The sequence below is a fragment of the Myodes glareolus genome, chromosome 3 (genome assembly GCF_982192425.1).
Source record: "Myodes glareolus chromosome 3, mMyoGla1.1, whole genome shotgun sequence".
In the NCBI taxonomy this organism is placed as follows: domain Eukaryota; kingdom Metazoa; phylum Chordata; class Mammalia; order Rodentia; family Cricetidae; genus Myodes; species Myodes glareolus.
Window position 1 is genome coordinate 60,130,184 of NC_142028.1, and position 142,941 is coordinate 60,273,124.

General features: G+C 51.8%; 2 protein-coding genes across 6 annotated transcripts in view; both read right to left on the minus strand.

Annotated features, from left to right (window-relative positions):
- Positions 1-29,579: 29,579 nt before the first annotated feature.
- Fbln2 (fibulin 2) lies at positions 29,580-91,560 on the minus strand. 5 transcript variants are annotated; one of them, XM_087904491.1, is made up of 20 exons: positions 91,456-91,506; positions 90,877-90,951; positions 90,563-90,712; positions 69,844-71,129; positions 52,184-52,295; positions 49,791-49,920; positions 47,718-47,898; positions 45,273-45,482; positions 44,703-44,816; positions 44,000-44,101; positions 41,970-42,110; positions 38,350-38,484; positions 37,123-37,260; positions 35,596-35,739; positions 35,354-35,482; positions 35,024-35,149; positions 33,286-33,402; positions 32,744-32,872; positions 31,549-31,672; positions 29,580-30,491 (listed from the first exon to the last, which is right to left on the minus strand). In XM_087904491.1, exons 4-20 carry the CDS (start codon positions 71,111-71,113, stop codon positions 30,134-30,136), a joined length of 3,660 nt encoding a protein of 1,219 aa, XP_087760617.1. In that variant the 5' UTR covers positions 71,114-71,129; positions 90,563-90,712; positions 90,877-90,951; positions 91,456-91,506; the 3' UTR covers positions 29,580-30,133. The 5 variants fall into 5 exon arrangements, with proteins under 5 accessions (XP_087760617.1, XP_087760618.1, XP_087760616.1 ...); XM_087904492.1 differs by lacking the exon at positions 90,563-90,712 and having other exon boundaries at positions 91,456-91,520; XM_087904490.1 differs by lacking the exons at positions 90,563-90,712; positions 90,877-90,951 and having other exon boundaries at positions 91,456-91,560.
- Positions 91,561-134,065: 42,505 nt separating this feature from the next.
- Hdac11 (histone deacetylase 11) overlaps positions 134,066-142,941 on the minus strand; it is a 17,703-nt gene continuing 8,827 nt past the window's right edge. The window contains exons 5-10 of the mRNA XM_087904495.1: positions 142,799-142,841; positions 140,470-140,546; positions 139,478-139,540; positions 138,848-138,944; positions 136,350-136,528; positions 134,066-135,647 (exon numbers count right to left, since the gene is read on the minus strand). Of these exons, the coding sequence (XP_087760621.1) occupies positions 135,432-135,647; positions 136,350-136,528; positions 138,848-138,944; positions 139,478-139,540; positions 140,470-140,546; positions 142,799-142,841 (675 nt within the window). The 3' untranslated portion in view covers positions 134,066-135,431. The remainder of the gene's footprint in view (positions 135,648-136,349; positions 136,529-138,847; positions 138,945-139,477; positions 139,541-140,469; positions 140,547-142,798; positions 142,842-142,941) is intronic.

Sequence of the window (142,941 nt, forward strand, 5' to 3'; positions counted from 1 at the left end):
CGGTTCTAGACTCAAGCCCTCCGGCTCCCCACCTCCAGCGGGGGTGCTGAGGTGACTGCCCTCACACCATCCTCTGAGAACCGCCTTTGCCTTTGAAGACAATGAACCAGGGCATACCTCGGCTAAAAGGAAACTTCTAGAGCATGTGACTCCCTGGGCTTTGGGGATGTGGAAACCAAGTGGGGTGGCAGTGCAGGAAAACTCCTTGGTCCACACAGGGGTGGAGCCCTAGACAGGACCCTAATCTTCGCGAATCCAGAGCTAGGGCTCTCACACAGCAGGCAATATAAGGCAAGCGGACAGCAGACAGGCATTCGAATCCAGATCCAACCTCGTCAAGCACCAGACTGCCCCAACCCAGGAACACATTCAAGACAGCCTATCTATCAACCCAAAAGGAAGGCCATTAGAGCAGTCACGTCCTTTAATGCCAAAGTAGCTTCATGGTTTGGTCCCAGTTTTCTTACCCTCAGTCCCTCTTGCTGCCCCGCCCCCTCCCAGATTAGCTGTGGGCTGACTACTACTCTTTGTCTCCCTTTGGAAAGGACCATTCCCAGACCACTCCAATTTCTGGTCCCAGCAGGTCCTCTTAGGGCCCAACCTTCCCTTCCTGGCTCCCCAACTACATGCCAGGCACCTTCCTGCAGGAGCTCCCTAGATGCCATAACCACCTGCCACAGGCTTAAAGCAGCAACACCCAGAAGAAATGGGGCCTGGGAGCTCACCCAGGCCAGAGGCAAAGGGCTTTTCCCTGCCTCCGTCTGACTTACCAGTCCCTCTCCCCCGGTCTACAGCCTCCATCTGACAAGCATGAGGGTGGGTCCCTGAGCTCACCAAGCTCAGCTGCAGATAACCAGGCCACTACCTCGCAGACAGTCTGCCAAGGCTTGTGCCGAGCCCTCTTTCACACACATTATCCAATCCGCTCTGAGGCCCAGAGATGCTACATAACTTGCCCGAGGTCACACAGCAGGTAAGGAAGGATTCCAGTTATGTCAGGTTTATGTCAGGTGAATTAGGGGTCACAATCCAGGCAACTCAGGGCCAGGTGGAGGGCCCTGGCAGGGGGAAAGGGGACACAGAACATGTCCTCTATGCAAGAGAACCACTCCCCATTTCAGTCTGCCATTTACAGATAGAGACACTGGGATGACCATGGTTTCTGATTCTTCAAGAGAAGGTAGAGGGGCTGGGGTGTGGCTCTGTGATGGAGGGATTGCCCGGTAGCCACAAAGCTCCAGGTGCCAGCCCCAGCAGCAAAACAGAAGGTGTAAAGCTGGACCTTAATTGGAAAAGACACATACAGGAAGAAAACCTGCAGGTTATCTGGGTTCTAGTCTGTCTGCTACATGGGACTTGGGATTCTTCCAGTTTGAGAGGGTGAGCATGCAGCCCCCCCCCACAGATGAGGAAACTGAGGCCCATGAAAACTAACTCCTGGCAGAGTCCCTCAACAAAAACACATGAAAATAGCCAATGAATTCTGCCTTGGCTCCTAGCCCAGGTACACAGACTGTGGGTCAGCTTCAAAGGGATATCAAGGGCTGAGGCTTCCAGCCTCTCTGGGTGACTGGAACCAACTAATGTCTCAATGTATCCATCTGCAAAATGGGGAAGAACTTAAATGAGAAGGGTTCCCTTGTGAAGACAATGAAGGATAATGGGTGTGAATAAATGAATGTCCCTAAAAGCATAAGAGGTGTTCCCCCATTCCTGCAGAGATGCCTGGGCTGCCAGACTAGAAGAGACCCCATGTCATAGCCTTCAGCTCTGGAATGTGTCAAGGGACTTGATGCTCTACGATCCTCTCCGAGGCTGGCACTGGAACACTTGCTGCAGATGAGAGGGTTGAGCTGAGCAAGGCTCCCCCAGGGGCCAGAGACCAGGGCCAGTGGCATCGCAGGCTGTGCCCTGCCAGCCCCCAACTCTCTGGGCTGTCACCACAGCATAAGCTCATTCCCCGTCCTTTTGAAGTTCAAAGAATGGGCCTCACCCCTCCAAAGCAGGCAGTAAATCAGGTAGGAGAAAAGAACCTGTCCATCCCGACTGAATTATGGCAGCTGCGGCGAGACAGCCCTCACCCTCTAGGCCGGCAGCCCCACCCTCACCTGCCCCTTCTGCCCCTTTCCTGGACCTGCCCAGCCCCTCCATCCCCTGCCAGCCCAGGACCCTAGAGCACATGGCTAAAGGCCCCACTGGACCTATCCTCCAACGCCATCTATTACAGGATGGGTTGCTGGCCCCTTCATTCTCTATTGAGGAGTTAAGTCAGCACTTGCTTCCATACCACTGGTATTGCGGGGGTTCACTCCTATACCCGGCTAGCCCTGTGTAAGGGCTCTCCATGGACTTCCCATGGCTTTCTCTTCTCCCTCTGGATCATAGGCCTCCCCCCTAAGGTGTTTCTGCAGAGATGGGGGAGAGAGTAACAACTGTTTCGGGGGCTTTCTGTGTCTCAGAGCTATCTAGGGAGGTAAAGGACTCGCTGGTGTGGATGCACACCCGTGCTTTATACATAGGTGCAGTAAGCAGGCCTGGGACAAGAGTGTGCACATGTGGGGAGATGAGAAGTGTGGTTTGCCTGTGATCTCCAAGCAGAAGCGAGCAGCCTCTGAGGCCAAGGGAGGAAGGGAGCATCTGTGGGTGCACACACAGATGGACGGAGGTCAGCGTGCGAGTGAGCGAAGACTGATGGCTCAAGGTGTTGGGGGAGCATAGGTGTGCGACAGGAAGGAGGCAAAAATGTTCAGGGACTTCCAAGTGAGGGAGTATGAGAGATGGGGAGATGCTCAAAGTACCTGCTGTGCACTCAGGAGGACCTGAGTTCAGATCCCCAGCACCCACCACAGGAGTGCACACCTGGGATCCCAGCTCTAGGATGGGTGCTGGGGAAGGCAGATCTTCAGGGCTCACTCTCTACCAGTATAGCCCACTGGGGAGCTCTGAGTTTAGCGACAGACTTTTCTGGAAAAATAATAGGAAGGTAAAAAGCAATAGAAGACCCAGGACATCAACTTCTGGCCTCCACATACGTGCATATATATATATTGCATGTGCCCCTGCCTACACGTGTGCACACATATTAACAGTATATAGAGAACAGGAGATGGAATGGAAGTTGCAGGGGAGAGTGTGGGCACCGTGTGTGTGCAGGAGCTGTGTGATGGGAGTTTTGTGAGACTCTGATTGGAAGATCAGTTGGAATCAGGGCATGAGAGCGTGAGTCTGTGTGTGGCAATGGTGTGCCAAAGATGGAAGAACGGTGGAGAGCCAGTCACCAGCATGACAAGTGTCTGGTGTTCATGTCTGAATGGGGCTACTGCCTGGACAGTGTCTCTAGACACCCCAGCGCCCAGATTCCAGTGAACCCTAGATGGGACTAGATGACATGGGTCTCATGGGCAGGCCAAATCTCTAGGGCATTGTTCCTCATTCTCAGCCGAGTGATTTCCAAGAAATGATAGGCAGGTGAATGGTTTCCCTGCCCTGCCAGGCCCCTCCCAAGGCAGTAATTGCATTTCTGGTGGTAGATTCTTAATCAGGGCCCCTCACCCAGGCCAAGAAGTGGCAAACTCGGGTTCAGACATTTAGAAACTGTCTATCTGTCTGCTGCCCACTGCTTGCAGCCTGCAACCTGGGACCAGCTATCTCAGCTGTCGATAGCCAGGAGGGAATTTAAATCAAAAGCCAGTCTTTGGGGCACCCCCTAAATATCCACTGTTCAGTGGCTACTCTGCAGAAATGCAGGGGAACCCCCTGCAGGGTCATCCCTCTCCAGCTGCGCTCTGAACCTATTTCTCACTCATTAAATGGAACGGTACTCCTACCTTCTGATGGAGGTTGAGCACTCAGGATGGTGGCTGTGAAATGCTGATCCCCAGGCCCATGGTGACTACAGTGTGGTCCAGGGTCAAGCTCTAGCCCCCCTAGTGGGAGGATGTTCCTGGAGACATCACCCTAGTAATCCATCTGGCTGGTGTCCGTGCAACAGCCATGCTTCTCTCTGCTATCAGGACTCCCACTTTTCAGCACATAGTCCCAGGGGATGCCTGACTCTAGGCACGCACAAATAGTGATGCTCCTCTCGTGATCATCTGTCTGTCACTGGCTAAGGAGTGACCCTGAGGGATTGTGCTGGAGGCTTCTGGGAACAGGTGTCTACCCAGATAACAGAAGAGTACTGAGAAAACCCCTTTGCACCCCATTCTTGCACTTCCTAGTTTGAGTCTATGTGGTGGTTGCTGCTTGGAAATCTTTTTGAGACCAAGAATCAACCCTAAAAAGGAACAGTGAGCATGCTGAGGAAACTCCACTGGAGGATGGGAAATACTGGGTCCCTGGTGCCTTTGTTGAGTCCCCAAGCCCTCATATTCCATTCACTTCCTGATCCTGTCAGGTAAAAGTCAATGTCCTTGGTGCGTGGGCTCCCACAGATTCCAAGTAACACATTCAGGGACCTGCCAGCATCCACCGGATGGGTGGGACACAGAAATACCTCCCGAGTTTCTTACCAGTGTGCTGATAACAGGGGCAAGGGTAGCACTGTACCCTGGCACGGGAGGACAGATACGGGCCAGGCTGTGGGTGTGAAGGGGTGAATAAGGTGCCACCCACTCAGTATGGAGTCTGGACATTGAGGAATGTCTGTGCTGGAGGGTAAATCTGAATGGGAGACAGGTTAGCAGGAAAGACTGGAGGTAGGGAGGCCAGGGAGGGTGAGGAGGAGAGCCTCTGGGCCAGCTGAGGGGAAGAGCAGGAGAGAAGAGAGCTGAGGAGCCGCAGAGGAAAATGAACAGAGGCACCCAAAGAGGACTGATGGGGCAGAGAGCAGCCATTGTCTCAACGCTCTCCATCCTCCCAGCGACACCCCGCCATTCCCGCCGTCCACGTTCTAGGTGCCAGAGTAACTTCAGGTAACCCCCTCCATGCCCCATCGCTCTCTGAGTAAGAAACAGAACTTCCCAGCTGCCTTTGATGCCCTGAAGATCTGTCAGCACCCCACTACTGCCACTTCTCCAACTACCACCACCCCTTCCCTCTCCCTGCTGAGTCTCAGCCATTTGGCCTTCCCATGCCAAGCCCACCTGCATGCCTTTGCACCTGCTGTCCCCACTGTTGGGAATGCTTTCCCTTCCAGGGTCCCCAAGTTCCACCCCTCATTCCTCAAGCCTATCAGCGAGATCTTCTCGGCTGCTTTTCTTCACTCTGCCATGTTTTTTTCCACGGCGTGGACACAAGGCCCATCGTGTACATGTGTCCACTCAAGTACTCCATGAAGGCAAGTCTCTGTCCTGGACACCTGTGTCCAGCAGCCTAAAGCAAGTGACCAGGGCCCACAGATTGAATGCATGCATGATACCCCGAGGGCTGTAAGGACTGCCAACAGTCCTGGGTCTCACAGTGAATCCAAACTCTGGACAATGCCCAGGTAGAGGCAGCAATGTGTGACATGGCTCTTGAGAAGTTTGTCCATGAGTGGGGAAAACAGAAGGGGGTTTAAGTTTTGCTTTTAGGTTCAGGACAGCTGAGCGTGTTCGAAGGGCAAGTCCAGGAGAAGGAACTGATAGAGTGGTCCAGAGGAGACGGATGGAGAAGGGGGTCCCGCCATGGGGTGGTTGGGCCTGCAGCACCTTTGGAGACCAGAATGGGTTGTAGGATTTACATAAGGTGTCCCTGGCATGGGTGAGGCACTCCCAGGCACAAGGGCAAAGTAATTGCACGTGAATGTGGGTCATCCAGAGAGGACTGGGGGGCCATAGACTTCAGAAGCAGGACCGATCACAGTGCAGTCAGCCAACAGGCATCAAGAGCCCACTCTACACCAAGAACTGGAGAAAACCCCACTTGTGACAGTCAAAAATCAGTGCCATGAAAAACCCGTGGCTGTCTCTGGGAACAGTGACAATCACACCAGCTCTGGTGTCTCTCCTTTTATAATTTGTGGACTATGATGATCAAAGCCCAAACTGCAGATGGACTTTTAAAGCGGTGCCGACAGCGCGGTGGGACTGCGCATGTGCACGCGCCTGCTCACATTCTGTGGGGTCGGATTTCCTTAGCTTTGTAACTCAGCTGTGCCCTAGTTTTTGTTTGTCTCTGTAATTGTCTGTGGGGCTAGCAGAATGTCCAGAAAGCCTCAACAACAGTGGTTCAAAAACAGGAGAGCAGGTTCTCTCTCTCTAGCTATGAAAAGCCAGGATCCACAAAAGCAAGGCTTGGGTAGCTCCAGCAGACAGTCTGGGCCATGGACTCCACTCTGCCTGACTCTGCCTTCTTCCGGGTGTTCCATGTTCTAAGACAGCTGCAGAGTTCCAGTCATCACATCCGCATCCTAGCTAGAAAGAACAGCAAATAAGACAACAAAGCTTTTTAACAAAAAGATCCTACAAGAAGCCCTTCTAGCAACTTCTGCTTAGAAGAAGAGCTGGGCAGCTCTGATCTGCCGCTTCAGCTGCACGGAAGGCTGAGAAATGTAATAGTTAACCTGGGCATGTGGCAGCTCAGACCAAACCTGAGCCCCAGTCCTGAGATGCAGGAACTGGGCAGGGATGCAGGGAACACAGATGTCAACGTGCGGCACGTACCCTGCAGGACCCAGGCAGTTGCAAGGAGATTATCCATCTGATCTGTGCTTGGTCTTCTGTTTCCAGAGCAGGACCGGGCACACAGCTGCCTCAACAAATATTGATTGGCTCCGAAGAAGCTATGCGCCTCTTGTATGGAAAGGGTGTCGTCATCCCTATTTGTGTGAGAAATAGACAGCCATGGAGCCGCTGTGCTTATCGGCTTCCCTCTCAGAGTAGGGACAGGATCACGGCCACACAGCAGATCAGGGCCAAGATGAGAACCTGGGTATTCAGAGGTACATTGCAGAGGAAACCTGGTGGGGCCCAAAGGTGTCTCTGGCAGGGACACTGTTTCCTGAGACACTGAAATCTCACCACTGACCATGGACTTAGCCATGAGTCACAGCGCTGCTGGAAGGCCGGGTAGATGAAGAAAATAATTAATAGCTTTCGACCAAATTCAGGGCGAAACTGGCAAACAATGAACTTGAGGCGGGAGAGGGTTTGTTTCCCACTAGCAGTCCGTCTCTGTGGGTCACTGCATTGTCGGTGCGGCTTTCCCAGTGGACCATGAAGACCTGCACATGCCCAAAAGATGTAATCCCTTAATAAGTGCCCAAGAAGGCCCGTGCTGGCGCCCTGACAAGTTGCCACCCGAATCCCAAGAAGTGTTTCAGCCCCCAGAGAGGAATCAAAGTCCCCGTTATTAAAATGGGTTATTTATGGCTTACGGCAAGTCCTCCAGACCCCTGACAGCTCCGGAATGAGCTCAGAAATGAACGCTTTGATATTATCACGGTCAATCCATCTCCCAGGTTCCTTACCCCTTGTTCATGGTTTCTGTGTTTTTATTCCCCCGAAAGGCATGCAGGGAAGAGGAATTTCATTCAGAGCACAAAGGAAGAATGGGGATTGCACTAGTTCCCTCCTCAAGCTGCCCTCTGATCAGAACTCTTCCTTGAAAACTCAAATGACTTCCTCCAGGGAAGGTGGCCAGGGGACAGCTGGACAGCTCCGGGAGACCACCTCCTTTATCAGAGGCTTGACAGGACAGGACACTATCCACCACCCGGCAGCCTGCCCCAACTGAGTCCCCACCCAGAGCCCTTGGTCTCAGTGTCCACCACTGCAGAGGACTGTAATCAAGAACACAGTGTCTGGTCCCCTTCTTTTAGTGGTCAGATTCCTGTGTACTTCTTCCTGGTCCACTGATGACAGGTGACCAGGGGCCCTAGGAACCTCTGAACTTGATGATGGGTGTAGGGTGCCCCAGGAGAGGAATTCCAGGGTTGGGAGGTAGACTGAGGCACTTGGTTACATTGAAGCCTTGCAAACACTCTGCCCTTGGGCTGCCCTTCCAGGCTGTGAACATTGACCAAGCCGTGCAAAAGATTTAAGCCAATCACAAGGTGACCCTGGGCCTCGATTTCCCCACAGGATTATTTGGACGCAAAGGGTTCCAACTTGAAGAAGGGAGGTGTGAAGGCACTGGCACTTCCCCAGGAGCCTGCGTCTTTTGCTAGTGTTGCCTCCAAGTCGCCCAGACTTCTCTTCCATGCGTGGAAAGCAAGATGGTCACCAGGTGTAGCATTCTCAGGAGGGCACTCATTGGTCTGTCTTAGTCACGTGATTGTCCCAAGTACCCAGTCACTAGGCCCAGCCAAGGCAGGCTCTTCTCTACCTGACCATGTTGGTCCCATGTGCCCTGGAGCATGGAATGACAATTCTCTTGTCTTCCCCTCACCTAAGCAGTGATCTTCCCTCAGAAGACAAAGTGGGAGGCAATGGTGGGCTGCGTGATCCCGGCATCAGGAGGCTAAGGCAGGGGGATTGGACTTCTGGGCCTGACTGAGTTACAAAGTGAGACCCTGCCTCAGGAAAACAAAAGGGAGGGAGGGAGGCGAGAAGGAAGGGATAGAAGAAAGGGGAGAGAAGAGAAAGAGAGGAGGGAGGAAGAGGGAGGGGAAGAGAAAGTGAAGAAAGGAAAGGAGAGAGGGGGAGGGAGTCAAAGTAGGTATTGGTCAAATCCACTAGAGGCCCAGGACTTTCAACATGCTAGCACATACACGCACCTGACACCTGAAGCCATGGCATTCACCTACTTTGAGGGATTAGGGAGGACCAGCCCTACTCACCTGTTGCCTTTCCATCCTCTTATAAGAACATGCTGTGCACTGCCTCTGGCCTCCATCCTGGCCATGCTACCACCAGTGCCAGCTGGATGGTGAACCATATGACCTCATGCTTAGCTGCTCTAGGTAGCTCGCGAGGCTTGGGATTGGAGTCTATGCCAACAACAGCCTGAATTTGGGAACTTCCCTGCCCTTTCCTTTCCCACAGGTACCAAAGTCACCCTGTCTTACACCTCACTCCTATCTTGGCCAGGAGTATGCCCACCTTGCTTTTCATCTCCCTGGGTGGATGCTTATTGTCTGTGCAAGCTCCGACCTGGTGGGTCCTTCTTGCAATAGCAATAGTGCCTGCTTCTACAACAGTTCCCAATCTTCTACTAAACATCTGGATACATGCATGCATGTGTGCACAGATGGGTGGGGTATGGATGCATGGCCTGCGTGGACAGGTGGATAGAGGTATGGGTGCATGCATGAATGCATGGGTGAATGGGTGGGTATGTTACAAGTAAATGGGTGGCTGGGAGATTATATGAATGGATGGGTGGATTCACCAGTAGATACATGCATAGGTAGATAGATGGGTGAATGAATGGATGGGTAGGTAGGAGTGATGGGTGGAGAGATAGAAGATGAATCCATTAGTGGGTACATGGCCATATTGATGGAAAACGTGTCTTCCAAAGTAGCCCATTTCTCTCCTAGAGACCAGGATTGGAGAAAAGTCCTACTCAGCCAGAGCTACTCTCTCCTCCAGTCAGACCATGCGCAGAGAGGATCCCAGCCCACAGGCTTGCCTGCCTCTCCCAGTCACAACCATATTGCAGCAGCCCTACAAATGCTTGTGTCTGGGCCTCTGAGCCAAGTAGCCCAATTCTTCCCAATGATCCTCCCTCCCAGCACTCCTCCCTCCCAATGCTCCTCCTTCCAGTGCTCCTCCCTCCAGTGCTCCTCCCTCCCAATGCTCCTCCCTCCCAATACTCCTCCCTCCCAATGCTCCTCATTAAGAGGTATCTCTTGCTCAACTGCCCCCTCTAAAAACGACCTCAGACTGCACCTGTCTTGTCTTTGGGATGTAGCTGCAACATTTAGGGGATCTAGAGATTCAAGGGTGGAAGTCGTGATCCCCACCCTCCCAGTGGGATCTGTGGCTTAGGTGATAACACCTGAGGGTGTTTTCTCCTCTGGGCTACTGAGCACTCAGCACTGAGTCAATCTTCTCCCGCTCGCCACTTGCGGTGTCAAAGCCAACTTTATTTCCATTTCTTTCTCTTCATAGGTCTCCTGCCAGCATGACAAGGCCATTCCATGGCTTCAGATCATGCCCATCTTAGCCAAGCTGTCTTCTCCCAGCCTTGAGCACAGAAGAGGTTCCTCTTCCCTGGGAGGGGGAGAGCTCAGTGACTCAGCCTCAGTTCCTCAGTCTCTGCTTCACTCCTCATCCTGGGCTCCAGTCCCCCACCGATCAGAAGTTTCCAGAGACTCAGCCCTATGCCCCAAGCCTCCATCCCAGTGAACCATTGACAGATGGAGAGAACCAAGTGTGTATTGTGCCTTATGGGTGAGAGTGAGATCTCTGGAGATGGGCTTGCCCCAGGCTGTCTCAGAACACAAAGAGAAGACTAATTACAGCCATCACACACCGGAATTCCTAGTCAGAGCACAGCAGATTCCACATAAGGACTTTCCACGCTAACCCGTGAGTTCCACGGCCTCTCAGGAGAGCTTAGTTTGCCTAGATGTAAATGGGAAAGGAAAAGTTCTCCTTCCTAGTCATGCAATCATCATGAAGACAAAATGAAGTCACTAATGGGCTCAGAGGACAGGACCCCAGTCTCTGCTGCGCACCGGACCTACACCTCCATCCTTTACTACACACACTCTTTAAAGTTTTTCCCATTGTACAGCTGGGGAAACTGAGGTTCAGAGAGGGATGTGGGTCTGCTGTTCTCCTGATCCAAACTGCCGTGTGCTCTGTTGATTAAGAGTGTCACAGTGTCCACCCTTGGGTCCCTTCTGAGCTGCTTCCAAGTCCACAGTCAGCCCCATTTTCTTTTCCAGGACCCAGCCCTGGCTGCAAATAGCCATAGTGGAGGGAGCCTTCCTGCTCGCTCTGCAAGAGAGACCACAGCTGACTATCGGCCACTGCCCACCCTGATCTTCCTCCTCACTCCGATTCCCAATGGTATCATGCTGTGATGACCACTGGCAGGGTAAGGAAGAGCTGGGGGCAGGACTGGGACACTAAAGCTGGGTTGCCTGGAAGACCTGGAAAGTCCAGGCGCAAAGGACCAAGCCGTGTGGATTGGAGAGAAGGGAAAAGAAGCCAGATTTGAGTGGAAGCTCCATCCTCCACCAGAAGGGCTCAGGGATGTAGGTAAGGACAGTGGGTCTGCTGACTTCCCATGGGCTCCTAGCTGAGCAGGAGCGGGCCTGTGGGTCGATGTGTTGGGATGTGGGGCAGGAAGACAAGGGGACTTCGGTTGCTGCCAAGAGGTATTGATTCCAGGCAGTAGGCACTATGCTGGGGCCCAGCCAAGAGATGAGGTCATGAAGGACAGGACGGTGACTCCGGGGGTGGTGGTGTCCCAGCCGATGACGTGATTGCCAGCCATGAGGAGTCTGCCTGGAAGACAGAGCCCCTCTCCTTCCTTCTCCTTGGCAGCCTCCTCTCCGTACCCCAGCATGTCAGGGAGGAGGCCCCTTGGGCCTGTCTTCAGGATGTGTGAACCTGGGTGAGTGAGCACCTCTTTGGGTTTCTAGGGGTACCCCACAGCTCTAAGAATGCCTCCAGTATTGACTTTGAGCTGTTCCCACCGTGACTATCGACAGCTCCCAACTACCACATATAGCTGCCTCAGTTTCCCCACCTTGTACTTAGATAGGAGGCAGCCTTTTTCCCAGCTCCACCTAGACTGTCTCTGTGTGAGTAGGCAGTGCATGTTAGAGCCTGGCTGTGCCACAGAGGGGCTGTGTGTGAGGTACATTGTCTTTCTGCTCTGTGTCTAGCGTCACCACAGGGCGGGAACTCCTCTTCACAGGGCCTGACAGAACCCGAGAGACAGGACGGGGTGACTGAGTACACTGGGATGTCATCCTGTCGTATGTCCTGTAGGTTCCAATTTGTCCTTCTGGATCCAAGCTTTATGGCTTCATTTCCTGAGCCCCAGTTTCAACCGGGGAACCTATTGCTGAGAACCTGAAGGGATGCTGCTCAGGGTGAAGCTTGGCATGGGGCCTGGCATACAAGGGCACTGTTCCGTTGGTTGTTGTCAGCATCCTGGCAGACCCCACAACTGCCCCTTGCTCTGTTCAACCCAAAGCACTGTGGCCCCCATCCTCAAGAGTATGGGTACTGTGTCAACAGGGAAGAGTATCAGGGGACCAACTCCAGAGTCACGTGACCAGAGCAATGGACACCCACCAGCGCCAGACCCCCTCCCAGCTACAAAACCACAAAGCCACGAGTATTCTTAACTCTGTCTCTACCTCTGCTCAGGGACAGAAGCGGGGCATCTGCATTGCAGGGTGTGGTGTCTACACTCCAAGGCTTGGCATTTACGCTCCAGTGTTTGAGTCTACGCTCCAGCACTGAGCACCTACATTATGGGGGTTGTGTCTACACTATACAGCTGGTGTCTACATTGTCTTTCTGGATGCCTGTACTGCATAACTATACTATAATCTAAGCCAATGTGGGGAAGGGGTTGATAGTCTTTGAGGCAAGAACAGAATCAGCTGGCAGAAGAGGAGGCCTGAGTAGGAGCTGTAGCTGCAGGGAAGCCACTGGGCCTCAGGAGAGAGATGCGTGGCTTGGAGGTCCACAATGTTACTTCCACGGCCTCAGGTCCTACCGCCTCCCCCTTCTGCCGGTGTGTTCCACCTTCTCTGCCCTGCCTCCAACTTTGACACCAGGCAAAGCTGCCACAGGGCCTTTGCACAAGCTGAGCTCTGGAACACCTTGATCCAAGGTTTGATTGCCCTCCTTTCTCACAGGTCTCTGCTCAGGCTGTTCCTTCCCAGAAAGCCCCTGGCCAGTGAGTCACTGACTGGCAACCTCTGCCGTCACCCTACTTCACTTCCTGCTTAGTGATGTGCTCAGAGCCCACACTAGAGTCTTACACAGAACTTGAACCTTAGAATGAGAGCTGAGTTCCCATGCAAATAACCGCCCCTTCCCACTCACCGGGTGGCCCCATGGCAGTTGCTTCCCTACAACCCAGGTTCCAGGTAGAGCCTGCCCTCTAGAGTCTTCATAGAGCAAGGCTCCATTCAAAGGCATCTTCAGCCTGAGCCCCAGGCAGGCTGAAGATCAGTGGATTCCACGAGAAACAGAAGGAGCAGCCACGGCCAGGGAGGCTACGATCTAGGGGACTGCCATCCCCAAAAGGGGGGCAGTCCCAGTGCTGTGTGGTGCCTTGCTCCTCAGTCTGTATAGCTTGTTTGCTGTTTTAGGGAACCTAGAACATGGCGACTTGTACCAGTCCATTCCTCCCACCCCAGTCTACACAGAAAGGCCTGAGACTGCATTCTGCAGAGTCACATGCAGGCTCCAGCCCTGTCCTCCACTTCAGGAGGCACAGGATCTTCAATCTTGCATCTAGAAGTGGCCTGTGATCAACCCTCCAAACACTTGGATGTAAACAAAAGCTCCCTGCCAGCTTCCAGGAGCCTTTCTAGGGATATAACTGATACTTCCACTTGGCTCCTTTTCCTTTTGTCCTCCTTTGACCTGCTGTGTAGAACATGAGAGACTGGAAACCTAGCAGCCATTTTGGGTATCCTCCTTGGTTTGGTAGAACCAGCAGCTAGAAGGAAGTGGGTTCCCTCTATCCAGCCTATACTGGAAGGTTTAAATATGAGAAAGATAACATTCCTGTCTTGTTTAAGCCATTGGGACTTCCTTTCGCAGCCCAGCACTCCACTGCATGGAGGGTTCCATGAGATCCAAGTTAGATGTTGTCTTGTGTGCAGCCAGACAGTGACTCAGGGCAGAGCCAGGCAAAACTGGAGCACCTGTCTTGTCCTGTTCTGTTGAGTCACAAGGCCCTGTTCCCTGTTTCCTTGGCCAGCCCCCTCCTCCTTCCTACCCATTATGGCCCTGTGGCCATCACAAGGCCCAGGTTCAGCCAAAGGAATGGTCAGTCTGAGCAAAGCTCTGCCCCCCACCCCGTCCCTTGTGTCTTACAGGCTAAGCTACTGACACAGACCCACCAAAACTGGGCACCCCTGATTCACCTTTCAATACAACCTCAGAACAAAAGTTGTCAGGATGCCCTCCTCTTGCCACATGGTCACTCAGGTGCTGCTTGGACCCTTTAGGGGCAAGAGTTACCTACTCTGGTCCATCCAGTGCTGCTGAGCTGGGACAAGGAAGCTGGTTCATACTCCAGCTTCCTGCCCTGGACTCTTGGTTCAACTCTAGCCCGACCCCATCACCATCCCGAACCAAGACCAGGATTCCCTAAGGCTGGACTGCTCTCCTCTAGGCTCTGGGCACCTGCTGCTGTGACTTCTGTATTCTGAGAGTGAGCTCCCTCTCTATTTTTGAGGTACCAAAGTTTGGGGGAGGGTTTCAGAGGCTTCCTTGCTCCCCAAAGGAAAGAAGGAGCCAATCGCTGAAACCTGGCTATGGCCATGCACAGTATTCCAGGCTCCTGTGGGGTCAACCTAGCTTACAGATAAGGACCCTGAGGCCTGGAAAAGCCAGAAGAGGGGCAACTGCCCAGCCTGGCTCGTCCCCCACCCCACCCCTGCCTCTCGGCCCTCCCAGCACTGTCCCGGTTGGGACAAGACTCCGACTTGCAGGAGAGATTAGGACTAAGGAGAAAGAACGCTGTCCTGGCCCCGCGCATGCCCTGAGTATTTAAATTCTTTTTCATAATTATCTCAGATAGTAATTACTGCAGAAGCAGATGCGCTTATCGCGGACAAGAAGCCACCTGCCTTCCCATTTTTGTCAAAAGTGGAAACTGACATTATTTTTGCGATTTGCTTCAATGGCTGTTTTCACTGTAAATACCACCTTCACCACAAGGAAAATAACCCTGGAGACGTAGGGGGTGTCCAAGGCTCGGGGCTATTACACTGATCCAGCTGTGGGCATTGCTCAAGGGCTGGAGGAGAGAGGGGAACATGCATCCGCAAAAAGTACAGCTGAGGTTCACTCCCAGGGGAAAGGTTGAGCACCCCTCCCTCACCACACCTCCCCTCCCCCTGCCCCAGGGCTGCTACCCTCTGGAATCCACCCCTACACCCACCACAAGCATCAGTGTCCTGGACCTTGAAAGAACTGGCTTCCATGAGAAGTTCTCATAGCTCTCAGGAGGATGCCCCTTCAAGTGTCTGGTACTCCGAGCTCCCTCTTCTCTTACAGCCTGACAGAGGAGCCTTCAGTGTGGAAAAGGGACAGCCTGAGAACCTTCCGCCAAGGGAAAGTCCTGCAACTGGGCAGGATGGTCTACTTACAGGAATCAGATGGGACTCCCAGGCCTGGAGCTGCCACCCTCTCTGGCCCCCAGTGTCCTCCTCTGTCAAATGGGCAGTCCTAGAGGATCTGGACCACCTGTTCTAATGAGAACCCGATGAATAAATCATTCCTCCTGGCAAGCTTTCGGCATGAACATCTGAACATGGGTCACTTTCTACTCTCAGCCCCAAGTCACAAATGACGTCACTATTGTAACTGTCAAGAGCTACAACCTACATGCTGGGTGCCTAGCGGGCACTGTGCATTGGGATCCTTGATCTTGCCCCCAAATCCCACACTATAGGTCCATTCATTTGAGGACAACACTCAGGCCAGACGAGTTGTCCACAAAGCAAATCTGCGAAAGCACACTGTTACTAAGCACACAATAGTCTGTTCCCTAAGATGAAGGTCTGATTGCTCCCATTTCCCAGGTGGAGGCACTGAGGTTCAGAGAGATGCTCCTCAGGTAGAAGGAAGTAGAGACACAGCATTGAGGACAGAGGGTGCCCTGCGGTGTTCAGCCTGGCTTTTAGAAGAGTCCCGCTGGGCTGCCACCTGTACCTTCTCACAGCTGCGTCTTCTGCTGCCCCCATGTGATCAGAAAGGGTTGACCCGGGTTCCAGCTGTGAAAGCTGGGGAGCACAGCCCTGCCCTGGAGTCCTCCTCAGTTACTATTGACTCCCCATAGGCAAGCCACTTCCCATCCTTTGTCCTAGCACATCTGTTTAGGACAATCTTCCCTGACCTTTTATTTCTTTCTAACAGGGTCCCCCAGCGCTACCCACTGTTCATCTTCATAGTTGTCACCATTTGAGACCATGATGTGGATGTATCCGTTTTCCATGTGCGGAAATGAACCTGGTGTAGCTACCACACAGTCGACTCCGACTGGGCTCTCTTTCTCCTCCACGCCTCTGGACTGCAAACCTGAGCTGAATCAGTTGCAGGCCCTCTTTCATAGTGTGTCAGGCAACGGGCCACAAGCCCCACATCCCGCGGCTGCAGTCCTTACTCTGAAGGCACAGTTCGCTAGTACACGCTTGCTGCGGGATGCTACCCACCACACCTGCACTCAGGTAGGCAGCGTACAAAGGGGCATGGACTGTATGGAGCAGGGGGACAACCAGGTACACCAAGGATGGCCGTCTTTTCTGGGACAAAGAGAATGGCCTAGCACTGAATTTGCCTCCCAAATCAACCTAGTGGAGCTTTTCCTTGGTCTTGTCTTCCCACAAGGAGAAAAGTTTGATCCAAATGTCTTTTGGGCCTCGTAAGCACCTGCCAGGACACGGTGCCACCTGCTCAGCGACCTGCTTTTCTGCACACCAAATCGCCAGTCAACTGTGCTGTGATGATCGGGAACATATATCTGGGAGTGCTCTAGGTTTCCCCGTTGCAACCCTGTGCGATCTTTACTCGCAGCAATCTTGTCTCACAAGGCAGGAAACCAGGCGCAAATTTGCTTAGGTCTCACAGCTGGGAAAGAGCAGAACCGAGAGATCGGAACCCTTGCTGGGCGGGGCAGTAGGTTGCAGGGTCCGCATCCTGCAATGTACTGAAACCCAGGGCGTGCCAGTCTTGTGTTCTAGAGCCGAGATTTGCTGTCAGCAGAGCGTGTGACCTCCGAGTGGAAAGTTCTAGGGCCTGCGCTTCAGCTCTCTGCGAACCAGCGCCAAGCACCCCAGCACCTGTGCGTCCTGCGGCCGCGCTCACTGATAGCTACACTCGCAGCGCCCCCTGGCGGCGTCCCGCACCTTCGGCCGCGATGGTCTTGGAGACCGTGGCCACGCGAGGGACCAGCACCCACCAGCTGAGTCTGGCCTCCTGCTGTTGGAGGTCGAGCTTATTTCCGAGAGTCCTTGCGTGCCTTCCCGGTGGCTCCTGGCCAAGCTGCAGGTTAAAGCCCGGGGTCAGCAGAAATACTGCGGCCTCTCCTCAGACCGCCCTGCGCAGCTGTCCCATACTGGGTTGTGGGGTCCGAGGAACGACCCGAGATTGTCCACCTGTAGCCACGCTGAAGACTGCGACGCGCACCCGCCGGGCCCACATCCTGCCCCCGTAGGCGCTAGCGAGCAGCGGCGCCCAGCCTGCTTATCACCACAGAGGACCGCAGGAAAAGCCAGGGCCAGGGGAATGGAAAAGAGAGGAGTCCCGGCCCTAAAGCCACGTGAGTTGGGAGTATGCCCCTAGGTCGAGTGCCCTGGGGCCTGATCTTCCGGCTACACTGCCTGTCCTCCAGAGTTTCACGAGTTAGTGACGCAAACAGCACTTTGGGGAGGAGCTGGGGGAAAAGTACAGCCAGAATGACGCCCGCCCCCCTCTTCAGTCACTGGTCCCTACATAGCCAGACCTCAGGCAGCTGGGGAGGAGAGAGCCAAAGGCAGGCCCTCAGTCTAACAAAGAGCTGGATGCTCTCTAAGCTCGAGCCAAGACTGTTTCCATGGTAACCCTCTTCTAGGATAAAGCAAAGGCTCCTTTCCCCAACATGATGCTAATGGCTGCGAGAAGGGGAGCCCAGCATTAGAACACGGATGGGGAAACTGAGTCTTGGGGAGAGATAGGAACGCCCTAAAAATATCCCCCTTATCCCAGACACCCAGGTTTCCCCACCATAAGTCAGTCCATCACGCCGCAGCACCTGTTTCCTAGAGCCCCCATTATTTCACACGGAGGACAGGAATAATGTTCGTAAACGAACAGGCTCTAAGAAAGTCACATTTCTCTAAGAAGACAGAGTGCAAGTTGGTATGGGAGTCATCATGTGGTCCGCGAGGGCTTACCTGAGCAAAGACATGGGGAAGCAGAGAGGGAGGGGGCCTCGCGAACATTGGGAAGCTGCATTTGGGGCGGAGGAAGTGGTCCCTGGCCAGGACAGCAAGTTTAGCCTGCCCATCAGGGGGTGTGAAGGCAAGGGGAGAGTGAGTTAGAGAGGTGGGCTCCAGGGAACCGTAGGACACCAAAGTGAGCCGAGGCTACTTAGCAAGGGCTGTGTCTACAGAAGCAAGATTCCTGCAGACACTGGAGGCAGGGCAAGAGAGGCGGGGCAGTGGTTAGGCCAGAGTACTCAGGGCCAAATACAAAGATGACCCACACAGTTGGATGGGCAGGAATAGAGAAGCTTGGAGTGGGGTAGGGGCCAGGTTCTGGAGTGTTCTTAGGGTTTCATTCTGCAGGACTCACCAATGGTTTGAAAATATTGGAAAATGTTGGAAAAGAGGGAGGGGAGGGAGGTCAAGTCTAGAATGTTCTGGGGTTCAATAGATAGAATATGGGAGAGAGAGAGGGGAGCCATATTTCTAGAACAAACAATAGCGTGGCCAATGGGCTAACTCTACTCTCTCCTGCTGAAGTTTGAACTACCTGCCCACCCCTCTCATGGCCATGCAGTCCACCCCTCCACTTTGCTCTGGCCCTGATCTAACATTGTGACAAACACAGTTGTCTATATAGCTGGGAAAGACATGCCTTTATTAGAACCTCCTTTATGCCATGCCTGGTGCCAGCTATTGGGGCTCAGTTTACAGCCAGCATAACCCCACCCATCTCTCTCCTTTTCTCTTCCATTCAGAACCCTACATTACTCCTACATGTTGAGAGGCTTCAACTGTAGCATCCATGGCTGGAGCCACAAATAGGATACTGTGCAAGGAACAGGCCAGCAAAAGCCACGTGGGCTGGAGAGGGCTCCCCAAGAGGGCAGGTTGTGAGTAGGCCAGGAGGGCATGGCTACTGAGACTGTACCATTCACAGTAGAGAAGCTGGGGTCTCCAGCTGCACAACAGCCAGAATGGCCCAGACCTGGGCCATGGTACACTTTGTCTTCTCAGGGTTGGTGGGCTTCCCCCAGGAGTTCTTGGCCCCCATTGATGACAAGATGACCCTTGTTCTCTTTGGGCTTGACCTTTGGAGGCAGGTTGATGCCAAAAATCCTCAACCCCAGCTACTATCCCTCGGGCTCTGCCAGCCTCCTGCAGGGATGGCTCAGCTGGCCACGGGGCGTTGTCCTGATGACTTAGCCTATGAGTGGGAGCTTCAGGCATAAACCCTGACCCTGAAGGCAGAGCCCTAGAGCCAGCATGGAAGCCCCACGGTCCCTTCCTGTTCCCACCCTTCCTGTGCCCCACGGGGTCCTGGGGTAGGGAGGGCAGCCTCAGAAGCCTTGACCTCAGCCAAGCAGAACTGGCCTTGAGCTTCTGATCTGATAAAATGGACAGGAATGAGGATAAGGCTGTCTCTGACTGATCCACCAGGGCACAGAGAGTCTTGGAGGCAAGCCCAGTTTCTGGGGCCAGTGCTGAGTTAACACCAGCTTCAGGGGGAGAGACAGGACACCTAGGCAACCCCTATCCAACTGCTCCACCAACCTGTCTTTTCCTCTGGTACTGGCTCACCCTAGACATTTTGGTGAACTCTGAAGAGTGGAAAAGAGCCACCGTCCTCCCAGCCAGAACACACCTGTGGGGCTGGAGATGCACTCAGCATTTATCTGCACACTTTCTGCCTGGTGCTGGACTGGGCAGTGGGGACTCAGAGGGGAACTACTTGCAGGAATCGTGAAGGCCATGGGAAACACCGACTCTGTAGCGGTGCAAAGGGGGATTGAAGGTGTGGCAGACGGGCAAAGGGAGACCACAGGAGTGGCAGACAGGCTCAGGAGGATCAGCCCCACCACAGCCTCTTATCAGCCCTAGATAGGGTCCCTGTGTAATCCTGAGTAGAATATGGAACCTCTGCGCCTTGGTTTCTGTGTCTATAAAATGGAGACAGGCACAGAAAGGAAGCTGGTTCTGGTGAGGCATAGGCCACACATGTTCCTTCCAGAGCAGTCAACTGGTAGACCCTTCCTACCCCTGAGAGCGGCTGAGCAAGGCCCCAGGAGTCACAAAGGCCAAACATCACAGAGCTCTGGGTCGGGTGCCACCCACAAGGCTCCCCACAGACACCCAGGTCCTCCAGGCACACAGCATAGGACAGGCCTTATTTACAGCCACTGCCCCAGCACAGCTATTAGAACTGCTTGCTGTCACGTGGGTGGCCAGATCGACTCAGCAAATGTGACCTATGGTCAGCATCCCACACTGGCCACGCCCAAGAGTCACCTTCCCAGAGGGCCTCTTCCCCGGCATGTACACCCCTGTGTACATGTGTGTGCATGTGGGCTGGCAGCTGGGCACACCTAGCATTTCTTAAATGCCAATTACACAGAAATTACAGTTATCAGAGAACCAAGAGGCCCGTGGTGGGGCTCTAGTGGGCCTCTTAACCCGTACAATGCTCTCCAGCGGCAAGTCTCAAGTCAATATAATTTCTGTGTACATTGAGAGAAAATGGGGTATGGGAGCTCTGAGGTGCCTGGCAGCCACAGCCAAAGTGGCGGGGATGCCTTGCCTGTGGCAGGAGTGACAGGAAAGGTGGCATGTCCATTGGAATTTGGGAACAGGTGAGGGGCGTCATGTGGATTGGCACACCCTTGTTTATGTACCTACCCCCTGGCCACCTCTCAGCTTACCCAATCTGCATCTACCCAGCTGTTAGCAATCCCTCCCTTGACCGCTAGGTGTCATCAACACTCCCCCATGGCCTGGAGAGGGCACTAGTTGGGTGAGCGAGACTGTTGAAGCACCCAGAGCCTTGCTGCTACAGGTCAGCCATTGGGATCCTTGTATACCCAGATATGGGTGTGAGAGCACAGGAAAACCCTCCAGTGGGTGGTTCCAGCCCTTGAATGTCCAAGGCCCCGGGACCTGGACCAGCAGATGGCAGAGCCAGAGACCACAGCTAAAGGAAGCCCTGGGAGCCAGGACTCAGTTGCTCTCAGATTTAGTAGCCAAGAACTCAGAGCTGTGGGTGCTCATGCTGGAGGCTCATTACTCTGGGCTTTAGCCCCCAGTGAGCCTGGCATTGGGCAGCTATTGTAACACTAGGCTTCTAGCAATGATTAGCAGCAGCAAGCAGCTGCATGCTAGTGTCACGGCTCCTGGACGGGTCTCAGGTACCGGGCCCCTCAGCTCCTGCAGTGACTGATGTTACAGCTTCGGGTTGCCCTAGATAACCTCAGTAGCGCCAAGTGTTAGGGTGTCTGAGATCCTTAGCCCTGGAGGCTTAGCGGCACCTGGACTCTCCCAGCGATGGAAACCACAGCTTCTGCCTCTGACTGGGATCTCTGCCTCCTCACACCGTCATTTCCACTCTAGCTCATCCCTAGTTGTTTGGCCCCAGCCACTCTTTGAATTCCTCAGCAACCTGTGTGATCATAACTCTTAGGGAAGTAACACAGACTCCCTTTGGTGAATTCCTCACCAAAGATCAAAGTGGGTCAATAATAATCCCCATTCTCCTGGGAAACACTTTAAGATCCCCAGTAGGCGCCTAAAATGACAGATGGCCCCAAGTCCCATGGGTCTTGTGTTTTTCTTTTATATTGTATACATACCTATGATCATTCATTTCATCAGTGAGGCCCGGTGAGACACGGCAGAAATAGCACAAGGCAGCAGCAACACAACAAGCAGACGCTGTGGTGCGCTGTAACCAAGGCGATCTAACTTCTCTCTCCCCCTCCTCCTTGCCCCACTTCCCCTCACTCAGAGAAAACACTTCCTCCTGTGAGGGAGCACTCACTTCTCTTCACCTGAGGGGAGCACATCTGGCTCCTATCCCCTTGAGGAGAGCATGTCCAGATCCTCTTCCCATGAGGGAATATACTGGTCACCTTTCTGCTGTTGTGGTAAAAGCACCATGACCAAGGCAACTTCTAGAAGAAAGGGCTTACTGGCTTATGGTTTCAGAGGGATGAAGGTCCATTGTGGTAGGAAAATATGGCCGCACTCAACAGGTATGGAGACAGGAGCGGGAAGCTGAGTGATCCCATTTTCAACAAGAAGCACAGAGCAGAGCGAGCGGACTCGGGACGCAGGAGAGGCTGCATCCTCTCAGAGCTCTCCCTCAGTGCCGCGCTTCTTCCAGCAAACCTCCCCCAGACAGAGTCACCACCTGGGGACCAAGACTTTAAATTGGCCTCTGGGGACATTTCCCATCAAACCACCACAGTCCCAGACGGGAAGCGCTCACGGCTTCTCTTCAGCACACCTGGGCTGCCAGCATCACGACTCTGGAGTTATTCTAGGCCATTTTCCTGGGCACTGTGGCCATGCCTGTAACCCTAACACTTGGGAAGCGGACACCCAGTGAGTTCAAGGTCAGCCTGAGCCACGGGAGACCTTTTCTCAAAACAACAAAGAATTAAAAATTAAAGAGCAAAACAAAACAGAGTCATGAGAATGCCAGTACTGGGATAAGACAGTAGAAGCCACAACCAAGATGACAGTGACAGCCGGAACGGCCGGGTAACTCACACCTTGAAGATAACAGAGTGTGAAAGCAAGATAGTGATTTATTTTAAAATTTTTAAAATTATTTTTAAAATGATTTTCATTTTATGCATATGAGTGTTTTGCCTACAATTACCACACGTATGCTGGGTATCACCAGAGGCCAAAAAATCCCCGGAAACCAGAGTTGTGAGCCACTGTGTGGGTGTTGGAAACTGAGCCATCTTCACTTGAGGGGAGCGCTTACCGATTCGCTTCACCTGAAGGACCTCTGCACGTACAGCAAGCGCTCTTACCCACTGAGCTGTCTCAAGAGCCCCCACACTTATTAGTCCCGTGTGTGCATACACGTGTGTGTGTGTGTGTGTGTGTGTGTGTGTGTGTGTGTGTGTGTGTGAATGGGTGCCACCTGTGGAGGTCAGAGGTTAACCTGGTAAAGTCAGCTCTCTCCTTCCACCTTCTGGGATCAAACTCAGGTCACTTGGCAAGTGCCTTTACCCACTGAGTGATCTCACCAATTCCTGGATTTGTTTCTGGAACTTCCTCTTTGATGTTTTTTGGGTGGCTAACTGAAAGGGAAGGCAAAAACTCACGAGGGGGCTGTGGCAGCTGGGTCTCACTGGCAGCTCCCTGGTGACAGAAACAGGACACACTTTCACGTGCATATCAGCCGTCTGCACACGTGTGTGTGCTCGCTGAGAGTCCGCTCATCATCTGCCTGTGTTGGGATTGTGTCATTTTCTACTGTCTTGTGTTAGGAGTCCCTTGTATGTGTGGCAGTTGTCCATTATCAGCTTTGTGTTTGCGATTGTTTTCTGACAGCCTGTGGCTTCTCGTTTGCCTGGCTTTGGGCATCCTCACAACGTGTGAATCCTTATATGACCCTTGGTAAGCCCATGCCAAACTCTGCCTAGGCTGTGGTGGGTGAGGCGAGACTCGAGCCCCCAGCACAGAGCTTGAAACAGGGCTGCTTCTCTGGGTGGAGTGTGTTGCCCACAGACCAGGAAAGTCCAGACCTTCACAGGGGTTGTTTGCCAGGAAGACTCTTGCATGTCGGGATCCATTAGTCCTAGGTGGGGCAGGGAAGTTGACTCTAGGGTGACTATGGGCCCAGACACATGGTTTAAGGAAGGACAGCTAGTTCTGTTGCATTCCCGGGCATCCCACGTAATCTCCAACTGTCCACATAGACCTCTGGCTTCAGCTCACACTAAAACTTTTCCAAAGCCACTTCAGGCAGCAGTGTGAGGCCTCAAAGCCTCCCATGGCACTGAAAACACCTTAGCCATTACTTGTCGACTAGGTTGAGATGCAGCCACAAGGGGGCGCCCTTGCTCCGTTGTGCGACAGAACACTGTACTAATCCGGCCCTAGAGCTTCTCTCCTGTGAACCCCACGCGTAGCCCCCAGAAAACACTGCCCTACCACAGCAGGATAGCTCTGTATATACACAAAGAGATTTGTGGTGGCTCTGGGCCATCCTGCAGAAACCATGTGATCTCAAGAGATTATCAAATTAGAAACTTTCAAGAGAACAGCTTGACTTAAGAAACTCAGGAGAAAAAGGAAGCCCGGAGCGTTCAGAAAAGTTCAAGGCCTAAAGCCATATGTACATTTTCTCACTATTTATATGATGCTCCAAACTGCTCTAAATGTCAAGCCAAGAAGACAGCGGCCATCTGCTGCCTCTGCTGCAGGACGAACTCTGGTTAATAGTGTATCAGAGAGGCTTAGTTAAACATCCCAGGTATTCATGTGCCATGGACACCCCCCCCCCGCCCACCCAGACCATCAGCAAGTTAGCTGTGTGTCCCCTTAGCATTTGAGAAGCACATTAAAGCATCTGTGTACCACTGTTATTGGAACAACCCTATGCAAGGACAGCGTGGAGCTTTGACACCTGCAGACAGCATGCCCTCCTGCACGTGTGTCCTCTGTAGAGGAATTCTCACACAGGCACCAGGCTCTGTGGCTGAGTCTGCTGATGGCATCTGAGACAGCCCAGGTAGCTTCAAGAGGGCCAAGGGGGAGAGGGCGCCCCTCAGAGGACTTGCAGCCAATAGCATTGGCATGGATATACATTCATAGCAAGCTTAAAAGGCTGAGTGCCCAACTATTCAAAAGCCAAATATCCATTGGGGCCAGAGAGATGTCTTGACAGTTAAGAACACTGACTGTTCTTCCAGGGGACCCAGGTTTAATCCCCAGCACCCACTGGGTGCTCACAATTAACTGTAACTCCAATCCTAGGGGATCTGACAGCCTCTCTGGCCTCTCTAGACACAAGGCATGCCCACAATGCACAGATATACAAGCAGACAAAACACCCATGCACATGAAACTGAAAATTTAATTAACTGAAAAACTACTAACCGCACTTTCAGGATGTGTGCTTTCTCCTGTCTACACCTAGATCAATCAAGACCTCTCAGCTTAAGGAGGCCTCAGTCCCCCTAAGCACTCCTTCCATGATGCCACTTACAAGCCTCTGGTTGCTTTAATTGAGCTTCTGATCAAATGGCTGTTACCCAACTATAAGTATGCAACAACAAAGGATGATGGGGAATCGTGAATTGAATTAGAAATGACCCCATAGAGTCATGTATTTAAAAGCTTGCTCTCATTTGGTGGCACTGCTTGGGGAGGTTATGGAACCTTTAGAGGTGGAGCCTTCGCAGGGGGTGGGAGGAGGAGTACGTCACTGGTATGTCACTGGGGGCAGGGCTTTAAGGTTTTATAACCTGGTCCTGCTTCCGGTCCTCCCTCTCTACCTCCTGACAGCCAGGCTGTCCACACTCCTGGTGCCCTACCTTCCCTACCATGACAGTCGGTCTCCTTAGACACTGGAAGCCAAAGTTTTTTTCTCTTCAAAGTTGTTTTTGGTCTTGACAATTTATCACAGCAACAGAAAGGAATTGATAGAGTGGAGAAAAAGAGGAAGAACTCGATGGCGAGAAACTTGACCGGCAGACTTCAGCCATGCAGCCACGGCGAGTGGCCACGTGACAGCCTGTGTCCATGGCCTTCCTACCTAGGACCCCACAGCTCCAGCCCAATTATGAGGATGACTCCTGACAAACCCAACAGGAGGCATCCTCTGATTTATTCCCAGTCCTCAAAGCTGCTGAGATCCAGCCAAGATCCTGCAGGGTCAGTATGGTACCCTGGGAGGGGGTCTGTGATGCTTTGTAACAGGCACGTGGTCTTCATCAATGTTCCCTAGCATAAGAGGTCTGAGCTAGCCTTGAACTCACTCTAGTTGAAGATGTCTTTAATCCTGATCCTTCTGCCTTCATCTTCCAAGTACTGAGATTATCCTGTGTAATGACTGATCACCATTCTCAATGGAGTTAGGGACCAATTCAATCCAACTCTCAAGGAGTTGACTTCATGGAACAGAAGGAAACAGGAAGTAGTGAAAATGAAACTCAAAAATCCTCTGACAGGAGTTGGGCTGGGGTGGGCTAATTCCCTAACCTCAGAGAGAGAGCAGCTCCTGCCTTTGGAGCCTCAGTCACCCCCCCCCCCAAAATGTCTGTTGCCACACAGCGAAGTTCACCATCAGAGTGGACTAACCTAGACGTGAAATGGAGAAAGGGAAGGGGTCACAATCCAATGGGGGACATTTCTAAATCCACGCAGAGGGGATGAATTGGTGCGGTACCCTCTGAGGTGACCCAGTGGAGCTCCAGCTGCTCTCCTACCCAGAAGGGCCTCAGACAGCTGCACCTTACTCCCAGTGTAGAGGACAGTCAAGTCAGGGACGGGAGAGAAGCAACAGACAATCTTCCTCATAAGTGGAGTCCTTGAAAACTGACCTCACAGAGAAGCTGAGAGTAAGACCCCGGAGGGCAGAGGAAGAACAGTCAAAGAGGGGTGCACTGTGATTGAGGGGAGGGGTTCTGGTATATCATGGCATAGCACACAGGGGGACAGGGGGCAGGATAACTAATATGGTGCATTGCATGCCTCATAGTAGCCTGAAGAATCAGACTGCAGTCAGCTTGGAAGAACAATGAAAATCAAAGGTTGTAGATACCGTAGCACCCCTGTGTTTATCACTCCCAGAGGTAGTTTACATAAGATGTCTTCAAAGTCTCAGCAGTGGTCCCCAGTTGGTGGCACTGTTTGGGTAGGTTTAGGAGGCGTGGTCTTGTTGGAGGAAGTGTGTCACAGAAGGCAGGCTTTGGGAGTTGAAGGCATAAGTGCCACTTTCTGGCTTGCTTTCTCTTAGGGTTTGCAGTTCAAAGTGAGAGCCCGCAGTCTGCTGCTCAGGCCATCATACCTGCGGCTCACTGTCACACTTCCCGCCGTGATGGACTGCTATCTCTCAGGGACTGCAATCCCAAAGAAACCTTCCTTTTGTAAGTCGCCTTGCTCATGCTGTTATAACAATAACAGAAAAGTTACAAACACCAACCCGACGGAAACACGAACCAAACCATCACGCTGTTGTCCAGGCATGAAACTGGGAAGCAGAGTGCTGGGTGGCACCTACAGGGCCCTGGCTCTCCATTTCCAGCACTGAAAGGCGTAACTCATAATAGGACAAATATTATTTTAAGTCATCTAATCCTAGCTATTAAGGAGGCTGAGACAGAAGGATGTCACGTCCAAAGCCTGACTAGGCCACTTACTGAAACCTGATCTGAGCATAAAAAAGAAAAAGCAGAAATAGCCTAATGGTAGAATACTGGCCTTGCATGCACAAGGCCCTAGATTCAATCCCACTTCTGCCTAAATAAATAAACTGAAAAGCATGTGTGTGCGTATTCTTTCTTTCTTCTTTTTTTCTTTATTTATTGGTTTTTTAAGACAAGGTTTCTTTGTGCAGCCTCAGGCCAGCTATATGAAAGTCAAGATGTCCCCATGGGGCTCTACGGGACCAGGGAGAGTTATCCATACCTGGGAGATGGGAGTCAGGGGAGCAATTCTGTGGGGACTGGAGATCTTGAACCACTATACACGGTGAGAATCTGGCTTCTCCTGAATGTAGTGGAGCAGGGGTATTTGACCAGTGTGATGGGGAATGCTTCCGCAAAGGGAGCTGTGGAATGGAAGCCACAGAAACTGCCCAGAAGCACAACTGAGACCAGTTGCTGGCCAATTTGCAAACACTCCTAGGGCTCATGTTCCCCATCAGAAATACTGATGGATGCAGCTGAGACATTGCCTAAAAGAGTCCAGGGACCCTAATGCAGATCCAGGGGAAGTAATCATGAGCTGGCAGGATGCCACAGGGGCAGGTGCTGCCAGTGCCAGCTGGGGAGTGACCTATATCCGGGGTGTCACTGATGTGCTTGTCAAAGGAGCTCCATCCAGTCCTTTGCCTTGCAGATGGCTGTCACAGCAGAGCTGCTAGTTCTGGGACCCTGAAGGCCAAAGAAATGAGAAGGGAGATGGGCAGGCCAGTAGCAAAGCAGCAACTTCTGCTACACCCTGGGGAGAGGGGGCAGTGAGAAGGGAGAGCAGAGAAAAAGTCACTGGGTGATGACCCTCCCTCCACAAGAGCTGTGACAGTAGGATTTGTTTGGCTTATCTTCATTTTATTTTGTTAAGATTTATTTATTTTTTCTTATGTGTATGAGTGTTTTAAAAATCACAATTGATAAAAAAAAACTCTGAGAAATTGAGGTTAAAGCTGAAAATCCAAAAAGCAAAGCAGCCAGTCACTGGCTCTTACCTCCACCTCAATCTGAAATGGCAATCCTGCCTCCAAGAATCTCAGAATGAAACTATCTGAGAGCTATTTCCTTCCAGTTTATAATCTTCTCGAGGGCTGGGATTAAAGGCATGCATGCCTGGTTTCTGTGGCAACTAGTGTAGCTACTGGGATTAAAGGTGTGTGTTACCACTGCTTGGCCTGTAAGGCTGACCAGTGGGGCTGTTTAACTCTCTCATCTTCAGGCAAGCTTTACTAAAAATGAAATGCCACTATACAGCCTTACCTGCGTGTGTGCGTGCATGTGTGTGTGTGTGTGTGTGTGTGTGTGTGTGTGTGTGTGTGTGTGCCAGAGCACGATTGCAGAGGTCAGAGGACAGCTTGTGGGAGTCAGTTCTCTCCTTCTACCATGTGAGCCCTGGGAACCCAACTCAAGTCCATCGGGTCCCTTTACCCACTGAGTCATTTGCTGATCCTCATGCCCAATTTTTGTTTTTAAAGTTTCAACCACAGCTTAAAACCAGGAGAATTTATACCAAAATGTAGTTTTTTTAAAAAACATCTTTAAAAAGAATGCCAGCCACTGGGGGCTATGTGCCACCATTCCAGCAGGCCACTTCCCCAGGTTCAACCCACCACTCACAGTATTTTCTACACCCAGCCAGAGCTGGTGCCCCAAGCACATGTGTGCACGGACACCCACACTGCTGTTACTACATGTGAAGCACTCAGCTATGCTCTCCCCACCATTTAGTTTTCCTGTTTGGTACTGGGGAGTGAACCAACCAAATGCTCTATCACTAAACTACATCCTCAGTCCTCCACCCAATCTTTTTAAACTCTTTGAGACAGGGTTACCACTATCAATCCTCCTGCCTCAGTGTCCCAAGTAGCTGGGATTACAGATCTGCTTGACCCAGCTCAGTTTCCATCCCAAAATACCTACTGCCACTTGCCACATGTAACTGTTCTAGACTGCGCACAGAAAGAAACCCCGTCTCAGGGAACACACAGTTGAGTTGGCACACCCACTCTGACCCTCACTGTAGACCTTAGGCACCGCCCCTCTGCTCTCAGGGCCCTGGTTTCCCACATTTTCATAGGTGCCTCTTTGGCTGAAGCCTAACAGAGCTGAAATTCACACAAGCTCAAAGCCCCACCCAAGTCCACTCCAGACCTGCTGCCATCATATCCAAGGTGACAAGACAAGCAGCTAGGGTCCACATCTGAGGAGGAGGGGCAGCAGGAGGGAGCAAGAGTGGGCAGGAGGAGAGGCAGGACTTGTAATTGAAAAGGCCAGCTAGCTGACCTTTGGAGCTCACTCTAAGCTCATCACTGGGTTAGGGACTCTGATGTCCCAAGCACTGATATCAAACTTCAACATTTTTATAAAAGAAAGGAGACAAAGAGGCTAAATAACCTTTTTGTGCTATTTGATCAATTTTAATAATGTATATGTACTAGTCTTATAATTATAAACTATAGCAAAAAAAAACCTTGAGATGAACTTTTTTCCTTTTTTTTCTTTGACACAGGATTTCTCTAATGCAGCCCCCGCTGGTGGAACTCCTAATATAGACCAGGCTGGCCTGGAACTCAGAGATATTTCTGCCTCTGCCTCCCCACTGCTGGGATTAAAGGCCTGTGCCACTAGGCACAGATGGGTTTGTTGTTTTTTTGAATTGAAAAACACAGTGGAACCAGGAATGGAATATCAGCTTTAGCCAGAGTCATGAAGTGGAGTTCTGAAGTCCCTTGCGGCTGTTTCCAGTCTGCAGGCCATGATCCAGTCTTGGGTAACCTTGACCTGGACCCACTGCCTGCTGGGGAGCATCTCCCTCCTTCCAGGGCAAAGACCCAAGACCAACATATCAGCACGATTATGTTAGGTCACAAAGTCACAGTAAAAGCCACTCAGCAGTGGCACAGCTGCCCAGATGCCACCTGGAGGGACTGGCTCACGTGGCACCTCATGGGGCAAAGGTGGTGAAGAAGATGTACATCTTGACCAGGAAGGTAGTCACAGAGCCCTGCCGCCACAGCTTCATCTCGACATCCAGGGCAAAGTCCCGTGGCTCTAGGACAGACCTCTGCAGGGATAGCACGCCAGTGTAGGCATTGGGTCTGCTTGTGACGAAGTAGCCCTCCTCATTACCCTTGGTGATGGTCAGAGAGATGGTGTCCCCAGCAAAGGCAGGAGCAGGGCCAATGCGGAAGATGTGAGCAGGTACCAGTAGGCCAGTCTGGAAATTGAGCTGGTAATATGTGATGCGGGCTGGCGAGGTCTGGCACTCAGCGATATCCTGGCATGTGGTGCGCTCACACTTCCTGTGAGGGGAGGATGCTTGATCAGTGGCTGGGGACCCTCACTCCCATCCCAGAGATGGGACAGAACCCAGAAGTTGGCTCAGGAGCCAGAGGACCAGAGGTCAAATGTGAGCTCTACCCATAGGAGTCCAGATATCACTTTACCCCTCTGTGTCTCAGTTCCCACTATGAGATGGTCTCCCAGGGCAGTGTGGTTGGCAGTGCCCAGCACAGGGTCCCGGCAGGCCTGTCAGCAGCTCTTTTTCATCCATGTTTGCTCCTTCCTTTCTTCCCCTCCCATCACACCCCACTTCCTGATACAACCCGAGCGCTGCCTGCTGTCAGTCACACTCCAGCTGTCTCCTCTTACAGGGGTGAATGTTGTCACTTCCAAGTTAAAGTCAGCTTAAATTCTGCATCTCCCTCACCTGGTGACCTGCAGTAAGGAGGCCAGATCCCACGCAGCCCTTGGAGAGGCTGAGGGGCGAGGAACTGAGGCCTCAGTCTACAACCTGGTGAGTGCCTGGCGGGGTGCAGGCCAGCAGCCAAATGACAGGGTAGGGACAGGAACAGCTTGATGGCATGCTCACTTGGGGTTGTCTCATGAAGCTGCACCATGAGGCTGCTCTGGCTGCAGGCCCCCAGAATCCCCTGGAGGTAATGAGTAGATCTATAGCAAGGGGTCAAATGCTGGGGGCTGGTTACACAGCAGATGAGGTACGAGGGGTGTGTGTGTAGGGAGGTGAGGCTGTGAACTGAAGTTCCCAGCAAATACTATGTGTTGAAGATTCTATAAGGTTGATTAACTGATTGATTTCATTAAACTGCTCCCATGAGCATGTTATTTGAGTCAACTTTAATTCATATTCCTGGGCTGTGGTCATTCACATCTGGCTCCAGATTAAACTTACTGTCTTGGAGGTGACAGCCATCTATGTGCATGGACAGTTCTCTATTCTCTTCATAGTGCTTTATAGGAAGGGGCAGGAGGTGGTCACAGCAGGACCACCTGCCACTGGGCCTGTGGCACGGGGGCCATGAAGGGTGCTGGGATCACACCAGAGCTGAAGGCACTCACGTTTCCGAGACACGAACATAGTTTGGTGGGCACTCGAAGCGCAGGCAGCGGAAACCGCCCTGGATGTTATGGCAGGTCTCAGATTCAGAGCAGTTGTGGGTGCCCAGTGCACACTCATCTAGGTCTGGGAGGGGAAAGCGGGGCTGTTAAGAGAGTCCTCGTGATGTAGGAACCCAGCCTGAATCACTCCCACCCAGCTGGAGGCCTGGGTCCCAGATACCATGAGGTCTAAGAGCATGGCTCACTGTCCAGCCCCACCTTACACAGCAGCAGCAGGCACTGACCATGCTGGCTTCTCAGGTTCTCAGAATAAAGTGCAAGGTGCCCACTGCACAGCAAGTGCCACCACTAACTGGGATGCAACCTGGTGCTGGACTAACTCCCAGGACCCACAGCCACCAACTGAAGGCAGAGCTGCCCACCCCGTGCCTAGGTCACGCTTTCCCTCAAGATACACGGGGGCAGGGGGAGCTAGCCACCGAGACCCACAGATCTGTTTACTGTACAGCAAGGCTACCCCGGGCTTGAAGTCCAAAGCTTCTCTTGAGGGGGAGTCAGGGCCCCTCCCACAGCCACCTTGCCTTGCTGTCTTGGCAGACCCCAAATTTTGTGGTCAGTGGCACTGATTAGAATCATAGCTCAGGGATCCAGTTCAGAGGGAGAGTCAAAGTCCCAGGACTGGTCCATCCCAGAACTATCTCCTCTGTAGCAAATCTGATAAACTGCTAAAAGCTGGGGCTTCCTGTGTCCTCAGTGGCAGAGCCACCTCCCCATCTCCTGACTCACACTGCAGTGAGAGGGGGCTGTCAACCTGCACTAGACACCTCCCTGGGAATCCTTCCCTACACCCCAGCCTGTGGACCACACACTTTCCTGTTCCAACCTGTCCCTAGACAGTGTGATAGAAACCGAGGACATCAGCTTGGGTCTCTGAGGCTCGTAGATAGCTCCCTGTCTCTTCACACCAGGGCAGGGTACAGATTCATGGCCAAGCCTGGGAGAGTCTATGCTGGCATGAGTGGCTGGAAGCCCATCATATTCCTCACCCCAGGTCTGGACACGGGGACTATCGTCCCGAGCAGAGCTGTTCTGAGCACGTGGGATTAGAGCTGCTCTCCAAGCATGAGGCAGTTTGCAGCGCCTGGTGCACGCACAGAGCTGTCCAAGGCCTGGCAGAGTGGAGGCTGTCACTTACCCTTGCAGGACCTCCCATTGGCCATCATAGTGTAGCCCTGCTCTGGGCATGCACACTGGTAGCTCCCGGGCACGTTGACACAGCGGAAGGTGCAGAGAATGCCAGCGCCCTGTGCACACTCGTCGATGTCTGCCAGAGAGAGTCAGCTGGTAAGCCTCGGCCATCCACCGGCACAGCCGGGAATCCCAGGGACCCGTTTACAAGGGAAGACAAGAAGGCTCTAAATGGTGGGTGTGAACTGCTCAGAGCCACATAGACGATGGAGGCTAGAACTGGAGTGCACCTCACACAACAATGTGTGTTACTGATCATGACGGTACCAGCCAAGGCCTTTTCAGGTGCCGGCCTGACTTGGGTGATACACTCCTGTTGAGACCAGGGTCATCATCTCGCTTTACAGCAGAGGAACCTTAGGTAAGAGTAGAGAGACCCAAAGTCCCACAGCAGGAACACTGTAAGCTGGGATATGAACTCAGACCAATCCCAGCACATGGGAAAGGGGTCCCCTCTTCACAGAGTCCTTGGGGAAGACAGGTACCCACCTGTGCAGCTATGCCCATCCTCTGCCAGCTGGTAGCCCTGGCGGCAGTAGCACTGATAGGAGCCATAGATGTTGGCGCATTCCTGGCTGCAGCGCCGGGCCTCACACTCATTCACATCTGCGGGGATACAGTCTCCATCACGGTGGATCCTCCCAGTCCATATATTGGGCTGGGCTGGCTCACCAGTATCCTTGTTTGGACAGACATTCCTTTCAGTCACCCATTGGTGAGGGTGAGGCCAGGCAAGGAACACGGCAAGGGTAGGTCCTCTGGCCCCAGGACAAAGTCAAGGCAGAGCCTGATGCTACCCTGCTGGGGACACACAACTGCTGAAGCAGATGGCTCTCGAGTCACCTGGGTACAACACAGGCCAAGAGTTGACACTACATGAAAGTGGGGGAGGGTGCAGCAGCTGGGGTGGGGTGAATCAGGAAGGTTAGTTTACGACTTCCTCAGAGCATCTGCCCACTGAACATTTCAGAATAGACTGCCCCAGGCCCACACTGAACTTGGGGAGACAACCATGAGCAAGGCAGACAAAATCTTCTGGGAAAGCTAGCTCACATGGACAGAAAAGAGGGGAGGAGAAAGAGTGTCAAATGAGACAGCTAGCATGCCTAAGTACATCAAGTGGCAAAGTGAAAACATCAGAGAAATGGGAAGGGGTGCCACATAGTGGTCCTGTGGTAGGCTGCAGCCTTAAAGTGGTCAGGGAGGGTGTGATCAGAGGAACAGGGCCATGTGACCATCTGGGAAAGAGGTTCTCCAGGTAGAGGGCTCAGCATGTGCAAAGACCCTGAAATGGGAGTTGTTGGGTGTTTTTAAGGAACATCAAGGAGGCAAAGGCGGACAGGGCAGAGGGACAGAGGGGAATGTAAAAAAGGGCAAACCATGCTTGACGGTATCCAACTCCTGAAATCCATGTCATTCACAAAGACATGTATCAATGTGTGGTTTTGCCCGCACTGCTGGACTAAGCTTCTGGGCAGCAGAATCCATGCTCAGTTCACCTCCACATCTCCAACACACAGCAGTGGGAGCGCATAGGCGAATGGAGGAGCTGTGAATGCTGAGACAGAGGCCCTGCCCGCTCCAAGTTGCTCACACCCAACCTGGATGTGACATGCCCACACTATGCCACCAGTGTCCTGCCACAGCTAAGTCCTGCTATACACAGCAGGGCCATGGGACTGGGAGTCCCACCGAAGTCTCAGCAGATCTGTCCCATGTGGGAGAGAGTGAGGAAAGACAGTGCTAAGAAAATGGGGCCAGAGATGCCATGACCCAGCTTCTCACTGAGCTGCCTCATGACTTCCTTCCCCAGCGGACCGAGCCAGCTGCACTAGGGGCATCTGTAGGGACAGTGTGCCATCATTTCCCCAGCTACAGGCCCATCATATTTGAGAAGACTTGAATCACAGCCACAATCCATGCCCACACTTGGTTTAGGTCAGTGTGTACCTCAAGGCTTATGCCACCCGCAGTGTGCAAGTAGCAGCTAATTCTACATTCATACTGAAATTCCTGAAAAGCCAGAAAAATTAGACTCTCCTGGACCTTATGGATTGATGACATGGGAACCATTGCTCCATCACAGATCCTGAGCTCTCGTGGTTGCCTTGTGGCATCTTGGCAGCAAACTCCCTGTGATCACAGTAGGAACAGAGCCTGTCTGTCCAAGTGGGATCCAGGTGCCTGCGGTCAGAGGTCAGGGGACAGAAGTCAGGGTGGGCCGTACCTTCACAATGCTTGCCATCTGCAGCCAAAACGAAGCCAGCAGCACAGGAGCAGCGGTAGGAGCCAGGTGTGTTCTCACAGGTGTGCTGGCACAGACGGCCCGGTGAGAGCCAGCATTCGTTCACATCTGCAGGGGAGACAAGGAGCAGCAGGCAGAGTGGGCAGCCGGAAGGGAAGTGGTCCAGAAATAGAGGTACCCAGGGTAAAGGGTGAGAGGCAAGGAGGACAAGAGGGTTAAGAGTGTGAAATCTGAGCCATGAGGCTGATATCCAGAAGGTCCAGGTCAGAAAGCTGAAGGGACACAGAAGGCAGGCTCCCCAGCATCCCTTACCGATGCAGGTCCTGCCGAATGCATCCCTCTGGAAGCCGGGCTTGCAGTCACAGCGGTAGGATCCAGGGAGGTTGTGGCACAGCTGGCCCTCACCACAGCGGTGCACACCTGTTTCACACTCATTCACATCTGTGGGGCAGGCAAGCAGGGCACCCTGAGGTCTGGATGGCTCCTCTACAGGGCCTCTTGGGCAGAGAGCTAGATGGGGAGGCTGCGTGGATTCAGGGAGGCTCCAACCTTACCCACACACTCAGAGCCATCCTCATTGGCATGGTAACCACGCCTGCAGATCAGTGGGTTCCTCTGACACGTGTAGGAACCCACTGTGTTGATGCAGCTGAATCCTGGGCGGCAGGGCTCCAGCAAGGATGTGCATTCGTTGATGTCTGTAAAATGGACAGAGTGCTGGAGAGCCTGCCTCAGCCCTCCTTTGCTTGTCTGACCAGCTCTGGGCCTTCAGTCTAGACCATTCCACCCCTGAATCCTGGTATATGAGAGCCCCACCTCCAGAAGCCAGAGCCACTAGGCTGACTACATCTGTCCACATCTGTCCAGTGGAACAGCTAAAGCAAGGGGAAGGCAGGTTCCTTGGGGTTACTGGAACGGCAGGCCCCTGGCTCTTGCTTTCCGAACAGTGCCTCCAGTGCCAATAATACAGCGGCCTGCCAGCTGCTCCCCCAACTCTGCAGTGTGCTCTCTCTCTCTCTCTCTCTCTCTCTCTCTCTCTCTCTCTCTCTCTCTCTCACACACACACACACACACACACACACACACACACAGCCCCACTACCTGACATACACTGTCCCTAATGTTTCCAGTGCTAGCTTCCTTCATTCCTCAGGCCATTGGCCACTGTTATCTCAAGGAGACCCTCCTGGCGGGTCATGGGTTGTTCATTATTTATCAGAGTACACATGAATTACTGATGTTCTTATGAACATGACTAGCTATTTGGTCTCCTCCCCACGAAACAGTTCAGCCAATGTTATGGCTGCCCTACCTAGAACCCTGAACATAGGAGGCACTCAGAAACCATTGAGGAGCTGTGTGAATATGTAAGATCCTCCCCTCCTTGCCAACTCTGGCCTGAAGGGTGGTCCCAGGGCCTACAGGGTCCCAAGGATCCCAAGGATCCCATGTGCTCTGGGACATGGTGCTGGGAGACATTAAAGGCAACACTTGGGCAGGGAGGGGTCCAGCAATGAGGCTGTCTGGGCTAACCCCAGAATCTCGATGAAGCTTCAGACAGGCAGCACCCCCTCTGCCATTTGGTCTTCTTGTGATTAGCCACTGTTGTCACATGGGCTGCCTGTCACCTGACCAGTCCTGCCTTCTGCACACGGCCAGGCCTTTGCCTCTCTCATTGTCCCTTCTGCCGTCTGTGTTCCGACAGGAGCCAGGTCAGCAGATCTGGGGACGTGGCCTGTCCTGGCTGTTTGGAGAAGTGAGTGACATCTCAGACCTTCTCAGGACAATGTGTGACAGTGTGACCAGCATCCGTCACACTGGATGTCCCTACCCTAAGCACAGCATGGAGCTGATCTAGAAGAGCTCTGCATTCTTCCAGTGTGGTCCCACAAGACGGTAAACGGAGGCCTTGAGAGGAAACAGCTCCAAGGCAAGCAGTGCAGCTACCATTTTATCCATGTCCTAACCACCACACTCAATGGGTGAAGATGTGGAGGCTTGGAGAAGTGGGCAGTCACTCAGAATCACCAGGCCTTTAAAGCTCTCAGGACCCCAGGAGCAGCAGCCCACAGTCCGCTTACCCACGCAGTTGCCCTCGGGGTCCTGCAAGAAGCCGTCCATGCAGCGCTGCCGGGCCTGGCAGTAGAAGGAGCCTTTGGTGTTCTGGCATGAGAAGCCTGGCTTGCAGTTGTGTGTGCCTGTCACACACTCATCCACATCTGTCATACAGAGGTCGGGCATCAGGGGTGGGATGCAGGTGGGCCCCATGCTCACATCCATCAGCCCTGCCACACATCCCATCTTCACGCCATTGTAACCTCAGCAGTCACAGAGGTCTGCATCCCAGCAAGGCGGAAGAGTCGAGTCACCAGGGAGGCTCATGTCCCAGGAGTAAAAATGTCATAACCACATGCCCTGAGCTCCTCTGTGGTCCCAAGCTCCTCCATGCCCCAAAGCTTTTCCATGCCCCGAGTTTCTCCATGCCCCGAGCTTCTCCATGGTCCCGATTTCCTCCATGCCCCGAGCTTCTCCATGCTCCAAGTTCCTCCATGGTCCCCACCACTATGCAAAGCATGTGAGGTAATTTATGTCACCCTCACAGTAACACAAGATGTAGATCCTGTGATTACCCTATCTTCCTGAGGGAGAAACTGAGAAATAGGCAAGGTTCCATTGCCACAGAATATTAGGCAGTCTGGCTCCCCACCACTCATCCCTCCTCACTAGTGAGGAGCAGGCAGAAAAATTTGAGAGAGGAGCATAGGGCTCAAAGCTGGGGCCCTTGCTGTGATCCCTCCTCCATATCAGAAGCCTCTATGCTTACTATTCCGTAGGCCAAAAACACCCTTCCAGGTAAGTGACCATCGTCTGGTTCTTATGGGGCCTTAGGGTCAGATCTGCACTAAAGACACACCTTCCACCTGTCATGGCCACTCTGCCACCTCCATAGTCCCCTCTTTTCCCTACAGAAAGGTCACCTCACACCAGTGCTTCTACCCAGAACCTCATCTGACATTAAAAGAAGTTTGAGAAATACTTAAGATGCTTTAAAAAATCTCTCCTTTTAGAAAGCTAGAATTTCCCAGCGAAAGGAACATGAGCAGTCTTCTGTGGGGACTCCGTTTCCACGCACACACAGGGAACTGAGGCACAGGAAGGGGAAAGACTGGCATAGAGGCCAGCAGGTGATAGGAAGGCCAGGGGCAAATGAGAGGGAAGCCAAATGCAGGAATGTGGAGGTAGGTGCATCCCTGGGGTGTGGTCAGCCTGGGGTGCAGACCTGGGGCTGGGCCTCAGCTCTTTCTCACCCGTGCACTCGCCGTCTGTAAGCTCGTAGCCTGGCTCACAGGTGAGAGTCTTGTAGCACTGGAAGGAGCCCGGCGTGTTCACACAGTGCTCGTCCCGGGTGCATGTGTGCAGGTCCGTCACACACTCGTTGATGTCTGTGTGGAGATCAAAGCAGCCATCAAGGCCGGCAGGGGCTCCAGGTACACAGGCCTAGCACAACCAGGTACCAGGAGGCAGAAAAGCCCAGGCTCTGACCTCAGGTACTCACCATGCAGGGAGAAGCACGTGGCTGATGTCCCTCATCCAAGTATCCCTTTCATTCAACAGAGATTTACCACACCCTCTGTGTGCCAGGCAGGGCTCTTGGCAAGAGGGATGGGTGAGTGAGCAAGACAGAAACACCTGCCCTTGGAGTAGCCGCTTAGAGATGCTTGCATATGCAATGGGGTTGCTCAGGATGTCTATGGGGACCACAGCAGGAGGAGGGTGGACTGGGGTGTAGACAGGGCAAGCGAGTTTAAGGCAGGGACGAGGAGCACTGTCAGAAGGACGCGTCTGAGCAAGAATGTGAAGAGGTGACAGCGGGAGCCACTCTGACAGTCCAGGCAGAAGGAACAGTTATATGACAGCCCAGGTGAGTTCAGGACCAGCCCAGAGGCAGGAGTGGCTGTAGAGGAGAGAAGAAAATGTGAACAGATGAAGTTAGGATAAACAGAGGATGGGAGCCATAGAGGGCTCCTGGTATAGGAGTGAGGGCATCCTGACTGGAGCTGAAGAACAGCTTAGGGGGAAATATAATTATCCCTAGAGGGATGGTGGCTGACACCACTGGGTGTGGGAGAGGGCAGGAACAACAAGACCCACGGATGGGCAGAGAACCAGGAAGTCAGTCAAGCTTTGGGGTTGAGCAGCTAGGTAGATGACAGCACCTGGGATGGGGTAGCCGGCTAGAGCAGGTGTGCAGAGGAAGGTCCCACAGGGCTCACTGAAGGAGCTGAGGGGAGTGGTCTGGTGGCTGAGGTCACTTTAAGGAATGGGTACATGAGGAAGAGACCATGGATAGACATAGGAATATTCTAGAAATGAGCAGCTGGGAGGAGGGAACAGAGAACTGAGGCAAAGGAAACAGAAATCATAACCTATAATTGTCTCCAGGCCAAGGCTAAGGTCCTATGGAGGCTCTGCCCAGCCCTGCTTCTCCTGCCTGGACCTGGGAGGTAATGGCACTAGGCACAGTCTAATTGCTCAGTGCCACACTGGCCAGTGCTTATTCTGTGCCATGTTCCTGGGGCCACACAGTGGGTCAGTACAGCCCCTGACCTTCATGAGTGGCCAGCTGAATGGCTGAATCATGACAGGCAGGGAAGACACAGATGAAGATGTGTGAGGTGCCCGGGGCTCAGCTCAGAGGACTGCCTGCCCAGAACCCATGCCAGCTGCTTCTCAGGGTGCTAACATTTGAGTTGAATCTATGAGGATAACTAGGGGACCAGGTAGGAAAGTGTGGGGAAGGGAAAGAGGCCTTTCCAGGCAGAGATGGCATGAACAGGAATGGGGACAGGGAACTGACAGTTCTGATCAGCCACCACAAAGACTTCGGACTTAGAGCTGGACTGGCCCAGGGAAGCAGACACCCAGGACCCCAGAAGTTTCCCACAGCTGGGAGGCCTCATTATTGAATGACAACTACCACACAGAGGATCACTGAGGTCAGAAAGTTACAAGAACTGATGAGACTTCTTGTGATACAGGGGTGGTCATTTCACAGATGGGGAAATGTCTCTCCCCAAAGGGATGCCACTGGGCTGAGTTATGCAGTCAGCGAGGATGAAGTCAGGGCACGTGGTCCAAGCTACACCCTTTCTTCACTGCTTGCTTCCCACTGCAGGGGGGCCCCAGAGCTGAGGCTGGACCATCTCAGCTCCCCACTGTCCAGCCCAGCTGGGAACTTTCATAAGAGTAAAGCACAGGGGGCCCTGTGTAGCAGAGGCCACGCCCAGTCCCGTCCCCAGTTTCCATGCCTCAGTGTCTTAGGAGCCCTGCCAGAGTTCCTCACAGGAACTAATGCATCTGACCTCCATGGTGACCTTTCAGAGGCAGACCCCATCATATATCTCTTTCTTAGGGGGAAACTAAGGCTCAGAGGGGTTAGTGGATGTCAGCGAAGCCACTCTTCAGCTTAGCATGATCCTGTCCCTCCCCTGTCTGAGTTACTGCACCACAGTGGAGCAGCTGGGGAACCCCCAAGCCCCCAAGCGATATTTGCATGGAGCAGGAGAGAGGGCTGACAGTTTCTGCAGAATACAGAGGGAAGAAACAGAGCTTGCTCATAAATCTTGCTGAATGGAATGTAACTTGGCTCTCTTATCCTCGGGGCCCATCTTCCAGCTGCTAAGGACCCTGCAAGCACAGGTCTTAGCTGCTGAGCCAGGGAGTGGCAGATGGGAGGACATCCTACGAAGGGGGCTCACATGCCCCCCAAACAGGCACACACAGACCCAGCCCACCCAGGAGAAGCTGCCACCACTGGCAAGCACGTCACAAGGTCATGTTGTACCACGGCTGCAGCCAGGCAAACATGTTGGCCAGCGCTGCTGCCCAGCAGTACAGAGGAGTAAAGAGGATATGTCCAGGCTGGACATGGTCCCCAAGCACAGATAAGACAGACAGGACTCCGGCCGCAAGCCCTGAGCACTCTGCCCAGTTCACACCACCACACCTTTATCTCAGCTGCCTCCTTGCTGCTCTGTGCCTATCCTCTTCCCCAAATCCCGCCCATTCTTGGAAACAGGGGTAGATTCCGCCTCCCCTGGGTGCCACTGGCAAGAATGACATCTCCCGTTGCCTGTGTCCCTGTCATAACATTGGCTAGGCTTCCTGACTTCTCCACTACTGCTGAGATGTACAAGTCCAGGGCTTTTGTTTCCTCAGTGAGAACACCAGATGACCCAGACACAAGACAGCATGGAGCCCATCCTTGTCCACAGAACCCCAGAGTCCCAGCCTATATAGGTATAGGGAGACAAGAGGCCCAGGCATGTGTGGGCTGACACAGGGCCCACACTCTCTGTGTCCACTGAGGGAAGACTCAGAGTAGAAAGTGCCATCTTGTGTGGCTCAGGGCCACATGGCAAACGGATGCTGACCTATACAATTCACTGGCCTTTTGGGAGACTCCAGATAAATCTGCAGACAATCTAAGTGTCTAAGGTGACAGGCTCCATCATGACCCAGACTGTGTGCACACTGCATATGTCCCATAATCCTCCTGGTGTCAACAGATTCCAATAGCTGAGAGAAGACACGGTCCGGAGCCACTAGGGTTCTGCTTCCAGCCTAGGCCTCCCCACCTCCACACTGCTGCAGGATCCTGCTGCCCACATCTGGCTTCTCTGTCCTGACACACCAGGGAGTTATCCCATTCGTTTTCTGAGTCACAGGCATATCTGGGAACATAGCCACTGAGAACAAGCGGGACAAGACACTGGGACGCAAGGGTGTGACACAGAGCGCAGCAGGCCGCTGTGTGGGAGCTCACATGCAAAGGACGGGTCCTTTAGCATGTGGCACGGTGTGGTGGACTGGCGTGGAGCAGAGCAGACAGCCGTGACATGAGCGGCAGGCAGGGGCTCCAGCTTACCCACACACTTCCTATGTGCGTTGAGGATATAGCCCTCTGCACAGAGCACTGTGTGGTTGACACAGTAGAAGGATCCCAGGGTGTTCACACAGAACTGTTGCCAGCTACAATCGTGAGTGCCCATCAGGCACTCGTCTTGGTCTAATGACAGCCACGGAAGGAAAAACAGAGGCTGTTAGAGATGCACGGCTGCCGGGGGCATCCGGGGACAGAGAGAGAAAACCAAAACAAAACCCTCAAAAACCCTACGTGTGCCTGTCAGTATGATGGCTGAACCTTGGACCCAAGTTGAGTTTGTAAAACTCAAAGACGGTAGAGAGCTGACTCCCGCTGCCTAGTATGAGCAGATGGAGTAAGACTCAGAGAGGGCAAGCAATAGCCCACACCCACACCACAGGCAGCAAGCTGCCCCCAACCTACTCTCTAATGCCAGAGTCTGCAGCTGCCAAGGAATTACCAACAGAAGAGTCTGCAAGTTCAAGGGCTTTGGGGTCCAGGCCAGCAGCATTCACAGGAGGTGGGGGACCCTCCTGAGGCTGCCAGGCTAGGCAGGTTTATGAAGTTTCATTAGAAACCCAAATCTGAAAAATGTTTTTAAAATTCTCAGGCTGTCCCAGCAAAGAATTCCACGACTGTTCCTGAGAAGAGATTGGGGCAGGCCTCCTCCTGTGTTGGAGCTACACGACCCCTCACAGATGCTCCTTTGTAACCCCTGACTTCTACCCCTCAGCCCTTCTGCTGGGGAGCTCCTGGGGAGAAGGGGTGTGTGTGAGAAAGTGAACACGGGCTAAGCCGCATGGCCGGCAGAGGCAGTATACTGGGCAACCAGACCCTGGTGGGGATCAGATCTGAAGACTTCTGAATCAAGACACCTTTCTCAGTCCCCAGAGCCCTGGGGAGAATCAGAGTCCACAGAAATGTCGGTCAGATGCCACCATGATGTACACCTTAGCTACCTTCTCTAGACTAACAGGACGACATCACTCATATACAAACTGAGTTCCCAGAATGATTGGACGTGGGATCTGAGTTTCAGAGAGGATAGGGGCATCCTCTTAGACAGACTTGGTCATCATATGCAGACACTCACACCATGCCTTCTGAGCCCTGGACTTGTAGCTCGCTATTCCACCTCTGTGCAGATGGGAAGGGTAAGATCCTGGGACCGCTTAAGCTAGTTCAGACAAAACTCACTGAGGAAGCCAACCAGCAAGTGTCAGAACTACTGTTCCCACTGTACACGGTGAGGTTCTAGTACACAGCGACCCAGCTGAGACAGGACCTCACCCATGCTGGTCACTGGGGTAAAGGGCATGGATTTTGAGACCATCACTCTTCATGTGCTTGTGAACGCCAGAGGAGGCTGTCACCATCGCCAACTCTCCCTCCATGACTGAAGTTCTTCCCACTTCACGTGTGAAGGGTGTGTTGTGTGTGTGTGTATGTGTGTGTGTGTGTGTTGGGGGGCTAAGGCCACTTCTGGATGCTGCCCCTGACACACTGACACATCACTCCCTTCTCTTTCTCTACCTCGGGCTTGAGCATGGATGAACGCAGATCACAAAGCAAGCTCAGCCACAGACCAGATCCGCCCTCAGGGAGCAGTAAGTTGAGTATGGCCTATATCTGGGTTAGTATGGCCATGGGTCCTGGTTAGAACACACATTCTGAGCTTTTCCAGACCCCCTAATCAGGATGTCTGGGGAGCCTGTAGAATTCCCAGAAATCTGTGTCCAGTGGGCCTCCAGGTGACATGGGACAAGTTCAGTTCTGAGATGCATCCTCTAGGAAGCAGCAGAGTGACCAGACAGGAGCTGGGACCTTGGACCTCTCCAGAACCATGGGAGGCCCATACCAGGGGCTCAGTGATACCAGAGGGAACCACCTACACTGCTCTGCTGGGTTTCTCTGTCACAACAGCTGAATCTCATGATCAGTGTACATTTGATGTCCTAGTCACACCTGCCCTAAGCCCTCACCACAGGACAACCTGATCTGCAAAGGTTAGAGAGTGATCCCGAGGTACTCACCTTCACAGGACACGCCGTCCGCCATGATGGCGTAGCCAGGGAAGCAGGAGCACATGGCTGTGCCTCCGACAACACGGCACACCTGCCTGCAGGGCCCATTGTCTGAGGGAAGATTCCTGTAGTCAGAATACATAGGCCTTGGCCCTGACCACAGTGCTTATCCCACAACTCTTGAGATATGGGTTGAGGTCTCCAGTGCAGGCTCAGGGAGGCAGAGATGTGAAAAGATGAGAACCCCATGCCTGTGCCTTTTCACAGGGACCCCAGGAAGAGGCTCCAACCCCAGGTGGCACTGGGAACAGTACTTTGGGTTTCTCCAACACTCCACTCAGAGGCCAAGCCATTCCTCGAGTGCCAGGGAGGACAGTGAGGAACAAAGGCTAAAGGCAGGAAGGGAAGACTTCCCAGAATTCCTGAATGAAGGCTTGGCTTTCTAGAAATGAGACCGAGCAGGTGACCCACTTGACCAGGGACACACAGAGACCCAGAATCCCCTGATGTCACCTTTTCCTCCTCCTCCTCAGTCATCACCAGGCAGGTCCCATCCTTCTACAAAGCAGAGGCATCTGATGGCCTGGACCAGCTTGCATACACCAGCCCCAGAGCCCACCACACCACACGGCCCAGACTTCTACAGCTCAGGCCCTCCCGGCCCTCCCGGCCCTCCCGGCCCTCCCTGCAGAGAGCATATCCCTCCACTCACCTTTGCAGGTGTTAGGCTGTGGCACAGGCAGTGGGATGGTGTTGGGAGACACTTGGGCAGACTCAGACCTTGGTGCAGACTCCCGCACAGTGTCCAACTGAGGGGCGCCTCTATCTGTTATAAGCGGATTATACAGCAGGGGGCAGGCTTACATCTTCTGTCTGGCCTTGGACACTGAGGGATGACCTCACTGACCACTCCCCTTGTCCATTCATAGAGGAGGAAACTAAGGCTCTGGGTACAAACACACACACCTTGGGCAAGAGCTATCTCACAGTTACTGGGAGAAGGCAAAAGAGAAAAAGAAGAAGCAGGTATCTAGACTAAAAAGCAGTTCCACCCCCATACAGTCGACAGGAAGAAAGGCACGGTGCTAGGGACACAACTAGGGCCTGGAGAGGGTCTCTGAGGGCCAAGCACAGCTCCAGGCAGTCTTCAGAGTCCCCAGAGCTAGGAGCCTCCTCTGGTTTCTGCCAGCATCAACCCAGAGCCAGGAGGAAGAGAGGTAGTCTAGCAAGGCCGCCCCTCCACTGGCAGGACAAGCCTGTGCCTGGACTGCTGACAGCTCACCTGGGCGGCAGGTGCGGCCGTCACCCTGCAGCTCGAATCCAGGGAAGCAGGCACAGCGGTAGGAGCCCACAGTGTTGATACAAAGATGCTGGCAAAGCTCCCCGGGGAGCAGTAAGCACTCATCCTGGTCATCTCCCGGCAGGCTATTAGGAAGTTCAGCTTCTGTGCCCAGTGTCAGGGCCTCCCGGCTTGTCATCTCTGCCTCTGAAACTGGGGTGGTTGGTCAGCACTTGGAACATAGCCAACTCGACCAGTGGGTAACTGAGCCCACAGGATCCAGGGAAGCAACAGAGGCTCAATGGATGGTAATAATGGAGAAGTGAAGGAGGGTGGGGGAAGGAGGGAGGGAGAGAGGGAGGGAAGAGGGGGATTGGATGGATGGATGGATGGATGGTTGGAGGAGGGAGGAATGGAGGAATGAATGGATGGAGGGATGGAGGGAGGGAGGGTGTTGGATGAAGGGATGGGGAGGGAGGAAGGGGGTCGGATGGAGAAATGGGGGAGAGATGGGGGAGGGAGGGAGAGATGGGGGAGGGAGGGAGGGATGGGGGAGAGAGGGAGGGATGGGGGAGAGAGGGAGGGAGGGAGTTGGATGGATGGATGGAGGGATGGAGGGATGGAGGAATGGAGGAATGGACGGACGGAGGGACTGACGGACGGAGGGACTGACGGACGGAGGGACTGACGGACGGAGGGACGGTGGATGGGTGAATGAACAATAGTGAACCCCTGTTCTGAGTCTTCATCACTGGGTTCCTTCAACAGAACAGGACCATGCCTAATCGGGACTCTTGCTAAAGTGCTGAACTGGAATCATAGAGTGCTGGCCTAGGTTGAGACAAATCAGGCTATGACGTCTGTTTGCAGCTTCCTGAGCTGTGTCAGCACTAGGTCTCTTTGTGCCCCCCCCCGAGGTCCTGGGACCCACAGCCTGCTCTGCAGAGGGTAGCAAGTGAGAGAAAGAAGACTGCCACTGGGCTGCTCTGCACTGGCCTGATACCTCAGCCCTTGCCATCAGCCTCGGGCATCAAGCGAACAGGATGGCAGCATGAAGCTGTATCCAAGGATATGTCATAGGCAGGGTATCTGCACTGAGCTCCATCCTGAGAAGCCCTGACCTGGTGCCCACAGCTGTCCCAGGGACCTGGAACTGTGACTAGATGCAGACCAAGATCCAGGGGTCCCTGAGCATACCAGCATGTACCTCCATGGACCAGGCCCTGCTCATTGCCATCTGCCTGCCTTTCCTGACCATTCATTCTCCCAGCAGAAAAGGGAGAGGATATGCCTGAGGCCATTCCAAACAGGACTTGAAGCAGAACAGTCTGCTCCTACCACCACCATCTCCCAGACCCAAGAAGACTCCAGAAGCTCATCACTGGAAGAGACAAGATGTTGTGTGGGTGGTTATGTTGGGGGATGGATGGACCCTGGCCAGCAGTGTGTCTATCTGGTTCCCTGTGCACTGTTCTCTCCTCTGAGTCTGGGTCTCCTCCTGACCTCTACCTTGAATCACTCTCTGGATATAGCTTGTTCTTCGTAAGTTATTGTTTTCAACCAGCACCTCGGCTAAGCTGGCAGATGGCTGGGTGGGTAGATGGATGGGCAAGTAGAGGGACGGATGAATGGAAAGATGGATGAAAATGGATGAGTGGGTGGGTGTGTGGGTGGGTGTGTGGGTGGGTAGGTCAAAGAGTGAGTTGGGGAGGTGGATCATGGATAGATTTGGGGACTAATGAGGAAATGGAACAATGAATGGATAGACAGAGAATGAGGTGGATAAGATGGATGGATGGATGGACAGACGGACGGACGGACGACGGACGGACGGACGGACGGACGTGGATGAATTGATGTGAATGAATGGATGGATGGGTGGATGGATGTAGATGGATGGACAGAAGGACGGATGTGGATGGATGGATAAATAGACAGATGTGGACGGATGGGGATGGACGGATGGGGATGGACGGATGGGGATGGACGGATGGGGATGGACGGATGGGGATGGACGGATGGGGATGGATGGACAGATGGGGATGGACGGATGGGGATGGATGGACAGATGGGGATGGACGGATGGGGATGGATGACAGATAAATGATAGACTGATGCGCAGATGATCAGATGGAGAAATAGATAAGCAGACCTGCATGGTGCAATGGGGAAACAGTAGAAGGGTGTGGATATGGCCAGAGCAGCCAAGGTGGTGATGGTCACTGATGACTGGCGATTGGTACAGAGAACTGTGTGGGACTGCCATGCCAGCATCAGCAGGGTCAGAGTCTAGTCAACAGTCACAGAACCTTTGCAGAGCTCAAACCTCAAACCACACACAACAATGGACCAGGGTCCCCACTGCAGCCTGAGGTCACCCAGTCCAACCAATCTAAGAGCCCTAACCATCCTCCTCTAACTACCTCCACCTGGGAGGGTATCACCCACCTCTACGAGGGGCAGCCTCAGGCTCTGGTGGCCGGCGGACCTCAGGCACTATGAGGGGGTCTTCACCTTCACAGCAGGAGAGCATGACATGGTTGCAGGGATAGCCCAGGTTGGGGTTGGATTCGCACGACTGGCCCTCAGCCCGCACACGGAGTCCCAGGCCACAGCAGTCACAGCATTGCTGAGGAAGACAGAGCATCAGTACCTCAGAGCCTGCCTGCCTGCCTGCCTGACTTCCCACGGTCTGCATGCCTGTGACTCATTCAGGGTCCGTGGGCATAGCCTGGGGCAGGCTCTGGGGTGAATTAACATCGTCTAGTTCCTCTGTCTGTCTGTATGCTCTCCCAGGCTGGAAGGTGGCCTACATCCCAAGTCTGGAGAAGGTTAGGACTAATGTTAATTTTCTTTAATGGATGAATAGATGTCCCTTTGGAAAGAACTACAAATGAAGCCCAGCCCTGCTCACTATGCCCCACCCTTAGAAGCAGACCTGGATCCTGTCAGCTCAGCAAAGACAGCATTTCTCAAGGGCCCTTGTAATCCCGGTGACTTCATAAAGCACTCAGGACAGGGTCTACTTGGGAGAGCACCCGTCTCGCTCTCCCTGGGGCTCCTCCTTAGAGTGCATATGTGACAGATCTCCTGGTGTCATGTCAGGTCATGAAGCGACCTGAAGTAATGCCCAACAATGACATTTCAACAAAAAGACAGCGGTTGTATCCCTAAGGATATGCATACCCGCCCAGTGAACACTGCCAACCGCCACAGGGGAAATCAGATTTACATTGTCAAACTGTGACAGTAGGCTGGGTGTGGCAACAGCTCCAGCTGGCCGGCCTCCCTGGTACCCAGCCTGTGGCTGGACAGCTCAGCATCTCAGAGAGTGAGCTCCAGCTTGGGGTGACCAATCACATGCTCTGGTCACAGGGTAAAGTAAAGGTGATCATGTGCCCATTTTGAACCTCGGCTTCTAAAGGTCTTGCATGCCATGATAGTGTGAGTTTGGCATATGCCTACTCCCAGGGCCCAGGGTCGGTCTAATGGCAGGTGTTAGGTCACTGACATGTCCTTGAAGGAGAATGCAGGACACAGGTCTCTTCCATGTGAGCAACTGATTCTACCATGCACATCATACCATGCTGCCAAAGCAGCAGGGCCAAGCGGACAAACTGAACCAAAACCTTTCACTCTCTAATAAGGGGGTGATCTCGGGAAGGTCACACTGAGGAAGGCTGAGGCATACATGCACTCAATCTCTTTCTTAGAGCTCTATCTGAACCAGGACCAGGCAGCCCATTGTGGGAGAGAAGGTTCCATTCCCGGAACAGAGTCAGCTTAGCTGTGGGTCACCAGCGTCAGCTGGCTCCAGAGCAGCCAGCCAGTAATAACCACACAGGCCCAGCTGAACATTTGCTGATGCCAAGTCACAAGCACAGCTGTGGCGAGTGAATACCCCAGTCCTTCATATGATGCCGCAATACCCACTGCTGGAGACCATGTGACCACAAGTCCCAGGTGCTGGTACTGGGTCTTGCCCACCCCAGGAGGGTCAATTGGTTGCCCCTGTTTTGTGCACGTGGAAACTGAGACTGACAGAAGGGAAACTGACCTGGAGTAGAGGTAACCACAGAAGCCGGACTCGACACCTGCCTGCAGCAAGATCCTCTTCTAATCCCAGGCCATCCCCCCTTCTTCCCCTCCCTCCTGCTTCATCTCTGTCCCTGGAACAGCTTGGTCCTGCCTGTCTCTGGTCTCCAGCATACACATGCAAGGGAAACCAGCTTCTAGGCCATTGCATTGCTTGCAGTCACACCGATCCTGGGGCCACTGTGCACTCCAGTGCACACCCGCAGGCCTCTTCAGGCACACCCTGCCACCCTCAACCAGACCTGCCTCAGAGAAAGCAATGTCACCTGGGTTATTGGTGGAGCCGAACACATACTTTGTGGATTTGTCGACCAATGCCACAGCTGTCAGCTTTTCCTGGGCAGGCATGAGTCTGCCCCTACCCCACCCCCAAAGATGAGGGGTCACCACCCATCTCGGCCACAGTTGCGGAGGCGGGGGACTTGCCTTGTACAGGGAGATGCCACAGGGATCATTGTCCTCGGCTCCACAGGTCTCACCCTCCTTGGCCCCCACGACACCAGCCATGCAGCTTTTCTCCTTCAAGTAGGAGACACAACAGTGCCTCTGGGCTATCCTGAAATAGGGGGCTGCCTCAGTACCTGTCTTCCTGGGACCCTCCCCAGGAGGGTGACAGTCCCCACCTCACAGGAGGGAGGTGGAGTGGAGTACAGAGAAGGGAAGCCCCCACCTGAGGTCTACAGCAAGAGGGGCCAGGGCAGGCACAACCCCACCGGGTCCAAGGCCTGGGATGCACTGGCCTCAGAGCTGTGTCCTTGACCTCTGAGGAGAGGCTCTGGCCTTCAGAGTTCCACTACCAATCCTGAGAAAGTCAGGGAGTTTCAACCTCAGGAAGGGCAGGGTCGATCTGGTGGGGGGAGTGGTCACTACCTGACCCTCTCTGTTGGTTGTTTTTTCCTCTTTACTCTTTGGGTGACCCACCACCAAGCTCCCAAATAAATCACACAGAGGCTTATTCTTTCTTATAAAATTCCAGCCTTCACTTGGCTTCACTTGGTTTCTAGCCAGATTTTCTAATCTTAAATTATACCATCTACCTTTTACCTCTGGACTTTTACCTTTCTCCACTTCTGTGTATCTTTTCTTTCCTTCTTACTCCATGTCTGACCGTGTGGCTCGTCCCTTCTTTTCTCACTCCTTGATCTCTCTTGCTTCCTGATCCCTCTTTTTCTCCTATTTATTCTGTCTGTCTGGAAGCCCCGCCTATCCTTTCTCCTGCCTTGCTATTGGCTGTTCAGCTCTTATTTGACCAGCCAGGTGTTTTAGACAGGCACAGTAAAACAGATTCACAGAGTTAAACAAAAGCAACATAAAAGAATGCAACACATCTTTTCATCATTACACAAATGTTCTACAACATAAACAAATGTAACACATCTTAATATTTCACAATACCTCTCCACATGGCTAATCCATGGATGAGGAGGCTGGTAAGCCAGCAAAGCTTAGGTCATGGGAGGCGGGACTCAGCACTACGTGGGAGGGACACATGCAGGGGTCAGTTGTCCGGTAGTGGGGTTGTGGTCAATGTGAGGTCAGCTCCATCTCAAGAGGGATGTAAGTATTATGGCTACAAAGCTCAAGACACATGGGGTCTGAATACTAAGTGTGCCCTGACCATTCAGTTCTCCAAATGGGAATGGCAAAAAGAAAAGGGGAGGGACAAGGTTAGAATTTAAATTTCTCTCAAGAAGGCAGTGAGGTCAGAGAAGGTGGTGTACTGTCCTCTTTTTTACATCGTTGCTGCCTTTTGTGCCACGGTTGTCGGAATCGGCGATTGCAATTCTGCCGCTACTAGCAGTGTTTATGCCAGCAGCCCGAGGGAAATCTGTCCCCTCAGACACACCGACTCTATCACTCTCTGTCACTCAGGATTCAAAGGCTTAGGTGGAATCCTACTTCCCTGAGAGGCTCACCTCCTCTCCTGTGTCTCTCCGGAAGCCCTCATGTGTCTCCTCCTCAGCCTTAAACACTTTCTCCTTTCTCCACCTGGCTCCTCTCTACCTCTTCCCATCAGCTAGTGGCTGGTCGAACCTCCTAACCACAGGTGAATGTGAGTTTTATTTAAGCAGATACATCTTTGCATCATTAAATAAATGTTCCAGCGCATAAACAAAAGTAGCACACCTTAAAATAATATTCCACAACAGTGGCGTGTGCTTTTAATCCCAGCGCTTGGGAGGCAAAGGCAGGCAGATTTCTGTGAATTTGAAGTCAGCCTGGTCTACATAGAGTTTTAGGTCAGTAGGGCTACACAGTGAGACTATCTCAGAAGAGGAGGAGAAAGCAGAGGCAGAGTGAGCTGGACATTAGAAAATAGGGGTTTTAATCCTGGCCATACTACTGGTGGGCTGTGCAGCTCTAGGTGAATCACACAGCCTCTCTGAACTCCATTCTCCTTTTTGAAGAAATGAGTAGGCTGTGAAAGACGAGAAGGGGAGATAACAGCTGACTAATCCTGGCAGGGGAAGCAGAGCACACACATCTGAGCCACAGCACGGGTGGCAGAGGAGGACAGAGAGTGGCCAGGCTCTGGAGCATTCAGGGTGGCTGAACTGGGAGGGGTAACTGCAGGGAACCCCAGAAACCCCAAGGTGATGATGTTCCTTTGAATTTGCTCTCAGCTGCACACCATTGTATTTACCATCTGGCAACTGATACTCAGGACCAGTCATGTGATCAATCATCTGACTCTCAGGACCAGTCTGTCTCCCCACATCAGCCTAGCCAGACGGCTCTCTGCATTCACTTTGGATCACCTTCACACACCTGGGGCCCCGGGAAGACAAGAGCAGGTCCCCGCTCTCCAGGCCACTCACCTGCAGACATCGCTCTCAGCGCCGTTCTCAGGGATCTCCTGGCACTCATCATTGTCGATGGCCCACTGCTGGCCGGCTGCGCAGCACGTCTCAATCAGGTCTTTGGTGGAGCCTGTGGGTTGCAATGCGGAGGTGTGGTTGAGTTTGGGGGCCACCAAGTGCAGTGCACACTGTAGGCACTGGGCAAGGAAACCTCTTGCCCCCAACCTTCACCTACCCCCTGCCCTGCACGTCCAGCCCTTCCCTTCTAAGGAAGCACTAGGGAGACTTGGTCCTCCTGCAGGGTAGATAGAACAATGGGCAGCCAATGACTGGTTCCAAGGGAATGGGAAGAGTGTGTGTGTGTGTGTGTGTGTGTTGCAGGATGCTTACTCCAGAGGATCAGTTGCTTTTCTCGGGGATTTGGTTGTACTGATGAAGTCTAACTGATACAGATTAATACTAACTAACAGTATTATAACACAATGATCAAAGCCAAAATTGATGCATTCAAATAATGGTTTTTCTTAATACAACAACAGGAAATTTAGCAAAAAAAAAGCCATTTAAAAGAGAAATCTAGAAATAAATCAGCAGTAATCAATCATGTTGTCCAACACGAAGGGAATTGTTCTGTCTCTCTGTCTTGTTCTCTCTCCTCTTCCTCCTTCTTAGATTGATGTGTTATTTTGCTGCATGTATATGCACACATGAGTGTAGAGCTCACGAATGCCACAAGAGGGCATCAGATCCCCTAGAACTGGAGTTGTAGGTGGTCTTGAGCTACTATGTGGGTGCTGGGTACTGAACCTGTGTTCTCTGCTAGATCAGCAAGTGCTTTAACCACTGTATTTGAAACACATACCATGTATACATACTGGAATAGGGTCCATGTACTCAAGACATGAACTCTCCAGCATGTGAACTACAACTTTAATACAATTAGAACCAACGACCCAATCTGTTTATATGGTTTGTCAAGGTGATTCTCTAATTCACATAAATATCCAGGCCTGGTTGGACTAGCCTGTGATCCAACATTCAGACAGTCCTGCAGCAGAACTGTAGTTCAAGATCAACAGGGGCAACATTGTCAGACTGTCTCAAAACAAACCCTAAAAACAAAGAGGGGCAGGGACATGGCTCTCAACCAGGCTGACTCCATCCTTTTCCCTTTTCCGGGATCAAATCTACTCAGAGAATGTCTCCCTGACCTCTGTGTACCCCAACCCCATCGCCTCACCCCACTCAGCCTCCATTTACAAAAGTGACTACATATAGAAGCCAAGCAGGGAGGTACATGCCTGTAAACCAACCATTCTGGAAGCTGAGGCAGGGGGATTACAAATTTAACCTGGGCTCCATAAAGAGATCACACACACACACACACACACACACACACACACACAGAGTGTATAATGTGTATATGACAGAGATGGCCCATAGGCTGAGAACCCAGCATCTAAGACATAATGTGCCTTGGGTGGGGCATTTCATATCCAAATCCTAGACACTTGGTCTTCCTTCTACAGACTGGAATCTTCCCTCCCTAAGACTTTTCTAAGAAAGCCTTGTGGGATAACCAGATTGCACCAGATCCCGGGGTCTTGGCCAGACAACATATGATGGATGCCTTAAGAGATAACAATGACAGCCCCGACGTGCTGAGTGCCAGCAGCAAGCCAGGCATGGGGCCAAAGACTCCAGCTGCTGTTACTCCCTCTGCCCAGAGGAAGTGGAGGACTAGACGGCCCAGCCACACTTCCTCTCTTCCCTTTCTCTTGCAGGCGACTTGATCCAGCCAATCCTGAAAGTCCTGTGAACCCAGCCTCCAGCATGCTAGGGACTGCCTCGGCATGGACGTGGTGGTCTTCTCTTCTAGTTTCTTGGTCTCAGATCATTGTAGCCTGCACTTGGTAGACTTTCACTATTCCCCCTGGCTTTTCCCACCCCAGTTTTCTCACTTCAAAGGCATCTGGAGCTGTGACCTCATGCTGGAAGGTCAACCTATTTGGAACATAAGAAGGACTGGGTCTAATGTGGACTCAACATCTAAGATATGGGAGACAAGGTCACAATGAGGACTCCACCCCACAATTTCCAAGATGGGCCTGAGGAAGCTCCCACAGGTCTAGCTCCCTCCCTGACCCCAGACACCCTAGTCTCTCTCTCCCTCTCTCTCTCTGGGGATGTTTTTGTGCTCTCTGGATTCTGATCTGTGGAGAGTACACCAAGGTCTCACCTCTTCCTCACACTCTGACTCTGGTGATATCTTCTGATCCATGAGCTTCCTGTGTCACCTTGCCTTCGCCCCTCCTGCACTTCTGTACCTAGCCTGGTCATTGGAATTTGTGCCCAACCAGCAGTAGACTTGCTTCAGGTTGCCCCTGGCTTCCCAAGGCTGGCATGGTTGCCTCCTTTGATGCCTAAACTGCTGTCTTACAGGACCTTCTGTGTCAGCGAAGTCCCTGAGTGTCCTGAGGACCCTCTAGGTCAAATACATCCCCCCAGGGCCACCCACCTGCCTCATTGCTCTGCCTGACCCCTGACCCTCTGCTTCCATCTGTCCCACAATCACTTTCAGGATGGTACCCAGGTGACTGTCGGCACACAGGGCTCAGATGAGGGCTCCTTCGTGACTGTGGGGTCCCACGGATGGTCCTGCCTCCTTCTCCCCTTTTCCCTTCTCTGCTCTCTCTGCTCACTCATTCCTTGCTGTCTCAGGTTCATTTCTTCCCAGGGCCTTTGCTCTTGCTAGGCTGTCTGCCCAGAATCTTTCACCCCTCCCCTGCCTTGCCCCACCTCGACTCCCAACCAGGCCAACTCCTTTCCCCTCTGCAGGGATCACTTTTCCTCAGGAAGGGTGACCCTGGCTTCTGCGTACCTCAATTCTACCACATCACCTCACTTACCCTCTCTCACACTGCACTGACCTTAAGTAACTCTGAGTCACCTTAGGGAGCCCTGGAGCTCCACGGAAAACCATTACAGGTCAAAGTGCCACTCCCTGGTGTGCCAATCAAGGCCTACAAAGCAGTCCTCACCTTCTGCCTGGTCACTGGGGCCTCTGCTTGTCGCTGTCTTCACTGGTGATTATCTACGCTAGGAGCACCCTCCTCCTTCCTGTCCACCTGGTGAATGTCCACCCATCAGTCCTTAAGAAGCCCATGCAATATGACTTCCTGCCCCTCCAAATGGCCAGCACACACCTGCCTCTGGGAAGGTCAGCTGGCTCCCACTTCTGGCTACGCACAGAGACACACACACACTGCACCATGATATCCCTGCCGAGTGACACACTAAACCCAACACATCCTTGGAGGGTCCTGTATCCAAGAATGGACCTGAGTCACCGCAGTTCCGCAGTGGGCAACACAGAGCCCAGCATGGACCAAGAACAACACAAATTCTGCTTCCAGGTGGGGCATTCAGGCTCTCAGCATCCATCATCATCTAAAGCTCACACCAGCCTACGATGTCTGCACGTGTAGCTCAGAGACATGTCCTCCAGCACACATGGTGCGGTGTGTTGCACGCTTCTGAATGAACTAAGCCATCACAGCACAGCCCCAGAACCAATGCCTGGTGGAAGGCTGGGCCACTGCCCGTTCTGTGATGCTGTGGGCCCTTCTGCCTCTTCTGGAATGGTTGCACCTCCCTATTCCTTCCAAGGATGGCTGGGGCATCCTCACCTCCTGGTGAACAGTGACCTGGCCTGGCTCTGGACCACTTTGCTATCGTCTTCGGAGTATTGGGCTTCAGGGTCCTCCTAGCTAGAGAGTACAGTTGTTCCCCGACCCACCTACTCAGTCAAACCTCACCTCTCACACCCCTGGGTGGTAGAGCGAGAGAGAGATTCGGAAAACCCGTCCTGCACCCTATTGAGAGGGAAGATGTACAAACTCATTTTGCAGAAATTTTGTTATTAGGAAAACAAGAAATAGATGCCCAGGGTCCCAGGCCACTGAACAGTCTATGCTAGAAATGTCTCCAGAGACATGGTCTCTATGCAGCAACAAGTCACCAATGATGGCCAAAACCACCATGTGACATGTTTGTATCCCACAAGGATGACATGGGGAAAGACACTGGCCACAAGAAGAGACAAAAACAGGATAAGGTAACAGGACTAGAAAATCCGTAGGAATGATATAGCACAGTCTAGACACACAGACCACAGACAGCAAAGTCGCATGGTGGGCACCAGGGGTGGGGCTGAGTTCAACAGGGGCAGAGTTTCAGAAGTTGGGAGATCTCACTCCAGTGTGACTTCATTAAATGCTCTTCAGCTGCACGCTCCATACTTGGAAAGTTCATGCTATTTTAAAACACACACACACACACACACACACACATTGCAATACAATATAAAGAACTGCGAGCTGGGACTTCCCCTTCCAGGAATCTCAGATGCTGACAGGCACCACCATGAACCCAGACAGGAGGGTCCCAGACGCATGATGCATTTGTGACAGCAAAGATTCCAGGGATACCTAACAATCAGAGATGAAACAGCGAAGCGGCTCCCAGCCCATCACACACAGGCGTCAGGGAGCCCGAGGCAGATGCGTAGATGAAATGAAGTCATTCCTGAACGTGTTTTAGTCCGGGTTCAGGAGCTATATAAACTGACGTCTGTCTTTTAAAAGGATTACACAGAGATACACCAGGCATCTGAGTGGAGACCCAAGCCCCAGCACCAGATGGTGCCTTGGGGAGGAGCCCAGCCTTCTGGATACTGCAGGCAGGTATTAGCCATTCCAGAGCCCTTCCCTTGTAAATACATTCAGAGATTCCGGAGGCTACAACCTCCTTTGATCACAGAACAATGGCTGTCCCAAACAATCCAGCCCAGACATCAAGACCTCCTAGACAGTCCCCTTTCCCTGACACGAAAGCCCCCTCTCCCCCCCGAAGCATTCTGGCTTTGAACCGCTGCAGCACATTTTTCTCTCCTGGCAGGAAGGTAGCAGTGGGAGTCCCCACCAGAGCCCTGCCCAACAGGATGTTTGCTTTGAGGGCCTCAGCACACAGCCCAGAGAAGGACACAGCATTGTGGGTCCCACCAGCCTTGAGGGACATGGTGACATTTACTGTACAACCCAGGGTGAGCCTTTCTGGGCCACCCAGGAGCCTTGAGTATTTTTATGAGGCCTGTGAAGTAGACAAATCAGAAAAGGTCCTGACCTCAGCTCTGCCTTCCGCCCCAGGTTCACGGGACTGCGCAGAGGAGTGATAGGGACCCAGAAGGAACCATTGGGATGGGGGTTCCACCTAAGCCCACCCAGCTTTGCTTCTCTATATCTGACTCTCTGTCCCTTTGTTCTTCCCAGACCTGTTAACACACATATGCCAGGTACCTGCCTTCCATCATGCTCACCCAAGCCTGGCTGGTCCTGCTGTATGCTGAGCAGAGTCTTGAGTCCCACAGCAACTGCGGAGCTGCAGCCTGCACCTGTGGTACATCCCTTGGCTCTCAGTGGAGGGTCCTGCCACTCTGCCGCTTTTACAGATAGCTAGGCAGAGGCTCGACCTATCATATACCACACACACTCAGAGGCAAAAGAGAATGAAAAGGGGCAGCTACAAGGAAAGGTTCTCAGCACTATAATTCTCACGAATGTGACTTAAAACCAAGAGGAGATGCTGCTCTACCCTAGGGCCAAGGACGAAAGACAGCTGGCACTGGGGTGAACCAGAGATGAGAGTGGTGGGAAACCACCTGCCCCTGCCCCCACACACGTACAAATCAAGCACATGTCAACTTTGGGGTGCTCTGGAAAAGCATCGAGAAACATCAGTCAATGCTACACACCCTCCACGTAGGTGTGCAGTTAACACACAGGGACGCCTCCTGCTTCCCAGAGACACAGAGGGATGCTGCCAGCAGTTCAGACCTAAATGTCTATCAGCCTCGGAGCAGATCAGCAAGCTGTGATTCACTCCCACAGCAGAATGGCACTGAGACATTCTGCTTACCATCTCAACAGGAGTAGCAATTAACACTAAAAAAAAGCAATTTAACTGCTACACACAAGAATGTGAATAGTGAAGAATCTGGAGAGGTCCCCAGATTCTTCCCTGGGCAGCAGAGGAGAGGGTGCCTGAACAGGCCTTGGCCCATAACCATACTGATGAATATTTTGCATATCACCATAGAACCTTCATCTGGCAATGGATGGAGATAGAGACAGAGACCCACATTGGAACACTGGACTTAACTCCCTAGATCCAAATGAGAAGCAGAAGGAGGGAAAACGTGAGCAAGATAGGCAGGACCAGAGGGAACCGTCATCCGACGGTGGATGGCAATACAGACGGAGACCCACATTGGAGCACCGGACTGAGCCCCTCAAGGTCCAAATGAGAAGCAGAAGGAGGGAGAACATGAAAAAGGAAATCAGGACCACAAGGGGTGCGTTCACCCACTGATACAAGGGGACTGATCGAATGAGAGCTCACCAAGGACAGCTGGACTGGGACTGAACGAGCATGTGATCAAACCGGATTCTCTGAATGTGGCTGACATGGGGGCTGACTGAGAAGTCATTGACAATGGCACTGGGTCTTGTTTCGTCTGCATGTACTGGCTGTTTGGGATCCTAGTCTGTTTGGATGCTCACCTTCCTAGGCCTGGAGGGAGGGGGGGGAGGAACTTGAACTTCCCACAGGGCAAGAAACCCTGACTGCTCCTTGGACTGGAGAGGGAGGAGGAGAGGGAGTGGGGGGGGGAGGAGAGGGAGTGGGGGGAATGGGAGGGTATGGGGAGGAGGGGAGGAAGTGGAGATTTTTATAAACAAACAAATAAAAAAATAAAATAAAATAAAATAAAATGAATGTGAATAGGACTCAATGTGTTCTTCCAAAAGAGCCAGACACAAGTCGGGCCATTCCATTCTACAAAACAAACACAAGAATAGGTGATGCGGGATTCCCCTCTGTACGCTGTGAATACCATTGGTTAATAAAGAAACTGTCTTAGGCCCGCACAAGGCAGAACTTAGGTAGATGGGAAAAACTAAACTGAATGCTGGGGGAAAGAAGGCAGAGTCAGGAGAAGCTGGAACCTCCGCAGGAGACAGATACACTGACACTTCACTGGTAGGCCATGACCTCATGGTGATGCACAAATTAATAAAAATGGGTTAAATTAACACTTAAGATTTAGTTAATAAGAAGCTAGAGCTAATGGGCCAAGCAGTAATTTAATTAATACAGTTCCTGTGTGGTTATTTTGGGAGTTTGGGCAGCCAGGCGATAGGGAAACAAACAAGTGGGCTCATACAACAAATAGGCCAGGGCATTGGCAAGTCAGAACAATGATTTTAATAGGGCCAGGAGGGAGTAAGAGCTAACAATATGGAGGTATCACCAGGGAACACTGGTCTCCATCTGCTGGCTGAAGTGCCACATGTGTGCACAGGTGTGAACTCTCTGCGCTGTCCACTGAGACCTGAAGCACTGCTGTCTGCACATTAAGCTCCAATAGGACATTCAGCGAAGGCCTGTTCCATTGTGCTACATTAAAAGACTCTTGAGACTGTGTGCATTGGGCTTCAGGGGAGTTTTTGGAATAACAAACCCAGGGAATACAACCACCACGGTAAATCAGATGCTGGTTAATCATCCTTGATTAGATATTACCTTTACAAAACAAGTTTTACAGCCCGTCTTGGGAACAATTAGAGAAAGCAGAGCATTAGATGCCATTAGGGAATTAACTGGGTTAGATATAGCATCTATTTTTTAGAGTTTTAAGATACAGGGTCAAGACTACATGTGTCTATATGCTGGTCCTTTTATACACTGACTCTACAGCTGTGAACTCAACCAACTCAGTATAGGAAAATATTTCCAAAAGACCTGTATCTGTATTGAGCAAAGGTGCACAGACATCCTCCTGGTGTCTGTTCTCCAGACAGTGCAGTGTGTCTGTTGCTATGACCACATTGCATTCACCCTACCTCAGAATAACCAGCAACATGCAGGAATTAAAGTAGGATGTGCCCAAGATCTGGTCACAGGTTTTACATAGAGACTTAAGCGTCCTTCAGTTTTGGTACCAAGATGAATGTGGGAGGTCTCTGGAATCAGTTCCCTGAAGATACTGCGTGGTAACTCTCTGTGAATATCTAAGTTAGGGTTTCTATTGCTGCAATGCAACAACATGACCAGAAGCAGGTTGGGAGAGGAAAGTGTTTATTTGACACACCTCCAGATCATAGTCCATCATTAAAGGAAGTCGGAGCAAGAAATCAAGCAAGGCAGGAACCTGGAGGCAGGAGCTATGCAGAATCCATGGAGGGTTGCTGCTTACTGGCTTGCTCAGATTGCTTTCATATAGAAGAACCCAGGACCACCAGCCCAGGGACGGTACCATTTATCATGGGCTGGGCCCTCCCCCATCAATCACTAAATAATAAAATGTCCTACAACTGAATCTTATGAAAACATTTTTTTTCAATTGAGGTTCCCGCCTTTCAAATGACTCTAGCTTGTGTCAAGTTGACATAAAACTAGCCAGAACACAGTGTGTGTGTGTGTGTGTGTGTGTGTGTGTGTGTGTGTGTGTGTGTGTTGGTGTGTTGGTGTGTTGGTGATGATGTTTCCTCTAGGCATAACAACACTATTGCTGCCTTGAAATCAAAGCTGCAGTGGTTGTCCACACAATGCCCTTTGAAGGCTAAGCCTCCTAGTATTCCTTTGTGGAAGTGAGGCTTGAGCCCTACCCACTCCCCAAAGACACACCAATAGTTAACAAGAGATATAAGGGACCCACGCTAAGTTGTGTTCATATTCTTGTAACCCCAACTAAACCCATGGGTTCACCAAGACTTGTGTGGAATCATTTGGTCTGTCATTATGGTCTTAACTGGGATGAATAGACATTTGTTCATGCCTCCCTAGGAAACGCTAACACAAATGTAAGTATATGTGCACCCATGTGTCTCTGTGAGCATCAAATGAGTCTGCCCTGGATGGTAATGGTCCCACAAACAGTTCTAGCGGCCCACGATGGGTTGAGTTACAGAGGGCCTGCATCCATGGTCAAGGGCACATGCCCAGAGACTTAAAGACATTCCACTAGGTCTTACTTCTTCTCTTCCTCCTCTCCCTCCTTATTCTGCTCCTCCCTCCTCCCTCCTCCTCTTCTTCTTTTGGTTTTTCAAGACAGGGCTTTTCTGTGTAGTCCTGGCTGCCCTGGAACTAACTCTGTAGATCACTGGCCTTGAACTAACAGAGACCCTGCTTCTGCATTCCAAGTGCTGGGATTAAAGGCATGCATCCAAATGCTTTTGCACACTCATGTTGGTTTAATAAAATGCTGACTGGCCAGTAGCCAGGCAGGAAGTATAGGCAGGACAACCAGACTAAGAAAATTCTGGGAAGAGGAAAGTCAGAGTGTCAGTCACCAGCCAGGCGCAGAGGAAGCAAGATGAGAATGCCTTACTGAGAAAAGGTATCAAGGCACGTGGCTAAACATACACAAGAATACACAAATTAAAATAATTTGTTAACTTAAGTTGTAAGAGCTAGTTAGTAATAAGCCTGAGCTAATAGGCCAAACAGTTTATAATTAAAATAAGCCTCTGTGTGTTTATTTGGAACTGAATGTCTGTGGGACCAGGCAGGACAGAAATTTCCATCTACAAATAAGCCTTTCCACGAGCCTCTAGGATACAGTTCAGATCCAAACTGTCAGACACCCAACTTCAGACTCCCATGGATCACATGGCCTCTCCCCAGGTGTCTACACCTCACACCAAAATCTCCAGCACACAACTGAAGGCCATATCTATCAGGAAGTGTGCTGTTATGCTCATACCTGGGAAGTGGCACAAGAGGGTTCCTTATCCCTTGCCAACTGCACTTACTTGACCATCCTCCCCAGAAACTGCCCTCTCCTCATTCTTCCAAGCTGGCATTCTCCCTTGCTCAGCCCTGTTCTTTGCTCAGCAGGGAGACAGCCCAGAGGGGCAGAAGCCTGGAATCTCAACAACATGCTGACCTGACCGCCTCTGTTCCTCAAGCTACAGCCAGAGCTGATGCGGGGCCACCATGCCTGAGCCACAGGATGCTACTGGTCCCCACAGATCCAATAAGTCTCCTTCATGAAAGCGCTTCCCAAGGGCTTTGGCTAAGCTGGGAGGTCTTCACAGGGAAGGGAGCCCTGGCTAGGAGTCAGAACTCCCGATTCCATCTCAGAACTCCCTCCTTTGGCAGGCTCCTCACCTATCCCTAGCCTCTTCAGAGTTCTGGTTGTATGCCTGGGGATGGGAAGGAGCAGGGTGGTCAACACTCCCAGAAGCAAGGACAGGCCCACTGCACACTTTTGTGGTGCTTAAAGTGTTTGAATAAACTGCCAATATTCACATGATGGGAGCTTCCAGGTGAAATTCCAGATCCCAGGATTCTGAAGAAAACCAAAAGTGATCACACTCAGCCTCTCCGGCCCAGGAAACAACAGAACCAGCAGCTTCTATACATGTGGAATCTGACCTTCCACCAGCCCAGCATCTCTAACTGCTTCTGGGCCAGGAGACTCCCAAAGGTCTTGCGGACCCCATCCCCGCAGGGTAGGCCTTCACCTCTGTTCCCTACTGACTCCCAGGCATCCAACATCATCCAGGAGCTTGGCCCATCCCATCCCAAGCTCAGTGGCTCTCTAAGTATGAGCAGGACAGTCAGACCCTGTGCTCAGCTTCCCACACTCCACCACCTACATCCCAGAGACTCTGGCTCTCTGGCCCCTGGACTGAATGACGCAAAGAGGTCCAGGCCAGAGGCCAGAGAAGAGCCGGCAGTTTGCCAGCTACACACCAGCCCTGCTCTGCCCAATGGGCCCAGTGCCCTGTAATCATTCCAGAACCTCCATCTGAATAATAGAGGCACATTTGCCTGTTCAGTGTAGTTGGGCACTCAGAGGGATGGCATGCGGGGCTAGGAAGTAGGAAAGGCCAAGTGGGTAATCAGCACATTTCTCTGCTTCATTGGCCTTGGGACCTCGGACAGTTCCCTTAACCTCCCTGGGCCTCAATCTCCCATCTATAAAATGGGTATCATGATGGTGAACCCCTGAGGGTATCTCAAGAAATGAATAGATTCATACATAGCCAAAGTTGAATCCAGCACCTGACACATAATCCACCCGCTTGCTTACCCTTGGTAATGGAATGTCACCTCACAGGCAGGCAACACTGCAGGTAAAAAGGACTAGAGGCTGGGCATCCGTACATGGCTGGCAAAGGTGTGTCAGAGGAATACAGAGTGAAGGACAGGCAGAGAGGAACACTTAGCTAGAAGGAGAACACAGCACAGGAGGGGGCAGGCAGGGAGGAGCACTCAGCTGCACATCTGGAGGCAGCTGGAATGACAAACACATGGGTGGGGCAGGAAGTGAGCAGCTAAACACTCCAGCCCATCCCCAGCAGGCCTGGCCCTTGGCTCTTTGGCAGGAGGGACAGACTTCTGACCAGCAGAAAGGACACAGATCTATCCAAACCAAAGCACAAATCCACACTCCTTGCACTCCCCAGAGCACAACAACCCCTGCAGGGAAAGCAGGGAGCATGCCACACAGCAGAGCTCTGCAGCCACTCTGAGCTGGATCACATTGCATCAGGACTATCAGGACTTCTCACATCTTCCAGATGCAGAACTGAGGCTCAGAGAGGGTGAGTCCTTTGCCTGCAGTCACACAGACAGGAGGAGCAGGGGCTGGAATTCACACTCTGAGAGTCATACTGGGCTCTTTCCCAGTGTAACTGGGCGTGAAGCTGAGAAGCACTGTGCGCCCGTGGGGGTGAGGGTCTTGTAGAGTCCTGCAAAGTTCTCCTGTCTTCCGGTGGCAGGCAAGGGATGGCAGAAGGACCTCTGTAAGCCTCTTGTACAGGGCAGCCAAGGAATTGCCTGAAGGTTACACAGTGAGAAAGATCTGAGTCATCCTCAAGCCGGGATCCTCCCAGCAGGCCAGGCGGCAAGAGCACATCCTCTGCCCTTGTGCAGATCATGGGGAAATGCTTTTGTTGTGGGGAGCAAATAAGATGGGGCCCCTGAAGCTCCTGCCATGGTGTTGAGGACTGGCATGCAGGGGTAAAGAGACCCCTCATTCACTCTCTTGCTCATTCCTCAGGGCCTGCTGAGGACTCCGCAGCTGCTCTCCTCAAGGCAGACTTCTGACAGGGCTGGCTATGGGGAGCATCAAAAGCGGCAGCGTCACCGGTGCTGAGCCTGCACACAAGGACTCTTCATCTTTGGGTTAGGATAGGCTGGAGCATACCAGTCGAGAATGAGAAACCTTGGGGAGCAGAGATGAGTCAGTGTGGGTCAAAGACAAGACCATGGGGATCGAAAACACCAGATGGAGCAGAGACAAGACCATGGGGATCAGACCAGGCAGAGCAGAAATGAGACCCTGTGGGGCAGAGGAGACATCTGTGAAGAATACCAGAGGCACCGGCAGTGGCACGGCTTGGGAGAGTGGCAGAGAGGCAACCCCATAGCCCCGGAGGTGGCACATGGTTGGGAAACCCAGTAGAGAGGTTCCTGAGCATCCTAGACCATCAGGAATCCACTCTTCAGTGGGCAGAAGGGAGGCAGCAGTCATAAGCTGAGAAATCAGCTGGAACAGGATGTGGAGTCCATGCATGATGAGAATAATCTGAAATTAGGTTTAGATGATTTCTGCATAACTGTGAATATATTAAAAGCCACTGAACTATGCCTTCAAATGCAGGGGACTTCTGGCTATAAATATGATCTCAATAAATCTGCTTTTAAAGAAAGACATTAAAGAAACAGAAGATTTAGAGAAAGCTGGTCCCCGTGGAATGGCAGCCCTGAGAGACACCATGAGAACATCCCACTCATAAAGATGACAGGATATTTAGAGAAACTTTGATCCCCATGGTCTCGTTCCCCCAGGCATGGTGGTATACATCTGTGCCGGACAGTTTGTACTGTCAACCTGACACAACCTAAGTCACCTGTGAAGAGGGAATGTCAATTGACCACACTGGCCTGAGGCCATGTCTGAAAGAAATTGTATTGGTTGATAATTGATGTGGAAGGGACCAATTAAAGAACCCCCCACCCCGTGGTCCTTGACTTCAGACTGTGAGGACAACTTTAAATGTAACCAGTGCCTACAGAGAGGATAGTGCCTAGGAAACCCATATGAGCTACCTGTGAGTCCTCCATGGGAACTAGAGCCTGATCTTCCCACAGCCACCATCTCTGCGTGACCTTTAGAAAAGCCCCTTGACCTGGGAAGATTCCCCATTGTGTCTGCCAGAGTACATCACTCCAGGGTTCAAACAGTGGCCCAGAGTAACAGACCCAAATCCAACTGCCAACCACTGGCGGTGACACCATAGCTCAGATGGAGGGTTAGCAGCCACCTCTGTCCAGTGGGAAGGGCTGCCTCTCTGTCTGCCCAGTGGCTGGCCTGTGGTACGTGAGCCCAGCGTGGTCACACCTGCCTATCATTCAACAACACCAGGCAGAGGTGCAGTTTCCCAGAGGTCTTTCCACTTCTAATGACTATGAGCATGCTCTGTGGAGAAGCTGACAGGTAGACCAGTGAGGGCCAGGATGGCAGGTTCGCAGAACAGAAGCAGGGCACCTCTGACAATACTGCTCAGTTGTCCCTATGGATCCTAAGGGCACTGGATCCAGGAGGCCCTGGCACAGCCCCCAAACCGCAGTGTTCCAGTCCCATACATGAGCCAGCCTGGCCTCTGCACAGCCACTGTATGCTCTAGATCATCTCCAGACTACGGTCACACATCGCTATGCTGTGCGGACTGATTTTTAGGGCATAAGGACCAAACTGCTTGTTTCACACAGGTTCAATTCTTGTTTCAAATGTTTTGTAACCAACGCTGGTGGAAACACAGACCATAGGGTCCTCTGCACCTCCAAAGCTCTGACAGGAAGGTCAGCACACTCGCTACAGCTAAGCTGTAGTCAGGGCCTTGCTGAGGACAGCAGAGGCTGCAGCAGAAGCTGGGGAGGCCCCGGGCTCCTCCCAGCACCACAACCACCCAGCAGCCCTGGCACATTCTATGTCCAGGCCCTATGAGCTGGCAGTGGGGTGGGTGAGGGAATGGGATCAGAGGATCCCCAAGTTCCTGCAGGGAACAACTTTATACACAGCCCTTCATCCTCATGATGCCTGAGACACCTCACAGGTTTAAAACCCCTGTGGGCTCAGACAGGCCCAGACCTTTTTGGTAAGTGGAGTGCTGAGGAGAGATGACCCTGCACATGCCCGGCTGCACTCTGCCACTAAGCTACACCCCGTGCTCTTTTGCTGTCACCTTTTCCTTTGGGGACAGGGTCTCAATACATTGCCCTGGCTGGCCCTGGTCTGGAAGCCCCACTGTCACAGCCTTCTAAGTAATGGATTAATCTATGCCTCACCAGACATGGTTCTGGGCCCAGATCTGCATCCTAGGATAGGCATGGTGCCCTGGGTTTGGCTTCTGCCCCTGCGTCAATAGCTCTTCCTCATATTAGCTAGAGAATCTCCTCTTAATCAGATTTTATTCCTACTTGCTGCAGGAACTTTATAGACACCCCCCTTCACGGGGCCCCTCCTAGCACTAAGCACAGGCATTCTCTCCGCCAGCAAATCTCCCTGACCCACAAGAGATGGGCACAAGGTAACACTACCTCACGCCAGTCTTCCCTCACTATGTCCATAGGCCAGAAAGAAGGCAGAGCTCTCTGGAACCTTCTGGGTTTTGGTGGGGACAAAGAGGCTTAATCATCACTGAGTTTATATACTAGTGCCCAGAGAATGGTGCCTGTGACAGGCAGGAACTGGCACCTGTACCTGAGCACCAGATAGACACCTTCCCTGCAGAATGAGGTAGCCCCAAGGAAGGGAGTCCTTCCTGCCCAGCTTTCTGACAGCCTCTTCAAGGCCAAGCCACCTCCTGCTTTTTCTGCAGCTCCTTCTGCTATGCCAGTCCAGTAGAATCAGTACCCTCCCAAAATCCCTTGAGTGACAGCAGAAACAGACGTCAGAGCCCCTCTCCACGGCCCAAGAGGCAAGCATGTGGCTTCCATTTAGGCCACATCTGGACATGCTCAGGCAGGGACAGCCCAGCTGAGGCAGTGGAGATCCCTGGTACAATTCTGACTCCCAGGCAGGACCCCCGCCCCAGTTAGGCCCAGACAGTGGATAGAAACCACCTTCTCCAGGCCCCAGAGCTGCCATGGCAACAGGGCTAGGGTCATTTCCGGCCTGCCTCTCAGTGAGCCCAGAAGGTTGAGTAGGGCAAAGCTGTCTCTCCCAGCTTCTCCCCCACCTATAGCCCTAAACTCCCCTCCAATAGCAGCCTGGAGACTCTAAGTTTCAGGCTCCACTTTTCTCAGAGGCTTGGCAGGCCACCAAAGCCCCACCCACAGGGCCTGCTGTCACCCACCCTCACCAGCAGCATGCCCCGCTGGCTGCGCCTTTATCTGCTTAATACACTCCACTCTGCTAGGCCCCCAAAGGGATGGCTGAGCCCGCCTTGTTCTCCAGCACTGCCCCTGACAGAGGCTGGGCCCCACGAATGCCTGCTGAGGAGAGCTGTGGCTGAAGGGCAGACGAGAGTGGAGTCAGTCACATCTCATGCTCTGGGAGCACTCAGCTCCATGCTGTCGACAACCACAAAGGAGCTTGCTGCAGTCTCAAAACAGCCCTGAAGTAGGGCTTCTACACTGCCTGCGGATGGAGAAACTGAGGCACAAAGGGCCAAGCCATTTGCCTACGGAGGGCTCTGGGTCCTGTTTTAAACCTCCTCTTCCTCAGCTGAATCTGCAGGGCCCTCGTGGCCCTGCTGACTATAATCTGGGCCTTTGCATGAGTTGGGCCCCCGTTAGGATGGCCCTGCAGTAGGTGAGGGTACTTCAGGCCTAAGTCTCCAGCAAATCCACCAGGTGAGCAAAGCTGCTTCCAGATTCCTTGGAGTCACCGGGGAAGCCAGGGCTTTTCCTATCCTGGAAACCCAGAGGCTGCAGGCCAAGGGCACTGAGCCCTCCCACACACATGCACTTCATTAGACCTGCCCTGCCCCCTGCACTTCCAGGCTCAGGGCGGAGAACAACCTGGGCCCCAGGCCCAGTCAGTCACAGGCTGCCTCTATAGCCACACCTCCCTAGCAGGCTGGGAGCAGGGGAGCCACAAGGAAGGAAAGCAGGCTGGAAGCAGAGATGCTGGTGGTACGAGGACCATAGGCCTGGAACCATGCTCGTCATAAAAGACACACTTTGTGGCCCACTCACTGCACAGAGCCTGGAGCAACAGGACAGGAACATGCTCACAAGACAACTACCTCAGAGCCCCTCACCCACTCTGTCTGAAAGCCCTCCCAGGCCCTTCCCTGACATCCATCCCTCAAAGCCCGAGGCCCAGGGCCATATCAGCCCACTCCTGCTTTCCTCGGGGCCATTGGGGCCCTGCTCACAAACAACCCTGCAGCATGGAGCTGAACAAGACACAGGCTCTGGCTGTGGGGAAACCACATAATTTCCCAGGCACCATTGCAAGGAAAAGGGGAAGAAAGTAGAGTTGGTGGGTTGGAGGGAGTTGAGACAAGACTCAACTGTTCGGGGAAGACTTCCTGGAGGAGGCGCTGTCTGAACTTAGCAAATGCTGAGAACAGCCGGGAGATCAGATTCTCAGGGAGACAGTGAGTCAACGGAGTTGAAGAAGAATGAGGAAGAGAGGCTGGCAGTGGTCTCCCGCCGGTTCCAACCATCATCCAGTGTTTAGAGAGCGCCAGCTGTGCATAAGAGGTACTGGAGCCCTTGGGCTCAGCCCCAAACCTGACTGGTATAATGCTAAACATCAGAAAATAAGCAAGGACCTAAGTAATCGTGCCTCTAATGTCAGCTTTGACTGAAAGAGATCAAAGCTGCAAGAAGGCAGGCGGGTGGCAGAGAAGGCACCCTGAGGAGGCGACCTGTCACAGAGAAAAGGACTAAGTTATCCAGACACCTGGAAAAGCATCTCAGACAGAAGCTGTGGCAAGTGCAAAGGTCCCGAGGCCAGAGGCTGCCTGTCCAAGACTGAAAATGAGCTAACTATGAGAGCGAGGGGATCGGGGAGGAGCGGAGGAAGTGTCTGGGCAGCTGAGAAAGACATGTGGACACCACGGGGACTTTAGCGTCTACTTTGTATAAGGTGTGAGCCACTGAGGGACTGATGCATTAACCAGATTCATGGCTGGAAGGAGCTGCAGAGTTAGAGCCACGATAGAACATGTCCCCTCTGCCACCAGCCCACTGCTGGGCTTCTATAGGAGGACACTCACAGACAGTTGACCAGACCTGCTGAGCCCTGTGATTCCCACTAAGACACCTTTGGACTCTAATAGGCAGGACTTTACTCTATTCTGATGAAGAAAACCTTCTGTGCCCTCAGTCAGAGCCCACCAGGGACCCCATACCTCCTAGAATAGGACCTCTCTGTACCCCTCGGCCAAGCCTATGAAAGGGTAGCTGCTGAGATCCCTTGCCAATGTCTTTCTGTCTTAGGTAGGCCTGCAAGAAAGCACCATGGAAACCTCCACCAACCTATACCACTTTGTCTCAGGCCTGAGAGATGGCAGCTGAAAGGAACCTGTAGGCAGTGACAGTTCCTTCCAGGCTCAGTTGTCCTGCAGGGACACAGGAAAGGGCCTTACCATCAGGACCACCTCTGGGGACAGAATGTACTGAGTTAGGGTCTGTATCCTCTTCTGCCCGGGATCGAGGTTGCGGGTGCTGGGGTATTTCTTCAGGCACCTCTGAGGAGGGTGTGACCTGGGCTCTGTCAGGCGGCAGTGTGGAAAGGGTGGGGTAGCTGCTGGACTTCACTGGGTCCTCAGGAGAGCTGTCTGTGGCCAGAGATGGCATGAGACCAGCCAGGCCTGACTTAGGCAGGGGAGCATCACCCTCCTGCCCTGCACTGGGAGGAGTGGCCTGGGCATCAGGAATAAGGTTCTCTTCTGGTCCTGCCTTGGCTTCAGCCTCCTTCTCCTGGACAGGCAGGTCAGGTCCGGCTGGGGATGCTGTAGGCAAGCCATCCGGCCTCCCGGGGTCACCTGCTGCTGGTGGCTCAGTGACCGCCATCTCCTCCACTTCATCCTCCTCTTCCTCATCAATGTCCTGTGTCACTCTCCTGGCTTTGGCCTGCATGGGTGCTGGGGGACCCAGGGCAGCAGCTGCTGTGGGTCTGGGGAGGGCAGCTGGCCAGGGAGTTGCTCGGATGGAGGATGGTGGCAGATTCCCGCCTTCTAGAGCAGCTGGGGGGCCCTCTGCACCTGCCTGGATCTCATTCACCGTGGCCATGGTGGTTTCTGCCTCAGCCACCTCCTGATCATAACTGTAGGGGTCTTCATACTGTCGCTCAGCGTCACCATCCTCTGCATCTGAGAAGTTCCCATGGCAACCAGGCAGCTGGTAGCAAATGAGCTCACCGCCCACATCAGGGCAGTGGCAGGCCCGGCAGGGTGAGAGATGGACAGTGTGGCCAGCTGCATACTTACGGCCAGTGTGGACACAGCCCACCTGGCCACACTGAGGACAACTGTCAGCCACCACCACAGCCTCGATGCAGTTGGGTGGCAGTTCAGGGCACAGCATAAACTGGCAGCTGATCTTGCCACCACCCTGCGGGCAGGAGCACTCGGTGCTACCAAAGTCCACGAAGTAGGACTGGCCGGCTGGCACACGGCCATCCACGAAACCTCCCTGCACACAGTCATAGTACTGGTAGCCTTCACAGGCACAGCCCTGCTGCACACAGGTGGCGCAGCAGGCTCCTGGCTCCAGGGCTTCCTCGATGCAGTTCTCCAGTAGTGGACACTCCACGCCTGTGCAATCCTGCCACGGGACCGCCATGCCTGGGCTTAGAGTCAGTGCCGTGACCAGGGCCAATGCCAGCCACGCTCCTGCAGACTCCTGGAGCAGCATCACGTCTCGAGAGGCCCTGGAAGGATGGAGAGGAAGCCAGTCACGCCAAGGACACACACAGAGATGAGGTGCACACCCCAACATGTGTACACATAGCACACAGCCATCTCCACCTCCAGGCATGCCCCTCTGCCCACACTCATGCAGCCTTCGGGCCTGGTCTCTCTCACACACAGACAGCCACATGCAGGGAAGATACATGAGCATGTGTCAGTCAGGTGCCACAGATGCTGAAGTAGGTCAGCAATTTGGCCCTACATCTGTGTGCTCAAGGTGACTTGAGCCCTCTGCGTCATCTAGTCCATAGTCACACCACACACACACCACACACACACACACACACACACACACACAGGTAAAGGCAAGTGAGTACACTTGAGTACATGCTCACTCAGTCCAGCACTGTGGCCTCACCCTGCCCAGTCACCCAGACACACCCATGGATCATTCTGCACGCATATTCCCATGCCCATGTCTACATACAGCCACCAGAATCCCAGCCATGGCTGCCAGCCAGGGGGTGTGACGAGGGGCACAGGGCAGGAACAGGCCCCCTCTAGGCTCCAGCACAGCCATCCAACCCTGTGTATGCTGCATCCCCAGCCATAAACTCCAGAGTTCATGATCATCTCTCCCATGAGACCCTGGAGCTTCAAGGTCAACCTTGGACATTCCCACCATCTTCTCCCAGCACCTTGCTGTCTCTGTCCTGCCCATCTCCAAGATCAGCTCTCTTCTGCTCTGCTGCCCCAAGCCACACCTGCCCTGCCTGATTCCCAGATTAACCATCACCCCATTGTGCCTCCCTGACCTTCCCTGGGATGCCAGAGTGATCCAGGTGTCTAGCTCCCATCACCAGCAAGAAGCAGCCATGCCCTGCACTGGGTTCGTTCCCCCCACCAATCATAAATGCTCCCAGGAGCCTCCCCTTTCCTGCTCCCTGCTCTCCTCAGAGTCTTCCACAGCCATTCAAATCCTCACTCCTGCAAAAGTTACAGATCTACACAGGCACAATGACTCAACATCAAGTCAGCCCCTGGACAGCACAATCCCCTGAAGTCACGAACAGGGATTCTCACACCATCCATTCTGATGGTACCTGTTTGGTGTGTGTGTGTGTGTGTGTGTGTGTGTGTGTGTGTGTGTGTGTGTGCATGTGTAGGAGGGTTATGTATGCATTTGTTCCTGGGGGGTCACATACTGCATATGTGTATATGTATGAGTGTGACTGTGTGCACATGCGTGATGTCAAAGAACAACCTTGGGTTTCATCCTCAGAAACACTGTCCACCTTCTTTAAGACAGGGTTCCTCACTGGCCTGGAGCTGGACAATTAGGAAAGACTAGCTGGCCAGAGAGCTCCAGGGCTCCTTCCTTCTGTCTCCCCAGAGCTGTGATTACAGGGACATAGCATCATGCCTGGCATTTTATATAGGTTCTTGGGATTGAGCCCTGGTGAATGCCTCACTGATTGAGCAAGCCCAGCCCTGTTTTTTTATCTTTTAGAAAACACAACAAAGTATAGTCCCTGGGTCTCAATATTTGTCGATTTGATTTGTTTTAGGGGAAGACTTTGTTTGTTTGTTTGTTTGGGGACAGGTCTCACATTGTAGTGTCGGCTGTCCTTGAACGCGAGAGAATTCTCCTTCCTCAGCCTCCCAAGTACTAGGGTAAACAGGTCTACACCACCACATGCAAGTCTCACTTTTAACACTAAGAAGATGGATTGTAACTTCTTGAAGGTCTGGGGTGAGAAGGAGGAGCAGAGAAGGTGCTGAGCTTTCTGGAGAATGGATGTGCCTGGGATACCCAGCTCCCGCCCAACCCAGGCAGGGTAAGTATGGCCTGTTGGCATGGCCTGAGCCCTGAAGGAAGCAATGAAAGAATGGCATCACCAGTTGTGGCTACCAACTGGCAGGAATCTGTGCTAGGTGCGTCTAGGGACTCGTATTTTGTCAGCCAGTAAGATGGGCCAGCTGGCTGACCACCCCAAGCTGATGGCCCTGGGGTAAATGGTACATGCCCACCTGTTCCAGGCATTTGTGGCTCTGTAAAACAGTAAATAGAGAATCTGGGAAGGGTCTGGTTGCGAAGCCTGCTATCCTGGGGACTCAGGAAAGACATCTGACAGGAGGTGGCATCTGACAGACTTGAGGAGGCAAAGTGCTTTGTGCTACGGACAGCAAGTGCATGGGCTTGAGGCAGGAGCAGCAGGACACAGGGAGGGACTCGGGTAGGGGGGAGGATGGGGACTGGGAACAGGTGAGCAAGGAGACAGTAGTGAAAGCAGAGCAGTGTGTTCTCCCGAGTGAGGGATGTGGTATGCCTGCAGCCCGGGGGCCTGACAACCATGTGGACAACCTGTGTCGAGTCCAGCAGAAGACAGAGAGAACAGGAAGTGTGGGCTGGCCCAGGAGAACAAGGAACGGAGGAGGAGGTGCTTGCTGTGAAGATCAAGTCCACAGAGTATGCAGACAGACAGACTCTGGTCAGGCAGGGAAAAGAGGAGAGGTTTTGGAAGCCTAGAAGAGGAAGCCACAGATGGAGTCCATGCATGTGCTGGAGACGTGAAGTTCTGTTGGGACTGGGAAGGGTTTGGGAAGCCAGGAACCACACCATAAAAATAACCCTGAAAGAGGGAGCCTGTGTCCATGCCAGGCACGGAATCGGGGATCTCTGGAGCCCCCGTAGCTCTTGCCAGCTGACTCAGTTCTCACCTGCTGCAGGATAATTGCCACACTGTGAACCCCAAGATTACATTATTTACTGCAAAAACCTGTTTCTAGCTCTGGTGTGGCTCAGCTCTAGTGCACACCTCTAATCCAAGAGCTTTCTGCTTGAATACTGTAAACAGGATTAAATAAAGTCAACGATAGGTCAAGAGGCAAAGCAAGCAATCAGTCGACAGGAGTTGAATTGTTAAGTGATTATTAAGAAAAATAATAATCAGGAAGTGGTTATTAAGAAAAAAGATCACATGGAGTAAGAGGGAACCAGGAGAACAGATAGAGAGACGCACAGGAAGTAGAAGGGAGGGACATTCAGTTGGAGGAGTTTGGTTTGAGATGGTGTAGGGAAGGCGGGAGGTTTCAGGGGATGTAGGTATAAATGAAGGTGAGCTGGGTGCCTGCTCTGCCTCTCTGAGACAGCAGGCTTTCACCCCCAGCATCTGGCTTCCAGGTCTTTATTGGTAGAATTGAGCGATTGAGATTTTGGTAAAAAAAAAAAAAAAAAAAAAAAACACCTCTCATCCTTCCAGAGGTGACAGCAGGAAGGGGAAGGAAGATCCAAGCAGCCTCCAGTCTCCACAAACCTCCAGTGAACCCACAGGCCTTCAGGCCCTTCACTAGCCTTCCCAGTTGTCTCTTAACATTCATGGATGAAGTTTCCCAGAGTAAGGTCTCAACCACACCTAGCCAGGGTCTCCCAGAGTTTCCCCTGTGAGCCCTACCCTCCAGAGGTGAGGGGCAGATAGGACACATGCTAGAATAGCATCATGTGAGAACAACTCCATCCGGTATGCCCTGAAGCTGCCTGCACTACAGAGCGCTGCGTGCAGCTGACACATACTTCACACTCAAGAAAGCACTGGGGTGGTCTGCGGGTTGGTGGTGGGGTCACTGTGGGAGTTACTGTCTGGCTGCCCATCCACATATCTGCCACTCTGTGCCAGGGAGGCTGAACTCTGCTGAGACCCCATCTTGGTTCTCCAGCTTCCTGTCTAATCAAAGGGGGGGTCAGAGAGGCTGGGGTGTCCACTCCTTGCTTGTTTCCCTCTGTCCCTCTGGGATACCACAGCAGTTCACCTTTCCCCATGCCCACAGTGCCTCTTCTCTCACTCCACTCCTCCTGTCACAGACGCCGTTGGCTTCCGTGGCTGCCCCTTGTCATCCAGACCCAGGAGACCACAGATCCCTTTCTGCCCTGCCTGCAGCCTGAGAGGCACGCCCCTTGATGAACTCCACAGCATGGAAAGCAGAGACCTGGTGCACCTTCAAAATGGAATGCTAAGCAGGAAGAGCAGGGAAGAGAACAAGAGCACAGTCACTGAGGCAGCCCATGTGGAAAGCAAGCATGCTCCTGAGATGGGACACACACTCAGGAGGTTGAGGGCTTGGTCAGCCTTGTTTGTTTCCCAAGCACGAGGACCTGAGTTTGATCTCCAAGACCCATCTAAGAATCTGGATGCAGCCACACATGCCTATAATCCCAGCTCTGGGGAAGAGAAGACAGGAAGATCCCTGGGGCCATGCCGGCTGACTCAGTGAGCTCCAGGCTCAGTGACAGACTGTGTCTCAAAAGTAAAGTGGGGCAAGAGGACGAGGAAGACACTCATCACTGATCTACAGCCTCCATAAACACACACACTTGCAAATATGCACATACATATGCCACATGCATACACAAACTTTTTAATTTTTAGAAAACACATGCCTTGATGTCACATGGACAGGATCTTGGGGGTAGAGACTCATTCAGCAAAGTTCTCTCTTCAAGGGTACCCAATGGAGATTCCATCTCCACATCCTCACACAAAGCCCTTGGTGAGCAGGATGCCCAAGAGGAGCAGGTCTCTGGCATATCAGCCATGGGTGCTCTAGGATGTTGCTTAGACTTCTGTTGGTCTCTGAGACCGGCCACACTTGAGTCCTCACTGTTCCAGACCCTCTACAAACCTCTACAAACCTCGTCCTCCAGTGAAGTGATTGACAGTTATCCTCCGCATTGTTGCACAACTCTGAACTGGCGAGGACATTGGAAGACCAGAGTGGCCCCAGGGAGGCATTCTATTGTTGCCATTGTAAAAGTGGGGTCTGCCCAGATGAAAGCAGTGACCACACTATGGCAGTGCCCAGCAATCCCCCTTATCCTTTGGCAAAGGATTCCTGGATCCCTGGGGATGCCTGAGACCTCAAACATCTCCAAATCCTGCAATCCTGACTTAGATCAAAGTGCCCAGCCAGCAAACTTCTCCTTCACTTACCCCTCCCTCCAATGAGCACTTCCTGCCTCTCTTTGGCATATGGATCACCACCATCAGTGCTTCTGTGCCTTGGAGCCATGACTAAGTGGCACAGGACCACTTAAAGGCAAGTTCCATATCAATGCCACTCCCTATTAAGTGACTAGCAGGAGGGTGGTGAACACAGCATGGATCCACTGGGCAAAGCAACTCAGGCCCCAGGCAGGAAGGCACTAGAGGTCATCATTCGCACCAGAATGCACACCACTTCAAACCTGCAACGTCTAGTCCTGAGATTTTCTACTTGATATATTGGGTCATTATTGGCTGTAGATAATTAAGTTGTGGGAGATGAAACTTTCAACAAGTCTTCTGCATGTTACACAGTAAGATGGGTCATTTGCTTCTCCAATTCCCTAAGAACTTCTGTTTCTGACAAGAAGAGACCTGCTAGAACTAAGAAATAAAAACCCAGGCCATGCAGTCACACTGGGATTTCAAAACAGCGATGAACACTAGGTTAGCGTGAATACACCCCTGTGATAGTCACTTGGTGGGTTTCTGAAATCCTGTTTTAACTGGCAGCCTGCACTGAACGGGCAGCTCTGGAGGAAAGTCTCAGCCTGGCACTGTATGCCTTCAAACTTCTCAAGCATTAGGAATGAATCTCCTTTAAATGTCAGACAGCTACAGAAAACACTGAGGCTTGCAAACAGCTGGGCTGACAGCAGGAAATAAACATACACACCCTTCTCTCTGGCCAGTCAGAACATGAGCAATCAGTTCCACCTGGCCAGGGTACGACCCTCAAGGCTACCAGACCCGTCCCCTCATCCAACCAGAGGACAGCAAAGCCAATAGCCAGTCCATCTGTAGACAGCTCCACCCATGGGACCATGTGTTTATGGCACCAAACTGAACACACTGCCCTTGACTGATTCAGTCTCCCTGGCTCTCTGTAAGATCTGTGAGCTACTGGTCTTGATTCCACAAGGACTTGGGCTTCTCCTTTGTTTGAGACACAGTCTGGCCATGTAGCTCTGGATAGCCTGAAACTCACTGTGTAGACCAGGACAGCCTTAAACTTCAGGGTAATCCTTCCTCTACTTTACCCTCTACTCAGTAGCCACTGTGTCCAGCGATAGTCACCCTCAGTGTGTCAGTCTCTTCGGATTCAACAAACAGCCTACAGCTCCTCAAGACCCTCAATGGTAAGAGATGTGTCCCATGTCCTCACTGGCCTCAAGGCTGGGATATGAACATGTGTACAGGCCTCAGCAGGCCAGAGCTCCGGGTCCAGGGAGAGAGGAGAGGAACTAGGGTCTCAGCCTCAGCACAGCACTAGGCTACCAATGGACTGGGCAGGGCAAAGGCCTCAGAACCCAGCCCCCACCCCACCAAAGACCAGGAAGAGCTACTGTCCATCATATCAAGATGAGGAGACACCTGCCAGCCAACGGTGAGAAGCTGGAGAAGGTACAGGTGTGGATCATTAGCAGTCAGCACCTCCCAGCTGGGGTCTCCAGGTGAAAAGAAACAGGAGCCATGCAGTGCCTAGCACACACAGACACAGAGAGACAAAAGCAAATACATGACACACACACAGACCCACACATAGAGACATACAGAATATGTGCACACACACAAACACACAGAGACACACAAATCCACACATAGACCCACACATACAAAGACAGATAGAATACATGCACACATACAGATACACACACACACACACACAAATGCACAGAGAAACACACACATAGACACAGATACACACACATACAAATACACAGACACATACACAAACACACACACAGAGACAAACTCACATGCACACTGACAATGGCTTGATTCTAAAATTGTTCAGAACCTACTTTTAATGCATAGATTATCCTGGGTTCACCAAAGGCCCAGAAAGACAAGGCCATGTTCATTAAATTAATCCCACATGCCTACACTCACCACAGCAAGCCACCCACTGGTCAAGAGGCCAATAAAGACAACCAGATGATGGAATGACACCAGCCTCAGCAAGGACATTCTGGGACAGGCCACCATGTAAATGCCCCTTAAGGACATGATGTCCAGTAACATGCTAGTCAAAATGGACACTCACTAAAGAGTCCACTTACACTTACACAACCTGGGCACTATAATGGAGAAGTAGACACACCTTTGGTAGAAGAGGGACAGAGGAGGACAAAGAGGTGACATTCCAACTGAGACTTACCCAGCAAAAATATGTGTAGTCATCCAAAGCTCTGGGGAATGGCAATAGGCAGAGGAAATGCATGTGAAAAGGCCCGGGGGCATGAATAGAGAGCAACTGGACTCAAACAGAATGCAGAATGGAGGTGCCAGGACACAGAGGGGGTGCTGGTATTGAATGGCCAGAATTTCTGCTCAGGATTAGAGTCTAAAGATAGAAATGGTGACAAATGCACAACACTGTAGCAATTCTTAATGACACTGAGCTAAACACTCAAAAGTGATACATTGTGTGTATATTTTACAAAACAAAACAAAATTAAAAAACCCACCTCACACATGCAGTTCAAACCAAAAGCCAAAAGAGAGTGATCAAATCACAGAGAGGGGACAGGTCTGACAGGAAACAAGTGCTGTCCCTGAAACCTGCCTTCAGTAGTAAGCTTCCTGGCAGCCAGTGCCAAAAGGGAAATTAGAGGGTGACCCGGTGCTCCTCGTCTGATAAGAGGAAGTCATTAGATCACTGGGAAAATAAGCTTGTTCTTGGCACCAACCCTTAGTCAAAAGCCCAGCAGCTGACCAGCTTCATCCTCATTTGAGCTGCTCAGAGCAAACAACGCCGGCACCAGGCTGCGAGCGTCCAGACATGTTTATTTTATTTAGCTATAATTCACGGATGAGGAAACTGAGGCCCAGATGGGATAAGTGATCTGTCCAAGGACCCACAAACATAAAGAGTGATGAAGGGTTATGAACCCAGATCTTAGTGAGGACAGGAGCCCAAGTCCTTTAGTTCAGCAAGCACCTCCTCACCCCAACCCCCATCAACCCTGTGTCGAGTACCAAGATGGGACAGTGAACAAGCCAACAGAAGTCCCCCTCTGGGGTTCACCTGTCAGGAAGAATGTGATTTAAGATCACAAGTTCAAGGTTAACCTGGGCTGCACAGTGATATGAGTATCAAAAATAACAACCAGGGGAAAAAAGAGTGTGTGTGTGTGTGTGTGTGTGTGTGGAGAGAGAGAGAGAGAGAGAGAGAGAGAGAGAGAGAGAGAGAGAGAGAGAGAGAGACTCTGAATCTTCTGGAACCAATAACCTAATGTAGAAAAAAACACACGGAAGAAATCAGTAAGCCGGTCTGCAATCTGGGCATTGTAACAGTGAGCTGGAAACACCCTCGGTAAAAGAGGAGCGAGGAGGCTGAGGGGGTGACATTTCAACTGAGATTTACCCAGCAAAAATGTCCAAAAATATGCAAAGGTCTGGAGAATGGCAACGGGCAGAGGAAATGCAGATGCAAAAGCCCTTGGGCACGAATCAGTCTGGCACACCGCGGGTACCATGGAAGAGAGACAGCAGGAGCTGGGAAGTACACAACAAGAAAGAAGGTGGTCAGGGGACAAGGGAGAGGAGTGAAAGGGAAGGAGACCTTAATTACACTGGTCCAGTGAGTGTGCCGGGAGCTCGGCAGACACCAGCACACACTGTTCTGCCTAAGGTCACTGGGTAACAGCATGCTTGAAATTCAAAGAGAAGCTTCCGAGGTCTGAAGACAATCCTAGTCCTAGAAAGCAGAAAACCAAGTAGACGTGTCCAACCTCGAGCCTGCAGACCACATGGTTCCAGCAGATCTGTGAAGGCAGCCCACACAATTGTAGGTGACAATGGCCAAAGGCTGGACATCCCTATTTAAAGAATGAGGCGGGAGGCAGAACTAAGAACCAAGACTCTCTATAGCCAATCCCCTGGAGGAAGGGTCCACAGAGCCACAGTACCTTCCAGGGACAGCCGTGTCCCCTTGATTTGTGAAGGTGGTGCTACCCAAGGATCTGCCCTCCTGCCTTACCCTGACACGGATGCATGTTTCGTACATGTGCTTTTCCTCAGTAAGATGTTTTACAAAAGAAAAAGAACCAGGTCCTTCAGGAAAAAGCAACAAAAAGAAGAGGGCAGGAATCTGGGGAAGGGCTGGGAAGCCACACAGGACTGCCAACCATCATGGAGTCTGGTTTCTCTCCGAAGCTCTACTTCCTTTGTGCCCCGTGACCCGGTCAGAACACAGCATGGTGCAATTGCCACAAATCAAGTCTGGTTGTGCAGGGGAAGAATTAGTTGGGACTCAGAGAAGGGTCTGGGATCCTCTGGGGGCACAGCACTTGGGCAAGGGGCAGGCCAGGAAGTATGGTCCAGGCTGGACAGTGGGTGAAAAGGACTGGGACACCCACCCCAATTACCCTGGAAAGAGAAGGGAAATTCTGAGTCCAAATGCAAGTCAAGGATTTAAACTTGTGACCCAGAGCCAGGTATGATGGCACATGCCTATGGCCCAAGCTACTTGAGAGGCTGAGGCAGGAGGATTGCTGGAGGCCAGGCATTTGGGGCCACTCTGGGCTATAAAACAATAAAAGAAGTCTTAAAAACAAAAACAAGCCAACAAAACAAAACAATCTGGATGTGCTTGCTTGGCCCCATGTGGGATTTAAGGTGCCGGGCAGCTCCTCACTCTCCAGCCCCTGGACTATTCTTCAATGGAGTGAGCTCATGAGAATGTTGGAAAAACAAACTCTCATTGGAACAGCCAGGCTTCACCCTCCCTTTCCACTCCTCCCTAAGAAAGAAAAGAGTAAAATGCTGCCAAGTGTTGGGTGAGGGCTGAACCTTGGGTTCATAGGTATGAACTGCTAATCTCATAACCAGGACAAGCAGGTGAAAAATTACACAGCTTAACGCCCAGCACTCTTAATTAACATTGGAGAAAAGAAAATGTTGCTTTTGGCTCTGGGGTGCTCCATCTTTGCCTTCCCCAGTTATTAGCCTACAAAGCGGAAGCAGTCCCAGGGTGGAGCAGTGAAAAGGACTTGCCTGGGCCAAGGCTGATCTCAGCACTCCTACCTGGGGCTCCATCCAGCTTATGATAATGCACCCTTGACCTCTCTGCACTAGCTCAAGGTCCAGACTGCCTGAGCTGTCTCCCGGGATCCCCTTAGCGGGCTCTGCAAACCTCTGTGGGACACGAAAGATGGACCAGACCTACACACCACCCATCTAAGAACAGCTCCTGGATTACCCTCTGGGGCCCACAGCACGCAACTCAGCACTTCCATTTTCCTTGCAACAGTGTTACGGATATCAAGTCAGTCAGAGCCCACAGGACCCTGCTCAGGGGATACAGTGGGAACGAACTCTCTCTTATCACCCTGTATGAGGCATCAAAGGTCCCTGAAGTCACTCCGGCCTCAGAAGAACACTGAAGACACTGAAGCCAGATCAGCTCAAAGGAAGGGAGGAAGGAGGGAGAAACAGAGAGGGGGAAGGAGGAAAGAAAGGAGGAAGAGAGGAAGGAAGGGAGGGAGGGAGGGATAAAAGAGAAAGAGGAATGACCACAGCTGCCAGACACCTACACTAGTTACACCTGAAGCCAACTGAAAAGCCAAACTTGTAATGACCTAACCCAAGCTAACTTGGACCAGGCTGTCCCTGGCACCCAAGTCTTAACAGACATACAGGCATATTCTGTGGAGACAGAGGCTTGTCCCTGCCCCCCCCACCATGAAATGGAAACCTCAAGGATCACTTTGCAAGCACACATCCTTCTTCCTCACCCATCTCTCCCAAGTTGGCTCCCTCTGGAGTCCTCCAAAGAACCAATTCCTACCAAACTAGAAGATTCTTCCTGATTCCCTTCTTATCATTACCCCAACCTGAGATATCTTTCCTATGAAATTGCAGCCTCTAATCCCATTCTATGCTTAAGGTCAAGTCCAAAGGGTTAGGAAGTGGATAAAAGGAGAGTAAGTAGCTATGTAGTAGGTAGATGTAGGCATGGAGGAGTAACTGGGTGGATGGATGGAGGGACGGAGGGAGGGATGAATGGATGGGTTGGTGGATGGATGGGTGGATGGATGGATGGATGGATGGATGAGGTCTGGAGGGAGGGAGGGATGAATGGATGGATGGATGGAAAGTGGATAAACAGGTGAATATATGGTTAGTAGGTGGGAGAATGGGTGGGTGTATGGATATATGAGTGGAAGGGTAGATGGGTAGATGGGAAGGTGGCTGGGTGGGTGGGTAAATAGATAAGTGAATGACTGGACAGATAGATAGGTAAGTATATTGGTGGAAAGATGATTTGATGGGGAGATGAATGTGTCAGTTGAAGGAAGATAGATTGGTGAAAAGGTGGATTAATGGATACATGAACTTAGAAAATGGATATGTAAGTAGATACTGGTGAGAAGAGCATGGGGAGTTGGGTAGATGGGTTGTTGGTGGATGGAGGGCAAATGGCAGATGACTGATAGGGGTATCAGTAAGATGGTGGGTGGCAGTTGAGCAGATGAGGAGATGGAGGGCAGAGTGGGTAGTGGCTGGGTGGGTGAGGAGAGGGAGGATGGAGGTGGGTGGAAGCTGGGGACATCAGCATAGGATGAATGGAGTCATGGGTCAGTAGACAGTGACTGTATGAATGGGCGTCAAGGGTCAGGCTTGCCCATGAAAGTCACAGACCAAGGGAAGTCGTGAGTCAGAGTTCTTCATTTCCACAATACAGCCCAGACCAAGCCCCAGGGCTCCACAGCTGGCCAGCACCTCAGACAGCTCCCTGCCCTGGGGACCAGAACCAAATCTCAGGCCCTGGAGTCCGACTGGCCTGGTGGAGATCCTAGCAGAGTGAGTTCCCCTGCTGTGTGTCCACAGGTGAGAGGCTGCACCTCTCTGAACTCAGTCTCCTGCCTGTTGCACGAGAACACCAGTGTCCTCACAGGAGATCGAGAATGAAACGGAAAGCCTTTGACAGAGGCCAGCGTGAGGCAGCACAGACAGGGCCCCTCAAAATTTCCATCCTATTAAAAGATTGTTTTAAAAATTGCTCCAGGCCTTGAAAGTGGAATGTGCCTCCCCCCTCCTCCCATTATAAAACCAAGAAAATCCTAAAATCTAAAGCAGACACAGACAGCACAAGGGAAGACCTCGCTGCCCACTCTCCACTGTGGCATCGGACGCCAGAAGCCACACAAGGCTGGAAGTCAGTGCGGTTCGCCATTCTGGCAGGCAAGAGCCGAAAGCAAATTCGAACATCCCTAGATGCAGAAAAACGAGCAATAAAATCCAACACTGTGGGATTCAAATCTCTGAGAAGGGCTAGCCCATCTCTTCGTAGACAACGAGGTGACCTTTGGGAGATGGGGTCCCACAGTGGCCATAAACAGGGTCCCACAGTCTCTCACAGTGCTTTTGTCTGTCTTTCTTTCTCAAGGCCTTTCTGCGGGAAACACGAAGATTCTTTTCCATGGTCATGTGTGCATATATAGCTGTACATGTGATGGCCTCCCCTCACCTGGCCACTTCCCACCTCTTCTAAGAACGAGCCAGCTCTCCCACCCTGGCTGTGGAGCATAGTCACTCCCCTGACCCCAACATGCCCCAATTCCCTCTGCCAGATCATACAGCCTTCAGGGTCCTTCCGTGACTGACTGGCACTCTACACCCATCTTCTCCAGCTGCCATCACAGCTGGAGGGAGATGTCAGCCAAGGGAGAGGGCAGCTGGCCTCTTCAACTCCCAAGTGCCTTTGCCAAGCAACAATTAATTGGCACAAACCTGGAATTTGTATGTTTCTCAAGACTGCCAGAGAGCAGGTGGTATGCAAAAGCCAGCAAGATCTGGTCCCAGCCACGATACAACCACCAGACCAAGAGTCTGAGAAACCCCACCCCACCTTGCACCCTGCCAGCACAGTCAGCAATCATGGCTGAAGCAGAGACAAAGGATGGGTCCTCCTGATGACAGGGCTCAAAATCAAATCCGTGGGTGCTGGGCAGTTCAAAAGCAGGTGACCCAGGGCCCCAGCAATACTCTCAGAAGAACCCAGCCACTGCAACCTGAGGAACGCAATCATCTTAACTATAGAAGACTGCCTGAGGGACCCAGGAACAGAGGGTGTGTGCATGTGTGTATGTGTGTGTGTGCATGTGAGTGTGTGTGTGAGAGAGAGAGAGCCTGTATTGAGTGTAGGAATGTGTGCTGGATGTAAGAGAACACTGCCTGAGGATGACTATTTTTGTTAGTGCCAATGGGTGTGCATGTCTGTGTATAGGAAAGAATGGGGGATACCTCCATGGTTAAGTGCATTTGCTATTCTTCCAGAAGACTCAAGTTTCAATTCTAACATCCACATCAGGTAACTCACAAACTCCTGTAACCCCAGGTCTGACACCTATGGCCTCTGAGCTACATGCATGGACACAGGAACACAATAATTAATAGTTATAATAACTCTTAGAAGGAGGGAGTGTGTGTATGGATGCATGTGACTATGGATGTGCGTTCCTGTGTTTTCTTGTGTACATATGTCTATGTGCTTGTCAGGGACTGGAGTATATTGGCAAGTTGTGTTTACAAGACATTCTATGCACCAAGACCGCCTGCCCTGATGCCCCGATCCTCGGGTCTCAGGAAGGCTTCTCCTTCCTCCCTGGCCGCCTGCCCTGATGCCCTGATCCTCAGGTCTCGGGAGGACCTCTCCTTCCTCCCTGACTGCCTGCCCTGATGCCCTGATCCCTGGGTCTCAGGAGGGCCTCTCCTTCCTCCCTGACCACCTGCCCTGATGATCCCTGGGTCTCAGAAGGACCTCTCCTTCCTCGCTGCATCCTCTCTTCACCTTCCTGACTCACCTCACTGTCCTAGATATGTTCTCAGAATAAGGTCAGACCCAGGGGAATAGCAAGGAGGGTGCTCGAGGGCTCGCTGATGTGTTTCCCGGTGGAGAAGACCCTAAAACCAGAACTTTCTGGATTTCTTGAATGCTCCCTTGGATAAAAGTCAGGGCTGGAGCTGGGTGGTGGTGGTGCGTGCCTTTAATCCCAGCACTTGGGAGGCAGAGGCAGGCGGATCTGTGAGTTCGAGGCCAGCCTGGTCTACAAGAGCTAGTTCCAGGATAGGCTCCAAAGCTACAGAGAAACCCTGTCTCAAAAAATCAAAAAAAAAGTCAGGTTGGGGGAGTCACAGGTAAGGGAGGATGGACTCTGGGGGCACCAAGAGCAGGGAAGCAGGACCACAAGACCAAAGATCAACTTGGCAAAGACACCTCAGCAACCAAAGCAGTGAAAGGTACCAAGAGAGAAGCCGCCACTCGGTGCTGCTCACCTGCCCAGCATGTGTTTCGGGAGGGGTGCACGGATTGTGACCGTCATTCTGCCTCCATCTGCCTCTGGGAGGGGACTGTCACTCAACCACTCCCCAGATGGAGACTCTGAAGCTGGAAGAGATAACCTGTGGCTAAGGCCAAAGGCAAGTGACCAGCCAGTCTTCATCCCCACACATCCTATGCACTGCCTGTCCCTCCTCACGCTCCAGGGCCTCTTTCCATATTCTAGCAATCCTTGGGCCCAAAGGTGCTATCCTCACCTCAGAGATGAGCCACCTGAGGCCCAAAGGGAAGAGAGACCTGGGGGGATCAGGTCTGCCTCAAGCAATGTCCTCTCGTGGATGCAGCATGAGTGCTCAGTGCCCCAGCCCCCACCTCCTGAAGCTCCCACCATCCCCTTGGCTGCTGCCCAGTGCTGGGGTGGCACCATTTCCTCACCAGCTGGAAGACGTGGGTGGAGACCCTGGCCAAGGACAATACAGTCAGGCTCCCACCCTGAGGAAGGAAACAACCTCCCCTAGACCTGCACTTTCTCTGCAGCAATCAGCCTGCATGCAGAGGCATTTCTGAACCCTTTCCAAGTTACAGTAACTTCGAGGACAATGGCTATAAATGACGCACAGCCTGACCCTCAAGGCACCCTGGAAAAGAACATGCCAAAAGGAGGCCTGTAGCACCTCACCACCGAGAACATGGAGGTGGACAGAGTTGACTCCAGTGCATTCTTCTACCTGTCTTGTCACCTCAAGAGTTTTGGCCTTGTCCCTCCTGTGTTTAGAGTTTCTGAAGTGCCTGTCCCCGGTCCTTCCCTCAAAACTGGGGGTTCTCCATTCCCAAGGTTCTACCTCCCTCTCGTGATCAATACACTACCCAAGAGGAAGCACGCTTTTTCAGGGCCCCAGTATCTCTCATTCTCCCTTTCCATCAACATGGTGGTCCCCCCACATGCCCAGGAAGCTCCCCAGCTCCCCTGAGGTTTAGCTGAATGTAGTTGCCTCCTGGCTCAGCTTCAAGGCCTCTGAACTCCCGTCACTCCAGATTGTGTACCCTCAAGACTGCCATGAGAGATATCCTCCTCCCTCTGTACACCTTCCCCAGCAAGGAAGCTTGGGAGCAAACTCGGGAGCCCCAACATTTCCAGCCCGACCACTTTTGTCCTAGTTCCAACTTCCAACGGTGGTAGTAGGCAGGAGATAACCTGATGGGGGGTGGGTAACCCTGATGTCACCTCCAGGCTGCTATCCTGATTGCAGCCATGGGAATCTTTCATTTCAATAGACCACCCTAAGCCATCAGAATCCCCTAGCAGTGCAGCACCCCCAGTGGCCATCCTCTCCCACCTCCACGACTATCCACCTTGATGAGTTATGAGGTGAGGAGGGGTCTCACCCTATAGCTGGTTCTGGTCACTTGTTCCTGACATGTCTCTGCCTTAATGTTTCTCCAGGTGGCATTTCCCAGGGTGGGGTCCCTAATGTTAAGCCCACTGTCAGACCTGTTCTAGGCAACCTCATATGCCCCTCTGCTCACATGGATATGTGCACCACCTGCCTCTGGTCTGCATCTCCCACCACATGTGGAGCATGTGGCCTGGACCACTGCACTATCCTCCGCACTCAGTGGTACTCAGTGAACACCGGCCGGATGAAGGCACGTCTTCTCTGACAAAGCTGAGAAAGGAAGGAAACTGAGGCTCAGAGGCTGAGTGAGCCAATGGGCCTGAACAAGTGCAGTGTTTGGACAGAAGATCTGTGAACCTCATATGAGGCCAAACAGGCTCTTCTGCACCAGCTTCTTCCCATGCGTGAGTGGGGTCTGAGCCGGTCCCCTGAGTTGGACTATGCACCTAAGACCAAATGAGGACACACACTCCCAACCAAATGCCAAATGCCCATTCCAGACAGCCCGCGGGGATTAACCAGGAAAGGAGGAGAGAGGAAAGGAGAGGGAGAGACAGGAGGGAGGGAGAGAGGGGAGGGATTTCCTTTTGCTCACTGGCTGGACTTTGCAAAGCGTGACTTTGGCACCATATAATGTAATCTCTGTGGAAACTTTCCCAGATCGTGCCAGGGAGAAGTCGGCCTGTTCAACGAGGTCATGAACACAGGGATATGGACACCAGCCCTCACTCACAAGCAAACACCCGTTCACTGACGGCTTTCAGCTCTGTGTGGTGTTTGGAGGTTTATTCTCTGTGTCACTCAGGGTGGCTCGCAGGGCCTTAGACACACTAACCACACGCTCAACTACTAGTCAACACCCCAGCCTCTCCTGCATGATCTGAGCCTACCTCACCAATAAGGCTCAAAACTCCAGATACAACAAGGCACACAGTAGGGTGTCTCACCTCTCTTGCACTGTCCCTTCCCAGGTGAATGCATCCCATGCCTTTCCTCTCAGGGTAGTGGCTGCGCCACACGCAGGCCCCTGAATGTGTATTCCGATCCTATGCAAGGCAGCATGGCAACACAAGCGGCAGCACTTTGTTTTTAATCTTCCAGCAGACCTTCTAGATCTTTCCACACAGCCTTCCCTCTGTTTCATCTCACGGGAAGCTTGGTGTTACCCCTCCCCACCAGGCCTGACTCTGAGGAGGGCTCGGCGGCCGCAGGGCACCATTCTGCAGAGGCACAAAGCCTCTGGAACCCAGACACTTCCCGAGCATCTTTACAGGAACCTGCATCCTGGGGCTTCCTGATCCAGAACTTCCAGGAACTTCCGGGGCATGTTGGTACGATTCTTTAATTGGAATACTATGGAGGCAGAGGCAGGCAGATCTCTGGGAGTTCAAGGTCAACCTGATCTACGTAGTGAATTGAGGCCAACCGGAGCTACGTAGTAAGACCCTGTAAAAAAAACAAACTCCAAGGAAATTCAAACTGTTGCATACCTCACATCTCTGTTCCTATAGCTTCCTTGCCACAAAAGCTCCTCCTCTTCCCTTTTTCTGCCTCACAGGCATCAAGGGGAATCCTACCCTTGGTCCCTTTCACTAACTGTTTCCATGGCTACCACATTTCAGTTTAGAGAGTCCTCTTCAAAGATCCCTGTGCCTCAACCCCTAAGCCTAGGCTACAAGTTAAGACCTAGGCCAGCCCGCTACATAACAAGACTGTCACACACGTGCACATGCACGCACACACACACACACACAAACACACACACACAGTCACCAGGTCCACCCGGGCATATGTCTGGCTGTCTTCCCCTCCTCCACACCCCCCACCCCTCCAGACAGAAAGTCAGCTGCATGGGAACAGGCACAGCACGTGCTTCTCCCGCCCCGGCCCCCAGAAGCTCTGCACCTGCACCTGGCCCAGACAAAACATTAGCTAGTCATCCCATCTCCACTTCCTCACTGCATGTTCACAAGCGCTAGAAGATTCCAGACATCTCTACCATACAAAAGAGAACACTGAGGCCCAGGGAAGGGCGAGGCCCAGGTGGCACGGGGGGAAGGGGGAGCAGTCAGGTTCTAGACCACTTCTCTGGCAGGAAACCTGCTAAGGGAGGCCAGTGGCTGCTCCCTCTCCATGTTCCATGAGCCATGGACAGGCAGCCACAGGTCATAGGGGTGCTCGGCATACCTGAAATCAGCCACATACAGAGGATGAGTGTGGAAAGCCACAGAAATTTCAGCCTAGAATAGCACATTGGTCACCACACCCTGTGCTACCCATCCAGCAGCTGCCTGCAGGATCGTGAGCTTGGTCTGCCTGGTATCCCGAGTCCCCTCTCTGTGTGACATCTCATTTGCCAAGGCCGGCTGGGGAAATACTAAGAAGAATTGCTCAGAGCCTAGCTTCTAACTCTAAGGTGCCAGGACAGCAGAGGGGAGGCACCTGAACAGTGCCATGGGTTTGCCCAAACTTTGTGATCTCTACCTGGTGGCCACAGGAGTCACAGCGAAGGGGACTGCCACAGTCATCAGACAGGGTCCTGTGGGCCAGGCTGTGTGTAACCTCACCCCTGAGCTCCATCCACCACGATCCCAAGGAGCAGTTCCCTCTCCTTAGTCACGCAGGAGCATTTGTCAGGCACCTACTGTGTGTCAGCACCTACTGTGTGTCAGCACGGATGAGACTCAGGAAGCTCCAGAGTCACCGATGGCAAGGTCCCCTTTCTCAGGGTTCAATGCTGGAAGGGCAGAGAGCTTTGTTTGTTTCAGCCTTGCTTGCTGAACTCTCTCTGAGCACCCCTTCCCTGTGTGTCAATCAGAACCAATATGGCCTCAGAGAGTGCCTCTCAGGATCTAAGAAGAAAAAAACGCTATGTGAGGCCTACCTCAGGTCTAGCAGGAGCTCTGAACTTCCTCCAGTGGGGACATCAGGCCATCACCCCCACAGACCAGCACCAACTGTCTACCCCATCACAAAGATCCCCTGTCGACCCGAGCCCTGGACACTCCCACCTCTAGTGACCAAGGTCCTGAATGGTGGAAGACTCACTGCAGGCTTCCTGCCATGGCAGAGCCTAGCCTGGGACCACCCTTGAGGTAATCAAGGGTTCACATGCAGTCAAAGGGTCCCAGCCAAAACAGGCCCCTAAAGGTCAGACAGGAGCCCATAAGGAAGGCCTGGTGGGGACTGCACCCAAAGGCGCACCTGGCTCGTCCCTAAGGGTGGCAGTCAATCAGCACTGGTTGAAGCAAGCCACAAAAGCATATGAATCCTGAGCCACCGGAGCTTGTGTTTTTCAAGAAAAGACGGAAATCCAGGCTTTTCTGTGAAGGCTGCCAGTTAGTAAATGCTGGCAGCTAATTAAATTTTTAAAAACAATAATAGCATGTTGAGAGCCAAGCAAAACATGCAGAGCCAGTCACGGCTGGGGCTGGCCAGTCTGTGTCTCAAGACAGAGGCTTTCTACATATTAGATGGTGAAGTGGGCGGGAAGTCAAGGAGTACCTGCCCTTGGCAACACCTCCCATCCTGCCTTTTCTCTTGGGGGTCCTGCACCCCACCCACCCTTGGCACCTCAGGAAGGTGAGGCCCAGCGCTCCCATTATTCCTTCTCAAATATGCATCAGCTAGAGTCAGTGCCAAGCCCAGGGAGCCCTCTGCTGCCGCCAAAGCCACCCAGCCTCTCCTGGGGGGCCTGGTTCACCGCCCTCTGAGCAACATTCACTCACCACAGACTCCTTTGTGTCTCTCTGGACCGTCCCAGGACACCCACTGGCTCAGACCAACTTCTGACTGACCTGAGTGCCCATCATCACAAAGCAGATGGGCAAGATTTCAGGACAGCAGGAGAGGAAGATATGACACCGTTGCCTAGGAAACTAGGGTGATGGAGAAGAGAACCAAGGGGTTGTGAGGAGCCAGGCCCACCCCTGAAGACTGAGCCCCTCCTGGGCCCCCCACCGTCACCCAGGCCACAGTAAGTGCGAGCCAAGAATAACACCAGCAGCCATCCTCCTCCCTCTAAGCTAAGGCTCCCACTTACCAGGAGAACCACAGATGCTAGGGACGTTGATGCTGTCTGTGCACCTGAGGGTGGGGACCCTCTGTGTCCTCAGGCCTGTGTGGGAGATGTGTGTGAAACAGTGGATGGCGCTAAGCATGCCACAACAACCGGTGTTGGACCAAACTTGTTATGGGTGTTGGAAGCACACGTGCGTAACACGACACATTTGCGTGTCTGGGGGATGCCTGAACGGCAGACTGGTGTGTGTGAAAGCACAAGCCTGCAGAGGGATATGGGAGGTGAGAGTGTGCATAGCCCCTGCGTGAGAGATTCTGGACTAGGGGTTGGGGTGGTGGCCTGCGCCTCTGCAGAGCTTGCAGTAACTTCTGCTAGCGGGAGTGTGAGTGCGTGTGTGGCAGTGTGTGACTGCAGGTGGGGTGGTGCCAGACTGAGAGGCCCAGTCTTTCCTGATCTGGTGGTGGTGGGGGGGCGCTGATCCTGGGAGACCCCGAGGGACAAGGCTGGGGGTTGGAGGGCCAGAGAGATGCAGCCAGGGGTCAAGGGAAGATGACCGACCAGGAGGGAGCGCGGCGTGGACACTCAGGGCCCCGTACTCACCCGGTGCTCTGTGCTGCGCTGCGCCGCCGTCTGTCCATCGGTGCACCCGCCGTCGGTGAATCCAGAGCCCGGGTTGCGCGCGGCGCGGGGCGGGGAAGAGCGGGACGAGTCAGGCCTTGAGGCCCCGCCCCACAGGTCCCGCCTCAGGGCGGGGCCTCGGCTTTTGCCAAGACATCTTCGTCCAGCCCCTGGCTCAACCCGTGCCGGGCTCTCTTGTCCTGGTCTCTGAGCCCCCTCTCTGCACCCTGTCTCGGCGGCAGCGCGTTTCTGCATCCTGGCTACACTTTGACTCTCAGCACTAAACCGCCCTTCAGCTTCTTCTAGACCCAGCACCCTCAAGCGTGCTGTGATAGCCAGAGGTGCCCAGACACAAAGCTGCCCAGAGCAGGCCTGCAGAAACTAGGCAAAGGCGCACCCACACCTCAGTTCTCCACAGTCTAGATCATCCTGCCCCTTTTCCAGCCTAGTTGTGTTGCATGTACATGGTGTACCTTGGCCAGTACCCTTGACCCCTGTAGGTAGAGAGATGTGGAGAACGCTATTATCCACAGTGTAGGGCCCAACAGGCAGTCAACACACTTGAAGTAATAAACTCAAACACACCATTACTGGGTCCTTGTCTCCCCACTCATCAAACAAGGCAGGTATCCTGGTTGCCACTGTACTCTCAACAGGCCCAGGGTCTGTGCTTGATAGAAAGCAGACAGTGAGCCTCACCCAGTCTGCCTCAACTTCCACCTGAACTTGACAGGCCTTCTTCCACGGGTCCTTTCCAGAAAGGTCTCTCTCAGGGCCTTTGCATGTGCTGTTAAACTCTGCCTGAAAACTTCTCTCTCAGGAACCCAGGGCTGGCTCTTTCTCCCTTTAAAATATAGCTACAACATCCTCACTTCCCTTCTCTGAGACCCCCCCCCCCATCAGAGCCACTGTGTCCTGCTACTTGGGTGTATTCTCTCCCTGGCTACCTTTTTGAGACTGATTTATGAATGATAAACCATAACTTAGCTGCTAAGAATTCTATCACGTGCAGCTGTGTGAACTTGGGCAAGTCACTTCCCTCTGAGCTCTGACTGACCTCCTCAACTGCAAATTGAATAAAAAGACATCAAAGCCTACAGCAGGGGTTGAGCTGAAATCCCAAAGGGGTGTGCTCAGCTAGCTTATGAGAATACACAGCAGATGGCCAAAAGCAAGAATGCAGCAAGCGTGGACTCTTTCCCCAGCACGGGTCCTAGGTCCCATGTGCAGGGAGGAGAGGCAAACAGTCAAAGCTCAGGCTCAGGCTGCAGATGAGGAGCCAGGGCCTGGCTGTCTTTCCACCAGATAAAGCAGAGGTTGTTTCCCACCTCCGTCATTTGAGCCAGAGATGTGGCTCGCCTAGAGCCTGCCAGGACGCTTATCGAAGACAAAGTCTGCATCACCCATCAGGAATTTGGGGCCGGGGCTTGGCTGACACAGAGTTGAAGGAAGTTATAGGCTGATAAGGCCCAGACAGAGTGTCATGGGGAGCAGAGGTGTTATTCACACCAGTGCCAATCTCTTGGCCTCCCCGGGCACTGAGGCGCCGCAGACAGCAGGCACGGGGCTCACCTATACCACCTAGACAACCGGACTTGGAAGAAAAGGCTCATAATCTTTGAGGGAGGGGGCTGCATCTATACCTGGTGGCCTCAGGAAGGTCTCCGCCCCTCTGTAAAAACAAAGGACACCATCTAAGGGTTTGGGAAGGTAGGCTCTGAGGCTAGACAGCCTTGTCTTAAAATCCTTTCTGAGTGGCCTTCAGTCAGCTCCAAGGTTCCCATGTTAGATTGCGTAGAAGATGCTGGAAGCAATGGCTTGACATGCTAAACCTTTATTTTTGTTGTGACTATATTCATGACAAACCTTCACCCTGGGCTGTTTGTGCAAGAAAGGGTGTAATGTCAGTGGGACTCAAACTTGGAGAGAAAAGAGCACCCATAGGGACCCAAATCTTGCTACCATCCTGGTACAGGCAGCAAGGGGCCAGGACTCCTATTGGAAGCTGCCCTCCTGCCTCTGGGGACTGATGTGACTGTCAACCTCCAATAGTGGCTCTCCGATGCTCCCACCCACGCTGCATCTCCTTCTCTCCTGCCCTTCCTTTACCATTGCAGCCACAGTGAGGTAGCATCAGTCCATTGGCTCCCCAGTGGCCCAGGAAAAGAGGACAGGAGGTGCCAGAGTCACCAAGACCTTCCAGTGGAGAGCGCTATCTCTCCAACCCAGAAACAGCTCTGCTAAGGCTTGAATGCCCTTCAAGTATCCTCAGGCTCCTGAGACCTGAGTGTCCCAAGGCTCCTGGAAATGGGGGTGATCTGGAGGGTGAAAATGTTGCAGTGATAGAATCTTCAGGAAGCGGGCCTGGTGGAGTGTGGCTAGATGGGGGCTCCACCCTCAGATGGGATTAATGAGTCTCTCTCAGACCCAGTTCAGTGAGCTGTTGTTGTAAAGACTCAGCCTGCCCACCCCCACCCCCTCTGACTTCCCGTCTCGACATGTGATCTGTCCCTCTCACAGAGTTTCCACCATGAGGTGGTGCAGCCCAGGGGCCCTCCCCAGGATGCTGGCCCCGTAATTGCAGCTCTCCCAGAGTCTGAGCTAAATAAGACTCTTTTCTTTATACAGCAGCAGAAACTGAATGAAGGTAACTTTCAAAGATGACAGCCAGTGACTTTCAGAGGTCAGCCCACCCATGGGGGGGCATCACCCTCCATCCTGTTGTCCCACAAAGACACTGTGCAGCACCGCTCCAGACAGCCGTGGATGCCAATGAACAGGATACTCTGGTACTTTCTGCCTTTATCTGAAATACAAATGTCTACACTGCCTAAGTCTACTGCTTCAGTGGGTGGAGTGGAGCATCTGCGTCCTTAGTAATCCTCGGATACCTGATACTATAAAAGTACAGCTGAGCAGAATGCCTTCCTAACACTGTCCCTTCACAGAAGGTAAGGTGTCTGCAAGAAAAAGGAGAAAGGCCACCTGGAGCCCCCGAGGCTTCCCCGGCCTTTTAGATAGTAGTACACCGGCACCTTGGAATTCCTGCCTGTGCATGTACTTCCTACGCCCTGCTGCCTCCCCAGAGTGGCTGCACCACCAGCCTACACATCTCAGACCTCAGGGAGACCTGGGACAAGAACTAGCTTTTGACATGAGCAAGGCATTGGATACATAGAAACACAGTCAATGGTTAGGGCCAGGCTCAGACCGTCTTTGATCTGGATCCCCGCCTCTCTAGCCCTTCACCCACTCACATCCCCATCTTCAAGGTAGAACTGTGGTCTTCACCTGTGAGAAGTTGGTTGGCGCCCCTGGGGACATCTCCACCTCTCTGCCTTCCAGCTCACCATGAATTTGTTCCACCCACGCAACTCCTTCCTACCTGTGGCTGGAACTAGACATCTCCCCACTGTTTGGTTAGACTGTATCCACAGTAAGTTCCTATGGGCAGGTGAGCCTAGCTAAGGACTGCATTTCCTGCTGCCACAGCCATAAACATTCTGGACACCTGGAGAGGAGCAGGAATGATGTGGCCAGCTTTAATAAAGGACAAGCCTGCCCTTTCCTTTCACTTCCGACTGGCTGGACACAGGTCATGCCCTGTTCGATTGGAGAGAACCCTTGGGTATCACAAGCTGCTTTACCTACCCTGATGCTTCACTTGGAAGTGCACCAAAGCACAGGTCCCTTTGTTACAGTAAACTGACTTGTACCTATCCAACCTCTCTGCTAGGAAGCCCAGATGTGCAACGCTGTATCTGTGAAGGAGTGGGGTGTGTGGATCCTACAAGACCTATGCACTCCGAAATTCAGTTCAACAGTCACATCCCCAGGTAGTGGGGCCTTTGCAGAACTTTCCTGTCTCTATTCTGGGTCTACACGATGCATTGGGACTGGGAGGATCCCCCTACTTCCTGGCTGGACACCTGGTCCAGGTGTGGCCTGCTGGAGAAGTCTATCCCCATCGTTAGTGGTTGGATCATGGAAGGGAGGTAACTAAGTGAGGGTCAGTATGCGTGGAGCCCAAAGAGGACACTTGCTTCTGCTCCTTGATGGAGACTGAGCTTGTGGCCATGGTCTTACGCGTGACTTGCCAAGACTAAACAGAGACTGGCTCGGAGCAGCACAGGAACACAGGAGCTCTTCCTGATAGTAGACACTTAAGCTCTTCCTGCTCAGCCCAGAGCCATCCAATAGCAAGCTTACACTATAGGGGCCAGAAAATACTTGCTTCAGCAAGCTCCTGCCAGTCCGAGCTGCAATTTTGAACTAGTTGTTTCATTTGAGGCTTTGGCCAATTTGACCAGGAGTTTCTTGTTCACAAAATCTCCTACAGAAAAGTTTGGCTGTAAACTTGATTCAGTAAAGCAAAATGGCCTACCATGTGCAGCCCCCACCGCCCACTCAGTGCACTTCTCAGGCCCCTCCCCACAATGCCCAGATTCTCATCATTGGTCCTGCTTTACAGCTGAAGAAGCTAAGGCTCCACAAAATGGCAGGGTCCCATGCAACCAGCACACTCTGCCTTTCCTCCACTGTCCCAAGCGCTATGAAGAAAAACCAAGTGCCCCTTTGCAAGGTACGCTGAGGGTCTGAAAGCACATGGAACCCCTGGGGAGGTGGGGAGTCATTACTCTTCCGTGAGTTCCCTGCATGTTCCAAGAAAGCCGACAGTCTGACGCCTCCGTCTGGGAATGGTCGGCTTCTGCCTCTGTGGTCCAGCTCAATACTGATTCATCCTACCCTTCCCTCTGCCTGGTGTGATGAAATTTCTGACACTTCAGAAGTGCTGGTCACCAGGGACAAGACTTGACCCAGCCTGACCATTCAGGCCAGCTCTCTTGGCTTGGGGTAGGGTGCTGAACTCAGAATGAAGATCTCACCATGGGCTAGAGCCCCCCACCCCCACCCCACCTTTTCAGAACAGCCCAGAGAGGGAAGAGACTTGCCAAAGGCCAAATAATACAACCCTCGGGGGCTAACAGATTCAGAGGCAGAAACACTAGTCCTGAGCAGCCTCTATCCATTCTAAGCCTTGGTTTTCCCACCTATGAAATCCTAGAGACTGGCTCTGATTTTAATAAACACATTAGAGAATAGAAAACAAACTGTCTATACCAGCAAACGTCTTCTCAGAAGAATCTACTTCAATCACTTTTGTTTTATGCAAGTGTATATATGATGAAAGTATAAATACATGTAGGAATGTACCAATAAATGTAAGTATGAGCATCTGCCTCAGTGAGTGAATCTATGCATACGTGTGTGAATAAATGCGTGAACCTGAGCCTGTGGATGCCTCAAAACACTCTGCTAATGTCTCTCTATGAGCTGCCCCGGCTTTTTCCTGTGTCTCCCAAACACCCACAGCTGCAGTCAGCGTCTCTTCAGAAGTCCCTTCCATTCTGTCTAGTTTGTTGATACAATTCTGACCATTTCTAAATGGTTTTACAATTTTATAAAGTCATTTGAAGAGTATTTTTGGATTTAGATTTGGGTACCTGTCCACCTCCAAGAAGTTGTAGTGGCACAGGGCACAGGGCACCTCTAGATGCTTTGGATGCTGTGCTGACAGATCCCTGAAGGGTACACTATTTCCTCTGCCACACCAAGAGCTGACTGGCACTAGGTGCCCAGCCTCCTGGCTACCCTCACTCTGGGAAGGGTGCCTCAGCACCTACAGAAGACTCTTTCTGAAATTCTTTGCACAGAAAGGGGGTTCACCCTTTTCTCTACAAACACTCCTATACTTTGGTCATGTGTTTATTTTTTTTATGTAGGGATTTTTTTTCAGTTGATGAAGGTGGACCCACCAATATTTTTTTTTCCTAAGGCAATGATTCTCAACCTTCCTAATGCTACAATCCATTTAATACAGTTCCCCATGTTGTCGTGGTCCCCACCCATAACATTATTTTCATTGCTACTTTATAACTGCAATGTTACTACTGTTATGAATTGTAATGTGAATATCTGATCTACAGAAAATCCATGCAAAAGGGTTGCTTGACACCCAAAGGGGTCGCGACCCATAGGTTGAAAACTACTGCTCTAAGACTTCAGGCTCGGGAATTCTCGGAATGACTTCTTCCCTTCTAAGACAGACACAGCCACTGCCTCCGTCATTTTCATCCATCCATCTATTAATTGCCCTTAAGCCTGACCCCAGCCTCTCCAGCCCAATTCTGCATACTGGAGTTGGTCTTTTAGCATGCTGCCTGGGGGTGAGAGGAGGGAATCATCAGGAATATGAGAAAACAGAGAGACTTCTGCAAACAACCTCCATCTGCCTGTCAGGCTACCCCACCTACCTTTGGGAATTCATGAGTTCGGGGTCATAACCACCTGAAGATTGTGGTAGCCACAAGAACACATCCCCCCAGAGGTGATGACCCCCCCTCTACTCCCATGTTTGCAGTTGAGCTGAGGCCCCTGTGTGTTGCCGTCAAACAATGACAGCATAGCAGCACTAACACAGGGACACCAGGAAACGGCAGGAAGTTTCCTTGAACCTGAGCAGCTTGGCCAGAGTCTCCTGAAACTGAGCCCCATTCCCAGCCTTCCTGAGCTCCCAGTCTCCCATTCCCAGTCTCCAATCCCAGCATGTGTCAGAGCTGTGCAGCTGGCAGCACCTCTCCTGCTCCCCAAGGCTCACGTGCTCTGAACCACCTCATCCAAGTGGCCAGATCTCTTCAAGTTCCACAAGTCAAACTAATTCAATTGCAGGACCAGCAGTTCATAGAGCCCATGTTGCAACACGGGCATCTCATGTCTCAGTCCCCACTTCACAGGTGACAAAACTGAGGCTCTGTGCCCCAGATTCCTCTGGAGTCTCAGGCTCCTTAGTCCTAGGCCAACCCAGCAAGCTATGTTTTCTCAGCTCTAACAGCCCTGGGAAGCACAGCAAGACATGACAGAGCTGCAAACCCCCTTCCATGGGTGGGAAGGGTGGGAATCCTCAGCCCTCTATCCAGCTGAACCCAGAGGAAGCAGTCAGAGGGAGATGGGAACGCCACAGTCCCACCTATGCTACAGCAACCTCACTGGGAGACAGCCTCTTCGCACAGACTCTGTTGGGGGTGACTCTGGTTGGGGTTGCAGACTGCCCTCTGGTCCTCCACATCTGCCTGTTCCTTCTCAGTCTGGGCTCCATGACCGTTTCCTCCTGGCTGGACTCCACGACCCAAGTTCAGTCTGTCCCTGACCCAGGGCTATACCAGGACTGAGCAGAACAGGCTTCTGGCATGGCCTATACAGCCCACAAGAATTCTCCTCCACACTGTCACCTTTAGGCTTTAGGACCCAAGCTGGTGGTAGTTATTGGGAGTGACCATGCTAAAGCGCCAGACATGTTGACCTCCTTGGCCTTCCAGGACCTTAACACTCTGTGTGGGTTGTACATTTGTCCCAGCTGTCTGTATTAAGTTGCCCTCTGGTATATTCCCACTAGCTTCCTCCTGGAGACCTTCAGCCTCTTCTTCCTCCTGGTATCCCACTAAAGCCAAACTCAGGCACCAGTCAGGGACCCATAGCCAGGGAATTACATTGCCCAGCTGGATCCAGCCCTTGGAAGCCAAGAATCCCCTGGTGAGGTTGGTCATTCCTTCATCACCCTCCGTCCTGTGTAGGCTCCCAAATACTTGGGTTCTGAGACTCGTCTCTGCTCTACACCCTGCTGACTGTTGCAGATCCCCCAAAGGGGCACAACCTCAACATCTGCCCACCACCTATCCAGACAGGATGGTAGGACATGGAAGAAACAGACCAGGCTGTGGTCAGGCTGCCTAGCTGCAGGTCTGGGCCCCTACTCTGTACTCACCACCCTGTGACCCAGAGACATTGTCTCTCCTGCACAGTGGAGAACTCAGTGAGTTTGGCGGACTAGGGGCGGGGGAACTGCTTGAGCTACTGGAGTCCTCCATGGAAAATGCTCTCAGTATTCGGGAGCTTATGTGTGTATGGAATACTCAGGACACAGCTTGTTCATCTTGAGTGCTCAATACCAAGCAATATCTGGCCAGTCATTCTGTGCCTGGCTCTGTGCAGCCTGTGGACAGGACTCCTCCCTGTCCACATAGAGCTCAAACTGTAATACAAAGACACAGGCCTTGAGAAGTACCAGAAAGCATCAAGGAAGGGCAACCCAGAGGTCCAAATGATTCTCCTTAACACAGGTCTGTCCTCTCCAGGACTCCTCACCCCTCTAGGAAACAGGGGCACCAATTCTGCCTCCTCCAGTGTCAGGGTGATGAATGAATGAGCAGCCAGAAAAGGAGCTGCAGAAGGTGCCCTAGGCACTTGCTAGGTGCAGTGGAAAGGAGATGAAGGCCAGTCATTTGGAGGGAGGGTTGAAAAAAGAGGATGAAGGTAACCTGTACACTGTGAAAGAGTTTATGATAATTCTGAGAACCAAGGGAACTGTGGGAAGGGGCTGGTTCAAGTGAACAGGCAGAGATGACATACAGGCTTCAGACCACGGCAGCTTCTGGGCAAGAAGGCGGATAGGAAAGGTGCTGGCTGATGAGAGAGATGGTGCACACCAGGGTGATGCTGGGAGCTGGGAGGAGCAGGGGTGGACTCCTCAGTTCGGGAACAGCCATCACTGATGAGTTGGAAAGGGACTGGATAGACCTTCCATAAATCACAGAGCACTTGACTCAAACATATTTACGCCGAAGGGGAAAGGAGGTTCCGTACTAGAATAGAAGGGTGGACTTCAAGCACAGCTGGATCCAGGTGCTCAAATGTGTCCCCGGAGCAAAGTTGTCTACTCTCATCTCTCGTCTTTGATTTTCCTTCAAGGCCACTCCTTCTGGAGATAAAATCAGCCCTTAGGGCACCAAGCACAGTCCTAGGCTTAAGGTGGGTATCCACACCTGAACCAATCGCTCCTGTGGGAATGGGCTATGTAGGTTAGCTCAGTCCAAGACTATTGCCCTTCCAAGAACCTGAGGCAGGGAGGTAGAGTGGGGAATGAGCCTCCAAGGGCTAGCGGCTTGGCAGGAGTCCATGAATGACCCTGACTGAGCTGCCATCAGCAGCCTGGCTTTGAAGTCAGCACCTTCTCTGATTAGCACTCTGCAGGACGTTTATTTAACACACATTTTAGAAGTATGTTCTCTGTAAAATTCCCAACAGGTACAAAGAGCTTCACCAAGTTCCCCAGTGACTGGTTACCAGTTGGAGAGTTTTACTCTCTAGCAAACCAGCCAATCAGAACTCAAGGGATTGCGTCTCCCACAGCCATTGGCCACCTTAGGCTCGATCAGAGCAGAACTTGGTGGGTCTGGTAGTAAAGCCAGTTGCCTGTGGTTAATGACTAATAAGACAATCAGGTTACACCCATCACAAAAATGTGGGCACCAGGAGAGAGAATGACTTGGGCTTTGGGAGTTTGATTGAAGTTACACGATCATAGAGGAAGGGGTTCCTGCAGCAGGCAGCCATGTCCCACCCAGATCTCCCCTCCCAGGGTCTCCAGATGGATGACTGTTTTCTGAGTGGAGCTCCTCACTCTGAGTGCATCCCTAATCTAGCTTCCAGGCTGTTCCTAACCTCATTATAGAGACGTATACTGTAAATGTCCCTCATGGTGCTGAAAATGGAGTAAAATGGTTCCCTTGTCTCTTTTCAACACCTCATACTATTCCACAACCCAGCTATAACACGCTGAATGAGTCTCTTGGTTGAGGCCAATTAGCTGCTTTGTTTCCTTGGTCCTGCTACAATCCTGCCACAACAGTTTTGTGGCTGTCTCCCTGTGACATCACAGGAGTCCTCTAGGGCAGCCATCCAGGACAACAGGGCTGAGTCATGGAGTTTACACTAGCTGGAATTCACTAGCCCAGGCCAGGCTGCTGCTTGTGAGAGTCCCTACCCATGTGCGACCTCACTAGCTGCTGCCTCCCAGCCCCTTGGCTGACATGTGCCCATGCAGTAGGTGTTAAATGGTGTCTCCGGGTGGTTCTCATTCACATGGCCCTCTTAGAAGGCTGAGCCTCAGCCATCTGCTTTTCCTCTTGTGTAAAGTTTCTGCTCGTGTCCTTTGCCTTAAAATGCTGTTTTCTTTTCTGTGATTGCTCTTTCCCAAGCACAATCTAGCCATGTGGCTCCTTGCCCTGAAGCCCTCCCATGGCTCCCCTGAGTCCAGAAGCAGAGCCCACACCCAGCAGCCTGGCCGGCAAGGCCTTGTGGTGGTTTGGCTCCAATTGAGTCTCCATTCTCTGTAGGAAATGCTTCCTGACTCTTTCCTCTCCCCCTCCCCTCCTCCTCCGAGGTCTTTAGGGTTCTTCCATATGCCTGCCATGTCTTTCTCTCTGCCACCTTCCAGGCTGGTCAGGGCTCATGCTGACCACCCAACAGGAACAGCCAACTCACAACCCCACCTAGCTGGCTACTCCCTCAGTTTCCGAGTGTCAGCTGTAACACCCCTTACTCTTGGGAGCCTTCTACTCTGCTCTCCTGTCCTCACTTACCCCCAACCACCCCAAACACCTCAGAGCCACACCCCAGAGCTCTGTCTCCAGGTTGTATTAGCTCAGACTTCTCCCAGAGGCAGCAAACTTCCTACGAGCCAAGGTCATGACCCATCAGAAGATCTGCATCTACACAGGACCACCTCCACATCTTCCCAAAGTCCTCCGAAGATGGGCATGACCAGAGGGACAGGAAAGCACAGAGCTGGTGAAGAGGGACCTATTCCTGCACAGGTCCCAGGAAGGATTTGGAAGCCACCAGGAACCCAAAGGACAGTACAGGAGGGGAGGGTTCTGGGTTTGGACTCAGGAAATTAGCGCTGGTTCTGTCTGTGCTGGTGACACATTTATCTTTCTAGACAGTTATTTTGTCCACCCTGCCTCAATTTCCCCTCTAACTCAGTAACTTCTGGCCTCTTTCCTATCACAGACAGTTCCCCCAATAGCCAGCTTGAGGCCCGACCCACAATTCAGAGGGAACAGGCAGACCCTGGAGCAGACAATGGGGCCTTGTTCCCCCCAGCTCTTTGCCGGAACCCCCCTACCTCCCAGCTTGGCTTCAGCTGAACAAAACCAGATGCCAACATGTGGGAGGAGGCAGAGGGCGGGCAGCATCCCAGGACCCCTCTCAAGGTCTGGGCTCCTGCCAGAAACACCAGATGCCATGAGATCTAAGGAGAGCCCCCTCAGCCTCAGTGGCACCAGGCCCTTGTTTGAGTCCCTGTCTGTCTCCCCTAGGGCAAGGGAGCCCGGCAAACCCTACTCCCTCTCATCTCATGCAAGGCACATCCAAGCCTCCAGAAAGGCAATACTAGGTGGCCCTTTTGCTGATGAGAAGCTGGAACCCTTGGAGGTCATGCTCCCCAGCCCACAAGCTCAGCTCCAAGTGACTTGAGGCATCCAGATGATACCACCTTATTTCCCATGCCAGATCCTCCCCTGACTTCCTCTGAGAGGACTGCACACGTGGGTCTCATATCATAGGAGTTCAGCTGGGCTGGAGTCCTTCTGCCCCACCCCACGGATACAAATCCGAGCAGGCAAGGAGACAATCCCCAGTGTTGGCAGTCCCTGCCCAAAGCCCAGGAACTGCAGCCCAGAGGCTGCAGCTCAAAGCCTGAGAGGTGTAGAACTCCAAGGTGTAGAAGCCAGAGACTTGGATTTCCAGGTGCTCAGACTGGAGGCTTATTGACTGGGCATGAAGCCCCACAGCCCAGCACTGGGCAACCGTGGTAACCCTCAGCTCCTGAACAGGCCTTGGGCACTGAAGCAGGGCCTTTGGTGGCAGTATATCATAGCTCTCTGGCCCAGAGTATCTGAGACCTCGAACCCTTGGGGCTCTGCAGCTCCCTGGAACTCTTAGCTCAGACAGGCTCTCTGTCACTCTCTCCCTTCTGTTGTCCCTTGTCCCCTGCTGTCTCTACAGCCTTTCTTCCTGGCTGGCTGTACCCAGCATCCTTTGACACACTTTATACTGTACTGGTCTCAGGCCCTCATGTCCCTCAGCTGAGGCCCAGGTGAGCTTAGTAAGTAAGAAAGGGGTGCGATCAGGTTGTCTGACTATCACAGTACATTTTTCCAAGTCAACGAAGGACTGTGTTTGCACCAATCACAGACCTCTTGCTGGGTACTGTGAGAAGTGCCTCCCCTACCCCCACTCTCGGGCATCATGAGGACAGTGCAGCATCTGAGTACCAGAGAAGGGACTAGCAACTGTCAGCTATGTCTCTGTGAACTGGCCCAGCCTCCTCTTAGCTTATTTAAAGGAAAAATACACACTAAAATGGGTGTTTAGAGTAGAGTCCTGCTATTCACATTAGCAGTACTTACTAGTATCTAACCAAAGAAAAAGTAATTAATTAAATAAGAAAATAGTATCCAACAACTAAAGAGGGGGTGGTACCTCTGATTTGCCTCCCAGGGACAGAGCCTACATGACACTTGTGAGACAACTTCAAGGGAGAACTGAGTCTAAGCTCCCATCTTCCACTTAGTCCCCAGGGATCAGTTAAGTGGCCAGCTGTGGCTTCCTGGGCCTACGGCAAGCCAGCTGGCAGAAGGCCTCCTGCAGAGTCCAGCTCACGGGCAGAACTGCCACCCACCAACTGCGCGAGAGCAGTGAGGGAACCTCTGGGTTTAATCTGGGCAAAGCAGACGAGGGCAGCAGGGGGCATGGAACACATCACATACACGCATGTGAAAGCTGAGGACGTGCCTGCTTGCAACTGAGGGAGTGGGATGGAAACCAGAAAGTGGGCATTAAATGGAACCAACAAGGGTGCTCTCCCACTGCTGTGGGCCTTCAAAGGGGACAATCACCAGGAAAAAAAATGGTTTGGAAGCGCTGGTGAGATTGCTCAGTGGGTAAGGGCACGTGCTGCCAAGTCTGACGAGTTCCATCCCAGAGACACACATGGAAAGAAGGCAGCACCATGACAGAACTTCAAGGAGTCTGACGTAAATGACGAGGCGTGTACAAGTGCGTGTTCTGTAAAATTCTACAACAGAAGAATTTTCTGAGCTATTATATTCGGTGTGGAGCCTTTGCCTAGCGTGCTTGAGACCTGGGTCCCATCACCAGGAGTGGGTATCCCCAGAGCCACTTGGCTGGGGAGTAGGGTGGCAGGTTCTGTCCAGGGTCTGGGTACCAGATACAGGCAGTTGCTCGGGCCATGAGGAAGTTGTTGGTAGACAATTAGGCCTATGGAGTTAGCAAGTGCCAGGGTACTACACACAGCTGCACATGACTGCATGCCTCTGTTCCCTTTGTCCTCAGTCCCAAAGCCAGAGGTCACCTGCAGCCTCATGTATGGTCTACCCCTTGATATAGATGGCTTCTTGCTTACCTGTCTGTGGGCAGATCATCCCAAGGATGCTGGTGGATAGTTACTAAAAAACCTGGGCTTTCTGGGATGTATCTGGGGTGTACCCTACAGGGTCACTATCCAGTCACATTGAGCTCCCAGCAGTAGTGGCATCTCCCTTATCCTGTCTCATCTTTGCCCCGCTGTCCGCTCCCATCTTCTGTGTCCCTCTTGGGACAAGAGGAAATGGTGAATGGTTTGTACACTGCATGTGGGTATCAGAAGAAGGATGCCAATGCTGGGTCTAACCAGAGTGCACGGTGAGGCTATGGGCAAATGCCCAGCCTTAACTGAGTCTTAGTGTGGGAAGTCCTTCTATCTATGTGTTGCTTTTATTGTTAATGAATAAATCTGTTTCGGCGAGTGGCTTAGAAGAATAGAGTTAGGTGGGGAAACTAAACTGAATGCTGGGAGAAAGAAGTGGAATCAGTGAGAAGCCAGGTAGCTGCCCATAGAAGACAGATGTGCTGGAACCTTGCAGTAAGCCACAGCCACATGGCGATACACAGATTAATAGCAATGGGTTAATTTAAGAAATAAGAGTCAGCCAGAAATACGCTTAAACTATTGGCCAAAGAGTATTGCAAATAATATGGTTTCTGTGTGATTATTTCTGGGCTGAGCAGCTGGGAACGAACAAGTGGCCTCCACCAACAGAGTCTCACCTAGCTGATCAGAGTGCTGAGGGACAGCTCATTCTGCAGGATTTAGTGGCCTGGACCCCACAAACAAGACAGAGGAGCATCCTAAAACTTACTTTCTAAAGGGAGCCAGATAGTGACCAGACACAGGCTGCAGCCCCCTGGAGATTGAGTGCCTACAAAGAGGGGAAATGGGGCCCTTTTATCAGTGACTGTCCTCCAAGCCAAACAAATGCTACCATGGGGAGTTCAGCAGAGCCCCCTTGCAAAAGATCATCCCAGCAGGATTGGTCTACAGTTTACACCCCTCATGAAGAGGTGGCAGAAAGCTGGAGATGTTTGCCTGAGTCTCCAGCTGCTCCCCACCACCTGGCAACACTGCAGGCAGCACATGGCCTGTGGGAGGGGCTAGAGTATTCTGAGGCAGGAAAAGACTGGGGGAGGGGCTCCATCTGTGGCTATAGTGAAGCCCTCATCCCTAAGGCTTCCCAGATACAGCCAGTTAGGGGAGAAATGCCCACATCCCTATGGGTGACCCTTACCCATGGAAGTACAATAACCACATCGGTTCTCCAGAGTAAGCTTTGGCAGAATTGTGACCTTGGGGGAAGGCTGACTTCCCCTGGGAAGGAATTTTAGCAACAGCCATCATCTCCCTGGGATGTCAACTCATGCTGTGATCACAGCTGACCATCAGGCCTGCAGACTAGAGGAATGGGAGATCTGTCAGGCCAGAGCTCCTTCAGGTCAAATGGCTGCACTATAGGGGGTCTGACCTGGGCTGCCTGGGCTGTTCCTGGACACGGGGAACACAGAAGCAGCAGGGACTGTGCTGAGGGTAAGAGGGTCCTTTCAGTGTCCCAAGCCAATCCCCAGCAGAGCCGGTGTCCTCCATAGCAAGCGCTTTGGAAAGAACGCACTACAGAGGCTCCTCTTCAAGGGCATTCGCATCACTGATAGCCAGCCACTGCAGTCAGGGAGGTCGAGAGGTCAGGAGAGTCTGGCAATTTCTCACCTCAGAAAAAGACAGGCCATGCCCTCTCCTCCCGGTCCCTGTCCCTGGAACCACAGGCCACATGGTGCCAGATAGGAAGGGGCAGGGGTATCTCAAGTGACAGCGGCTAAGCTGGGCTTTTCATATTTGAGCACTGGGAATTCCCAGAGATGAGATTAAAAACATGGGTCATCAGAGCCTGAGCCACAGGACACCACTGAACAGAGAGAAAAGGAGTCTCTGTTCTTCATCCTTCAGAGTCCAGGCTGCTCAATATACATCCATGGCACATATATTTGGACCTGTGCTGCCTAGAGAAAGCATGGAAGGCTATTGGGAGATTTAGGGGGGAAGGAAGTCAGGCTGTGACCCAGCGCCCATCCTCCATGAGAGGCTCTGCTTCTCTTCAAGCAGGGATTCACTTCCCTCAGTGACACTGAGATAAGCAATCTCACTGCCCAGGATCACTACTGCCTACCCCAACATACCCAAGCTTAAGCCCATGGGTACCCATGAAACTCTGTCCTGGCTTGTGGACATGCGCCCAAGCTTGGGGACCACATCCAACTGAGATGAGTGAGGTATCTGAGAAGTGGATCCCAGGCAGGGGTGTGGGAGAAGGGCGATTGAGCAATATGTGCTTCTAGCCAAAACAAAAGACCAGCCACCATTACCAGACAGAAATTGGAAACACTCCTAAACAGACAACCACATTAATCCAGTCCCTTCTCAAGAGACAGCAAAGGCAGGTGGGTGGATTGTGCTTCTTCCGAGCCAGGCAGCCCAAAAGTACCAGGTAGGTGGCTCAATGAAAGAGGCCATGGATCTAGCATTGGGATCAGCAGTTGGGACCGGAACTGGGTCTCTTGATCCAGCAACAACACTTGTAACTTGAGCTCTTAAGGGATTAGGGATTAGACACCCTGTTCTGGTTGCACATGCATGCATTTGTTCTCTCTCTCTCTCTCTCTCTCTCTCTCTCTCTCTCTCTCTCTCTCACACACACACACACACACACACACACACACACAATTTTTAAAAAGTTTTTAAACAGCATTTCTGTGTAGCCCTGTCTGTCCTGAAACTTACTCTGAAGACCAAACTGGCCTCAGAGGTCCACCTGCCTCTGCCTCCCAAGTGCTAAGCTTAAAGGAATGTACCCAACACCCAACTTTTTTTTTCTTTTTTTTTTTTTTTGGACAGGATCTCACTATGTAGCTCTGGCTGGACTGGAACTCGTTATGTACTCCAGGTTAAACTTAAACTCAAATCCATCTCCTTCTGCTCCTCCTCCTGAGCAGTGGGATTAAAGGCACAACCATGTCCAGCTAAAGAAAATAACTTTAGAGTGATGGTAGTGCACGCCTGTAATCCCAGCACTGGGAGGCAGAGGCAGGCGGCTCTCTGTGAGTTCGAGTCCAGCCTGGTCTAGAAGAACTAGTTCCAGGACAGACTCCAAAGTTACAGAGAAACCCTGTCTCAAAAAATTAAAAAAAGAAAAAAGAAAAAAAAAAGGGTGTGTGTGTGTGGAAAGATGGCTCTACATTTAAGAGTACTGGGTGCTCTTGCAGAGGACCTGAGTTAGATTCTGTAGTGGTTTGGATGAGAATGGTCCCCATAGGCTCATATATTTCCCATAGGCTCTTGTGTTTGAATGTTTAGTCCCCAGTAAGTGGAACTGTTTAGAAAGGATTAGGAGTGTTTGGTCTCAAAGCCAGGACAAATGGCTATCTGAGGTGCCCATTAACCTGTCAAAGCCAACACCGGTGGTCAGGTTCTCTCTGCATTCCTAGTCTCTACCTGTTACAGGGTATGACTGCCATACCTGGCCCCCTGCCCTATACTTTTCCAGTCCAGAGGCTGGGCTGCCCTTCCCTATGGAGTCCAGCCATGCTGGTCATGCCAGTCACTTGGCCCAGGTTGCCCTTCTCAGTTAGCAGCTCATTGCCTGCTCTCCCTCCCCTTATTTCCTCACATGGCTCAGTTCAGCCTGGTCATTTTCACTCTGGACTCTCCCAGATGTTCCTACCTCTGACTATGTTCTCCCTTTTATTTATGATAAACCTTCTCTTCCACCATACCAAGAGCAGTCATGTCTTTTCTTTCATTCAAGAAAGTGTGGATTTACTGAAGAAGGTGAGTCCTCGGGGGATAGACTTTGAGGTTTCAATATTCCACACCATTCCCAGCTTTCTGGTGCCTCATGGCTGTGTTTCGATAGGTAAGCCCTCAGCTATAGTTCCAGCTCCATGCCTGCTTGCCTGCTGCCAAGCTCTCTGTCTTGATGGCCATGAACTTCAACTCTCAGAAACTGTAAGCCCCAAACAGACTCACATTAGTCACAATATTTTATCAGAGCAATAGAAAAGTAACCAAGACAGATTGCCAGAACCCACTTGACAGCTCATGATCATCTAAATTCTTAGGGGATTCAGCACCTTCTTCTGGTCTTCACGGGCACTCCATGCATTGGGGCACAGACATGCTACAGGCAACACCTATACACATAAAATAATAAAACATTAAGAAGGAGGAGGAGGAGAAGTGATGGCAGAGCGATCGGGCGCTTAAAAGAAACCCCACACTAGCTCAGAACTGAAAGATAGATAGTTATTTATTTAGGGGAAAACTTACAAATCAGGATTCTCTGCTTGAACGGTGGATGGAGATGGGATCCAAACAATCCAAACAAGCAAACGGGAACCAGAGCGGAGGAGAGAAGGGCCGGACACACTTCAGCATCCGGGTAAATAGTATATGAGGCCCCAGTAGGCAGGTAATACACTTTCCTGCAGCAGAGAAGGAGGAGGAGGGGAGAAGGAGGAGGAGGAGGAAGAAGAGGAGGAAGAGGAAGAAGAAGACGAAGAAGACGAAGAAGACGAAGAAGACGAAGACGAAGACGAAGACGAAGACGAAGACGAAGACGAAGACGAAGACGAAGACGAAGAAGAAGAAGAAGAAGAAGAAGAAGAAGAAGAAGAAGAAGAAGAAGAAGCTCACAGCCATCATAATACACACTGGAGAGCAAGTTTGATGAAGTGAAACTCCCTCATAGTGGAGGCATGGAAAGGAGCTAGAAGCTGACATGAGCAATCACTTCAGACGCCAATGGCTCCAGGACCCTTTAGATGCCCAGATCCTTAGGCGCTCAAGCCCTGGACAGCTTCCCAAGCCTGCCTTTCCCCTCCTCTATGAGCATCTCTCTCTTTTTCTACAAATTCATCCTATACTGTTTATGCAATCTCCCACTTCTCACATGACAACTCTAGCCCATTTAAAGCTAACTCCCCAACCCCTGGAACATACTCTATTACCTTCTGGCTTGAATTTAACGGTTTTTGGGATGTCATACAAGAAGAACTATCCAGAGTTTGTCCTTTTATGATCAGTTTGATAATTTAAATAACCAGAATTCATCCATGATAAAGCTGGTGTCTTTTCTTTAAGATGTGGGCGCCTAGCCTATTGTTGAAGCAGATGTGCTTTGTCCATCTGTCCATCTGCCCACTAGTGGACACGTCTGCTTAGGGCTGTGATTAGTGTGTGATGGGCCAGTAGTTCTTCACATCCTCCCTTCCATGTCTTTGGGGTACACACTTCTGGTTTTCTTTTCCTACAGAGACTCTCAGACCTACCCAGGCGGATCAGCCCCCAGTTTGAAAAGAAACAGGCCTGCTGTTTGCCAGGAGAGGAGCATGGTGAGATGGGAGTATAGAGGGGATAGCCTTGCCGGTATGTTATCTTCCCAGCAACCCAGAACTGGGCCACAAATGGCACTGCTCTTGCCTGGAATAGTTTTAAAGTCAAGACATTTGCAGAGTCTGTATTCTGGCTTCTCTTGAAAAGCCAGCAGGGGTATCTGACCCAGATGTCCACAGCCAAGACCAAGCTGTGGCCCTAATCTGTCCTGACTCTCTCTTATCCGTGAGCTGCTCATGATGAGCTGAGAGCCTGAAGCTCTCAGAGACTGGGGGTGCCCTGAGAGACACCCCCAGAGCTCCCTGATAAAATGCAGTTTAGCTTTAGCAGGGGTTTGGGGGACCAAGGCAGAGGCTAGATGTCAGAGCCTTAAAGCAACAGACTTGAAACCAGACACTGACTGCAAGCTCCATGTTGGCTGAGGTCTGGATACCAAGAGAATGTTGTGCTGGCCTAGCACACAAGCCTCACCCCTGTCAATCAACTTGACAGTCAGCCTGATTCTGGCCAAAGGGAAGGCTCTTCCAGAAGCATACAGCTGCCCATGCCACACCCTGCCTGGAAGCCCTGGTGCCCTCTCTATCATCAGACCAGAGTCTGGATGGCTCAGCCTGGTCTTCAAGGTTTGAGAGCTGGCTCTGTGCTTTCCCCTACCCACACCATACTCCTTCCTCTGTCTTGAGTCCCTTTCCTCTCACTCTTCCTGGAGACTCCTACTCATCCTGCAGAGCTCAGCTCGGGCATAACTCCCACTGTTCTGGGGCTTCCTGCTTTCAAGGCAAGAACCACACCCGATGTACATCTGAGAGCACCTAAAGGAAGGCCTGGTGTGAAGTGGGAGTAAATGAACAAATGAAGAAAGGAGGGAAGGGTGGAGTGTGCTGGGAAGAGAGGGAGGTGGATGGAAGGGGAGAGAGATAGAAGGGCAGACAAGGCACAGAGTAGGAAGAGATGAATGGGAGAAGATGGGTAGACTAAAACGAGGATAGGGATTGTGGGAAGGGGGGCTGTTGTAGGGAGGCCTCTTGTTTGTTCCTGGCCGCTTAGCCCCGAAATAATCACACAGAAACTTTATTAATTAAATCACTGCTTGGCCCATTAGCTCTGGCTTCTTATCAGCTAACTCTTACATATTAATTTAACCCATTTCTATTAACCTGTGTATTGTCATGTGGCTGTGGCTTACCTAGAAAAATTCCAGCATCTATCTCCAGTGGGATAACATGGCTTCTTTCTGACTCTGCCTCCTTTCTCCCAACATTCAGTTTAATTTTCCCTGCCTACCTCTATTCCCTGTGCAGGCCCAAGACAGTTTCTTTATTAACCAATGGTATTCACAGCATACAGAGGGGAATCCCACATCAGGGGGCTGAACATGGGGTTGAGGAAGAGTTCTTGGAAGACATTAGGACCTTGCTCAGTGGAGGGTCCCAGCAGGAGCTGAGGCACTAAAGGAAAAAGAGATATTGGAAGTAGCACTTGGGCCAAGGATGGGCCAAGGACTCAGGATGGGCTCTGGGGAAAGCAGATACATGGAGGTGACAGCAGAAGCCGCCCCCTGAGGGGACCCAAGCAGTGAGAAAGAGGAGGATACAGTAGAGAGACTAGGGTGGAGCCCCAGGGCTGGCTGCATGGAGGACTGTCCAGTAGGGGCAGTGCTGGAGTCTGCTGGGGAGTCTGAGCAAGGGACAAGCCCCACGTGAGACTTGAGCCATAGGGGTCTTGGCAGGAAAAGAAAGAGGATGACAAGGCAGGATGGAGTAGCCTAGAAAGAATCAGAGGATACAAACCAGCTGGGCAAGGCAGGGGAGTCAGACTGCAGAGGGCCGCAGAGGGTATGCATTCAGCCTTTCTGAGGCCCCCTCCCATACTCTCCTGCCTCTAAGTTCACATAGAGGGCAGAGTGGGATTGGGCTGGGACCAATCAGTTACCACTTACAGCAACAGGGCAGCAGGGCTGTCCAGCAGACAGAAGCCACTAGGGGGCAGATTAACAGAGATCTGGTCTACAGGAAGTGGGAGTAGGGGATAGCTTATTTCTTGGTTCTACAGGGATCAGTATCTCGGCCTCTGTTTCATCCCTCTTATTTCCCAACTCAGCCCCCTCTTGCCACTCTCATTGGCTGTCCTGGAACAGATGCCTGACAACCCCCAATCAGTGCACTAGTGGCTTTGGCCTCTCAGTTCCAAAGAGTGGTCTTTCCTGCTGCCCCACCTCATCACACAGATGTAGCCCAGGTCAGCCAGACTCCAAATTCTCTTAGTCCTTACCCTGGCTGTATACCACCTGGGCCACAGCCCAGTCCTAAGTCTGAGAGGCAGTGGAGGTTAGAAGTCTCCCAGGACCAGCATATCTCTGGCTGTGCCCTGTCATCCTAGGAAGCCCTTAGCTGCAATCTCATTTCCCAGCTCAGATGGCTGTGAGCTCACCAACCCCACAGCACAGCCAGCTTGCCACTGGGCCCAGCAGGCAGCCTGCATACTGGTGACCCTAATCTTATGTGCACACAGGGCTAGCCCCTCAGCCTTCCTCTCATAAGATGCCTTTGTCTGGCTGGTCCTCTGCGACCCCCGCCCCCAACCACTCTTTCTCCTCTGCTGCCAGGAAAGGAAGGAAGGAAGTTTCCTGCAGAGCATCTCCTACCACAGACCTCAGGCCAGCAGCCCCATCCTGTAGTGAGAAGAGCCTGGAAGGGCTGAAGGCAGGCTCCCTCCTAATGTCATGTCCTGATGCAGACCTCTAGGCTGATTCCTGCACCTTTCTGAGCCCAGCGCTTGGACGTCCAGATGCTCACCTCCCCAGAACTGATTTAAGTATAGTAAGTCATGCTTCATCTTCCTTGACAGTTCTCAAATGTCACAAGTCCACTGCAAACTCCAGGCCCGGTGCTCATGCAGTCTCAAAGTCTGAGTCCTTCTGCCCATGTGCCTTGTTAGAATGTCTCTGTGGTCCTGAGCAGACATGGTGGCCATCTCCTTTCCTTTCTAAGCTACCTTAATGTCTCGTCTATTGTCATGAAAAAACACCATGGCCAAAGCAAACTTATAAAAGAAAGCATTAAATTTGGCGCTCACAGTTCCAGAGGGTTAGAGTCCATGATCATCACGGTGGGGAAATGGAAGAAAGCAGGCAGGCATGGAGCCGGATCAGTAGCTGAGAGCTTACATCTGATCCACAAGCATGAGGCAGAAAGCTAACTGGGAATGGCGAAGGGTGCTTGGAGAGGTCAGAAAAGGGTGTAGGATCCCCTGGAGCAGGAATTACAGATGGTTTTGCCACCATGTAGGTGGTTGGTAATCAAATCTAGGTCTTCTGGAAGAGCAGCCAGTACTCTTAACAGCTTAACCATCTCTCCAGACCCCCAAAAGTGCTTAAAAAATTCAGTGATGGATTAGGGAATGTTGCCCAGCTAGTGATATGCTTACCTGGTGTGTACAGAGTCCTGGGTTGGGTTTCCAGCACCACATAAAAACTGGTGTGGTGGCACAAGCTTATTCTCAGTACCTGGGGGTTGGAGGCAGAAGAATCAAGAGTTCAAGGCCATCCTTGACCACATATTAGGCTTGAGATCAGTCTGGGCTACAGAAGACCCTGCCGCAAAAGAGAAGAAGAAGGAGGAGGAGAAGAAAGAGAAGGAGAAAGGAGGAGGAGGAGGAGGAGGAGGAGGAGGAGGAGGAGGAGGAGGAGGAGAAGGAGAAGAAGATTTTTACAAATCTTTTTAGTGTCTGGCTTTATTAAAAACAGCTGATTTTTTTACAGCTGCTTCTTCAGTCTGTCATAAGATATGATTTTTGCTGAACCTATGTGAGGAAAATCTGGTGTTTCACAGATGTGAGGTGGGAAATGGTGGGGCATTTTCACAGCCTTTCATAGTCCTGGATGCTTTCCTTTGACTAGCACCCAAAGGCAGCAAGTGGCCCTTTCCTCCACCCCAACTGCAGTGTGGGGTGTGCACCAACTGGGGGAATGCTTTCACATGTGATTACTAGATTAATCTTGCTCTCCAAATGGCTCTCACAACTTGCCTCTGATATTCGGGAAACCCTTTCCTGCTCTGTAAAGCTCTCCTCCTGTAGTTCCGTACCTGCACTACAGGGCAGTTAGCATTACTGCTGTGGTTAGCGAGTCTCTGGACAAGAGGCTGGAGACTGAAACACGCAGAGACACAGAGACAAAGAGACGAGGACATGGTTCATCCTTGATACAAGAATACCAATGCCAAGTTTATTGTGCTCAGGGGAAGCTTATATAGTGCACTGGCCATGTCCAGTTCTTGGTATCTTTCAGCTGCAGACCCTCCAGCCTGCCATCAGGGTCTCGTGCTCAGAGCAGTTGCGGCCTGCTCAGAGCAGAGGAAAACAAGTTGTTTTGCTCAGAGCATCTGCAAGCATAAGAAAAATAAGCCACTCACAGGGAATTCAGGGTTCAGGGATCCACAGTCCCCAACAGCTCCCAACATCTCCTCCTTTTCTATATAATTAGACCAAGGGTTTGGACTGGCATGGGTGTGGCACAAATACAACTGAAAGGAAAGGGAGCAGCCAACTGTGTGCTCCAACTGTTAGGTCAAACCGAAAAATGCCCTGGCGAAAACTATATGGGGAATTCTGGATCTCTAAGGCAGTGGTAACCTGTGCTCTGGCCATAAATCGTAGTACTGGGCCAACATTTAGCACAAAGAGAAAGAAAATTCAGCAAAAATAAAACATAAACAGCCAGATAGTCTCCTTAATTGATCCTCCTGCCTCTGCCTCTCTCGGGCAAACCCATTACTTTCACGAAGGAAAGAACTCTCCCTGGGGCTCCCTCCCCAGGGCTCCTGCTGGCGATTCCAGAGTAGCCACTACAGCCACAGTAGCCACTACAGCCACAGCAATCTCTCTTGGCCAGGCCAGGCACCGACTGTGCTGGAGCGACGTGCCTCCTGCCCCTGCTAGGAGGCATCCTCACCACTCTGCCACAAACTCCTGGGTGTGCAGAGCCAGGAACTGCAGCCTTCTGACGCTGTGCATAGACAGGAAGCCCTGGCAGGGTCTGGGCAGCTCCTGTTCACCTCGGCTCCAACACTTGTTGCCACAGTTGCCTAAGAGCCTTACTCCCCCCACCCTGCTGCTCCTGGCACCACCTCAGCTCACAAGGACTCCAGGAAGTGGCCCACGCTTAGGAACCATGGAAGGGGCCGTGAGCTCACCTGCACACCTGCATGCCTGCATGCCTGCACGCCATGGCGGACAGGCTCTTGAGCCCCATTTAGGGAATTTGGGCATAGCTCTCTCAAACTACTTCCTGCAGTTTGGGGGTGCTGTATCTTAAGGGGTATTCGCGACATTTCAGGGGGTCTCGGTGAGTCAAACCATGTTAGCCTGGAATGAATCCACAGGTGAAAATTTTCATCCTCTGTGGAGAGACAATAGCAGAACCTCTTTTCCAAAGCATCAAATCCTTATATCCATATTTTAAAGTCAAGATGCCTTTCTTAGAAGTTCCTAGAGGGGTTGGAGGGATGGCTCAGAGGTTAAGAGCTGCACTTCTAAAGGTCCTGAGTTCAATTCCCAGCAACCAGATGGTGGCTCACAACCATCTTTAATGAGATCTGGTCCCCTCTTCTGGCCTGCAGTGACATATGCAGGCAGAACATTATATAGTTAATAAATAAATATTAAAAAAAAGAAGTTCCAAGAATCAAATGTCTTTTTTTCAGTCAAGAACACAAAAGACAACACAATAACAACTGTACACACTCCATCTTTTTGTGGCTTATAATCTGACTCTTTAAAGATTTACTCAAACACACATAACACACACACCCATCTTTGATCCACTCTCACCATTCCAGAGGGCGATCTCCCTGAGGGCCATCTCCCTGAGGGCCTCCAGTTGTAAAACTCCACTGGTTCCATTCCTGCACTCTACCTACTATGTACTATGGGAATTAGGCTGAAAATGTAAAAACATAACACACAGAGACAGAGACAGACAGACAGATGGGGCCACGGGGACATCCTTGAGACAAGAGTGCCAAGAATGCTGCTTTTCTATATAATTATGAGCGATCTTGCTGAGGGCCTCCACTGTTAGACCCCAGCATCTGTGGTACGAGCTATCCGGTACTATACCTGTAGCACCCATGCCACTATAGGTTGATAAACAACCTGGGAACTGGGCTGAGAGACTTAAAAAATGCATAGACAAACACACACACACACACACACACACACACACACACACACGGGGGGGGGAGACATGGGTCACTCTTGATGCAAGAGTGCCAATGCCAATTTTATTGTGCTCAAGGAGAAGCTCTGGGCACACCCCAGCTCTCGGGATCTTTCAGCTGCAGACCTACTCCCCCACCATCAGGGTCTCGTGCTCAGAGCAGCTACAGCCTGCTCAGAGCAGAGAAAATCAAGTTGTTTTTCTCAGAGCAGCTGCAAGCATAGGAAAAACAAGCCACTCACAGGGAATTCAGGGTCCGGGGGTCCATAACCCCCAGCGGCCTCCAATACTGCTCATCTTTCAAATGGTGACCCACTCCACTACCCACTAAGCCTTGAATGTGATGGTTCCTTGGGCCACGTCAACAGAATCATTTCTATGCAATACCTCCTAGGTCTGGTACACATTTTCCAATATTTTAATTTTTACTCAAAAACTGGATTCTTATCATTGCAACCCCAGTTCCAAGGGTAACAAGACAGGAAGAGTTCCTGGCTTGCTGACTTCCAGGTTCCGAGAAGATCATGCCTCAAAGGACTAGGTAGAGTGAGCAAGGAGAACACTAATGCCTTCTTCTGGCTTTTGCCCATACATACACAGGCACATATATTCACATTCACACACACACACACACACACACACACTTGCACAAAGTATAGTTGTGTGCAGCCTGATTCACGTTTTTCCTGTCTTTCTATCATCATTGGAAACATCAGCAAGACAAAAAGAATAAAAATAATCTCATGATTATTATAAAAATAATTCAGGCCATGCGAATCTTTCCTAGTTCATCTGTTCTGGGAGAGAGTTTTCCTCAGTAACCCTGGCTGACCTAGAACTCACAGAGGTGGGCCTGCCTCAGCCTCCTGAATGCTGAGATCACAGATGTGAGTCCTGTGATTCTTCTGAGTCTTGGGTCATTGTCAGAGGCCTGAAGACTAGTAAGAGTATTAAGAGCCAAGGCTAAAGATAGACGCTGTGGAAAGCCAGACGTGAGAGGCTGCAGGCTCCAGTCTTTGGAGTTCCAGGATGCTGCCGAACCTTAAGGACCAGGCATCCAGACACCTTTGCACTTGCAGCTACTGAGCGTCCCCACACCCGAGGCCCAGCCAGGAACTTCGAGACTAGCAGGAGCTGCCTGCTGCTGGAAGCTGTGGATGACAACAGCTGCCTTGTGCCGGGTGGCTGGAATAAGCCCAGGGTGTGAGGTTGGCCTTTTCAATCATCCTCTTTATGGTTCCGCTCAGCGATGTCTATTTCACAGATGGGTAAACTGAGGTTCAGGAAGAAAGTGGATTCCCTTTCAGATCACAGCGGGAGGCTACAATCAAAAACTCACCAGATTTCTAGAATATTGTGATTGGGACAGGAAGTACTGAGAGACAAAGGCCCCCAGGAAGTGGAGGGAAGTTCACAATGTTGATTACTTCTAGATTTTCCATTTCTAGTCCTTACTCATGTCAGACCAGAAAGGGGGTTTCTCTGAGCACAGACTATTTTTAACTCACAACAGCTCTGGGAGGAAGGAGACACATGCCCATTTTATAGCTAAGGAAACTGAGGCTCAGAAAAGTTAGCTGGCTTGGAGCTGAATAACTAGTGAGTAGCAGAACTAGTGGAGGACCTAGATCCTCCACTAGTGACCCACAGCACAGCCATCAGCGGCCTGGGATGAGGGAGCTTTAAGGCAGTCAGGAAAGAAAGCGACACCATGAGAAGGGTGTTTGTTGGAGGCATCACCTCAGCCCCTAACATCCCTAGACCCAAAGAGTGGAATGTTTGGGTTAAGGCTTCACCCCAGGCCCTGGGCACTCCAAGGAGTCAGGGATGTTTGGTGGAAAGTTCCATTCCAGGTCCCCTCCCCTGGGAGTTGCCTCAATCCAGACTCCACCTCTGAGAAAGCCTGCCAAACAGTGACCACTCCCCAGAGAGGATCAAGACCACTCCCACAGGCTATTTAAACTGCCCCCCAGAGAACAAACACGTGGTCTTCCTGGTCTCCCTTTCCCCTCTCCATGGTCTTTCTTGTCTCCCTTTCCCCTCTCCATGATCTTCCTGGTCTCCCTTTCCCCTCTCCATGGTCTTCCTGGTCTCCCTTTCCCCTGTCTGTGGTGTTCCCCGTCTTCCTTCCCCATTTCCATGGTCTTCCCTGTCTCCCTTTCCCCTCTCCGTGCTGTTTCCGGTCTTCCTCTCCATCTCCATTCCTGGGGGGCTGGAAGGCCACCCGGAAGCACTGGCATCCATTAAATCTGAGCTTTTTCTAATTCAGTTTGATTTGGTCTGATTTAGATTATAGCGTCGGCGGAGAGGTTTATTGGGATGTAAAAACTTTTCAAAGGGCATGGGATAAGGAAGACTTTAGAAAAAACCCCACCTTCCCTCCTAGCCTCGGAATCCCAGGCTCCTAGCCCTGCCTAGCTACCAAACTTCTTTATTCCCCTGGGATTTTACATATGCTGTTCCTTCTACCTGGATCAATGTTCCTAACACAGGAGTGTCATGTGTCTCTCTTCGGGAAGGCCTCCTGGACTAGAAGGGTCTTCTCATAGTCCCTGAACCTACACCTTTGTCCTTGGGCATATTGATTCTGCTGGACTGTCACTGTGGATCAGGAGCTTCTGAGGTTCTTCAACCAGGGACTGTTTCCAAGAGAAGGGAAGCCCTTGGCTCTGGCCCCACTGGGACTGCCCCAGAGGATTCCCTCAGGAGTGAGGAGTATGTTTTTCCCAGTTTGGCATAGCTCCAGTATTCCCGCAGCCAAGAGGACTACAGTCCCACGGGGTTTAGTGGTCGAGGCAAGTTTCGGCTCCCTGCCTCTCCTGTCATGTCTCCAGTGCTGCCGAAAGGTGGGCAGAGACTTGGAGACCTCAGCCTGGCTCTTGAAGGTATCAAAGAGGGGAACTCTGTCTCAACTGAGCACTGCTTGGGTGAGGGGGTGGATGAGGAGAGGGCAGGTGAGGGACATCTGGAATGCCAGGAGGGCTAGAAGGAAGTGGAATGCAGAAGGGTGGGGCCCTGGGGGGAAGCAGGACAAAGATCTCAGAGACAGCAGTGGGTGGTGGAAGGGAGGGGAGGCAGGAGGTGCCCTGGGTGGCACAGGAGCAGGGGCAAGAGAGGTCTAAAGTAACTCTTGTGGAAGTGGGGACAGAGACACTGCAGGCATGGGACCTACTTCCTGACCCAGGAGGCCGCTGCTCCAAGACCAGTTTGGCAGGGCAGCACAGACCTAGTGACATCTTGGGATACCTCATGTGATAAACCCAGAGTCCTGAGCTGGGAACTCCCAGGTAAGGCTTGCCTGAGTCTTGTCAGCCCCGCTAATCAAGCAAGGAGGTTGGGCCCTACAGCCGGATGCCTGGGTCCAGATCCCTGATTCTCCACTCTGACTGTCAGCCTACTGAAAGGCCCACACTCACTAAGAGTGCCACCACACCCTGTAGTGAGGGGCTGCAGGGCAGGCCTGCTTTTCGCCTCACCCGGCTCCCGCATGGCTAGCTTAACCCCAGAAATAATTACACATAAGTTGTATTCATTTAAATACTGCCTGGCCCATTATCTCTAGAGAGTTAGTTACTGACTAACTCTCATATCTTGATATTAACCCATTTCTATTAATCTGTATCACACCACGAGGTGTGGCTTACCGGGAAAGATTCATCATGTCTGACCTGGTGGCTGGCTCCATGGCGTCTGGCTCATTGCCCTCTTCCCAGCATTCTATTCTGTTTACTCCACCTACCTAATTTTCTGTCCTATCAAAGGGCCAAGGCAGTCTCTTTATTGACCAATGAAAATAACACAATAGACAGATAACCCTCCTCCATCATTTCCCCTTTTTCTGTTTAAACAAAAAAGAAAAGCTTTCATTTTAACATAGTAAAATTACATATAACAAAACAGTTATCAAGCAAGAATTACAGTCACAATATTTATAACTATGTCTTTATCATAATAATGGAAAACTATAACTACGACTATCCATTCTTTAACTCCATCAAAGACTCCAGAAGGATATATTACCTAAGTAAACAAGAAGTAAGCAACTTCCAAAACTCTAGAAATGACAGAGACATCTCGCTGCCTGGACAGTCACCCAAAGTTCCTCTGTATCGTTGGGGCACCCATCTTCAGCCTTCAGGCCCATAATATCCAGAGACATTTCCATGAAGCAGGAAATTTCAAAGGCAATTCAGTCACTATCTACTGTGTCCTGCAGAATGTCTCGCAGACTCTTTCATGAATCAAGAACCTCGAAAGATCATCTCACCTTTAGGCAAGTTCAGCAGTCCTCTCTCTGCAGGTTCTCTGTGTCCAGTTTATACAACAGTCCAGGCATGAACAGTTTCTTGCCCAAAATGGCTATCAAACTCCATAAGGAGCCTCTTCGATGCCCATCTTCCTCTAGAAGTAGATTGGTGCTGCCAGGAGCAGACATGTCTCATTGTCATGAAAAGTCCTAAGTTACTAAAATATTAAATGCCATGTTCTGTAGTCTTTGAAAGATATGAAGAATGCCTATCTGAAATATATCTATGCACATCTAGAAAATCAAACTAACATTACTACAAGCTTGACTATTATCAATGATTATCCTAACAACCTATATTTTTAATTATACATTACATTTTTAAATGAACTACACAATAACAATACCTCAATCAAGATCAGAAATATATATACATATAACAAAATTGACCTTAAAATCCATACCAATGAAATTATTCATATCTATATCATATCCCCCTTTAAATGTAAAAGAACATTTATAAACAATATTTAGGAATATGGACGTAGTTATTTCTCTCCAAACTTCTTCCTGCTGTATAGGGGCGCTGTTAATCAGGTCTTTCACGGTAAAACCTGTCTGCCAGGTTCATCTCAGTTGGCAGTTGAGTGAAGTAATTTCTTGAGGGTGTTCACAGCAACCTTTCAGGAGGACGTGGTCTATCATACCATATTGGGATAGAAGCAATCCACAGGGTCTCATCCTCTGTGAAAACAAAAGAAGAACCTCCTTTCCAAAGTATCATATCCTTAGATCCAAATTCAGAAGTCAAAGTATTTTTAACATATCTATCTTGGATTAGTTCAGCAGCATTCATAAACAAATATCTTTTAGCAACTGTTGCTCCTTCCTCATCATTCAAACAATTCAAAGAGAGCAGAATAACACACAGTATCAAGATTCTCTGTGTATTTTCCATCTCTATGTGGCTTTATTTTAACCTCTATTTCTTTTATTTTTACTTTTACTTTTTGAGACTGGTTCTCTGTATATCTTTGTCCTGGAATAACTCCGTAGACCAGGCTGTCCTTGAACTCACAGAGATCTTTCTGTCTCTGCTCCCCAGTGCTGGGATTAAAGGCATGTGCTACCACACCTTGAACTCACAGAGATTTGTCTGTCTCTGCCTCCCAGGCATTGGGATTAAAGGTGTGTGCTACCACACCTTGAGGTCACAGAGGTCAATCTACCTCTACCCCTTGAAGTCACAGAGGTCAATCTACCTCTACCCCTTGAAGTCACAGAGGTCAATATGCCTCTACCTTCTGGGCATTGGGATTAAAGGTGTGTACCACCACACATAACTACTCTCTTTTTACTTTAAGAACTTTAACTTTTATCCTGCATTTATTTGTAACACACTATAAACCATTTAGAGGTTTTTTTTTTTTTGTCTTTGAATCTCTCTTTACTGTATATCTCTCCTTTTTTCTGACCACATGAACCTAAAACCGTGGCTTTGACGGCTGGATCTAGGCCATTTCTTAGCTTTTCAGCCTCATGGTAGAGGTATTGCTGAAGCCATTTTGATTGCCACAACTCTATGGCGTTTCAAGGTCCCTGCCAGCAAGCAAACTGGAGCATTTTGCTCACAGACCACACTCAGTAGGACTGCCTGCCTGAAAGAGTCAGAGATTGCCCTGGCAGGACAGTCCAGAAAGCCGGCATTTTAAAACAGCACAGCTTTTTTCCTGCTACGACTGAAAACTGAAAAGCATGCATTCAGCTTTTCATCAACACCGTTTAAGTGTTTCGTGGCAGGACCTCTTAATGAGCTACAAAGTTTTGCAGCTAAAGCTGAGTCAGGAAGCCTCTCTTAGATGAGAGTGCTTGCTTGCCTCTAGCAAGCAGAGCAGACCTGAGAAATTGCTGCTACCAAGAAAACATGCTTTACTCTATTCTTTCCCAAGCTTTCTCAAGCTTTATGTGGATTCAGTTATCCACGTTGGCGCCATCTGTAGTGAGGGGCTGCAGGGCAGGCTTGCTTTTCGCCTCACCCGGCTCCCGCATGGCTAGCTTAACCCCAGAAATAATTACACATAAGTTGTATTCATTTAAATACTGCCTGGCCCATTATCTCTAGAGAGTTAGTTACTGACTAACTCTCATATCTTGATATTAACCCATTTCTATTAATCTGTATCACACCACGAGGTGTGGCTTACCGGGAAAGATTCATCATGTCTGACCTGGTGGCTGGCTCCATGGCGTCTGGCTCATTGCCCTCTTCCCAGCATTCTATTCTGTTTACTCCACCTACCTAATTTTCTGTCCTATCAAAGGGCCAAGGCAGTCTCTTTATTGACCAATGAAAATAACACAATAGACAGATAACCCTCCTACACCCCTCACCCCACTTCTGGCAGATCCCGTGTCCTGCACCACAGGGATCTGGCTAGGTTCATTTTGTTCCCAACATCCTTTGGGAAAATATTCTGTCTTCATCTGTAGGCTCCCAGTCTTCCATGACTAGCTCTTGATGGGTAGCACACACCCTGGCACTGGGCTCTGCCCACTTCCATATCATGCCAGTGCCTTAAAAAGAGCACTGGCAAAGCCTTTGGCCTGCCTTCTCTCCTCCCCACTGTCTGGCCTGCATCCCCAGGACAGATCCAAGTTCCTATAGGCACAGTCAACCTCTGGGCTGGCACTGCTTTCCTGAAGTATCCAGGAGCAGCCTGGAGGCTTCCAAGAACATGGAGCCAGTGCAAAATCGAATGTCCCAGGCCCTCTGCGAGAACTCTGGCTATATTCTGACCTTCAGTCCTGCATTTGAGATTATTCCTCTCTCGCATTCTCTTGAAATTGTTAGTTTCCACTTGAGAAAAAAAGTGGAGAGAGAGTATCATCTTGTTCAGTCTGGTAAACAGGAAGCATCTGCATCTTAGGCAGGCTGCAAAAACAGGAGGGACCCAGACTCAGCATCTCCAAGCCCTCCCTACCCATGGTCTGGTCCCTTCTGAGCAGACGGCAACTTCTTACCTGCCAGTAGTGGGAGCTGGTGGGAGCCATGAGGGTGGTGGGACCACTATCCACGTAATGCCTGGTACTCCTTGGGTCTTACATACCTGGGCTTCTTGCTTATATCAGTTTCCTTTTCTGACTAGAAGCCTATACCTTGCTGTTTCTCTAGGTCCCAGAGGAGAGTTTTCATGTGGTCTCTTTGCCTCTGCCCTGTCGCCTCGCCAGGCTCCACTTCAGCCAAGCCAACCTAGTAAGCTTCTGTTATGGAATATTAGTCTAAGATGTGTTACATTTGTGTATGCTGTGGATTTTTTTTAATGATGCAAAGATGTGTTACATTCGCTTATGTTGCATTTGTTTAACTCCGTGAAGCTGTTACCTTGGCTGTCTAAAACACCTGATTGGTCTATTAAAGAGCTGAACAGCCAATAGCAAGGCAGGAGAAAGGGGAAGTAGGTCTGGCAGGCAAAGGAGATAAATAGGAGGGGAACTTTGGAAAGAGAAGATCAGGGAACGAGAGAAGGAGAAGAGAGGACAACAGGAGCCAGCCTCCCAGCTACACAGCAAGTCACGGAGTAAGAAGTAAAGAAAGGTATACAGAATAGGGAAGGATAAAAGCCCAGAGGTGAAAGGTAGTATAATTTAAGTTAAGAAAAGCTGGCAAGAAATAAGCCAGGCTAAGACTGGGCATTCATAAGAAAGGATAAGACTCTGTGTATTTATTTATTTGGGAGGTGGATGGCACCCCCCCCCCAAGGATGAAGAGCAAAGAGTGAAAAATAATCAACTACAAACGTCTCTGCTCCCCTTCCCAAGGACCCTGTGCTTCCTTACCCCTCTCTCTAGAGACTACACCCACTGTCAATCTAGGAACCAAATGAACTGAACTCTAACCCTCCCCCAAAAACCCACTCTGGATGAGCATGAAGCTGGGGTAGAGCAGGTGGATAGACACTATGAGAGATACCCAATGTTAGGTGAGTCACATGGTCAAGGCATCTGCCTTAGTTAGGATTACTATTACCGAAATGAAACACCATGATCAAAAAGCAAGTTGGGGAAGAAAGGGTTTGTGTGCTTACACTTCCGAGTGTAGTTCATCATTGAAGGAAATCAGGACAGGAACTCAAACAGGGCAGGAGCCTGCAGGCTAGGAGCAGATGCCCTGGAGGCATGCTGCTTACTGGCTTGCTCCACATGATTTGCTCAGCCTGCTTTCTTATAGAAGCCAGGACATCAGTCCAGAAATGACACCACCCACCATGGGCTAGGCCCTCCCTGACTGATCACTGATTAAGAAAACACCTTATAAACAGATTCTGTGGAGGAGGCATTTTCCCCAACTGAGTTTCTCTCCTCTCTGATAACTTTAGCTTGTGTCAAATTGAGTTGACTTAAAACTAGCCAGGAGAGCATCTGTGTTTACCCAACAGTGACAACCATTTATCCCTGCTTATGAATGCCCCAGGGGGTTCTATGTCAGCACCCCATCCTTACACTGGACCACCTGTCCTCTCACTGACCTTGAACTGAAAGGGCACCAATAGCTCCATCTTTTTGGATAGAGGTAAAAGGTGGCAGCCCCTGTCACCTTGGAGGGTGGGGCAGGAGCTGAGCTGCAAATGAATGCTCATACAAACAGCAGCAAGAGCTGCTGTTGCAGAAGTCAGGACATCTTGTTCCCATAGCAGGACCTCAGGGAGACTGGCCTGGCCACACCTTAGCTACACTGGCCTGCCATCCGTCCAGCTGCATCAGTGACCCCATCACCCTGGCCCAGCTGTTTTTCTCCTGTGTAATGGGAGATGGAACAAGGCAGTTCTTGCCATTATTTGGTCCCATCTCCTGGGACTCTCCCTGGCTACAGGAAGGAAGAAAACATTCCTCACTCCTTGAATCCCTCTGTGTGGGGCTACCACATGAGACTTCACGTGGATGCTCACCGAGTAAAAAAGATTCTGACCCAACCCTGGGTTACTTAGCTGCCACCCTCAGAGGTCAGAACCAGCTCCCAATCTGGAACAAAAGCAGCAACCATGAGGACCTCTGATTCCTGGAACATTCACCGTACCAGGCATATCTGGTGTCTCCTGTGGAGTAGCTCATTGAGAAATAACCATAAATATTCTTAAAGATGATGGAACTGTGAGACTAGAGGATCGTAAATCACTAGTTCAAGACCAAAGGACAAGGGCTCAGCTACCCCAGGTGCCATTGCATACAGAGGGGAGTCACATTCCTAATGCATCTGCTGGTGTCTCAAGCTGAGCCACCTCCTGGCTGCCAGTGGTTCCTTGGCCATTGCAGGTGGAAAAACAATTGTGGTGTTGGCTGAGCTGGGGTGGCTGGAGGGCCTGAGTCTCCTCCTCCAGTCCTGCAGTGCCAGGCCTGGCTGACAAACATGGGAGAGAGGGAGGGAGGGAGGTGGTAGGGCTGTTCAAGGGTGGGCGTGGCCTCTTGGACTGGAGGAGATGCCTCCCCCGCCCCCCAGCAGAATGAGACTAGATCAAGTCTCTGGCCCTAACTGCTGCTGGCTTATAGCCCCACAGTCTGGACAAGGGGGAGCCCCAAGACACACTAGCTAATTTCTCTCCCAACAAGCAGATGACAAGGTGTTAACTAAGCACCTACTGAGTGTCTGCAGTCTTATTCTGGGATGGTGTCAAAGGCACAGGCTCTAGACCTGCTGCTTACACCTGGCAGGAAGGAACAGTGAAACCAGAAGTAACTAGAATGTGCTTGTTTCCAGCACCCCAGAAATCTTCTCTGGACAGATGAAGCAAAGCCTCAGAGAACATATGCCACCCCAGGGTCTCAGCAAGGCACCCAGAGTCAAGCTGTGGAGTTCCATATCTCGGCAAACTGGGTCCGTAGGGGCAGAAGGTCTTGCTAAGTACCTACAGTGTTTCAGGCTGTTTCCATGCTGACCCTCCTAAGTTCCCTCAGTATAGCCAACATCAGAGACTTCAGGTGGGGAAACAGCTTCAAGGGTCCCCCCGCTGGTTGGAAAAGACAGTGTTGGCATGCCTGCTCCTGATCATTGGGCCTCAGGGCCCATAGCTATCCCCACATTTCCTCTGAAACCTACTATCATTTGGATCATGAGAGGATGCTGTCTTGGCAGGACACAGCAGGATCAGGGCACTGGCTGGAGGGGGTGGTGCTGATCCGCCTGCACAAAGGACATCTGGGAGCTGGACCTTGGCTGACACCATCCTCTCTTTGACAATGGGACATTATTTATCTAGCTCAGCCACACACATGAACTCCCTGGACAATTCTGACCCCTTCTTCTAAGCAACAGCACTGTTAAAATGTAACGGTTGCAAAAGGAAGCAAAGCTCCTGCAGCGTCTTTTCTGTATTCCTAAAGAATGTGATCACGGCTGACACTTGCCTGGACCCAGCATGAGACAGCAGAGGCCCCATGTAGCGGAGTAGGAGAGACTCTTGCACCCTCACAGATGGCCCCCGCATTAGCCAGTTTGTATTACTGTCAAGGTGGCGCATGCAGACCATCACCTGTGCCCAGCCAGGTTCTTGTCCCAATCTCCTTCAAGAACGTAGTGGGAAGACAGCACCAAGTAGGGATGTACAAACAGGAGATACTTCATTATCAATTCAGGATCAATCACCTTAAATGAGGTAGAGGAACTTAAAAGAGATTGTCTCACAGACATCTAGAAGCTGGAAACTAAAGCACAGAGCTTCAGAGGGCCGTGTGTGTGTGTGTGTGTGTGTGTGTGTGTGTGTGTGTGTGTGTATGTGTATGTGTGTGGGGGGGTGTAGGGTACTCTGTCTCCTGTGAGTCCATCCCAGGCAAATCCTGCTTCATCCTCAGTTGAATTCTGATACCGATTGGCTGACTGTGGGCATGGAAATAGAGCGTACGTGAAGCCCAGTCAGGGAAGAGCCCTCAGAACTGGAGGAGAGAGGAAGAACACCCCACAGCCCAACCCCCACCCCAGAGCACACCAATAGCTGCTAAACGCTCACAACCAGGCTTGCCAGTCTGTCTGCGGATGCTTGTTAAAATGTTCCCCACAGTTCCCTTGGCCTGCCGCTTCCCTGTGTTGTTCAGCCAGGGCTTTCTGTGGTTTCTGCAGTGGCTGCTGCATGAACAGCTATCAGCTGCCAGGAGACCGGCCTCTGTCTTGGAGTCCCACATACACCTAACACTAAGGCACTTTATAGCAAAGAGCTTTATTGGGTTCACAGTCCTGGAGTATAGGGGCAGGGCTCTGCCTGGCTCTGGTGACCACCTCACTACTCATCACAGTGGTGGAGTGTGTGCAAGGAGAAGCCACACCACCTGACAGCCAGCCAGAGGGTCATTCAGGAAACAGGCTCTGGTTCTCAAGAGAACATTTTGGGGATCTCATAAGACCTACCTCAGTTGCATCTGGGGACAGCATGCCCAGGAATCCCAGCTTCCCCTGCCCAGGCTTCACCTTGTAAAGGTCCCACCATCTCCACACAGCCAGCTAAGCACCAGGCCTCCTACATAGGAGCCTTAGGAGAATGAAAACCACATCCAAACCAGAACAGACCCTTTCTGCTCTGAGATATTGTGTTTCGTCATTACTACTGTAGCGCTGTTATTTATTTATCTTTTTACCCTGGAAAGCAGAGCACCTGCTGGAAGCACCTGGGGGTGACTGGAGGGTCAACATCTCGCTGTGAGCAGAGTTAACAGCAGAGGGTGTTTATCACATGGATACATTCTAACAAGTACCTATCAAGTTCTGGAGACCACACAATGATTGAAACTACAGGCTTAATAGGCATAGCGGTCAGCCTCCATAGCAGTTGCCAGCCAGGTAGTGAAGGACCTTCTTAAGACACTTGCCTATCCTCTGCTGGAAAGCTGCGCTAGTTAGGAATCTACTGTGCCTCCTGGGTAATAGCAGCTTCTAGAGTTGTGCAGTGTGTAGCCTGTGCATCTGCTCACGGTAGCCCTATCGTGATGTGGCCAGGATTCTTTTTCTTCTTGCATTTTACCTATCCATTACCCAAACCTGACTTTCTCTTTGTGGTAGGAAATATGGGTTGTTCTAAATGTAATAACCATATACAAGGTTCCTTCTCCCCTCCCCAAATGAAAATGTATAAGGACTCTATTGGGACATATCTCAGTAAACTGTAACAAAGAACATGTATCAGTCACCTTGAACAAGATTATGCTATATAACAAGTCACCCCCAAGGCCTCCTTAGCCCAGACACAAAGGTTTATTTATTATTGTCCCTGGATTCTAACTGGATTCACCTGAAAGCCCTCCTCATCCTGGGATCTCAGAGACCCATAGTGCCCAGCACTAAAGCTTGAATTGTGCTTCAGCATTGTGTTGGAGGAACAGTCAGGACTGGGCACCGGCTCTTAGAGCATCCACAGGAAATCACTCAAACCATTGAGCTCACAAGTTCAGAGAACAAGTGTACAGCCACATCAAGCCTCAAAGGGAATAAAGAAGGCCAGCGCTGCCCAGTCTGAATGATACCGGGCTTCTGTGACAGCAGGCGTGGCTAGGGCTGGGCCCAGACTAGGACTCCAGAGTGGAACTACCTCAAGGAAGGGACAGGGTGCCAGCTGGCACCACGCAACTGCCAAGAGTCAGTCAGCCTGGAGGGGAGACAACATGGAGTAGCTCCCCAGTCTCCGGACATTGCAGCCAGCTGGACCCCCAAGAGACAAGAATTCCTGGGTAGGAACAAACATACACTCCAGCCAAGGAAGAGTGTAGGCGTGGTCCGCCTAGGCCCTCCAGATGCTTTAGATATGGAGTCTGGGTGTTGGCTCTCCCCTCTGGTTCTTGGGTGGCTGTGGGTGACAAAGGGGTTTAGGCATAAGAAACAGCCACCAGCTTAGCATCCTTCAGGTGGCTTTTCCTGACCAGGCTTGGAGCAGCCAAGGGGCCTGTTCAAGTTTATGGTACCCATTGAGAAACTGGGCAGAGGTTCCAGAGCACCCCAGAGCCAAGGGGGGCACCTTTGAAGTATCTGCCCTCCCCAAGCACTCTTGGGGGTTTAGACTTGGGGAAAGAGCAGAGTTCCTTTAAAACAATGATGGGCGTGACCACTACCAAGCAACTGGGGAGCAGATTGGGTGGCTGCCGGCTTGTGTTTAAGTACATTCCTAAGCTACGAAGGAAGAAATAAAAGTGGTCCCTTGTCTGAGAGCTGAAGAGACAGCAATATTGTGGTATAACTAGGACCAGATGGGCTCTGGGAATTTCCAAAGGCGTTCAGCATATTAGACAAAATAGCCTTGCAGACACACGCCATAACTGTGTCTGGCTGCCTACATATCAGTTATGGAGACAGCAGACCAGCAGGCTGTGCCTTGGCTGGAGGGTGGAGAAGATCGGCCTCTGATTGGGCTCTGCCCATTCCTCTCTGCCCAGTGTGAGCCCCCTAGACAAGGCCCCATCACCACAGCCTGAAAACAGCAAGTCAGAACCAATAGGGGCTGACAAGGTTTTCGACCACTCAGCCAGTCTGGTCCAAAGGCCCAAACCTTCCACTGACACAGATATTGGAGCACAGGGGGGCCATGTTCCCCAGGGCACTCAGGGATGGAGCCAGAGCAAGCATAGAAGCTCTGAGATACCTGGAGGAAACCATCAGCGAGACACATAGTTCCCACTGAGCGGACTGGGAATGAAGCCCCCTCCCATTCAGGGGTGCCTCAAAGCATTTGTGACACTCTCCAGTCAGTGCTGGCTCTAAGGATGTCCCTCCCACTCCAAACACCATATTCTTAGTCAATATGGAAAGAACTGAGTCATTTGGTGAGGTGTGCCAGGCATCAGGAGAACAATAGGCCCAGGTGCCCATGAGGGAAGGAAGGTCCGGCCTCTGCCTCCCACAATCTGCCTCCCTGTGGTCTCTAGCGCCTGCTTGGGACAAGGCTCCCTGTCTCCCTGTCTCTGTGGCCTGACTGTGCATGGGATTGCCCTCATTTCCTCTCTGTTACTGTAATGAAACACTGACCTAGAACAGCTTGGGGAGGAGAGGGTTTATTTCAGCTCACAAGTCACACTCCCTCACTGAAGGAAGTCAGGGCAGAAACTCAAGGCAGAAACCGAAGCAGAAATCATGGAGGATGCTGCTTACTGGCTTTCTCAGCCTGCTCTCTTATACAGTACAGGCCCTACCTGCCCAGGAATGGCCCCACCCATGGTGAGCTGGCCACCTATGGGCCACATATACTTGTCTACAGATCAGTCTGAGGGAGACAACTCCTCAGTTGAGTTCCAGCCTCTCAGATGATTTTAAGTTGACAAAAACCAGCTAGCATAGAGGCTTAGGACCTTGAGGGTCCCTTCTGTGCTAACCCTTGTCCTGTCCCTGGTTTGCTTCAGCAATGCGACAGCAGTTCCACTCTCAGGAAATACAGAGCATAGTGGGAAGGCAGATACAGTCTATTGCCCAGCACCCAGTACCAGACCCCGCATCCGGAAAGTCGGGTAAGCATCACTGAGCTCTGTACCAAGGGAAGTGAAGGCTGGTGGCTTACCCTGCCAGTGACCCAGGCCATTGGTGACAGAGCAGTTTGGGCACCCGTGTGGGTTTGCTCACCTCTCAACCTGAGGGGTTGGTACTTACAACGGGGAAACTGAGGCACCAAAAACTCTCTCTCTTACTTGCCTGAAGGGCAGAGGCAAGGCTTGAGCCTGCTGCCCATCCTGCTCACCTGCCTCTGAAGGGAGCCACCTTCTCAGAACAAGCAGTGTGAACACTGGGTTCTGGGCAGGACGGCCAGCAGGGCCTGAGGTGAGGGACATAGGCCAGTGCATTGCCTGCTTGGTCTCCTTCAGCATCAAGCCAAACCTGGGAATGAAGGCGTTAATGCCTACACTAATGGGGAGGGGGAGACTGAGGCACAAATAGTGATGTCATTTGCCTACAGTAGCTAAAACCTGGATTTCAGACCATGGTGCCTGAGAAGGCAGCTGCCCCCTGGGCCAGCAGCAGAGACTGCTTTTGTCACAACAAAAGCTTCAGAGAGGTTCAGAGAGGTTTCCAGAGGCCAGGCCCTTGAGTCCCCACAGCTGACAGCCTTGTTCACTGTCCAGGGCTTACCCAGCCCACAGGAGAGTATGAAGCAGAGGTCTCGGCCTGCTCTGTTGCCTAGTGCCCAGGCTACCAACTCAGAAACAACTTCGCCAGTTTCTGCATTAAAGTATAGGGGAAGAGGCGCTTTCACATGCATTATGCACCTACTGTATGCCAGCTCACTTTCATTATCTTAACTAAAGATTTTCAGAGGTGGGGTGTACTCTATATGTAGAGAGAATTCAAGCCCAGGGTGTCCACACCCCATTCCACCCCTCAGAGAGTTCATGGTTCCTTCCTGCTCAGGCCTTAATGACAAGCAAAACCAAGGGAAGTACCCCGGTGGTGGTAGAGTCATTTAGCCAGCTGCCTGTGGCCTGAAGAATGCCTGCAGGCCTCGCTCAGCCTCAGTTTCTAGGCTAGACAGTAGAGCCTCTGAAGTAGTTGGAATGAGCAAAGCTGGGGGGCATACAGGGTGACGAGGCTTGGGGGAAGGTGGCTTCCACCCCCATCATGTCAGGTCTAGTTTAGTACACGCACAGCATAACCCCATCATCCTGTAACCCCAGCCCCCCAAGGAGTGTAACAGAGGGAAATCCCAGGAGGTGGGGACCTGCAGAGCACAGAGCCAAGATGCTCCATAGCATCCTAGGACAGCCTGCCTCCCAGAGCACTGTGCTGGGGTCTGTGGTGATGAGGCTGAGGAGGTCACACCCAGGCAACACACGCTTAGCGCCAGGTTCTGGTTGCCACCTGTGTCACCCTTCTAGATGCACACACAGCTACTCCAACCCTGCCAGCTTAGCACAAGGGAGGAGGCTACCAGAGCCAAGGTCCCCACAGCCGGGCACAGGCCAAGAGGACTTCTCAGGTAGTGAATGAAGCTTTAAAGCCTGCCCAACCTGTGGGCAGGGAGGACTCCACCTCACAAATGGGGTGGTTGGAGGCCCTCCTCAGGAGACTATCCAGTATTAGGGAGTCACATGTGGGCGTGGCATCTGAGCCTCTGCGAGCTGAGGGTGCCAAGGACTTATGGCTTTCTAGGTTCTCTCTCCCCGGGACCCTGGGGTCTCCAACCAGTCTCTACCTTTGATCACAGCAGCCCGCCAGCCTCTGCAAGAGTCTACGTGTTCTCCTGGGGTTGTTTCCTTCTTATTCTTTATTTCTATTTCTCTAAACTAGGCTAATCTACAGCCAAGAACTCACCATGAAAACTAGGCTTACCTTGCACTGTCAAATAATCCCACTTCAGCCTCCTGAGTGCTAGGATTACAGGCCCAGCCCCAGTGATTTCATGTTCTGTTTACTTGGAAACAAGTTCTGTAACCCAGGCTGGCTTCAAACTTGATTTGCAGCCAAGGATGACCTGGAACTTCTGATTCTTCTGCCTCCACCTCTTGAGGTCTGAGATTACAGGTGTGTAAGACCACCCTCATTTTATGCAATGCTGGGGTGGAGTCCAAGGAGTCATGAAAGTTAGGTAGGTTCTCTACCAACTGCATCATAGCCCTCCCCTGGGATAGTGTTCAAAGGGCAATTTACACAGCCCCCAAATCTGAGCGCTTGCTTCCAGTGGCCACGATGCTTCCGCTAGTACATGCTGCTGGGTGCAGCAGAATGGTCTCTTACGGGAGGCACTTGGACAAGTCTTTCTGTAGCCCCCACGGTACAAATGAGGAGATAGCTTGCAGACTACTTGAGCTGAGACCTTGGTTCAAATCCCCACCCTTTCACTTCAGGACTTTCATCAAGGAGCTAATTCCCTTCCTGCCTCCATTCCTGTACCTATGAAATGGGTACAAAATGGTACATCCTGCCACCCTGAACCAATGCCTGGCACCTTGTGCAGTTCTGTCAGTGCCAGCCTTCATCCATGCGCTCGCACCCTCATGCCCCCTTGGGGTTTCATCACAGTTCTCATCCCCACTGGGGCATGTCTGGTCACTCCGCCAAGCTACCGTGTTTCTTCTGTCTTCTCTGCCTGCCAGGAGACCCACCCTGGGACAGCACATCCCCATGTGTTCCAACTGTATCACAGGTCTGTAAGACCCTTGCACCCACTTCCCTAGCTGGGCCCCTTCCACTGTGCAGAGCCCAGATCTGCCTGCCTGTCACCCCTCACTTCCCCAGATCCCAACCCCAGTGACCTTGTTGCCAGGGATGCCACGCCTACTCTGACTGGTAAGCAACTTCTGCCCTTCACCTCTGCAAAGGATGAGCCTCATGCTTCTACAGCTGACAGAACAGGGCTGTAACCCTGCTTGTTATTCGAAAGACATGTGGTCTGGGGCAAACTCCTTGCCCTCCTTCTGGGGCTTCAGTTTCCTGATCTGCTAAACTGGGACTTGTGCTATCCACAGGCCTCCATCGATAGAGAAAAAACAGCAACCCACCTTGGGCAGCCACCCTGGTTAATTGGTGACTTTCGAATCTTTATTTCCAGTGGTCCTTAGGAGGCAGGACTGTCTACCTCAGAACACAGAAACAACCTGGAGCCTGAACGGCATCCTGACAGAAACTCCACAGTAACGTCCTGGGAGAGACCTCCAGTCAGATGTGGAGAGGCCATGGCAGAGGGGGTGTACTGTGGGGTCTGATCCAGGTCCGTGGTTTGGACAACTGGTGGCTTTGGCATCCTTCCCACTCCAGCAGAGGGAGTATGAAGGACACCATGGAGGTTGTGGGAATGCCCCACATGGTAATGAACATGAGTCCTGTAGCTGAGGCAGATCCAGGGCAGGAGAAAGCCCAGTGGACCCACTTCCTCCTACCCCTGTGCCTTTTGTTAAATTGGCAATCACTGGCTAGGGGTGGGTGCTTTCCTGCCTAGGTCATGGAGAGCCCTGGCTGTCCCCTTTAAGGTGAAATGGCCAGAGGGCAGTAGACCTTGGGGCCGCAGACAGAGATGGAAACTGTTACCCAGGTCTATGCAGCCACTGCACTTAAATGTCACCTTCGCTGCCCTCTCTCTAGGAAGTCCCACCTAGGGCTAGCTTGGCCACCAGCCTCCACATGACTCCTACCTGCTGGGCCTCTCCTTCCTCTCCTCTCCATCCTGGTCAGCAGCCCCTTAAAAGCTCCAGTTTGGAGGGTCACTGCTGAGCTAACCGTACCCCCCAAATTTGCTTCTATGCTGAACAGAGGAGATTACTGCCAAAGTAGGGGCCTTAGGTATCCTCAGTGTCCCACCCTATCACCATAGAGGAGCTTGGAAAGATACAGGTCTGGACCTTGATTTACTGAAGGGTACCCGAACTGGAGAATCCCCGTGTTATTCCCTAGGCCTCCGCATCCTTACCAGGACCTCCAGCCTGTTGGCTGAGAACTCAGCGCCCCCTGGAGGTTGGGTATGGAAACTTACCTCAGACCCACGGGCACTGTCACCCTGCAAGCCCTCTCCATACTTAAGTGGGGGAGTGAACCAACTAGGTCAGGGAAGGTCCATCTTCTTAGTGACTTGGACCGCAGGCTGCCCTATCCTAGAGGTCCCTCCCTGAAGCTGGAGCTAAGCTGTCCTCCCTGACTCTTCATGACCTGCCTGCATCCCACGTGGGATCCCCTCTGGGACTCAGCTCTTCCACCCCAGGGCCCAGAGACCCTCGGGCACCTGGTGGGGAGTGGAGGAGCGACCAACAAGGCTGGCTCCTGCTCTTCCTGCCCCTCTACGCTCACTGGCAGCTGTTTTCACAGCAACAAACACAGGCGGGTGGGCGGGTGGACGGGGTGGGGGACAGGTATGGTAATGCTCTGTGGGTAGCCGTCAGGGCACAGCACAAGGAAGCAGGGGGATGTTTGAGCTGTGTGCCGAGACGCAGGGAAACTCAGGCCCGATGAGCCCCAGGTCATGCAAATTGAGGATGGAGTCGGCGATAATTCGGGCTGTTCGCTTCTGGTACCCACCCGAGGTCACCATTAGGATGGGTATATCATGGGCTCGGACCAACCGGAAAACCACTTCATCCCGTTTCACAATGCCCTGTGGGAAGACAGAAAGAGTGAGGTCAGACAGGCCCGAGTGTCAAGAAGGACTATCCTAAGTGTAGCCCTGCTCTGAACTGCTGCTGCTTCAGCCCATCTTCTCCAGACATAAGACTTCCCATATTTTCTGTTGCTGCCAAACCTCAGAGCATGGCTTCTCTGCCCCACCATGGCCAGGGCACACAGGTTGGCAAATAGACAGGTTGGCCCCCAGGATCAAGATTTCTGGACTGACAGATACATGTCCTAGGTGGCCCTAGGGTCAGTGTTGTGGTTTGAATATGAACTGTCCCTCACAGGTTCATGGTTTTGAACACTTGGTCCCCAACTGGTGATGCTATCTGGGATGGTTCTAGACCTTTAGTTGGAGAGTTTGCTAGAGAAAGTACACCACTGAGGGGAGGCTTTGACATTGTATAACCTGGCCCCACTTCCTGTTCTTTCTCTCCACTTCCTGTGTGCAGATGAAATGTGGTCTCTCTGCTTCCCGACTGCCCGGCTGGCCTCACACTCCTGCTGCTATGCCTTCCCCACCATAATTAGCCATATTCCCTCAGGAACCGTGTATGAGTCAAACTGAACCTCAAAGCTGCCATGTTTATCAGGGTAATGTATCACAGTACATAAGGTAACTAATACAGTCAGAATGTGACCTCTGCTATGGGCAATCCTCACGGTGGTCCCCAATGTCAGGACGTACCGCTGGGCTGATGGACAGACCCCCAAGACGGTCTCCCTCGAGGACGTCCGTGCCTGCGTTGTACACCACCACATCAGGCAGATGCTCCTGGAGGGACCTCCTCACATTCCTCTCCACTTTTTCCAGGTATTCCTCATCTTCTGTGCCCCACTCCAACTCCACCTTCCGCCTGATGGCCTCTGGGAAAGAGACACAAATAGCCCTGAGTACAAGGCAGGGAAAATGAGGCTGAGGATGGGAAAGATGCAGGGACTTGTTGAAGCCCAGAGCAGGACTGACTCCATCTCAGTCTGGCCTCTCACGTCACCAGAGCTGAGTGGCAAAGGGGTACCCAAGGGAGGGCAGGTGATTAAAGCTGAGACACTCAGCCTTGAGTGCCTACAGACCTATCCTTGGGCCCTACCAATGCTGGACACCCACTACACATTCAAGACCAGGCTCCAAATAGTCCAGAGTCAGCTTAGGCAGAACCAGTGGTGCACTGTGCATAAATGGCCTCGCCATGTTTTCATCTTAAATGTCCCCCAAAGGTCCATCTGTTGAAGGCCTGGTTCACAGCCTACGATACTTCTGGTGACTGGACCTATAAGAGGTTGAACTAAGTGGAGGAAGCGATGCTACTTGGGAGTAATATATCAGGACCGTGCCTTCTCATGTGCCTCTTTGCCTTCAGCCATCATGAGGTGAGCTTTGCCCTATCACGTGTAGCCACAGTGCCCTATAAGATGACAGGCCCAAGGCAACAGGGCCATCTGAACATAAACCAGGACCTAAAGCTGTGGGCTCAGGCAAATCCTTGCTCCTCTCAAGCTGTCCTTCAGCTCCACTCCACGGGTGCTGTTGACCCATGCTGCTGGCCATTGAGACAGAAAGCTGACTGAGAGTGCATTACCTGTGGAGCGGGCAGGTGGCTGATTTCAAATCAGGTAGCCTTTGGGTTATGCATTGAGTCCATTTTTGCTGCTTTTAAAAATATTTTATTACATTTTAATTACAAGAATAGAGAGATGCATAACATTAGTACAGTGCCTGCAGAGGCCAGAAAAGGGGATCCGCTCTCTTGGAGCTGGAAGGATAGGTGGTTGTGAGCCACCTGATATAGGAGCTGAAAACTGAACTCGACCCATTTTCTTATCCTCGTTTTTAGTACCAGGTCATGGGGGTATTGCTGTGACAGACTTGGGGGAGATTTTAACTCTGGACTAGGAAAGCCACTGAGTACTCAATGGCTCGGTGTACTTTCCTGTGGGAGCTTGGAAGGTAAGATTGATACTGAATCTTTTCTCCATGAAGGGGCCATGGAGAAAAGTTGAGGCTTGGCACCATGTGGCAGGATAAGGGACCCTGAAGAGAGGCCAGGCGAGGCTACTGGAGTCACAGTGTAGACTCCAGAATTCTGAAGATGTTAGTGCCACGACATGACCAAGGTCAGCAGCAGCTGTGCAATGGAGATTGTCTGATCCTAGGATGCAAGCTGTGTATACTGCAGAGGCTGGAGCTGGAGAAGGGGCCCAGGTCCCTCGGAGCCCAGAGGCTGCAGTGAGTCCCAGATGCACTGAACTTCTTCCACTGTCAAAGTTTGGTTTTGTTCTGGTCTGATTGTGACTGTACCTTGGTTCCTCCCTCTCAGAGTAAAATAAAAAAGTGTTTAACTTATCTTGAATTTATAGGAACCCAGTTATCAGACTGTAGATATTTTCAAGAAACTTTGAAGTGTTAGAGAGACTCAAATTTTGGAAAGATTTTGGCTATTTTAGAGAAACTTTGAAAGAGATTTTGGATGTTTTAAAAAGACTGAATTTTTAAAGTGCTTGAATCTTTAAAGACTGGAACTTTTAAAAGTTGGGAATTTTGATAATGTGATATTACTATTAACATACTATCCTGGGTCACATGAGAAAGGAAAGACTATAGCTGAATGGTGATGTGTTTGTGTGTCAAGCTGACAAGGGGTCAATTGTGCTGTGTTGTATTTTGTGGGTGATAACACTCCCAGGCAGGTGGTCCTGGGGTCTAAGAAAAGAAACTGAGCAAGCCAGGACGAGCAAGCCAGTAAGTAGCATTCCTCCATGGCTTCTGTCTGCTTCAGTTACTGCCTTGAGTTCCTACCCTGACCCTCATAATGGACTAAATATAGACTGTGACTGTCCCTCAAGTTGATTTTTGTCATGGTGTTTTATTGCAGTCATAGAAGTCTAAGGTATAAATCTTCTGAGCTTACTTCTGCCACCTTTATGTTTTCTATTTCTCTCTCTCTCTCTCTCTCTCTCTCTCTCTCTCTCTCTCTCTCTCTCTCCATCTACGCTCATCTCTAATGTGAAGTCCTTGGGTGTATTTCCTGGAAGGATTTCTGTGGTCTTGGGGGTTGAGTGACTCTCTCAGGTCTCCATGTGTTTGTGGCTACAGTGGGAACACCCACTTCCTGGGAATACTGGAGATAAATGAGGTGGCATAACCATACAAGCACACACTGAAGACAGAGGTGGGGCAGAACTTACCTTTAGCAAAACGGTCCCCGGGGTAGATGTGGCGGTTGTAAACATCCATGATGTAGACACGCCGGTCACCCATGAAATCTCGCTCATGGCCATTGCCCTGTGGACAGACACAACTGTCACTTCAGGCAGGGGCTCTCAGGAAAGGGGGATCTAATGTCACACAGCAGAGCTGCACACACTCCAGACATGACCCGGTAGCCCCCTTCAGAACCAGCAGAACCCTGTCTCTCACCCTCTCTGTGAAACAGGGCAGGATCTGGCCCCACTACCCTCAGTGGAACTGGGACTAGAGAATAAACTGTAAAGGGCTGTGTATGTGTGAGTTGGTTTACTTGGAGCAGAGAATGGGTCAGGGAGAGCAGCTGAGGGTTTTGAGGAGTCTCCTGCCTGGTGTATGAGTGGTCATCAGGAGGCAATGAGCCCCGCTGAAGTCAAGGTCAGGAGCAATGAGGAGGATCTGCCACCCTGGTTGGACTGAGCTGCCAACAGGGAAACTAAGAGCACATTAAACCGGCTGAAGCACGCTTGGGGCTGTTTCCAGAAGGAAGGCACCCCACAGTGTGCCAGGGACATTAGAAGGGGGACTCTCACCACGGTAAAGTCCCTGGGCTCCCACACAGAGTTACTCACCTGGTGGGCATCAAGATCAATGATAGTGGCCCTGGAGACACCTTCCACACGCTCAAACAGGAACTGACAGGGAGAGAGGAGGTGTGAGGACTGGACAGGCGAGGACCCAGCCCTTTCAGGACTAAGGGGTTGAGGGGTCAGAAGGACAATGGGCAAGACATGGCTTTCCCAGGAGTGCTGGGAGAAGTGGGGGGGGGGGGGGGTTGGTCAGGGAAGGATCTGGGGGCAGGCAGTATACTATAACCTGAAAGTTGAGTGGTCAAATCCTGGATTCTCCAGGATATGTGGGGATTGACAGATGAGCCCCATAGTCGTGGAATTTAACTCCCCAAACTTTGCCTCATTCTATAATACTAAATCCTAATGCCTCTCCCTCTTCGAGGAGACCTTCTCCCACTACCCCTCCAAGTTCTCCTGTGCCCTGTTCTAACAGCCAGGCCTACTGACAGCCATCTACATGCCTGTGAGAACAGAGATCCCTATTAGCTTGGCACCCAGCATGAGACTGGGCAGAGAGCACATGCGGGGAGGGAGGAGAGGTTTCACAGAATCTTCCATTTAGGCAAGCTCCCTTCACTCAGTTTCCTTATTTGTAATACTCAAGGGTTCAGTGAGGGAAGGTGGGGAGGTTAGGATATGAAATCAACAGCAGTTGTTCAGAGTCTCTTGTCTCCTTACCCCCTCCTCGCCTTCCTCTTCCTTTCCCTCCCTCCTGCAGCCATGTCCTTATTCCTGTCCACAGTCCAGAAACCTGCGTGTCCCTACTCCCGCTTCCAACAGAGGCTCCCTCCTGCCACAGACAGGTTTCTAGGGGCAGGAATGTGCCAGACTCAGTTTGAGTCCTGGCCAGGTTGAATAGCTCGGGATGTCCTTCTCCACTGTGAGGAGGCCCCTCCCCGCTGCGAGCCCACTTCCCTTCCCTGGAGTGTGTGGTAAGCTATGGGAAGCTATGGGAGGACTTTAGAAGTAAGGTGCCGCAGGTTCAGACACACCTTGATAGCTAGTGTAATGTCTGCATAGGCACAGAAGCCCCCGCCACGGTCACTGGAACAGTGGTGGAAGCCGCCACCTGCAGAAAGGTAGATGGTGGCAATGGTCAGAGCCAGGTCCAAGTGCCCTCTAATCCCTACCATCCCCACGTCCCTTCCTGTTGGGATTCCAGGGCATGTCACCACTCCAGGCCAAGAGGCACCTCCATGTCATATCTGCAGCGTAAAAGGGCCAGCCGAAAAAAACCCACCCTGGCCCTGAAACCAGAGCCAGTGAAAGAAACACTTTAGTCCTAAACCCAGAACCTAAGAAACACACCCTGACTCTGAAACCAGAGCCATAGAAACACAGTTTGACCCTGGAACCAGAGTCAGTGAAAGAAATATGCACTGGCCCCCAAACTAGAGCCAAAAAGCTAAAAAAAAGAAAGAAAGAAAGAAAGAAAGAAAGGAAGGAAGGAAGGAAGGAAGGAAGGAAGGAAGAAAAAAGAAACAGTTTGGCCCTGAAACCAGAGCCAACTCTACTACTGATGACCGGAACACAAAACCAACCAATCCCTGAGCAGGAAAACCAACCAATCCTTGAGCATGAAATCTAACACACTGACTCTGAACCCAGAGCCAATGAAAGAAACACATTAGCCCTGAATCCAGAACCAAAGAAACACACTTTGGCCCTAGAACCAGAACCAGTGAAGGAAATATGCCTTAGCCTTGACAACAGGGCCAAAAGGTTAAGAAGGGACAGTGAAAGAAACCAGAGCCAACTCTGTCCCTGATCAACTGAACATTAAGCAACCAAGCCCTGAGTAGAAAATCTGGGAAAAGCCGGGGGAAAACTCTGCCCCTAAGAAGCTTCTCTGCCTGTTCAGGGGTGGGGGTGGGGGGCTGTCCTTTCCCACCCTGGCAGAAACAGCTACTTTCCTGGATCCTCCTTCCCAAATAATTCTCTTTCTTAAAAGAGTTTTGGGTGAAGATCTGTCACCTTCTTGGAGCAGAAGAACCTTTGCTGAGACATTCCCTTAGGGGGTCTGAGTAGAAAAAAAAAACAGAAACAGTTACATCTGCTGGGAAACTCCCTTGGGAGTGGAGCAGGAAAAGTAACTTTTTGCTTGAGCCTAGATTTCTACATCTTTACAGGGGTTTCCCCTTTAGAAGAGAGAAGCCGAAGGAAACGGATAGCTCCGCTAAGATGTTCCCTTAGGGGACCGAACAGAGCTTAGCTGCTCTTTCTGGGAGAGGAGCAGGATCGTTACATCCTGCAGGGAGACCATCCCCCACCGCACCCCAATTTCAGTACAGCCTGACTTCCCAACAAGTCAGGATACCTTTCCCTCTAGAGCTGTAACACACAGCCACCCCACCCCACAGAAAGGGCCCCTTCCACAGAGACTATGTCAGCCAGCTGAGCTGCCCTTGAGTTCCCACGCCAGAAAGGGGCAGCTCTAGCAGGCTTGCCTTGGACCCAGATTCTGCTAGTGGTGGACAGAAATCCCATGCCATCCCCAACCCTGAGACACAGTCTGGGAGCCCTTTTGATTTGGACTAAAGAGATGCTGTTGTCAGTTTTCTGCTAGAATGGCTATTAAGCTGCTACTGCCCCTGTATTCCTGGAGACCCAGGATTATAGGAACCTTCTGAAATGGGGATCCAAAACTACCCCACCCCCAGCAGTGGAAGTGGGACCATATAGACAAAGGGCTTGCTTTACCCCCGGGACTCCTAACGGCACCGACTTCTACAGCCCAGAAGAGAGCTCTATCTCACCAGTACCTCTTACATGAGCTGCTCAGGCACAGAGAAGATCAACAAGTTTTTCAGAGAACACAACCAGAAATGGCAGCACCATCCGTGAAAGCCATGCTTGATCAGGACTCAATGCTCAACTTTAGCCAGGCCCTAGTTTCCACCGTAGAAGTGGCCCTTTATGAACTGGGAACCATGTTAAAGGCACGCAGGGTATGAATCACCCATGGGTTTGTGTGACTGGATATCTTAATACCACGGCTATGCCCGGTCTAATGCTGAACACCTGATAATGCAAGCAAGACAAAACATGGCCCCCCCACCATGCAGAATTCACAAAAAGGGCAAAGGGCCTGCTATAGACCATGCACAAGCCAGCACCTTCTCACTATGTTTAATTCTTCACAAGATAATGATACCACAGCAAAGGAAAGGCTGCCAAGGAAAAGGTTCTTTATCTGTCAAGGACTGTGAAGACAGACGTGCAAGGGCCACAAAGAGCCCACGGAGCTGGGGAGCACTAGCCCTCAGGGACCCTTTCCAGCTCCACCAGGCTAGCCAGACATTCTGAAGCCCCACTACTCACCAACATTGATGGCCCAGCCTCGTTCCACAGCCAGCTTCCCCGCCTTTGGAGAAAGCAGAGGGTAGGAGTTCAGACCTCACCCTGAGGCAAGCACGCATTCACTCCATCAATATAGCTCTGGGACAAGAATAGGTATCGGGAGG

Bases quoted from the DNA above. Each gene is read 5' to 3' on its own strand.
- Fbln2 (XM_087904490.1), bottom strand. From the start codon at position 91,493: ATGGACAGACGGCGGCGCAGCGCAGCACAGAGCACCGG. The intron at 45,483-47,717 runs GTGGGTGATACC...CAACCACCCCAG, and splicing joins TGAGGCTGCCCCTCGTAGAG to TTTCAGAGGCAGAGATGACA. The intron at 38,485-41,969 runs GTAAGCTGGAGC...ATCTCCACACAG, and splicing joins CGCACATAGGAAGTGTGTGG to ACATCAACGAGTGTGTGACG.